The 121,896-nt window shown below is 27.3% G+C and overlaps 8 protein-coding genes and 1 long non-coding RNA gene across 23 annotated transcripts in view; 2 read left to right on the forward strand and 7 right to left on the reverse strand.

The window, feature by feature from the left end:
- LOC122498162 (uncharacterized protein DDB_G0288805-like) overlaps positions 1–4,605 on the reverse strand; it is a 10,161-nt gene extending 5,556 nt beyond the window's left edge. Inside the window, exons 1-2 of the mRNA XM_043605774.1 lie at positions 3,612–4,605; positions 1–53 (exon numbers count right to left, since the gene is read on the reverse strand). The exon at positions 1–53 is cut by the window's left edge and continues 986 nt beyond it. Of these exons, the coding sequence (XP_043461709.1) occupies positions 1–53; positions 3,612–4,313 (755 nt within the window). The 5' untranslated portion in view covers positions 4,314–4,605. The remainder of the gene's footprint in view (positions 54–3,611) is intronic.
- An 11,230-nt stretch (positions 4,606–15,835) lies between these two features.
- On the reverse strand, positions 15,836–25,871 carry LOC122498163 (ras-related protein M-Ras-like). Its single transcript, XM_043605775.1, has 4 exons — positions 25,477–25,871; positions 21,454–21,786; positions 20,854–21,170; positions 15,836–16,683 (listed from the first exon to the last, which is right to left on the reverse strand). Exons 2-4 carry the CDS (start codon positions 21,641–21,643, stop codon positions 16,594–16,596), a joined length of 597 nt encoding a protein of 198 aa, XP_043461710.1. The 5' UTR covers positions 21,644–21,786; positions 25,477–25,871; the 3' UTR covers positions 15,836–16,593.
- A 1,486-nt stretch (positions 25,872–27,357) lies between these two features.
- On the reverse strand, positions 27,358–31,391 carry LOC122498164. 3 transcript variants are annotated; one of them, XR_006301204.1, is made up of 3 exons: positions 28,171–31,371; positions 27,874–28,078; positions 27,358–27,403 (listed from the first exon to the last, which is right to left on the reverse strand). XR_006301204.1 is itself a non-coding variant. In XM_043605778.1 (3 exons), exon 2 carries the CDS (start codon positions 30,470–30,472, stop codon positions 28,205–28,207), a length of 2,268 nt encoding a protein of 755 aa, XP_043461713.1. In that variant the 5' UTR covers positions 30,473–31,178; positions 31,269–31,391; the 3' UTR covers positions 27,694–28,078; positions 28,171–28,204. The 3 variants fall into 3 exon arrangements, 2 of the variants coding, with proteins under 2 accessions (XP_043461713.1, XP_043461711.1); XM_043605778.1 differs by lacking the exon at positions 27,358–27,403 and having other exon boundaries at positions 27,694–28,078; positions 28,171–31,178; positions 31,269–31,391; XM_043605776.1 differs by lacking the exon at positions 27,358–27,403 and having other exon boundaries at positions 27,694–28,078; positions 28,171–30,645; positions 30,736–30,886.
- Positions 31,392–31,492: 101 nt separating this feature from the next.
- On the reverse strand, positions 31,493–32,297 carry LOC122498118. Its single transcript, XM_043605701.1, has 4 exons — positions 32,225–32,297; positions 32,018–32,134; positions 31,747–31,926; positions 31,493–31,656 (listed from the first exon to the last, which is right to left on the reverse strand). Exons 1-4 carry the CDS (start codon positions 32,295–32,297, stop codon positions 31,535–31,537), a joined length of 492 nt encoding a protein of 163 aa, XP_043461636.1. The 3' UTR covers positions 31,493–31,534.
- Positions 32,112–35,023, reverse strand: LOC122498166. 2 transcript variants are annotated; one of them, XM_043605782.1, is made up of 4 exons: positions 34,905–35,023; positions 32,703–32,882; positions 32,225–32,612; positions 32,112–32,134 (listed from the first exon to the last, which is right to left on the reverse strand). In XM_043605782.1, exons 1-3 carry the CDS (start codon positions 34,921–34,923, stop codon positions 32,491–32,493), a joined length of 321 nt encoding a protein of 106 aa, XP_043461717.1. In that variant the 5' UTR covers positions 34,924–35,023; the 3' UTR covers positions 32,112–32,134; positions 32,225–32,490. The 2 variants fall into 2 exon arrangements, with proteins under 2 accessions (XP_043461717.1, XP_043461716.1); XM_043605781.1 differs by lacking the exon at positions 34,905–35,023 and adding an exon at positions 32,973–33,006.
- Positions 35,024–35,148: 125 nt separating this feature from the next.
- LOC122498167 lies at positions 35,149–36,413 on the forward strand. Of its 2 annotated transcripts, none has more exons than XR_006301205.1 (4): positions 35,149–35,349; positions 35,542–35,660; positions 35,924–36,053; positions 36,138–36,413. It is a non-coding gene; the product is annotated as an uncharacterized LOC122498167 (long non-coding RNA). The 2 variants fall into 2 exon arrangements; XR_006301206.1 differs by having other exon boundaries at positions 35,150–35,349; positions 35,924–36,038.
- A 190-nt stretch (positions 36,414–36,603) lies between these two features.
- LOC122498165 (putative leucine-rich repeat-containing protein DDB_G0290503) lies at positions 36,604–41,899 on the reverse strand. Of its 2 annotated transcripts, none has more exons than XM_043605780.1 (10): positions 41,803–41,899; positions 40,567–40,779; positions 40,410–40,448; positions 40,083–40,259; positions 39,762–39,944; positions 39,478–39,688; positions 39,101–39,387; positions 38,902–39,027; positions 36,858–37,055; positions 36,604–36,798 (listed from the first exon to the last, which is right to left on the reverse strand). In XM_043605780.1, exons 2-10 carry the CDS (start codon positions 40,636–40,638, stop codon positions 36,784–36,786), a joined length of 1,308 nt encoding a protein of 435 aa, XP_043461715.1. In that variant the 5' UTR covers positions 40,639–40,779; positions 41,803–41,899; the 3' UTR covers positions 36,604–36,783. The 2 variants fall into 2 exon arrangements, with proteins under 2 accessions (XP_043461715.1, XP_043461714.1); XM_043605779.1 differs by having other exon boundaries at positions 36,655–36,783; positions 41,803–41,888.
- Positions 41,900–46,882: 4,983 nt separating this feature from the next.
- On the forward strand, positions 46,883–117,920 carry LOC122498168 (host cell factor 2-like). 8 transcript variants are annotated; one of them, XM_043605786.1, is made up of 11 exons: positions 46,883–47,397; positions 47,512–47,605; positions 50,940–51,039; positions 55,724–55,959; positions 92,706–92,866; positions 105,427–105,584; positions 114,192–114,348; positions 115,054–115,350; positions 115,458–115,768; positions 116,059–116,381; positions 116,468–117,920. In XM_043605786.1, exons 5-11 carry the CDS (start codon positions 92,713–92,715, stop codon positions 117,123–117,125), a joined length of 2,058 nt encoding a protein of 685 aa, XP_043461721.1. In that variant the 5' UTR covers positions 46,883–47,397; positions 47,512–47,605; positions 50,940–51,039; positions 55,724–55,959; positions 92,706–92,712; the 3' UTR covers positions 117,126–117,920. The 8 variants fall into 8 exon arrangements, with proteins under 8 accessions (XP_043461721.1, XP_043461718.1, XP_043461726.1 ...); XM_043605787.1 differs by lacking the exon at positions 47,512–47,605 and having other exon boundaries at positions 46,893–46,918; positions 47,014–47,397; XM_043605783.1 differs by lacking the exon at positions 47,512–47,605.
- On the reverse strand, positions 92,873–101,916 carry LOC122498170. 3 transcript variants are annotated; one of them, XM_043605794.1, is made up of 3 exons: positions 101,863–101,916; positions 95,371–95,539; positions 92,873–93,519 (listed from the first exon to the last, which is right to left on the reverse strand). In XM_043605794.1, the coding sequence occupies exons 2-3, from the start codon at positions 95,512–95,514 to the stop codon at positions 93,253–93,255; spliced, it is 411 nt and encodes a 136-aa protein (XP_043461729.1). In that variant the 5' UTR covers positions 95,515–95,539; positions 101,863–101,916; the 3' UTR covers positions 92,873–93,252. The 3 variants fall into 3 exon arrangements, with proteins under 3 accessions (XP_043461729.1, XP_043461728.1, XP_043461727.1); XM_043605793.1 differs by lacking the exon at positions 101,863–101,916 and adding an exon at positions 95,741–95,880; XM_043605792.1 differs by lacking the exon at positions 101,863–101,916 and adding an exon at positions 95,635–95,880.
- Positions 117,921–121,896: the final 3,976 nt, after the last annotated feature.

Raw genomic sequence — 121,896 nt, forward strand, 5'->3', positions numbered from 1 at the left:
AATCTTCTTCTAGAGTCCTGTTGGTCGCAGGTGTAATACTCGGAACTGCCGCTCTGTAATTAAAAAAGTGATCTTTAATTTATAATTTATTTAAATTCATTCAAATACAGATATTATAGAAAATTTTTGTTATTAGTTTAATTTTTAATTTGAGATATAGATCAATCAACTATGATGTAATGAAAATAATTCTCTAACAATTTTTGTTACTAATTGCACAATAAAAATTTAAAGCAATTTAAGTTTAAAGCAATCTTGCGCTGCAGCTGTCAGATTTTAGAAATTCAAAATGGCGGACCCAATATGGCGGGCGAGTTTTATAAAAATTCATCGGATTCACTTGAAACTCGTTACTCGGGGGTTTTCGGGGTCACTAATTACGAATTTGATGTCAGATTTCAGAAATTCAAAATGGGGTCCCAATATGGCAGACGATTTTTGTAAAAATTATTATTTACATCTTACTTTTATCGGACATTTTGAATTTCTGAAATCTAACATCAAATTCGTAATTAATGACCCCAAAAACCTCTCAGTAACGAGTTTTAAGTGAATCCAATGAATTTTTATAAATCTTGTCCGACATATTGAATCCGACATTTTGAATTTCTGAAATTTGACATCAAATTCATAATTAGCGACCCCAAAAACCCAGGTGGTCAATAAAGTGGCCACTATTGCCCCAGGATAATAATAAGTACTTTACTGCCCTAGGGCAATAATGAGCACTTTATTAACCGCAGGGTTATAAGAAGGAACTTAATATGCAACTATACAGGTAGATAAAGTGATCATAATACGCCTGAGTTGCATAAAATGTTCTTTTTCAAAATTATAACTCAAAATTTTCGAAAAATGAAAATTTTGTCTTCTTTTGAAATTTTGATTATTTTTTAAAAATTATTTATAAAAATTTCAGGGTTGCCACAAAAAATTAATTTTATTTTTCCCTGACTTTTCCCTGATTTCTAGACAAAATTTTAACTAAAAAAAAAATAAAAAAAAAGAATTTATTTTTTTATTTTTTGTATTTTAACTTTTTCTCTGACCCTAAAGAATATTCTGATTCACTCTAAAAATTATTAGATACTCAAAAAATATTTTCCATAGGAATTAAAATTCTTCAAAGCATTCAAAATCTAACATTTTTAAAATTCAATAACTTTATAAGAATATTTTTTTATTATAAAACATGAAGATATCAATCACTCCGAGTCTTCGACTCGGAGTAATTGATATTTTCATGTTTTATAAAAACTTAAGTTTCTAAAAAAATTTTTCAAAAAAAAATTAAATTATTTACAAAAATTATAATAAAATTCTTCGCAGGGTTTCAATTATTTTTAATAAAATTTTAAATAAATTTCTAAAATTATCTTTAACAATTTTTTGCAAGAATTAAATTACATTTCACATAATAATGAAATACTTCGCTGAAATTAAAAAATTTTCAAAATTTACTATTTTAATAAAAATTCGCAAAAGAATTTAATTATTGAAATAAAATGTAATAAAATTCGATCCAGGAATTCAATTATTTTCGCATAAATAATAAAATTTTTCACATAAATTCCATTATTTAAAAAAAAATTGATAAAATTCCTTTGTAAGAATTCCATTATTTTCATAAATTATAAAATTCTTCACAGTATTTTAATTATTTTTAATACAATTTTAAGTAAATTCTTCGAAAGAATTCAATTATCAATTATTTTTAAAAATTCATGCTATAATAATTTTAATATTTAATTATTATATATAAAATTTTAAATGATATTTATTTTTAAATCAATTTTTATTGGAAAATTCTACGAGAATTTAATTATTTAAATACAAAAATTAATAATTTATTGAATAAAATGAATGTTTCTCGAAATTGAATTATCATATAAAAAATTTTATCAACATAATTGAATTTTTTCGAGGAATTTTAATAAAATTTTTATGAATAATTAAATTTTTCGAGAAATTCGATTGAAATTGTTTTAAAAATAATTGCGAAATTTTAAGTTTTATTATTCATAAAAATAATTGAATTTTTGTAAGAAATATTATTAATTATGAAAATAACTGAATTATTGCGAAGAAATTTATAAAAAATTTGTAAATATGTTGAATTCCTGTGAAATTAATTTTTATTATTTATGAAAATAATTTAATGTTTGCTTAGAATTTTATCATCAATTTTTTTTAAATAATTGAATTCTTTTGAAAAATTTGATTAAAATAGAAGATATTGAAAATCATTGAATTGAGAAAAATTTTTTTGAAAATAAATTAAAATTTTGCAAAGAATTTTATTAAAATTTTTGAAAATAATTAAAATTCAGAGAAGAATTTAATTATTTTTAAAGATAATTGAATTTTGATGAGAATTTTTAAAAATTTTTGAACAAAATTGAATTTCAGAGAAGAATTTTATTACTTTTGAAAATAATAATTGAATTTTTGCAATCAGTTGTAACTTCTCAAAAATTCAATTTTTTCCAGTACTTTAATAAATATCCCTGACTTTACCCTGATTTCCCTGATCAATTTTACTTTCCTTGACTTTTTCCTGAATTCCCTGATTTCCCTGACCTGTGGCAACCCTGAATTTCTATATATTCTTGAAGTTAGCCTTTTACTCAAAATATATATACAAATTTTTAATTTTTTTTTAATTTAAATTTTTTTTCAATTTTTTACTGGTTTTTCCGCTCAATAGAAAATAATATCTATCAGAAGTTTGGTTCAATAAATATTAAAAAAAAGTTTAAGACATTAAAAAAATAATAGAAAAAATTTTTAAAATGAATATTTTGTAACAACTTAAATTTGTTTTGAAAAAAATAACAGAAAGTATTTAAAAATATTAAAATTAGAAAAGTTATGTCTGAATTAAAAAAATTTCTATAAAGAGAGTAAATAATATCTTTTTAAAAATTAAGGATAAAAATAAATTGATAAAGTTAAGTTAATCGATAAGTTTGATACCTTGATAAAGTTATTTTAATCGATAAGTTTGTAAAATATATTTAGTAGTAATTTGGCTTTAACAATAATTTTTTTTTTATTTTTGTCCAACAAAAGAGAAATCAATAAGAATAATAATAAATGTTTTGTTGTCAAAACAAAATATTTTTCTATTCACATTTAATTATGTATTTTTGAAAAGATCAATTTCTTATGGATATTTGATTATTTACTTATTTAGAATGATAATCAAAGTTAAAAATAGTACATACAGTAATATATTTTTGTGATTTTTTTTTTTTTAAATTCAGTAATATAATTTTTAACAGTTTAACAATTCTAAGCACACAATAGAAAAAGCAAAAATAAGTTTTGAGTTGTACTTTTTGTACATTATGAATAAAATTTTGTTTCTAATAAATTTAATTATTTTAAAAATTTTTATTTATTGTTACTAAGAAAAATTCACTTTTCAAATAAAACGTTATTTTCTAAATGTATAAAGTATTGAATGTTGTATTAAAAAATTTCAAACATTACAATTGTAGAAACAATACAATGTAGAAAAATCAGAACAATTTTTTTTTAAAACTTATTTATTTTTCCAAACTTAATTTGTGTAATTCTAAAATAAGTAGAAATAAACTGATAAATACCTGTATAAACGATTTCGATTGGGAATTGTATCGCCCACTGTTGAATACAGAATCAGAATTGCACTTTTGAAATTCGTTGTTATCCAAATATTGTTGAGTCTCCGTATCTTCTAATGATGGGGAAAAATTCCTCGGCGTTTTTAGATGTAAACTTATTGAATTTGATTTTCTCAATTCAAAATTCGTTTTCAAACAACTGCTGATCATCGGCGTGCTCGTATTTCTAATCAACACCGGAGGTGAATTCAATGTCACGAAACGATGACTGCCGCTTCTTTCCTTACTCCGAGAAACACTTTTTCTATTATTATTGCACGAATCAATAAAATTATTAACGTCTAATTCCGACGTTGTTGTCGGCGATAAAGTATCTTCTAAAATTTTCAGCACACGACGAGAATTCTCCTCTTTCCACCAACCGCACTTTTGAACAATTTTCAAATCTTCACACGTTTGAAACGACTGACCGCACAGACGACAAAGAAGCGGTAAATGATGAAAAACTAAATGACAAATGAACTCGTGACTTTCATCTCCATTTATTTGGAGTTTTTTCGAACAGCAAATTGGACACTTTATTTCCTGGGGCGAATGATTTTTTTGCTCGTGCGCCAATCGACAATTTGAACAGCAAAACAATTTTTTACACTGTCGACAACGATTCTCAGTATTTCCCAAAGATTTACCCCTTGAAATCGTCATTCTCAGAATAAATTTTTAATATTCGAGTGTCAGATGGAATTGTATTTAGACATTTTGTGAAAATTATCTTTGTTAAATTTCTTATTGAGGAAAATAATATCGTTTTATATTTTCATTTGTATTTTTTAATTTCTTGGAACTTTTTTTGGAATAATTAATTAAATTTACTAATTTAGTTTACAAAAAAGAAAATTGATATTTAACCTCGTCAAATTCCATTCTCAATTTGATTTATCACATTTCACAACTCAGTTTGAATGCTTCACTCATCCTACTGTTTACAATTTGACGAAATACATCATAATTTCTTTCCTTGTGGAATTCATATCTTATTTTCTCAGTCAGGAGCGTAGACAATGCCAAACTATGAATTTTGCGGTTTCCTTTATTTATTTCTGTCAATTTGGCATAAAAAATTCATTTCGCTTTAATTTTTTGAAATTTCAAAGACTTACCAAGTCCCAAGTTTTATTTTATTAAAATTAAAAAAAATATTTTATATTCGTAATATTAAATACAGGAAAATATCATTTTAAAATAATTGTTGTTTAATTTTTAGAAAGATAATTTTGAGGAAGGAAATTTGTTACTGAAAACATTAAAAAATAGTTCATTAATAAAAATTATTATTATGATATTTATTAAATGTTAAAAATTATTAGAATTTAGAAATTAGGATGATTAGAATATGAAAATTAAAGAATTTATTTTAATAATGTTCATAAATTTTATGAATTTTATAAATGTTTTATATTTAAATATATTAATATTATAATATATTTACTAAATCTTTAAAATTCTAAAAGGGACTTCTTCTGAAAAGAGCCGGTTTTTATTTAAAATTATAAAAAATAAAATTATTAATTTTTAAAAATATTCTTATCATAAATAAGATATATAATTATCAAAGATGAGTCAGTTCATGTCTAAAAAATCAAAGTTGTCCCCTACTTCTTCGATTTTGTTAAAACTTTTTGAAATTTTACAGTGGAATACATGCCAGTTAAAATTCCAAAATCGATTTCGAAAAATTTTGAAAAAGTTTAGATTTAAAAAGGTTTTTAAAATTTTTTTAAACAATTTTTTTTTAAATTTTGAAAATGATATACATATATCTCTAAGAAAAATAAACGAATTGTAATGAATTTTTGAGTAAATGCTTATTATTTACTAACAATTTAAAAAAATGTTTCGTCAAAAAAATTACTTTTTTAAATAAATAAATTAAAAAAAATTTTTTTAAATAAACATTTTTTTGAAAAGTGCAATTTTTTTTTTGTTTTTAATAACAATGTTTCGATTTTTACTTATTTCACGAGTATTTTTACAAAAAAAAATTGATGAAGACTAAACCTCTGCAAGATGTTGAATTTTTTATTTTTGAGCTGATTAAAAATAAAATTATAATTTAAACAATTCTGTAAAAAGTTAGTAAATAAGAATAATAATTTAAACAAAAGATAAATTCGTCATAACAGCTTTTAAACAAATATTATTATTCTTCTTTACTATCTTTTTCCGCAATTTGCACTACGAAGATAAATTTTTTTCTAATTTTTCAATTACTAAACTTATATATAGACACAGATTAAAAATAAAAAGTACAATTATTATTTAAACAATTTTTTAACAAATTATCATTTTTATTTATTAACCTTTTCCAGAATTGTTTAAATTATAATTTTATTTTTAATGTAAATCGTCATTTCAAAATTTTTGTTGTAAAATATTCTTGAAATAAGTGAGAATCGAAACATTTTTATTAAAAGCAAAAAGAATTGCACTTTTCAAAAAATTGTTTATTTAAAAATTATTTTTTAATTACCTAATTTGTTTAAAAAAATGTATTTTCTTGAAGAAATATTTTCTTAAATTGTTAGTAAATAATAAGCATTTCCTGAAAAATCCTTTAAATTTCGTTAATTTTTTTTGAGAGATATATCATTTTCAAAATTTCAAAAAAAAATTTCAAAAAAACCTCTTAAATCTAAACTTTTTCAAAATTTTTCGAAAATCGATTTTGGGCTTTTTACTGGCATGCATTCAACTGCAAAATTTCGAAGTTTCAACAAAATCGAAGAAATAGGGGACAACTTTGATTTTTTAGGCATGGACAGACCCATATGGGTCATTCAATTTCAAAATGACCCTCCTTAGAAACAATTGACATTGTAAGTCAATTTTTAAATAATTATTTCTCCTACTTTTCCTAAGCCAAACTTTATTTACTTTAAGTGGTTTAAAAAGAAAAATTTCTCCATTATATGATGGTAAATTTTTTTTTTTTTAAAATCATATGTAATTTATGAAAAAAATTAAGAAAACATGTCACCTCTAATTTTTTAAAATTTATGTTAAGCTTATAAATTTAAAACTTTTATAAAATAAAGAACAATAAAAATAAATAATAAAAAAAAATAAAAAAATATATGAGTTTTGTAATAAAAGAGAGAAAATTGTAAACACGCGTTATAATTTATTATTATTTTTATACGTATATGGCATATACAGTGACCTGCACAGTTCGAGACACTTCAACAAAAAATATACATTTATATATAGTATATGTTTATATATAATACAATAGTACTCCTTAGATTATAGTAATTAATTTTAACTATCGTCGAAGAGGAATTTTCGTTTTGAAAATAGAATCTCTTTTTTTTCCACGTAGTTAACAAATTTATTGTAGTGGCGTTTAACATATATATGTATACTCCTATCTGTCTTTGTATATTTCTCCCTTTTGTGTACATACCTTAATTCATTGTTTCGTGTGCGTAATTATTCGTTTACCTTGTACATTATAATATCCTCATAGTAACCAATTAAATATACCATACACAATCTTTACAATTATTTTATTGTTGCCAAAAAAAAAAAATCAAGAGAAGAAGCATGCCACTACGAAATCAAAATTTTAAACTTATATCTATACATGTATACGTTTTTTTTAAACTACACTTTTTTCACCAGAAATTTTCACATTATTTTATTTTTTTAATATAACAATATATTTATCATATTTTTCACGTGGCTCATTAATATGTTTCTGTGAAAGTAATATTATTTTAACCGCACCTATTACTTACAACAAGCAAACAGGAGACATATATATACGTTTCCAATCTGAGAGTGTCTTGTGTGTATTTGGCACAAAAAAACTTACTTCAATTAAAAAAAAAAAAAAATTTTAATTTTGAATTAAAAATTTTATTTAACTTAATTTTTGAAACAAGAAAAAAAATTTTTAAAATAGTAAACTAAATAAATCTATAAAAAATATATTAGGGAATGAATTCTTGTGAGGAGAATGAAATGTTGAAAGATTTATTTGCTTTTCCTTTATTGAATTAAAAATCTGAAAAAGGTAAATAAATCATGAGAAAATTGTAAAAGAGACGTTTCACGTCAATCGTCAAAGTACTCGGAAAGTAAAAAATTGACCACCATATTGGAGCCGCCATTTTGAATTTTTTCTTTTTGCGGATTCTGTATCTTCTACATGGCACTACGTGTTTAGTTCAGTTACTTCGAATTTTGGACAAAGCTTAGAGCTGTTTGACGTGAAACGTCTCATAATTAAAAAGTATTATTAAAAAAAAAAAAAAAAAAAAAAAAAAAAAAATTATTAGATAAAATTTTGATATTAATGAAAAATTCACTTAATAAAGAATAAAATTAGCCATTAATATTAATGGTTAACTAAGAAACTTATTGACTTCTTCATTAACTCATGAACATTTTTTCAACGTGTTAAAAAATGTTACTTATTAAAAAATAGTAAAATTGATTGTTATAAAAAATATTTTCTTTTTCATCAAATCAATTATTTTCAAAAGTAATAAAATTCTTCGCATAAATTCAATTATTTTCAAAAACTTTTTTAAATTCTTGTCAACATTCTAATTATATTTAAATAATAAAATTCTTCTCCGTAATTCAATTATATTCAAAAATTTTAAAACAATTGTTAGCAAAATTTCAATTATTTACAAAAATTTCCCTCAATTTAATATTTACTATTTTAGTAAAAATTTTCTAAAGAATTCAATTATTCAAAAAAAATATTAATAAAATTCTACGTAAGCACTTAACTATTTTCATGAACAATAAAAATTTCACAGGAATTCAATTATTTATAAATTTTTTTTTAAATTTCTTTGTAATTACTACATTACTTTCATAAATAATAAATAACTACAGCAAAAATCTTGATAAATAACAAAATTCAAATTTTTTTATTATCATAAAGAATAAAGTTCTACGCAGGAATTTAATTATTTTTTATAAAATTCTTCGCAAAAATTCAATTATTTTCAAAAATAACAAAATTTGTAGCAGAAATTCAATTATTTTCAAAAATAACAAAATTTTTAACAGGAATTCAATTATTTTAAAAAATAACAAAATTTTTAGCAGGAATTCAATTATTTTCAAAAATTATTATCAAATTCTTCCCAAAAATCTTATTATTTTCAAAATTTTTAATAAAGCTCTTGACAAAAATTCAATTACCATTAAAAATAACAAAATTTTTGGCAGGAATTCAATTATTTTTAAAAATAACAATTTTTTTATCAGGAATTCAATTATTTTCAAAAATAACAAAATTTTTAGAAAGAATTCAATTATTTTCAAAAATAACAAAATTCTTAGCAGAAATTCAATTATTTTTAAAAATAACAATTTTTTTTATCAGGAATTCAATTATTTTCAAAAATAACAAAATTTTTAGAAAGAATTCAATTATTTTCAAAAATAACAAAATTTTTAGCAGGAATTCAATTATTTTCAAAAATAACAAAATTTTTAGAAAGAATTCAATTATTTTCAAAAATAACAAAATTTTTGTCAGAAATTCAATTATTTTCAAAAATTTTATAAAATTTTTTGCATAAATTCAATTATTTTTAAAAATAACAATTTTTTTATCAGGAATTCAATTATTTTCAAAAATAACAAAATTTTTAGCAGGAATTCAATTATTTTCAAAAATAACAAAATTTTTAGAAAAAATTCAATTATTTTCAAAAATAACAAAATTTTTGGCAGGAATTCAATTATTTTCAAAAATAACAAAATTTTTAGCAGGAATTCAATTATTTTCAAAAATTGTCATAAGCTTCTTCGCAAAAATTCAATTATTTTTAAAACTTTTAATAAAGTTCTTGACAAAAATTCAATTACTTTCATAAAAAACATAATTCTTAGTAAGAATTAAATTATTTAAAAATTGTTTTACAAAATTCTTCGAAGATATTCAATTATCATTATAAATTTCAAAATTGTTCGCAGAAATTCAATAATTTTCAAAAATAACAATTTTTTAAATATGATTCAATTATTTTCAAAAATAACAAAATATTTAGAAGAAATTCAATAATTTTCAACAATTTTCATAAAATTCTTCGCAATATTAAAAGCATCATAGTATGAATTTTTTATAAATAATTGAATTTTGAAAAAGGTTGCAAATTAAAATTTTTGGAAAATTTTAATTTTTTATAGCTTTGAACTATAACAATGCTGTAGATGTAATTTTTTTTTTTTTGCAAAAGTTTAATTGAATTTTTTTTTAAATTTCAATTTTTTATTTTGTACAATATTTTTAATTAAAGAATTTCCGAATAATCGACTTGCAAATTGACTCGAATCGTTTTGAAAATTCTCAAAAAGGTAACTTTTTCGAAAATTATTAAAAATAATTGATTTAGAAAAGAATAAATTTTAGTTAAAAATTGCAGAAAATAATAAATTAAATTGAAATGATGAAAATAATTTTGAAGAAGTTGCAGTAACAATATTTTTATAATATTAAAATGAATATTAAATAATGATTTTATCACTCGTTCATCTTTAATTATTATAAAACATGAAGACATCGATTATTCCGAGTCGAAGACTCGGAGATATAAGTAAGTGTTTTATAATATATATATAAGTGTTTTATAGTTATGAAAAAATATTATTTATTGTTTTAAATAAAAATTTTCTCTTATTTGACTCAGACTGGTTATAAATTTTTTTTTTTTTCATTTTTTTTTGTCCGTAAAAAGAGGAAAAACACAAGATGATTCATTCGGCTTTTCTTAAAGACTTTATGAAGAAATTTTCTGATATTCCAAATGAAAAGTATTTTCTTTTTAGTATTAAAAAAATTGATGGAATATTTCATTACGTGCCATTATTTTCAAAAACTGAAATTATACTAATTTACGAAAAAAAATTGTAAAATATAAACGGAATTTTTTTTCAAATGAGATTATAAATTACAACATAAAAAAATCACAACTAGAACACTCACGATTCTGTTATCCATTAACTATCCGTATCACAATTTCATAAAACATATTGACTGTATCATATATATATTTATATAATTTTAAAAGCCTCCTTCTATACTAACTTATTTTTTTTTTGTATTCGTTTATAATTCTTCGTTCGAGTTAATTAATAATTGTCGATTTCGAAATGAAACATTTTCTATAAAAAATAAAATTCGATTTTTTATTGTTTACAATTACGTCGTTCAATTTTTTTTTTCAATTTCATCCAGAATTCACTCGATTATTATTAGCATTTTTGTAATATTTCATGGACGGCGATATAAAAACTTGACATTATAACAAATACCATGGTATTTTTGTATCGCTGGACAATAGATATTTTTGGTTTAAAACAAGTCCTGAGTTTTCTAGGGGAAGATGGTTATTTATAATGTCACAATATTTCTGGACATGAAACGTAAATTTTAAATTGCCGGTAACAAATATTTCCTTTGTATATATAATAAAGGATATTTTACGAATATTTAAAAAAAATGTTAAAATAATATTTCAGTGAGCTTCAATGATAGCACTTATCTTTTTAGTGCAGGCACCATTTTTGAATTTTTCATTTGTGCTAATATTTTGATGTCGAATGGAAATTAAAAATTTGAGAAATCCAGATTCTATTCTTGTTAATATAAAACACGGCAATTATTGTTAATCGTAAAATTAATTAATTACATGATTTTATATCTTTATTAGCGTATTATTTAATCTATGAAATAGTTCTTACAGAGTTTCTACAAATTTCTTCTTGCAAAATTTTGTGATTTCTATATAGGCGATAAATGAACTTTTTTTGAAGAATTTTCATACCCTTCAAAATCTATATAATCTGATTAGAATTTTTATAAGATTTCCATGATTCCATGAACCAAAATAAAATTCCATAACAATTCCAGGATTTCCATTTTTTTTCATGAATTGTAGAAACCCTGCCTTTAGAAACTTTGAAGAAAAACTTTTACTTTTTTTTACTCTGTAAAAAAAAATTACAGGATTAGTCATGTAAAAATTAGTCACGTGCGTTTTAAGAATTAGTATTCAAATAATATTGTGTCTATAACGGAATATTATTGTCTTTGTGGTATAAGTAATTAGTATGACTTCTTGTTACATCTTGAGTTTAAAATATTCCCAATAAATATTTTTTTCTTACTTGTTACGTCCTTTATTATTTCCTTTTTAATTACCAAATATATGTTCTGTTTAAATTCTATATTCAGAATTTTTTATTCAAATCTTCAGAAAATTAGTTTTATTTCTTTTTATTTTAAAAATATTAATAATATCAAAATTTTCTCAAAACTTTTCAGTTATATTTAAACATAAACAAAAAGGGGAAAAAATGAATATTTAGAAATTAAAGAGGTAAGGCTTTTTATTTTTTGATATCTAGAAAAAAAGGGTAAAAAAATTGAAAACAAAAACAGACTTCGCACTAGATAATTAATTTTAAAAAAGTAGCAAAAAGTATCTTTCATACTAAAAAAAAGTATTAAAAAAGTAGATATCGAAAAATTAAACTTGAGGACCAAAAAAACTCGTTTTAGACTCTTCACAAAACTGACAAAAATTCCATTCTTTATTTTATTTTCCTGACTTTTTCCTAAAAAAAGGAAATTTTTTTTCATAAAAAATATTTACTTCTTTCTTATCCTGCTACTAAATTTAATTCCTGCAAAAAATTTTATTATTTATCAAAGAATTTAAATATTTATAAAAATAATTTAATTCTTGCGAAGAATTTTATAAAATTTTTTAAATAATTCATTTCTTTCGAATAATTTAATGCAAATTATAATTTAAATAATTGAATTCCTAAAAAACTTTTATTATTCATGAAAAGAATTGATTTCATACGAAGATTTTTAGAACAAATTTTTTAAATAATAATTGAATTCTGTTTGGAAATTTTATGAAAATAGTAGATATTGAAAATCATTGAATTGGAAAAAGTTTTTAAAAATAATTAAATTTTACAAAGACATCTATAAAAAATTTTGACAATAATATTGAATGTCTAATGTCTATGTGGTATTTTATTAAATTGTTTTTTGAAAATAATTGAATTCCTAAAAAGCATTTTATTATTTATGAAAATAATTGAATTCTTTGGAACGATTTTATTAGAATTTTAAAAAAAGAAATTAATTTCTAAGAAGAAATTCATTATTTTTAAAAATAATTAAATTCTTGTGATGAATATTGTTATTTATGAAAATAATTGAATTTTGCAGAGAATTTTTTGTTAAAATCTAAAAGAATAATTGAAGTATTTCAAAAAAATTTAATTAAAATTGTATTTAAATTAATTGATTTCTTTCGAACAATGTTATTAAAATATTTAAAAATAATTGAATTCCTGTAAAAAATTCTAATATTTTTGTAAATAATTGAATTCTTCCCAAGAATTTTAAAAAAACATTTTTTAAATGATTGATTTTTTTGAGGATTTAAAATCAAATTTTTAAGAATAATTAATTACATTTTTGAGCAATTTGCTGTAAAATTGTGTTAAAAATAATTGAAATCCTGCGATGAATTTTATTATTTATGAAAATAATTGAATTCTTCCAAAGAATTTTAAAAAACCATTTTTTTAAATGATTGGTTTTTTTGAGGAATTGAAATCAAATTTTTAAGAATAATTAATTACATTTTTGAGCAATTTGCTGTAAAATTGTGTTAAAAATAATTGCAATCCTGCGATGAATTTTATTATTTATGAAAATAATTGAATTCTTCCAAAGAATTTTAAAAAACCATTTTTTTAAATGATTGATTTTTTTGAGGAATTGAAATCAAATTTTTAAGAATAATTACATATTTTGAGCAATTCTTGAAAAATTTTATTGAAAATAATTGAATTTCTAAAAAGTATTTTATTATTTATGAAAATAATTGAATTCTTTCAAACGATTTTATTAGAATAGTTTTAAATAATTGAATTTCTAAGAAGAAATTTATTACTTTTAAATATAATTGAATTCTTGTGACGAATATTATTAAATATATAAAAATAATTGAATTTTGCAAAGAATTTTATTAAAATCTAAAAGAAAAATTGAATTAATTCAAAAAAATTAAATTAAAATTGTATTAAAAATAATTGAAATTCTGCTATTAATTTTATTATTTATGAAAATAATTGAATTATTACGAAAAATTTTTATTAAAACGTTTAAAAAAAATTGAATTTCAGTGAAAAATTTTGTTATTTTTGAAAATATAATTGAATTCTTCATAAAAATTTTACAAACATTGTTTTAAATAATTAATGTTTTCGAAATATAATAAATATTATGAAAATTTATTTTAAATAATTGAATTTTTCTGGAAAACTTTATTTATGAAAATAATTGAATTTTTCGATTAATTAATTTAAAATATTAAAAATAATTGAAATTCTTCGATGAGTTTTATTAATTATGAAAATAATTGAATTCTTGAAATTTTGAATGAATTTTATCAATTTGATTAAATAATTGAATTCTGTTGCAAAATTTTATATGAAAATACTAGATATTGAAAATAATTGAATTTTGAATATTCTTTGAAAATAATTGAATCGTTTTAAAGAATTTGAGCCTATAATTTTTTACAAGATTTTTGATTTTTAGTATTAGCCAATTTAAAGTAGTGAAAATTCGCAAAAAAAAGAACAAAAATAGTAGCTTTTAGTGGCTGAAAAGAAAAAAAAAGTACCAAAATAGTAACATAACGTAAAAAAAGTATGTAGTAAATAGTAGATTTTAGTAAATGAGTGCGAAGCCTGCAAAAATAATCAACAAATTCTAAAAGAAAAAACATAGTTTGAAAACTGGGATAAAAAATCCATGGTATGTAGCCCAGTTAGAGAGTCTAGGGTTTTATATGATAAAAGGGATCATCATCATTTCAATATTCAATCCAATGGTTTCTCCCGAATTATAATCTCGCATATATACTATTGACTCGAAATGTATATTATGATGAGGAGATAATTTTTTCCATTCACATAAAATTTCTTTTCTTTTCTCTCTCTCTCTCTCTCTCTCTCTCTCTCTCTCTCTCGAAAAAATCACAGAAATTACACTTTAAAATATGAGACCACTGACACACATTAAAATTCGTTTACGTTTGCACAATTATTATACAATACTTTGTTATATATTTTATACGAATATATATGTTTTTTCTTATCTAATATAGGCCATGGTATCGATTCCTTATATCGTTAGACGGATACTTATTATAAATTAAACTATTTTATTAGTGTCAAAAATATAATAAATAATGCAATTAATTAGCTTCAAATTAAAAATTAAACAAATATATTACAATGAATTCAAAAATAAAAAAAAAATAAAAAAAAAAATTTTCCTAAAAAATCTCATTATTTAAAAGTGCAAATTATAAATTACCACTAAAAAGAAGTTTTTTGTTTCATTTGCAAAAAAAAAAAATTAATTTTATTTTAAAATTTCGTTAAAAGGAAACTAAACATACCGAATAAATTTCTTGAAAACTAATATTTTTAAAGTATTTATTTAATTCTAAGGAAAAAAAATACCGAGGTAGATTTTTAAACAAAAATATGTTTCATTTTTTAATACCATTATTTTAAAAAAATGAGTAATAATGATAGTAACGTAATTAAACAATATTAAGAACAGTGACTTATAAAAATAGGAAACATTAAAAGTACATTTGTATATATTATATATATTATAACTTCTTAACAAGAACAACAAGAAAATATTGTGCCTTTGATGCCATTATTTCAAAAAGCATTTACATAAAAATATTTTTTAAAAATGTATTACGTCTTAAAAATTTTTTTTTTAAAAAAATATTTCTTGTCACAAAAATATGGATATTTTTTTTTTACTGAAAATATATTCGGTTTGAACATTTTTTGAAAAATGTTTGTGTTAACAAAATTTCATTTCTTGAAGAAAATTAAAGTTATTTTTGGTTATATTGTACGATTCCTTCACAATTAGATAGTAAACTAAATAGTGTATGTTATGTAAACTAAATAGAATGTAGAAGTGAATTAAATAGTGAATACTATAAAAAAAAGGAATGAAATGAAGAATATGTCACTAATAATGAATGTACTAAGTGATTAGTGATTAATGCTTAAGAAAGAATAAATTAATAATAAAGAAGGAATAATGAGTAAAAAGAAATACGACACTAGAATTAAATATTAAAAATTTAAAAATAATAACAATAAGGACTAAAAGAAGCGTGCAAAGTAAAATTAGAAAACACGATACAGTAAAACTTATTGGCAGCTAAAATGAGCTAAACTTGTTTTACAAAATTATTATAGTCATTTCATGACAAAGTTCAAAAGTCGAAGAGTGAGAGAACCCTTCTAGTGTTATACGATTTATTATTATAAATCAATTTAAAAATGATCAATTCCGTTTACGTCGATGGTAGAAAATTGATGTCTCTTCACATATTTATGAGTAGACGCCGTCTCGTATTTTTTTAGCATCAAAAAGATTTATGAATACAGTCGGCTTTTTTTGTTAAAAATGGATCTCCTCCCAATTCTATACAAGGAATATAAATCTACAGCGGCGTCAGTGAAAAATCTAACTCAATTCTACAATGTGACTCATCGATTCATTAAATTATTATTGTTATCTTTTTCTTTGTCTTTTTTTTCGTTCATGTCGTTTTTAAATTTCGTTTATTCCTTCTTCTTTTTTTTCGTTTAGCACAAGAATAAATGGCAGGAGTGCACTTTTTCGGACATTTTTTAATGCGGATAGTGTCGCGAGAAAAGATGCTGCTTGGTCATTTCATAAGATTGGTTTTATAGTGAAAGTCATTGGAATGAGGAAAATACTAATTAATTAATTTAGCTCGCATCGGGAATTGAATGTGTAAAAGAATTTTTGTAATTCGCTTCTTTTTCTTGCGACTCTATGTTGGATGTACGTGACTTATAAAATATTACACTTCCCTGAACGCCTTCGTTTTCGACGGTTTTTCTCAAGCTCCGCTGGTGGTTGGTTCCTAATGATGCGTACCACCTGTAAACATATTTTAAATTATTACACAATTACAAACATTTATTAGCTGGTAAAATGAATATTTATTTAATGCAGGCTACACAGTGCCCCTAAATGGTATTTAAGGGGAAATAGGGGACTGAAAATTAAAAAATAGGGGACTTTTAGGGGACCATAAAAATTGGTTAAATAAAGATAAAAATATAATTTATTTATGGAGGGTTGCCACAAAAATTTAACTTTATTTTTCCCTCACTTTTCCCTGATTTCCAAACAAAACTTTGACTTATATTTTTCCCTGACCCTAAAGAATATTCTAATTCACTTTAAAAATTATTAGATGCTCAAAAAAAAGTTCTATTAAATTTATTTACAAATTTCTTCATAAGCAAAATTATTCGAAAACATCAATAGTTTTATTTAAAATAAATATTTAATCATTTTTTTTTCATTGGGATTAACATGTTCAAAAATTTCAAATTCAAACCTTTTCAAATTGAACAACTCATAAGAATATTTTTATTATATAAAACATAAAGATGACCGACTGACAAAATCATTATTTTATTATTACAAGAATATTGTTACTATGTAATTTCTTCAAAATTATTGGTATCATTTCAATTCAAATAACATTTTCTAAAATTTTTAACTAAAATTCTACTTTAAATCAATAACATCAATTATTATTCAATTAAACTTTTTCAAAAAAAGTAATTCTACAGAATTGTTAGTTAAAAGTACGAAAAATAATAATTTATTTCTACGAGAAATCAATTATTTAACTACAAAAATAAATAATATTGAATGATTCTTAAAATTTAATTTTACGAAGAATTGTATTAACAACTTTTGAAAATATTTAATTTCTTTTAAGGAATTTAATTAAAATTTTAATGAAATTTATTATATTAAAGAATTTTATAACAATTTTTGAAAATAATTGAAAACTTTTTGAAGAATTTTATTAAATTTTTTAAAAATAATTGAATTCCGGAGAAGAATTTAAATAATAATTTTTGAAAACAATTGAATTCATGAGAACAATTTTATTAAAATTTTTGAAAAAAATTGACTTCTTGAGAAGAATTTTTAAAAAAATTTTGACAATAATTTAATTCTTGAGAAGAATTTTCCAATCTATTTATAAAGATAATTTAATTCTTGACGAGAATTTTTTTAAAATTTTGAAAATAATTTAATTGCTGCAAAGTATTTTATTACTTTTCAAAAGAATTGAATTCTTGTGATGAATTTTGATATTTATCAAAATAATTGAATTTTGGAAAAGAATTTATTAAAATTCCTTAGAATAATTGATTTTATGAGAAGAATTTATGCGATTTTGTTGATTATTAAGCTAATTGAATTCTTTTGCAAAATTACTTAAAATTTTTTGAAAATAATTGATTTTCTGCGATGAATCAAATGTTATTTATGAAAATATTTGAATTATTGCAAGAATTTTCTTGTTTTATTGAATAATTGAATGTTTCTTAAAATTGAATTCTTTATTTCTTTCCTCAAGTTTTAATAAAATTTTTAATAATAATTGCATTTTTCAAGGAATTTATTTAAAATTGTATTAAAAATATTTGAAATTCTGCGATGAAAATAATTGAATTTTCGTAAATGAAATTTTATTATTTATGAAAATAATTGAATCTTTTCGTAGAATTGTATCAACAAGTTTTTTCTATAATTAAATATGTTGATAAATTTTATGAAAATAGTAAATATTTAAAAACATTGAATTGCGAAAAACCTTAAAAAATAATTGAAATGATGCAAAGAATTTTATTTAAATTTTTGAAAATAATTGAATTTTAGGCGAAAAATTTTGCTATTTATAAAAATAATTGAATTCTTGACGAGATATTCATTAAAATTTATAAAAATAATTAAATTCGTGCAAAGTATTTTATTAATTTTTGTTTAAATAATTGAAATTTTGCCAAGAGTTTAATTAAAATTTTTGACAATAATTGAATTCTTGAGAAGAATTTTGATATTTATCAAAATAATTGAATTTTGAAAAATAATTTTATTAAAATTCCTCAGAATAATTGATTTTATGGGATGAATTTGTGCGATTTTGTTGTTTAACAAAATAATTGAATTCTTTTGCAAAACTATTAAAAATTTTTTGAAAATAATTGATTTTCTGCGACGAATTAAATGTTATTTATAAAACTATTTGAATTATTGCAACGAATTTTCTTGTTTTATTGAATAATTGAATGTTTCTTAAAATTGAATTCTTTCCTCAAGTTTTAATAAAATTTTTAATAATAATTGCATTTTTCAAAGAATTTATTTAAAATTGTATTAAAAATATTTAAAATTCTGCGATGATTCAATTAAAAATAATTGAATTCGTAAATGAAATTTTATTATTTATGAAAATAATTGAATCTTTTCGTAGAATTGTAATCAACAAGTTTTTTCTATAATTAAAGCTGTTGATAAATTTTATGAAAATAGTAAATATTTAAAAACATTGAATTGCGAAAAACTTTTAAAAATAATTGAAACATTGCAAAGAATTTTATTTAAATTTTTGAAAATAATTGAATTTTTGGCGAAAAATTTGGCTATTTATAAAGATAATTGAATTCTTGACGAGATATTCATTAAAATTTATAAAAATAATTGAATTTGTGCAAAGTATTTTATTAAATTTTGTTTAAATAATTAAAATTTTGCCAAGAGTTTAATTAAAATTTTTGATAATAATTGAATTCTTGAGAAGAATTTTGATATTTATCAAAATAATTGCATTTTGGAAAAGAATTTTATTAAAATTCCTTAGAATAATTGATTTTATGATAAGAATTTATGCGATTTTGTTGTTCATCAAGATAATTGAATTCTTTTGCAAAATTATTTAAAAATTTTTGAAAATAATTGAATTTTTGGCGAAAAATTTTGCTATTTATAAAAATAATTGAATTTCTTCGAAGAATTTTATTACTTTTGAAAATAATTAAATTCTTATGATGAATATTGTAACTTATGAAAATAATTGAATTTTGCAAAGAATTTTATTAAAATTCCTAAAAATTATTGAATTTCTGTGAAGATTTTTGTTATTTATCAAGATAATTGCATTAAAACTTTTGTAATAATTAAATAGTATTAAAAAATTCATTCTTGTCTGAAATATAAAAATTTTTTAAAGGTTTTCTTTAAGACTTGACTTCTCACTTCACCAAAATACTAATCTTACAAATTTTATATAAATTTCAAGATTTGAAACTTTCAAAACAAAAGTTTCCAATTGAAACTTTCAACGGCACTTTGCTAAATTTGGTGTGAATTCATCATTAAAAGATAAAAGAAAAAAATAGGGGGAATTTTCAAAATAGGATACGTTTAGGGCCCAAAATTAAAAAAAGGGGACTTTTAGGGAAATAGGGGACAGACTGTGAAGCCTGTTTAATGTCAGTATTTTTTATGGTTTTAACATTTTTTACTCTATATGATAAAGAAAAAATACAAGTTGAACTTGTATAGTCTTTCAGTCTATTATAGTCTTTCAAAAATTCCTAGAAACAAGTTTTTTGAAAGGTGTCATAACTGAAAAATATTCTGCCAAAGTTTCAAATTGATCGGAGCAAATTTGTATAAGTTTTACGTTGACACTTTTTATTGAAAGTTGTTATTTTTTTAAGTCCGTCTATAACATAATATTTTATTTAAAAATACTTTTTTAATAATTATTAATTTTCAGAATAATAAATTAGTCGATTATTTTGGCTCTCAAGTAGTACGAAAATTTTTTAAAAATCCTCCTGTTGTTATCTTCAGAAATTGCTAAATTAACATTTAGCAGCTTCTGAAGATAACAACAGGAGGATTTTAAAAAATTTTCATTTTTTTTTATTCATATGACGATTGAGAATTAAAAGATTAATGTTTGCAGAAATAATATTGACATTATGTATGTCTATAAATATATGCAATCACAAACTGTAATGTACATATTGGAACAAGAAAACTAATTCCATCAAGATATTAAAGAAATGTGGCGACGTTATCAAGGCAGATAAGACGTAAATAGCATAGCCGACTACTGTTGAACAACTCCTACTTCTTTTCGCGGTTACCTTTATTGAAATTTAATGAAAAAAAAAATTTAATGAACTTTAAGAATTTATTAGTAATTAATAATAATTAATGATTTCTTACCTCGTGAAAAGCAACATCTACATTTAAGGGCGGATCTTTAGCAGAAGTTTCAATGTAAGGAATGCCCAGTCGATGAGCCAATTCCCTGCCTTGTTCCTCCGATACTTTTCTCAGATGGACTAAGTCTACCTTGTTAGCTACCAGCAGCATTGGATACACATCTCTGTCTTTGACTCTTAATATTTGTGTGTAAAAGTTGACAATATTCTCATAAGACTGTTTATCGGTGACTGAATAAACTAGTAAAAATCCGTCTCCTTTTCGCATGTACTGCTCCCGCATGGCACTAAACTCCTCCTGTCCTGCTGTATCCAGCACTGAAAGAAAATTTTTTTTAACAACATGAAATCTACTCCAGCACTCACATTACAATAATGTAATAATGGTAATGTCAAACAATAACTGGAACTTTGCATTTTCTTCAAGTTGTATACAATTTGAGGAGCTAAACCATCTGAGATGAACATTTTGAAAAAAGTGAAAGACAAAGAAGAAAACTTGGATGCATTCCAGTTTTGGATTACAAACTCTACATAAGCCTGGATTCGCTTTATGGAATAACATAAAAGAGTTTTATATAAAGTTACATAAGAAACTTACCATCGAGAATGCACCATTGTTTGTCAATCTCGGTGTGCTGAATATAACTGTCCTCGATGGTGGGATCATAGTCGGTAACAAATAATTTCTGGAAAAATTGTATTGTAAGAGCACTTTTTCCAACTCCTCCATCTCCGACTACGACGAGTTTAAAAGTCATAAGATTCTCATTGTTTGGAGGTCGTGTCATTCCGCCCCTTGATCTCCCACCCCCTCGCCCTCTGTTCTGCTTGTGTTTGCCTATTCTGCCAAATCTTCTTGAATCTTTTTACACTGTCCTGATTGTTGGCCAGTCTCTTTGATTGATACTCCTTCAATAATTGTTGAACTTACCTAAAAACAAATGCTTACTTTAGAATATTTTAATTTTTACAAATAATCAAAATTATATAATTTCTATATGTAACAGTTGTACAATTTCAAAGTTAAAAAAACTGTCATTCAAATTTACATGAAAAATTTTGCTGAAAACCCTAATTTTAAAATAAACATCATACACAAGATGAAAGTACATTTACTATAAGTTTATGGATTATTAGAATTCAAATAGAGTAAGAATTCCTGATTCGTTGGTCGGCCATATTGGATCCGCCATTTTGAATATTAAAATTCTGAACTCAGATTTGTTTTCAGCGACGTTTAAAGCCCTTAGAATGAACGCTTTTCTCATGATATTTTTGTTGCATTTGAAGTGGTTAAACTTTTCGATATCTTCATTCTACAAGATTCTATGACCCGAAATCGTTTTATTTTTCAAACTTTTCTGATTTTGTAGAGAAATTCCAGTTTAAAATGTGAAACTCTTAACATCTCACAACACTTCAACTCCCCTTAAATTTTCACGGAAATTGTCTCAAAAGAAAGGTTAACTTATTGTATTATCTTAACCTGAGACCTAGTAGTAAGTTTTGATGTTAAAATTCTTTTATAAAAAAAAATTCCTTCTAAGATACATTAATTTTGTAAAAATGTCATATAATTAGTAAAATAAGCTCAAGTTGAACTAAGAAAATAATATTTAAAATTTATGAAAACTTTTCTATTTTTAAAGTTTGAAGAAAAAAAGGCGTCTTAAAAAAGACATCTTATAGAAATCTAATGCGTTAAGAAAAAGACTTTCAGAACGTCTTTTGTCTGCAAAAAGTCCTTTAAACAAGTGTGTCCTCTGGGTTGTGTTTAAACACTAAAGTTACTATTTGGGAGTAATACTCTACAGGCTTTGCACTCATTATATTAATCGATAAAAAAAAAAAGAAGCAAAAAGTATTCAATTAAAAAAGTCTACAGAGTGTCTGCAAACTTTTCGCAGACCTCCAGGGGACTTTTTGTCTCACCAGAAAGTCTATAGTGGTCTGATAGAAAAACTCGTTTTAGTCGATTCAATGAGCAAAAAAGTAACTTATTTTATTTAGAATTAATTCAATTGCTTGAATTTTTAAAAATTATTTTCGGATAATTGAACCCCTTGATGCAAGAACCAGACATAGGCCATTGAAATTAAATGGGCTGCGTCTGGTTCTTGCATCAAGGGGTTCAATTCAACAATCATCAAAAAAGCTGTCATCAAAAAGGTTTAATTACAATTCTTTAAAAAGAAGATTTTTTCTGAATTTTTAAATAACATTATTTAAAACTTCAATAATGTTTGTTAACTAAATATTTAAATATACTTAAAATCCTTAAAATTATTATTTCTGTTGCCACAAAAATAATTAAACTTTCAAATACCAAATTTCAAATTTCAAACCTTTTTGAGATTTGATTATTTCTAAAAATTACTGCTGCAATACTTCCAAAATTCATTTACTTTTTAGAATTATTAAATAAAATTATTCAAAACTTTTATAGTTTTTTAGAAAAACACAATAAATTAATAATTTTTTAAAATAAATATTTAAATATTATTTTAAACTTACAGCAATTGAAGTTTTTAAAGATTTCAAGTTAAAAACCTTTCGAAATTATTAATTTCTAATTATAGAAATTAGAAATTCTTTAAAAATGCAATTATTTTTTAGTATTTTTAAATATTATTCAAAACCTTCAGAATTTTTTAGAAAAACAATAAATTAATCATTTTTTTTCAAAAAGAATATTTAAATATTTTTATGACGCCATACCTAAGAGTCTCATTTTTGTTGCAACTTTTTTTAAGATTAGATTTTTTCAATGTTTTAGATCAATTTTTATCAGAATTAAAAGCAGTCAACTACGCAAATTCAAATATTTAAATACAAAAATTAATTATTTGATAAAATCTTGATTATATAATAATTTTTATAAAAATTAAAACTGAACCTCAATAAAAAAAAATTTTTTTTAAATAAAAGAAAATTAAAAAAAATTTTTTTTATGATGCTAAGACAATTCAAAGGCAATTTTTAACCCTATTATTCTCAAAATTCATAAAAAAATGTTAACCCAGGTAAAAATGATTCGTACGAAATTCGTTCCGAAATCCTGCCAGATTCGTACAGAATTCCTATCGAATTCGTATGAAATTACTAGCGAAATTCGTGTGGCGTTTTGAAACGTTTTTTCGCACGAATATTCGTGCGAATAATACCCGGATTTTTTAAAATGGATTTTCAAGAAATATTTTCGTTCGGAAATCCGTATGGCAATTCGCTCGAATTTCGTACGAATTTCTTCAAAAATTTCGACGAAATTCCCATACGAAATTCGTACGAAATTCGAGCGAATTACGAACGAATGTAATTTGAAAACTTTTTATAAAATTCTGCTCGGAAATTCGTATGGAATTCCGCACGAAATGTAAGCCAAAAATTTCGACGAAATTTCCATACGAAATTCGTACGAAATTCAAGCGAAGAACGAACGAATGTATTTTGAAAATTTTTTTATAAAATTCTGCTCGGAAATTCGTACGGAATTCCGAACGAAATGTCAGTCAAAAATTCTTTCAAAAATTTTCAGCGAATTTTCCAAAATAAATTCGTACAAAATTCGAGCGAATTTTGAACGAATTTATTTTGGAAATGTGGCCGAAAATTTTTAAAGAAATTTTTGGCTATGACATTTCGTGTGGAATTCTATACGAATTTTTCAAACAGAATTTTATAAAAATTTTCTAAAATAAATTCGTTCGTAATTCGCTCGAATTTCGTACAAATTTCGTATGAAAATTTGGCCAAAAATTTTTGAAGAAATTTTTGGCTGACATTTCTTGCGGAATTCCATACGAATTACCGAGCAGAATTTTATAAAAAATTTTCAAAATAAATTCGTTTGTAATTCGATCGAATTTTGTACGAATTTCGCATGGAAATTTGACCGAAAATTTTTTAAGAAAGTGTCAAAAATTATTCCGTGCGAATTTCCATACGGATTTCCGAACGAAAATATTTCTTGAAAATCCATTTAAAAAAATCCGGGTATTATTCGGGTAAAAAAAATGATAATTTTTACAAGTTTTTCTTAAAAAAAAAAGAAAAAGAGAGAATATTTATGATTTTAGATGTTTTGGGGGATTTTATTAATTTAATGGAATAAAAAAGTGGAAAAGAGGGAAAAAAGGGGATTAGGTATAAAAGGGGATTATGATCCTTGACATTCTTTCAGTGTAAAAAATTATTTTAGTAAATAAATAGAAAAAAAATCTATTCTATTAATGTAAAGTAATCGATTTTATAAAAAAAGAAATTTTAATTAAATCCAAATTTTTTAAAATTACACAAATTCCATCTATTAAAAATTAAATAACAGTTTAGTAACAGTTCAATAACAGTACATCTACTGTCATCTAATATTAAAAATTATTTGCATAACATTAGATTGAAAACTAGAAAAAAAATCAAATAGCACTTAAATATGTAACATATGTATAAATAAAAACTAAGTAAAATGTTATAAACTAAATAAACTTGTTGAGATCACTGATTTTGGGAAACTCAGTAAAAACTCTGAAAACAAGGATAATCCCACAACAACTGTCAACTGTCACTTGCACCACCGACAACATCAACAATAACAAAAAATAATTTTAATATGTGTATATATTACCTCAGCGCAATAAATATCCACAGTTGAAAAATTGTTTATTTTTTCTATATTAAAAAGTTGAGGAGTTTCTTGTTGAGAATACACACGAAATAACACCCGAGTAATTATTAATAAAACGGAAAGAGAGAGTGTAATCTGATTATTTAAAGACCATCCGCAGCCGTATCATAATCAACCTTGATCACTGATGGGGCGTGCTTAGAGATGCAGTGTATAAATACTTTTTTTTTAGATTGAACGGGAGGGATGCTGCGTGAAATGGACGTTTCTCTCTTGAAGATCGAGGGTCGACAGGCAAATTTTCAAAAAGAAAAAGAGAATCAATTGCTTGACAGCTTCTCTGATTTACTTGCCTTACATGGTGTGCCACTCCTGTCTTGTGTGTTGCCAGTCGGCTGTTGCCGTTGCTCAGGGTTTTAATCATGATCCAAGTAACAAGGTCTCGCCAAAGTCGGGCTCAATTTTAACTCGGTTCGCGCACCATAAAAAAGCCGACCAATCATAGCGATTACCTGAAGCGACGACCATATTGAAGCGCTAAATTTTGAATCAAATACAGAAACAAATTTAAAGAACATAAAGAATAATAAATTAAAAGTAAAATAATTCTTTATTAAATATTAATATTTTTTATTAAATACTTATTATTAACTTGATACATAACATTCACATATATTTATTTATATATTTAAAAACATTACATTTATCTCTAATGCTGCAAGAACTGAAGGGACAATTTCTTTTCAATTTTCAGTGGATAAATGATGAGATAAATTTTGAGCCAGATTAACTAAGACAACCTTTTTTTATTTTGAATTTTTTTAGGAATTGTTAATAACAACATTCAATTTTAATATTAATTATTAACTATTATTGGGATTGCGAACATTACAGGGAATTGACCTTTTGCAAAATAAGGCATTAGTGGTAAATTAGTAGATAAATTAGATACTAAATAAACATTTTCCAAAAAGCGAATTATTAGTTATAATAATAATAATAATAATAATAATAATAATAATAAACATAAAAATAATAATTATTATTATTATTAATAATTCATTATTGACAATTATAATTTAATAATAATGTCATAATATTTATTATTATTATTTTTTCTATTCTTATTAGTAGAAAGCTTCAATTATTCGGTTTAAAGTTTCCACATTCATTTATCATTATGTATTAAATGCCCTATAAATAAATTGCATGTTTCTTTTTTATTTTTTCTGTATAATTTCACTACATCAGTTTCAAAAAAAATTCACGCTATTTAGTATTAGCGAATTTTTTTACACGTTTTTTAGCTTTCCTTTTAGAATTTTTCTCATATACTTTCCTATTCAAAATTCGCAATCTTATGTGCGTTCGTGTACGTACCAGACACAATAATACCTTTATATCTAATTTATCCAGTGAATGTTGCTTGGAATCTTGAAAATCAAATTACTATTTATTGCAATATTTATTATTATTATTAATAACTTTATATTTATTAATATTAATACTAATTAAAAATAATAATTATTATTAAAAATAAAATAACATTCATAATAATTTATTAATATTAATTACCATTTATTGTAATATTTATTATTATTATTATCAATAATTTTATACGTATTAATATTAATAATAACAATTAATAATATTTATTATTAAAAATAAAAATATATTAATAACAATAACAATCTTATTTTCTGGATTTGAAACACATTTAAAAATACGCGGCTAGACTTTCAATATGGTCGTCACTTCGTCCGCATTCTGATTGGTGCTTGGTTCCACGTTTTTTTTGCCTGCGCGTGGCGAGACCTTGTTACTTGGATCATGGTTTTAATTGTGTAGTTTTATATCTTGTGTAGGTGTACCAGAGCTGCCAGGTACCCTCACCAAACGCAACTGCGCTTGCGCGACAAAAATGCTTCTATTTGTAGAATAAAACTTGTCCATCTAAAGTACTTTATATGTATAATATAAAACGTTTTAAAAATGCGCGGTTCATTTCGCCAATAAGATCATTTTTGTAGTGCAAGCTAAGTTGCATTTGGTAAGGGTACTTCTGATTATAAGGTAATTTTGTAAAAGAAGAAATTGAAATTGTTAAAAAAAAAGTTTAAAATTAAAGTGAAATGTTGAATAAAGTTAAAATGTTTTGAAAAAATTAAAATTTAAAAATTACACCGTTAAACTGAAACTAAATTATAAGTAAAAAAGAGAAAAATGATTTAAATTTAAAGAAATAAATGTGTTTTACAAAATTACCTCCCCTCCTATTATTGATTATTTTAATTTATAAAAAAAAACACAAATGTGCTTTTGTTTTTATAAAAAATTTGAAAAATTCAAACAATAATCAATAAAAGAAGTAGCATGTTTTTTAATTTCTTAAAAAACCTGGTATGCCTTTTTACAGGCTGGTTCGGATCTCATAAGAGATCTCCCGGTATGTACAATGGCAAAAAGCCATCACCACCAGGACCGAATAATGTTTTGTTAAATTATTTCCGCAATTAAGCAGTATATTGTCCATCGTAGAAATTTGTATTTCCGGTTGTCGAGGTTCCTCCTTTTCATTGTCCTTTAAGAGATTTACTTAGTGCTGAAAAAGAGAAAATAATTACAAATTAATTAAATTTTTTAATATTTTTCATAAAAAAAACTATTTTTTAACTATAAATTTTAAAAACTTACATTTAAAAATGAATGTTGAAAGTGATGGGAAAAATTATTTCTGCAATTCTGCAGCCTCATGTTCAATGTCATGATTCTTGATCCGAAATAGATGGTGATTTTTTATGGAATCCTTTGGTATGATCTTCTCTTGAACAAGTGCAAGATTAAGAATATTACGCCCTGCATTTACGTCTCTTTCCCACGTTGTTTTGCATTTCGCACAATAAGTGTATCGATGGGGACTCTTGGATATTTTAAGTGGTCTCACACAGCGACTACACATTTTTGTTGTATTAAACTCATTTACTTTCACGACTTGCAATTTATCCTTTCCTAATTCTTCTGATCTTTGAAAAAGAGTTTGTTGAATACGTTTCAAAGGAGCTTTAGTGTATCCCTTGATAAAATTAGGTATTTCAGCTCCACCAATAGCAACGAAACAGGGTTTCTTCTTTGTATCACCTACTATCCAATTCACAAGTTGATCAACTTGTCGCTTTTGTGCTGAATATCGATCAATTCGTAAACGCGTTACGGATCTTTTTTGATGAAGTGATTGGAAATTTTGTAAAAGATGTATTCTATATTTTGTTATGCGATGGCGATCTCGAGGATTAGTCATGCAAAAATTTTCCATCCATGGATCCTCAGCAAGTTGCTTGTAATATTTTTGCATGTCTATACCTTTTTTCTTCATTAATTCTCTTCTTCTGTAGTCGCCCATCTGCCATCTCATCATCCAACTACCAATGTAAATAGCTGAATCCTTTTTTACATTAGTGGTTGGATTAGGATCGTTTTCTCTACTGACGCCAGCCAGAGTCGCCCTCGCACCAGGATCAAAACCACAAAATTTTTTGTAACTTCCAACTTTCTTCTTTGATTGTACAACATCATGTTTTGTGGGTAAATCAAAAATTACTGACACGTCCACACCATTTGTCGTTACTGTACCAGAAAATTTACCACCATTCTTTAATCTTTTTCGACCTCTTTGGATTGATTTAAAGTTGAACATTGAATTCCACCTTTCTTCATTGTTCATTTCACTTAAGCGCTTCATTTCATCGTCCATTTTATCAACTGCTCTTTGAAGATGATCCTTATTCTTTCTTGAATTTTTTTTCTTTTTTTGTAAAATTGCCTTTTTTTCTTTAATTTCTTTAATAACAGTTGCCACTTGCAAATCTTTTAAAGCAGTATTTGTATAAACGACATGCTTCACGCCTAATGAAATTTGTGGAATTAATGTGAAATTCTTCTTCTTTTTATCATGAAATTCTTGTTGAATCATAATGAAAAATGGCAAAAATTTATGCCATTCTTCATCTTTTGTCAATTTTGTAAAGTCCAATTTTCTTCCATCATCATCATCATCCTTTTTCAGTAAATCAATAGGGAATCCTTTCACTTTACATTTATTTTCTTGCAGCAGGAGATTTAAAGCAGCAACAGATTGTTTATAAAATGAAGGCCTTCTTTTTCGAAATTTCTTTTTTTCCTTATTCTTCTCTTTTTCTTTTTCCTCATTCTTCTCTTTTTCTTCTTCTTTTTCCTTTTTCGATTTTTTTCTTCGCCTTCTTGGCCTTTTTTTATAATAGACTTTATCGCAATGTTTGCGATATTTTTCCTGTCGAACATATCTTTCATCGCAATAGTCTGATGTATTTTTTTCTCGCATTTCATCTGGAATTTTTTTTTGAGATTTTTGAAATTCTTTTCTTTGTTCATTTTTAATGCTATTTTTAAAACTCCTAATTTTTATTTTTTCATCATTATCATTTTTGATACGGTAAACTGAACAAATTTCTTGAATTTCATCTACTTCCATATGATTTTTTTCTTCGTCTTCAATTTCCATTAATAGCTGCAAATATCTTCTTAATCGTGATGCTGCATGCGTCGTGAAATTTGTTTTAAAGTTTCGATTCAACACTAAAGCTGCCTCCTGAATTATTGCCGTTCTATGTTCTCCGTCATAAAGTGGAATGTCATTCCTTAATTCTTTATATTCGTTGACCATTGTATTTATTTTCGCATCCTGTTCAGTTACTTTACGTTGAGCATTTACTTTCTGCTTTAATGATATTAAAAATGACAGAAAGTCGGGACCATTGTTGGTCCATTTCTCCAACAATGATGGGCAATTTTCAACATTTTCAACATTCGTTTCTTCATATAGGCCGAATAATGCCATTGTTGTTGCCTCATACATCATTGATGAAACAACCTTTGCATCTTCTTCAATTCGATTTTTAATGTTTGCTGATTTACATAATTTTCCCAAACAAACTTTTACCGTATGCTTTTCTGTTCCCATTAATTCCAATCTTCTTCTCACTTTATGATGCAACGGTTTATCAATATTTTCATTATCCAAAGTAATTGACGTTCTTTTTCTGTTTGAAGAAACACCAATTGTAGATTTCTCGACACTGTATTTCTTTCGTTTTGAAGAGGGGCCAGCACCACTTTCAATTGATGAGTCAACACCTATAATTGGAAGAAATGAAAATTTTATTAATTTTATATTGAGAGAGATTAAGAAAATATAAAAGAAGAAAAAAGAATACAAAATTTTACCATCTCTTTTTGAAGTTGATGTTGAATGGGAAAATTTAGCTTCTTGCTTTTTCGATTTCTCTACTTTTGAAGAAGTGATTTTTAAATCAGGTCCAGTTGATGACGATAATGATAATGATGTTTCTGTTGGTACACGGTGAACTGAACACGGTGACAGCTTTTCAGGAGAATCACTTGGTGCTGAAAAAGAAAAAAAGGAATTAAATAAATTAAAATTTTTAAATTGTTATTTTAATAAAATATTTTTAAAATGTACCCAGGTGAAAATGATTCATCGTACGAATCATTTTTTCCTTGGTTAATTATTAAAAACTTACATTTCAAACTTAATCTTTGACTATGAAATGAAATTTTTCTTTCCGGTCCTTTACTCGAAGACAAAATTTGCTTTTCAGTCTTTTCAATTAAACTGGTAGACATTTCTTCGCGAGATCTAGTTGGTGCTGAAAATTAAAAAGAAACAAAAGAATTAAAATTAAAAAATTCCTCAATTTAAATCAAATACTTGAAGAAAATAATTTTAAAAAACTTACATTTTAATCTGAATATTCCACTCGAGCGAAAAGTTTTCTTCTCTGCTTTTCGAGGTTCAGCCTGCACAGTCTTTGGAGTTGATGACGATGAAGAAAATGTCAAATTTTCGTCAGATTTTTGTGACTGTGAGTTACCGTAGAAGAATCTGGTAGAATGTCCTTCACGAGATTCATTTGATGCTGAAAAAATAGAGAATAAACAAATAAATTACAATTGTTAACTTTACATGTAAATAAAAATATTTTTAAAATACATCTGTTAAACACTAACATTTTAGACTCAATCTTTCACTAGAAGAGAAAAATTGTTTCTCCGGAATTCCAGATTTTAGATCTTCAGTCTTTCCAATCGAACTGGTAGACATTTCTTCGCGAGATCTAGTTGGTGCTGAAAATTAAAAAGAAACAAAAGAATTAAAATTAAAAAATTCCTCAATTTAAATCAAATACTTGAAGAAAATAATTTTAAAAAACTTACATTTTAATCTGAATATTCCACTCGAGCGAAAAGTTTTCTTCTCTGCTTTTCGAGGTTCAGCCTGCTCAGTCATTGAAGTTGTTGGTGATTGAGAAACTGTCAAATTTTCGTCAGATTTTTTTGTCTGTGAGTTTCCGTAGAAGAATCTGGTTGAATGTCCTTCACGAGATTCATTTGTTGCTGAAAAAATAGAGAATAAACAAATAAATTACAATTGTTAACTTTACATATAAATAAAAATATTTTTAAAATACATCTGTTAAACACTAACATTTTAAACTCAATCTTTCACTGGAAGTAAAAGATTGTTTCTCCGGAATTCCAGCTTTCACATTTTCAGTCTTTCCAATTGAACAGGTAGACATTTCTTCGCGAGATCTAGTTGGTGCTGAAAATTAAAAAGAAACAAAAGAATTAAAATTTAAAAATTCCTCAATTTAAATCAAATACTTGAAGAAAATAATTTTAAAAAACTTACATTTTAATCTGAATATTCCACTCGAGCGAAAAGTTTTCTTTTCTGCTTTTCGAGGTTCAGCCTGCTCAGTCATTGAAGTTGTTGGTGATTGAGAAACTGTCAAATTTTCGTCAGATTTTTTTGTCTGTGAGTTTCCGTAGAAGAATCTGGTTGAATGTCCTTCACGAGATTCATTTGTTGCTGAAAAAATAGAGAATAAACAAATAAATTACAATTGTTAACTTTACATGTAAATAAAAATATTTTTAAAATACATCTGTTAAACACTAACATTTTAGACTCAATCTTTCACTAGAAGAGAAAAATTGTTTCTCCGGAATTCCAGATTTTAGATCTTCAGTCTTTCCAATCGAACTGGTAGACATTTCTTCGCGAGATCTAGTTGGTGCTGAAAATTAAAAAGAAACAAAAGAATTAAAATTAAAAAATTCCTCAATTTAAATCAAATACTTGAAGAAAATAATTTTAAAAAACTTACATTTTAATCTGAATATTCCACTCGAGCGAAAAGTTTTCTTCTCTGCTTTTCGATGTTCTGCCTCTTCTGTCTTTGGAGTTGATGACGATGAAGAAAATGTCAAATTTTCGTCAGATTTTTGTGTCTGTAAGTTACCGTAGAAAAATCTGGTAGAATGTCCTTCACGAGATTCATTTGTTGCTGAAAAAATAAAGAATAAACAAATAAATTACAATTATTAATTTTAAATGTAAATAAAATTTTTTCAAAAAACAACTTTTAAACACAAACATTTTAAACTCAATTGTTGTTTTCTCTTCATTATGTCAATACAGTAGATACTGGTACATGAATTTCTGTAAAAAAAAAATTTGTTAAAAAGACAAAATAATAAGGGTGCAATCTAATAGCATCGTTTTGCGTTGGGTTTTGTAATTAGGCTATTTGGGTATTTTTTTAAAATTTTAGCAACTACAAGCTACTACTTGTGTTAATATATATATATATATATATTTTAGAATTTCCATTACATTAAATTCACAAATTATTAGAGATCAAGCAACTATTTACAAAAATTATAATAAAATTCTTTAAAACGAAATTCAATTAGTAGTTTAAAAAAAATCTTTGAAATTCAATTATATTGTCTTGAAATTAGAAAATAATCAATTATTTGAGAAAATCATTTTCAAAAAGATGAATTATTTAACAAAATTTTCATTAAAATAATTATAGTTTTGATAGAAATTTGAAAAAAGTCTGCATAATATAATGTAGAGAATAAATAATTTATAAAGTTTCTAAAATTAATTCTTTTAATAGTCAAGTTACAAAAAGCAAAGCAAATAACGATGCCATGGGACTGCACTCGGGGACTTATTTTATCAACGATTATTTAATAAACTGTCGAATAAAAAAAACGTCCGTTTTGCCTTAATAAGGCTTTGCCGTAATACAGCTTTACGTCCGTCTGCCTTAAAAAGGCTTTGCTGTAATACAGCTTTACGTCCGTCTGCCTTAATAAGGCTTTGCTGTAATACAGCTTTACGTCCGTCTGCCTTAAAAAGGCTTTGCTGTAATACAGCTTTACGTCCGTTTTGCCTTAATAAGGCTTTGCTGTAATACAGCTTTACGTCCGTCTGCCTTAAAAAGGCTTTGCTGTAATACAGCTTTACGTCCGTCTGCCTTAAAAAGGCTTTGCTGTAATACAGCTTTACGTCCGTCTGCCTTAAAAAGGCTTTGCTGTAATACAGCTTTACGTCCGTTTTGCCTTAATAAGGCTTTGCTGTAATACAGCTTTACGTCCGTCTGCCTTAAAAAGGCTTTGCTGTAATACAGCTTTACGTCCGTCTGCCTTAAAAAGGCTTTGCTGTAATACAGCTTTACGTCCGTCTGCCTTAAAAAGGCTTTGCTGTAATACAGCTTTACGTCCGTCTGCCTTAATAAGGCTTTGCTGTAATACAGCTTTACGTCCGTCTGCCTTAAAAAGGCTTTGCTGTAATACAGCTTTACGTCCGTTTTGCCTTAATAAGGCTTTGCTGTAATACAGCTTTACGTCCGTCTGCCTTAAAAAGGCTTTGCTGTAATACAGCTTTACGTCCGTTTTGCCTTAATAAGGCTTTGCTGTAATACAGCTTTACGTCCGTCTGCCTTAAAAAGGCTTTGCTGTAATACAGCTTTACGTCCGTCTGCCTTAAAAAGGCTTTGCTGTAATACAGCTTTACGTCCGTTTGCCTTAATAAGGCTTTGCCGTAATACAGCTTTACGTCCGTTTGCCTTAATAAGGCTTTGCTGTAATACAGCTTTACACCCGTCTGCCTTAATAAGGCTTTGCTGTAATACAGCTTTACGCCCGTCTGCCTTAAAAAGGCTTTGCTGTAATACAGCTTTACGTCCGTCTGCCTTAAAAAGGCTTTGCTGTAATACAGCTTTACACCCGTCTGCCTTAATAAGGCTTTGCTGTAATACAGCTTTACGCCCGTCTGCCTTAAAAAGGCTTTGCTGTAATACAGCTTTACGTCCGTTTGCCTTAATAAGGCTTTGCTGTAATACAGCTTTACGTCCGTTTGCCTTAATAAGGCTTTGCTGTAATACAGCTTTACGTCCGTTTGCCTTAATAAGGCTTTGCTGTAATACAGCTTAAGTTCGTCTGCCTTAACAAGGCTTTGCTGTAATACAGCTTAAGTTCGTCTGCCTTAACAAGGCTTTGGTACTATTGCTTACCTGTAACACAGTTGAGCATGAAGTGCCAGTCTCGTCTCGGGCGCCTGCTTATATACCCGTGTCCCCACCACTTCGAGCGTCCCCACCAGTGCGCGCTTGTACTACTAGCGCCGTGGTGATGTACAAACTATTTCAAGCATATTTTCGGTAACTCGTACCACGAGTCGATAATGCAGAAAGTGAAATTACCTATAGTTGTGTCAAATTTCAAAATAAAGAATTTGTTGGTAAAGCAGTTTTGTTTTGTTTACGATAATCTGTGCAGAATGGAATATACAAACGTGTTGTATAATTAATTAAGATAAGTATTGTTTTTTAATGAATAAATAAATAAGTAAATAAATAGTTTAATTATTTTAATGCGAATTAATTTTTTTTTCAGGTTTAAATTATAGGTGCAAAATATGACAGTAAGAAGAAGAAGAAAATTAAATTGTGCATTGAGGTTAGTTTTAGTTTTACTTTTAATATTATAAATATATATAATAACATATAGTAAATAACAAATAATTAATTTATTAATTATAAATAACAATATTAAAAAAAAAATTTATTGAAATTTATGTTTATCAATATAAATCTTGATAATCACACAAATTAATATTAAAGGTATATTGAAATTGTTTTTATTTTTTAGGTTAAAAATTCCAACCATACGTCAAGTCATAATAAATTTGACACATACCATAAGGGAACGAGCGACACCAGTTCGGAAAATTAATTAGGATAAATATTGTCTTGGAATTTTATTTTGAGGTTAGTTTTAATGTTTAATTATTGTTTATAGTAATAAATAGGTATATTTTTTTCTCTTATTTTTAACTCTATATGTAGGCTTCTCATGGAAACATTGTTTTATTGAAAATTTTTTTTTAAATTTAAAATTAACCTTAGAAGAATAGAAAATGTTGACAAAGAAATTACGAGTAAGAAAAAATTTTTTTTTACTCTAAGAAAACATACTTAATATAATTTTTAGTTTCTCTATTTTGATTAATTGTTATTTATTTTGTTTATAGGTTCAAGTATTTAACGATGGGAATTTGTAACTGACAAGAGTGCGCAATTAATCAATGTCGGAATATTGAGAAATAAAGATGTCTTCAAATTTACGTTCTCACATTAATTTACATAGTGAATGAAAAATTAGTACTCCAATTACAGATTTATTGATAATTTTTATTTATTCTAATTTATTATTACATTTAATAAATTATATTAATTGTTTTCTAGGAAAAGAATTGGATAATAATTTTTGTCTCATTGAATCGTGGGGGAAAAGAAATGAGAAGTTGGATTCTTCTTTTGTTTCTTTTATTCGTAGAAAAATATGATTAAAAGTCAATTTTTTCAAACCGTGTGATAAGGATGTGGTGGAGAAAAGGATTTCTTTTATATACTTTGAAGAGTAAAACGGCTTGCTGAAAGAGAAACGTGCGCAGTTAATATTAATTCTTCGTAATGGAAAACAAGCAATAAACATGCAATAAAATTAAAAATTCATTTTCATTTTGAATATTTTTTTATTTTTTTTTCTTTATCTCTCTGGTGTTTTTAGTTCAAGTTACCTTCTCTTTTTTTTTTTGTCTTTCGAATGCATTTCGAATTTTTCATATTAAGTTAATTTTATTTTTCAATTACTTAAAGAACATTTTGTGCGTGATTATTTTTTGAGAATAAAAATTGTTTATGTTTCGTGTTTAGAAGAATATAAACATTTTGTTTATTATTCAATTATACAAATCACATATAAAGCTTCTTTTATTAATTTTTTTCTCGATTTTCTCATATATCAACGTTAAAAATCGCTCAAATCGGCTTCATTACTAGAATCCAGTGGTGGAATTGGCGGTGGTACATTTTCAAATTCCGGAGCAATCTACAATATAGAAATCTGATAGAAATGTATTAGAATACAATGAAAATGAAAAAAATTATTTAACAAATAATTACCTGAATAAAATTATTCAAATTCGTCTCGGAATTTAATTTGAAATCGTTTTTCGTGTCTTCGTTGTCTTCTTTTAAAGATGATGATGATGATGATAATCTCTCTGTTTCCTGTAATTGACTATTTTTCTCATGCATTTTCTTTTTATCACTCGATTCTTCCTCACATTCATCGCTATTCAGTACTTTTAAAGTTATGTCCTGTTTTTAAAAAATTATAAATTTTATTAAAATTATTATTAATTAAATAATAATTAATAATAATATTAATAAATTAATTCTTTACTTTTTTCTTTCTAAACTTTTTTATAATTTTTCTTTTCAAATATTTTCAATTTTAAAATTAATGCATTGAAAATCATCGAATTGTTGCAAAGAATTTTATCAAAAAATTTGATAATTAAAAATTATTTCAAAGAATTTTATTATTCAGAAAAATAACTGAATTCTCGCAGTGAATTTTATTATTTAGAAAAATAACTAAATTTTCGCAGAGAATTTTATTAAAATTTAAAAAAAACTAATTGAATTCTTTTGAAGAATTTCTTTGAATTTTTTTTAAACTAATGAAGCTTTTTTAATAATTTTAATTGAAAATTAAAAATTAATTTAATTAATTAAAATAGCAATTGGATTTTATGAAGAAGAATTTTATTAAAATTGTATTGAAAATAATTGGATTTCTGCAAAGAATTATACTATTTATAAAAATAATTGAAATGTTTCGAAGAATTTATTAAAATTTTAGAAAATAAATTAATTTTTTGTTAATATTTGAAAATTTAAATTTTTTCGAGGAATTCTATTAAAATTGTTTTGAAAAGAATTGAATTTCTGCAAAGAATTGTACTATTTATAAAAATATAATTGAAATGTTTCAAAGAATTTATTAAAATTTAAAGAAATGAATAAATTGTTATGAAGAATTTTATAGAAATATTTGAAAATAATGAAATTTTTTCGAGAAATTCAATTAAAGTTGTTTCAAAAATTATTAAATTTCTTTTAAGAATTTTACTTAAAATTAAGTATATTCAAAATAATTGAATATTCATCACAAGAATTTTATTATTTTTTGATAATAATTGAATTCTTTCAATTTTTTTTTTGACGAATATATTTAAAAATTGCCTTGAAAATAATTTAATTTCTATATCGAATTTTTTAAAAATATTTTGAGAATAATTGAATTATTTTTAGAGAATTTTAAATTCTTGTTGAAATTGAATTTTATGGAAATTTTATATTTTCTGAAATTGTAATATTTAATCGTTTTTAATACAATATTAATAAAATTAATTTTATAAATGTATTCAATTTTTAAAAAGAATTTTATTAATATTTTAAAGAAAAATTCAATTATTTTCTAAAATTTTAATAAATCCTTTGAAACAAATTAATTATTTTTATAAATTGTAAAATCTTTGCAAAAATAATGAAATTTTTTCGAGAAATTCAATTAAAGTTGTTTCGAAAATAATTGAATATTCATCACAAGAATTTTATTATTTTTTCAAAATAATTGAATTCCTTCAATTTTTTTGACGAATATATATTTATAAATTGCCTTGAAAGTGATTTAATTGTTATATAGAATTTTAATATTTATAAAATTAATTGAATTCTTGCCAAGAATTTTACTATTTATAAAAATAATTGAATTTTTTCTAAGGATTTATTAAAATTTTAGAAAAAAATTGAATTTTTTCGAAATGTGTTGAAATTTGTTTTAAAAATTGAATTCTTTCAAGGAATTCAATTAAAAATGTTTTGAAAATAATTGAATTTTTGTAAAGATTTTAATATTTAAAAAAATAATTGAATTGTTTAGAAAATGAAAATAATGGTAATTGAAAATTAATGGCAAATAAAAATAATGGTAATTGAAAATAATGTCAATTAAAAAGTCAAATTAAAAAAGTTAAATAAATATAATGTCAATTGAAAATAATGTCAATTAAAAATAGTGGCAAATGAAAATAATGTCAATTGAAAATAATGGCAATGAAAATATTAATTTTCTATACGTATTTTGAATATTTCTTACCCTCAACGTGTTAGCAATCGTTTCTTTTATAAAACTAGTTGAATAATTGTCTTCTATGAATTTTGACAGTAATGTGTGGTACGTATTATTCATGATCAATTTCACTTCTTTATTTTTATCACTTTTCTGAAAAGAAAAACGTAATTGTAAATTAATAGTGTTTATTTTTATTTTCTTAAAATAAAATGAGAAAACTTACAGAAGTGGATTTCATTTGATTTGTACTTGCAGCAATTTCTAAAGATTTGCAATTAGATTGAAGTTGTAAAATTTCCCTCTCTAGATTGGAATTTCTCTTTTGAGAATCATTCAAATTTTCCCTGGCAGCTTCATGAAGTGTATTTAAATTATCGAACTCTTGTTTCTTCGTTGATAGATTCGTTTCTAAACTTAATATTTTCTCCTTTAGTTCCAGATTCACTTGATCTAAACTATTTTTTTCTTCTTTCAGTTTCGTTATTTCCTGGTTGGCATTATTTGATATTTCTGAAAATAATTTTACAATATTATTATTAATTCCTAGGTATTATTATTATTATTATTATTACTAGCACTATTCAATATTTTCGTAAATACCTCTTATCATTTTCAGTTCCTCTTCTTTGGTTAAAATATTCTCTTGCAATTGATTCAATTGACTTTTATTACTTTCCTCAAGTTTACCAGAAGTAATAATTGAATTATTTTTCGTTTCTGGTGAATTCAATGAGAGAATCATTTTCAACGTGTTCTCCATTGTTTTATCATTGCTCGGTGACGAAGCGTTTTGAAGTTCCAAGACGTGAAACTAAAATCAACGAAGTTGAGAATTGGTATTGATTTACTAATTAATAAAATGGTATTTTTGAAAGTAAAATTACTTTATCCAATAATCGTTGAATATTGTCGGATATTTTTGACATTCCCATTCGAATCTCGGCATTTTGTGTTCTTGACTCAGTTAAAAATATATTTAAACTTGGATCTAATGTTCCAGGCATTGTTTGAGTGACGAATTGTTGTGCCATGGGAAAAGTTTGACCGTCAAACGTCATATATTGTGACTAGAAATTATTGAAATTAATTCATTTTTGATAAAAAAAAATTCAAATTTTAATTTAATTTTCTATTTAATTTAATTTAATTTAATTTAATATTTTAATTTAATTTAATTTAATATTTTAATTTTTTTTCAATTTTACCTGCACTTGAGTTGGTGACCATTGTGGAGTGTAAACGACTGGATACAATGACGATTGTACATTAGGAACCGATGAAGTCACTTTTGATTTAATAACTTTGTGAAGATTACCAGTTTCTGTAATTTCGTGACTAGATTGAAATTGCTTTTTCGATGGACTTGTCTCTGGCAATTCTCCCTAATAATAAATTTTTAATAAATTTTTTAGTTTAAAAATCACAATTAATATTTATTAATCATAATTACTGATATTTTTAATTTTAATTCACGTCTTTTGAAATTTAGTGTTTCTATTTTTTCTGTTTTGAGAAAATTCTTCTCATCTCACCTTTCTGTGTCGTATTGTTCGTTCTTTTTTTATCTCATCCTAAAAATTGACAAAAATGATTTATTTTTAAATTTAATTTACATTTAGAAATTTTGAAAAAAGTAATTTGAAAAAAAGCTGTGATTTTAATAATTAAATTTAATGAAAATATATAAACCTCAGTGTCATCTGAATCGGTAGTCGTCGATATGGAAGTTTTTGGAAGAATAGATTGTCCCATTTTTGCCATTCTCGATATTATCGAAGCCTTACTTGACGAAATTTAACTTTCTGCTTCGGGAATTTTCATTTCCTTTGCCCTCTGAATATTTATTATTTCTATTTCGAGAACGATGTCTCTTTCCTTGGGAAATCCAGGACCGAGACTAATCTAAAAATTATAATGGAAAAAATGTAATTATGGGAAGACGGGGTTGCCATAAAAATTTAATTTTCATTTTCCCTGACCCTAAAGAATATTCTGATTCACTCTAAAAATTATTAGAATTGAATTACTGCGAAGAATTTTCAAAAAATTCATGCAAATTCTATTTTTTATAATTGAATTCTTGTGAAAGTTTCATTATTTTAGAAAATTTCATTAAAATAATTGATATACAAATTATTGAATTAAGAAAAATTTTTGAAAAGAATTGAAATTTTGCGAAGTATTTTATTAAAATTTTTGAAAATAATTGAAATTTTGCAATTCCTGAAAATAATTGTATTTTTCTTTTTATTTATAAAGATAATTGGGAATGTTGACGAAAATCTTTATTTAGTTTTTTTTCTAAAATAATTGAATTTCTGCGAAGAATTTTTTTAATTTTGAAAATAATTGAATTCTTGAGTTGAATATTTTTATTTATGAAAATAATTGAAATTTACAATGAATTTTATAAAAATTCCTGAATATAATTGAATTTTGGTGAAGAATTTTTGCTATTTATAAAAATAATTAAAATGTTGACGAGAATTTTTTTTTGAAAATAATTTAATTTCTGTAAAGAATTTTAATATTCATTGAGATAGTTGAATTCTTTCGAAGAATTGTATTAAAATTTTTAAAATTGAAACTAATTTCAAACAGAATTGAAATTAAAATTTGTCAAAAAAATATTTCATTAAAATGATTTATAAGTAATAATTTTATGGCAGTTTTTTTAAATAGAATTAAGTTATTTTTATTAAGTTATTTTCTTGAATATATTTTATTAATTTCTTTGATTTAATTAGTTAATTTCCTCAGTTTATTTTCTTAATTTCAGTGATTTAATTAGTTAATTTCTTTAATTTACTTCATTAATTTCTTTTACTTAATTTTAATTCATTTCCACAATTTAATTTATTAATTTCCTCGATCTAATTTACTTATATTTAATAATAAACAATTAAAAATTAGAAGCAAACGAACCTCAACTGGAATGGGCTTGGGAATAATTTCGTCCTCAATTAAGTCCGTGAGGCCAGTGACTGAACTCATGCACAATGTTAAATTAACATTCGAAACTTTGATATTGACATGATCTTTAAATAGAGCCATGACACTTTGCTTATCGCAAATGTTAAATGCAGAATTTTCCGATTCAATATCGCCGGAAAATCTCCCTCGATCCTGGGACGATCTACTGCTGTAAGTACTTTGACTCGCTTGTGATAATCTCCTCGAATCCTCCTTGTCCTTGAGGCAGTGCTCCAATCTCAATTTAATTTTTGCTCTGCACTCCGAATCCGAGGGCAATTCAACCCATCCTCTTGTTCTCGAACTGAATTTTGTCTAGAAAAGAGAATTCATATTTGCAATTTTAATATTTTATGGAAAATGGAAATCAGTTTCAAAAGCAGCGCTAATTTTTATTTCGTTTGGTAAATTATTCTATTTCTAGTTCGAACATTTTGTTTTTCTTTGCTTTGCTTTTACTATTTATTTCTCTTTTTATTATTTCTTTCTTTATTTTTTATTCCTTTCTTTAATTTTTACTTCTTTTTTATTTCTTTCTTTATTTTTTACTCCTTTTTTTATTTTTAACCTCGTTTTTATTTATTTATTTCTTTATTTTCGACTTCTTTTTATTATTTCTTTCTTTCCTTATTCTTTTCATTATTTTTTACTAATTTTTTTATTTCTTTCGCTCTTTACTTTTTACTTCTTTTTTATTTCTCTCTTTCTTTACCTTTTACTTCTTTTTTTATTTCTTTCCTACTTTCTTTTTAATTTCATTTTTTATAAGGGAACGAGCGACACCAGTTCGGAAAATTAATTAGGATAAATATTGTCTTGGAATTTTATTTTAAGGTTAATTTTGAGGTTAATTTTAATGTTTAATTATTGTTTATAGTAATAAATAGGTATATTTTTTTTCTCTTGTTTTTAACTCTATATGTAGGCTTCTCATGGAAACATTGTTTTATTGAAATTTTTTTTTTTAATTTAAAATTAACCTTAGAAGAATAGAAAATGTTGACAAAGAAATTACAATTCCTCTACGGGTGACTTGTCTAAACAGATAATCTTTGATTCGCTGCTTTTTTGACAAGATGGTTACTAAAATATTATTTTGAATAATTTAGCCCATTTGCTGAAAAACAATTTCTTGGATAAACTCATTTTATTAAGTAAACGTTTGTGTAAAGCCACATTATATCGAATGAAATTTATATGGATTTAACGTTTGACATAATTTGTAATTTTGATCAAATTACATTTTGGACTTTTTAAAAACGGGGATATACAGGCGCCCCAATCAAATCGCTCTCGACTGTGTATTAAACGTTTTAAAAATGCGCGGTTCATTTCGCTAATAAGATCATTTTTGTAGCGCAAGCGCAGTTGCGTTTGGTGAGGGTACCTGGCAGCACTGGGGTGTACGTGAAATGCGGTACATAGGATCGACATTGATTCATCTGAGCCCAGTTCCCTTCAATCATACTATGAACATTACTTTCTAAATTCTTTTTCATATTCTTTTAAATTTCAAATCAAAAATAACTATTTGGAAAAATTTTTTTCTTTTGCATTTTTGCAATTTATTTTTTTGCATGCTGAAAATAAGAGACATTTTTTTTTCATTGTAGGGTTGATTTGACAAATGCAGGGCGTTGTATTTTCTGATTCTGCGTCCCTGAAAGTGTTGTCAAGTTTATGCGCGCGTGCGACACTATACAGTCACCATGTTTGCCTAACGATGGCAACAGCAGGCAACAGCAACAGAGTTGTTGTGTTAGAGAAAGGTCGCACAGAGGGCAGCAATTTACGGTTTCCCTGTCTTAGGAAAAACTTTTTAGTTTACAGATTTCTTTCTTACCCTCTTTTGAAGAAATAAACTAAATTTAAATATTTATAAAATAACGTAAAAATATGTTGCTGGGTAACATAATGACAGTACGGGGTGTACCATCTTTGATGCTAAAAATACGGACAGCTGATTGTATCAGTTACAATCGGATTGTAATCTGGTGTTAGTTTTCTAAAATTCAAAATGTCGGATCCAATATGGCGGACGACTTTTTTAAAATATGACTTAATTGACTTGAAAATCATTACTCGGGGGTTTCTGGGGTCGCTGATTACGAATGTGGTGTTAATTATGAATAACTAACATCAAATTCGTAATCAATGTCCCCAAAAACCCCCGAGTGACGATTTTCATGAAAATTAATTCATTTTTCAAAAAAGTCGTCCGCCATTTTGAATTTTGGAAAACTAACACCAGATTCGTAATCAGACCCCAAAAACCTCCGAGTAATGATTTTCAAGCCAATTAAATCATATTTTAAAAAAGTCGTCCGCCATTTTGAATTTTGGAAAACTAACACCAGATTCGTAATCAGACCCCAAAAACCCCCGAGTAACGAGTTTCAAGCCAATTAATTCATGATTTATTATTTATTATTTTTTATTCAAAACCCTTATATTATTTAGGGGTTAATATTCTCCAAACACCCTCATTTAATCTTCAATCATCATAATTATCATTTTTCTTCGGCGGAAAATTTATTTCAAGCATTTAAAGAAAAATTTGAAGGGGGCCGAAAACAGGCCTTATTGTACGTGCTTTAAATGATAACTTTTTTTTAGAAAGAAAAAGTTACTGGATTTCAATGTTGGAATACAAAAAAATGTTACATCATTAGTTTTATGTCACATTTTTAAAACATTTCTCTTTTATCTAAAAAGGGTGAAATCAAATAAATATCTTCTAAATTTTCAAATTCATTTCGGTTTTAGAATTAATAAATCTCAATATAATCTTCTAAAAAAATTATTTTTTGAGAAGATTATATTGAGATTTATTAATTCTAAAAGACGAAAACCGAAATCGTATGTTACAGAAAGGCGATCAACTATATTTTTGAGATGAAAAAAAAACACGTGTTGTGTTTGTCGCATTAATCCCGTGATTTGAGTCAGGTAAATATCGTACATGAAGAAGATGACAGTCAGCTACACTTGCCTCCGTTCGTGGTCCAGGTTTAATGGACGCATGCGTGGGCGTCGGTTACCCTAGTAACGGGATGCAAACAGCGTACATGAATTCGTATTGATTACTCTCCCTCTCATGTTCCTCTCGCAATTTTTCTTTCTCTTTTTCCGTATACATACCTCTCATTTTACCGGCACATTTTATCTCCCTCGAAAATCTCGTTTTCGTTACACATGTGGACCAACCAAGGTGCCCAATTGTAATTAGCTTCCTACTCGTTCACCCCTTTCTCAAATCTATATACTGAAAGCCAAACCATAGTTTTATATTTGAAGTAAGCGAATAATTCGGTCCTTTTGCAGGAGCATATTAACATGATGGTTTTATGTTGAAAAATGTTTATTGTTGTCAAATAATGAAAACAAAAAGTAGTGACTTTTTGATGAATTGATTTGTTATCATTATCATCAGTTTAAGCCTAAATGTATATCCAAATTTCTACCTTAAAAAAAACTGTAGGATTTCTATTGTTAACATTCAATTTTTGATGATTGCGAATTTAATGTCAGATTTTCAAAATTCAAAATGGCGGCCATTTTGTCAAAATTGTTCAAATTTGCATTAAACCTTCTACTTGTAGATTGTCGGGGTCACTATGATAACGAATCTAGGGGGTCGATTACGATTTGACATTCATCTCATTTGACTAGACTCCCAGATTTTAAAACTTCAAAATGGCGAATCCAATATGGCGGACATTTTTTTGAAAGTTGCTGAAATCGGCTTGGAATTTTTTATTTCGGAGGTTTTTGGAGTCGCTGATCATGAATCTAAAGTCAGATTTTCAAAATTCAAAAAGGTAACCCGGAAAATACCCGAGTAACAAGTTTCAATCGAATTTGATTAAGTCTAAAAAAATATGGTCCATATTGGATCCGCCATTTTTAATTTTGAAAATCTTATTTCACATTCGTTTTCAGAACCCGAAAACCCCTGAATATATAAGGAATTGTATAGGACAATAAATTACGTAATTTTCAAATTTTTGAAATTGAATTTTCTGATTTTCCGCTTTTGAATTCAATAATAATTTTTAATTGTCAGTTAACAAAAACGCTTAAAACATTCAATTATTGTTTATGAAATTATTTTAAACTTGTTTATTTGTGCATCACTAGAAAAGTTGTCGATAAAATTAAATCCTTTACGTCGAAATCAAAACACAACTTTCTCAATTCAGTTATGCTTCAACATAAAGTGATAATAAACTCACGTTAATGAATAACTAAAATTAAAACTAGCTTTACTAATAATTTTCACATTTTCGTAATTAATAATTGCAAGCCATAAACTTGTATAGCAAATTAGAAAATATTCATAACAACAAAGCCTTAGTAAGTTACGAGAAAAATGTTGAATTATTTTTATTTTATAAAAGAACGAACAAATGAATCCTTTTGAAATTTTCAATATTAATAAAATTGGTAAATAGTATAAAATTTTTAAAACTGTTTTTTTTAATATAAATTTATTTCATTTCATCAAAATAAATTTAAGTTATTAGCACATAACAACATTGAGAAAATTAGACAAGTCCAAGTATTTGTTCTTTAATTAATGCTCACAAGATATAATAATATCCGTAGGATGTCCCAGTTACGTCCATTGATGATAACGGATCAGAGCGAGATCTTAGGGATTTTTGTATTATTAAGGGGTTACATCCAGTTAGACAGCCGAAAAAATTCGTAACTTTTTCTAAGAAAACTATTGAGTATTTCAATTTAAAAATTAATGCACATATAAAGGGTACTTTCAACTATATTTTGACATATTCTATTTATAAAATAAAATAATAAAGTACTGTCTTCTGGTTGCAACATTTAATAAATCAGCTTTTAATCTATAATTCGTAATATGTTCATATTTAAGAAGATTATAAATATAACGTATATACAATCATTCAGAGATCTCTCCAATTTATAATTCAACTCATCAGTAATGTCGTCATAGACTGGACAACAATAATCAAATGAAGGGGAATAAGTGACTTAACGAGTAGTAGACGAGTCTCAGTCGGGAGAGAATCCTCGCTTCTATTTAATTGTTGTAATACCATATAAATGTATTACGAGTAATTTTAAAAACATGTTCTTTCCCTGACAAGATACTATTTAATATTAACCCTACATCTTTTACAGCTTTTTTAAAAAACAATTGGAATGCCCCTTACCAAAAGGGGGAAATATTACGATAGAAGGTTTATTTGTTGAAAGTGAAGCACCTTGCGGAACGCCACATTAAACATTATCCCACTCTGAGTGATTACCATCCCCATCAACTATCCTTTGAAATCTCGAACCAAGATAAGACCCAAACCAATTGCACATACATATTTCGAATCCATAGCAAGTTTAATGTCGGATATAAATTTTAAAAAAGCAGTAGGTACAAGTGCTATGTTTTGCGCGAAAACCTGATTGCAATAATTGTGACTATTAATTATTTTGTGAACAGTAGTAGCTTGTAAGTGACTTAATGTGTTTTAGTGAAGTTTCAAACGTGGAAAACATTTGATTGCAGAGGTAAGTTATTCCTGTTTTAACATATCAAAGTCATTGCTTTTTATTAAAGGGATTTCTTATGGGAAACTTTATTGAGTTTACTAAGTAATAAATATGTTTATTTTGTATTGACAGTAAGATTTATGAGACAAACACCAAATTCACAAACGGCGGGGCTATAAGAAACACAATTTTTCCTTTATGAATTGTTAAAGTATGTTGTCAAAACGTAAGTTTCTCGTAAGTTATTTTGTTTTTTATCACCTAATTTGGTTTTTAGTGAACAAAGATGGTTCGAAATTGTTAAAGAGTGTTGGGACCAACAAGTCGCAAAAAACGACCAGTGACTCCATTATCGACCTAAACTCATGATACCAGCAACGTTTAAAACACACATTCGCTCTTTCAGTTTTCTTTTTACATTTGCAGACTTTACAGTCTGTCCCCTATTTCCCTAAAAGTCCCCTTTTTTAATTTTGGCCCCTAAACGTACCCTATTTTTAAAATTTCCCTTATTTTTTCTTTTATCTTTTAATGATGAATTCACACCAAATTTAGCAAAGTGCAGTTGACACTTTCAATTGGAAACTTTTGTTTTGAAAATTATTTTCATAAATATTTTTTAATTCGTCGCAGGAAATCAATTATTTTCAATAATTTTTAAATAATTCTTCAAAAGAATTCAATTGTCTTGATGAACAACAAAATCGCATAAATTCTCCCCATAAAATCAATTATTTTAAGGATTTTTAATGAAATTCTTTTCCAAAATTCAATTATTTTGATAAATATCAAAATTCTTCTGAAGAATTTAATAATTGTCAAAAATTTTAATTAAATTCTTGTCAAAATTTCAATTATTTAAACAAAATTTAATAAAATACTTTGCACGAATTCAATTATTTTTATAAATTTTAATGAATATCTCGTCAAGAATTCAATTATTTTTATAAATAGCAAAATTTTTCGCCTAAAATTCAATTATTTTCAAAATTTTTTCGCAATTTGATGTTTTTAAATATTTACTATTTTCATAAAATTCATCAACAGATTTAATTATAGAAAAAGCTTGTTGATACAATTCAACGAAAAGATTCAATTATTTTCATAAATAATAAAATTTCATTTACGAATTCAATTATTTTTAATTGAATCATCGCAGAATTTCAAATATTTTTAATACAATTTTAAATAAATTCCTTAAAAAATGCAATTATTATTAAAAATTTTATTAAAACTTGAGGAAAGAATTCAATTTTAAGAAACATTCAATTAGTCAATAAAACAAGAAAATTCGTTGCAATAATTCAAATATTTTCATAAATAACATTTAATTCGTCGCAGAAAATCAATTATTTTTAAAAAATTTTTAAGTGATTTTGCAAAAGAATTCAAATAGTTTAATAAACAATAAAATCGCATAAATTCTTTCCATAAAATCAATTATTCTAAGGAATTTTAATAAAATTCTTTTCCAAAATTTAATTATTTTGATAAATATCAAAATTCATCGCAAAAATTCAATTCTTTTAAAAAGGAATAAAATATTTTGCAGAAATTAAATTATTTTCAAAATTTTAAAAAAAAATTTTGTCAAGAATTAAATTATCTTTATAAATAGATAGGGAAATTCTTCTCAAGAATTAAATTATCTTTATAAATAGATTGGAAAATTCTTCTCAAGAATTAAATTATTGTCAAAATTTTTTTAAAAATTCTTCTCAAGAAGTCAATTTTTTTCAAAAATTTTAATAAAATTGTTCTCATGAATTCAATTGTTTTCAAAAATTATTATTTAAATTCTTCCAGGAATTCAATTATTTTTAAAAAATTTAATAAAATTCTTCAAAAAGTTTTCAATTATTTTCAAAAATTGTTATAAAATTCTTTAATATAATAAATTTCATTAAAATTTTAATTTAATTTCTTAAAAGAAATTTAATATTTTCAAAGTTGTTAATACAATTCTTCGTAAAAATTAAATTTTAAGAAACATTCAATATTATTTAGTTTTGTATTTGAATAATTGATTTCTCGTAGAATTAAATGATTATTTTTCGTACTTTTAATTAACAATTCTGTAGAATTAATTTTTTTGAAAAAGTTTAATTGAATAATAATTGATGTTATTGATTTAAAGTAGAATTTTAGTTAAAAATTCTAGAAAATAATTGAATTGAAATGATACAAATAATTTTTAAGAAATTACAGTCACAATATTCTTATAATAATAAAATAATGATTTTGTCAGTCGGTCATCTTCAATTATTATAAAACATAAAGATACCGATTGCTCCGAGTCGAAGACTCGGAGTGATCGATTTCTTCATGTTTTATAATAATATTCTTATAAGTTGTTAAATTTTAAAAAGGTTTGAATTTAAATGTTTTGAAAAATTTTAATTTCTGCGGAAAAATATTCTGCGGAAAAATAATAATGATGAAATATTTATTTGAAATAAAACTATTGATGTTTTCGAATAATTTGACTTTTGAAGAAATTTGTAAATAAATTTAATAAAACAATTTTTTGAGTATCTAATCATTTTTAGAGTAAATCAGAATATTCTTTAGGGTCAGGGAAAAATATAAGTCAAAGTTGTGTTTGGAAATCAGGGAAAAATAAAGTTAAATTTTTGTGGCAACCCTGTATAAATAAATTATATTTTTATCTTTATTTAACCAATTTTTATGGTCCCCTAAAAGTCCCCTATTTTTTAATTTTCAGTCCCCTATTTCCCCTAAAATATCTTTTAAGGGCACTGTGAAGCCTGCATTTGTTATAAATTCTGCCTTAGAAATATTTGTTATAGACTACGTGGAAAATACGAATGATTACTAAAGGTGAGGCTGGGTTTTACTAAACTGAAATTCAAATTTAATATTTATCAAATCATGACTCGAAAAAAATGGTACCGTATGTTGATCATGTGATATCACCCTATCCAGATTACTATGATAAACATTGCATTAATTCTGGTACTGCTGTTATCTAAGTGATGAGTAGATCCGTGAGGTACCATAAACATTCCCATTGAATATACTATAGAATAAAAATATTTCGAATTAGAAGTAGTATAGTGTTTAAATTACAATTAAAATCACCCATAATTACAGCATTGTTAAAATATTGAATTAAGGGACAAATTTGATTTTCCAACTCATTTCTAAATGAAGCATTTGGTGGTTTATAAAACAACGCCTATTAATGCATTATCAAATTCAGATTGTATTTTAAAAAATAAAAATTTTGTGATGGATGGATATGATTAAATAGATTAAATAGAGACGCATATTTCTCTCAATACGCACATATAGAGAAAGTTGGTTGACATGACCTTATAAGATTCAGATGAAAGTAAAAGTAAACAAAAGCGTATTGTCTTTGCGGTTGATGACGAGAAAACTGAGGGTTGGTGGGTAGGTATATAATTATTTTGAAAGATGCGTGTGTCACTATAAGGGTTTAAGAAAAGTATGCAACTGTCCCCTTTTTGCCGGGTCATCCTCAACAAGCCATATACTGGTGGGGTAGATGCAAGGGGATAATTTCTGTGTTTCAGGGGTGAATCCGAGGCGCCTGCGTCGAGTCCCCGATGTCTACGACGACGACGACGACGAGGTAGGTGCTCGACCCGGACGCAGTATTCCATCGACGGACACGTAAGTCTCGTCTTGACGTAGGTTCACTCTCAATTCAAATCTTTTGCCGTGTTCTCATAAATTCTCTAATTAAACCACTTCTTGTGTTTTCATTATCTTCTTAAAGCAAAATGCATACTGGAATTGTGTTTCTGTTTCTGTTTCTATTTCCAATTCCAACATTGTCACCATTCTTCTAATATTCTAAAAAAACAACTATTTCTTTCATAACAAACAATCAATCCTTCACTATTCATCTCCTATTTCATTCTCTACTTCCATCAGAAAGATGCTGTACTCTAAATATGTAAATCAGTGCTAAAAGTGTCGTTGGTGACTTTAAATTTTTTCAGAAATCATTATTTTAAATTGGACTAATTTTAAAATATAATCTTATTCAGTGATGATTAGCAAACTATAACCATTTTTCTAGTAATAAAACAATTTACTTAATACAAAATAAATTTTTTAAATTGAACTAGTTTTAAAATAATCTTGTTCAGTGATGACTACTAAGCTATTACCATTTTTCTAGTAATAAAACAATTTAAAAAAAAAAATTTTAATTTTTTTAAAATGGAAAATTAAGTAGTGATGAATATGTAAATGGTAATTTAAAAAAGTGTGTAACATTATCGATCCGTACAACAAAAAATATCCAAAAATCTCTTTCGATTGTCTTCAAAAATAGTTTATTAAATCAATAATTTAAGACAAAAAAATTAAAAATCTAATTTTAATAGTTATATATCGAAAGAAAATGTTCTGTACGTTCAATAGCAAATGTTCTATATGATCAAAATAGAATGCAAAACATAAAAGAAATAAGAATTATGATATATAAAACTTACGTACAGTTGTTTATTATTAAAATAGAAAACTGTGCCGGAAAGAGTGAAATATTCTATTTAAATGAAAAAGATGATTTTATTTACTGTATGTAGAGCAGAAGAAGTATAACAGCTTCATATATAGAATTCCTCCGGCCACATCCCAAGTTTCCTTAAGACTCGAGATTCAGCTTTTCATTGACAAGCACCGACTGTAAACACTGACGTATATTCATTTCATAGGTACGTCATTTACCTTTTCTCAAAAAACTTTAACTCATCTTTCCTGTTTTCATCTCTTTTTCTCTTTTTTTTTAAAAAGTGTGTTTTTCGATCGGCATTACATGGATTTTAATGGTGGTGGTGAATAGTGTGTTTTTCTTTACTTCCAGTGCGCGGTTTTTAGCAGATCTCTTATTTTTTTATAACTTTTGCATCTCAATTTAAACATACTTTTTTAAATAAATTTTTTTAAATTGAAATTGAAAATATATTTTAGAAAATTCAAAATAGTGAAGAAATAGAGTTTTCTTAATTCATTCAATGCTTTGTCATCTTGACTTTAAATTAAAATTATTAATTATATGCAACTATAGTTAACGAATCATGATTTTTAGAATATGAATTTCGGTACCAAATTTTCCGTTAAATTCTAAATGAATTCAGATGAAATTTTCTAAAGAAAACTAATAACATGGTGAGGAAAGTGCGAAAGTGTCGATATTTTATTGAAATAATTGAGGAGATAATATTGGGGTCTATAATAGGGGAAGTTTTACAGTAATTTTCAAATAAGCTAATGGTGTTTAAATATTGAAAAAAATTTCAGGTTTGCCACAAAAATTTAAATAAAAAAAAATTTTTATTTATTTATTTTTTTTTTTTAATTTTAAAAATTTAAATTTTGTTTTTCGCCTAATTTTCAGACTTAAAAAAAAAATTTTGAACTTAAAAATTTTGACTTTATCCCTGACCCTAAAGATTCTGATTCACTCTAAAAATTGTTAGATAATCAAGAAAATGTTCTATTACAATTATTTACGAATTTTGTAAAATTGTTCGAAAAGATCAATAACTTCTTTTTCAAATAAATATTTAATCATTATTATTTTTCCATAAGAATTAAGATTTTCGAATATTTCAAATTCAAACCTTCTTGAAATTCAACAATTTAAAGATTAAATTTAAAGATTAAATTTAAAATTAAATTTAAAGATTAACAACTAAAGATAACTGAGTGATAAAATCATTATTTTATAAAATATAAGAATATTGTTACTGCAATTACCACAAAATTAGTTTCATCATTTGAATTCAATTATTATTTTCTAAAAATTTTAAAAACTACAATTTCATCTTCAAATCAATTATTTTTAATAATTTTGGAAAAAGTTCTTTGAAAATTTTAAAATCAATTTGTTTAAAAATCAAATTTTTCTAAAATTTTGATTATTCGAAAATTCTTCAATTACAATATTAGAAAATAAAAACTGCAAATAATTTTTTAAAAACTTTTATATTAAACTTTTTCAGAAAAATTAATTCCACAGAATTGTTAGTTAAAAGTATGAAAAATTCAAATTTTTGTGGATTTTAATTTGAAACCTTTTCAAAATTCAATTATTTTTAAAAATTTATCCTCACGGTAAATCGTTAGGTATTAAAATGACACCAAAAAGGATTAAAATAATCCAATTTAGTGTTATTTTAATCCATTTTGGTGTTATTTTAACACCTAACGATTTACTGTGCTATAATGCTTTTAATATTCGATTATTATCTAAAATTTTAACTGAAATTCATTTTTATGAAATGAAAATAAATTTTTATTAGAAAATTCTACGAGAATTCAATTATTTAAATACAAAAATAAATAATTTATTCAATAATTTAATGTTTCTTAAAATTGAATTCTCATAAAGAATTTTATCAACAAATTTTCAAATAATTACTTTTTGAATTTTTTCGACGAATTTTAATAAAATTTTTAAGAATAATTATATTTTTCGAGGAATTCGATTAAAATTATTGTATATTAAAAATAATTGAAATTCTGTGATAAATTTTATTGTTTATAAAATTAATTGAATTCCTAAAAAGAATTTTTTTATTCATGAAAATAATTGAATCCCTGCAAAAAATTTTATTATTTATGAAAATAATTAAATGTTTGCGTAGAATTTTTTTAACATATTTTTTTTAAATAATATTGAATTCTTTTGGAAAATTTTATTAACATTTTTAAAAATAATTGAATTCCTGTGAATTTTTTATTATTTATAAAAATAATTAAATGTTTGCGTAGAATTTTATTAATATACTTTTTTTAAATAATTGAATTCCGAAGAAGAATTTTATTATTTACAAAGATAATTGAAATTTTGACGAGAATTTTTAAAAATTTTTGAACGTAATTGAATTTTTGCGAAGAATTTTATTACTTTTGAAAATAATTGAATTTCGACAATCATTTGTTACTCCTCTAAAATTCAATTTTTTTACTATTCTTAACTAAAATTCTTCTGTAAATTCATTGTTTTTAATAATTAATTAAACAATATGTTAAAAAATTTAACTTATTTCAGAAGAATTTAAATTATTAAGATTTCTTAAAAAATCTAAGTTCTTTAAAAATTTCTAATTAAATTCATTGAAAATTGAAATTTTCTAAAATTTTAAATTGAAACCTTTTGAAATCCATCTATTTATATGAAAATTGTAAACGCAACTCTTTTTTAAATTCAATTAATTTTGAAATATTTAAGTAAAATTATTCATTAAATAATTTTAAGTAATAATTTTATGATAGTTCTTGAAGAATTAAGTTTTTCAAAAAGATATTATTGTTGTAGAAATAGAAGAAATTGAAGGTTTTGTATTAGAATTCTAGATAATTTAATAGTTTATGAAGCAAACAAAAAAGACACAAGAATTCAGAATTTTCTTATGAATTCAAAAAATTTGCTTTTTTCCAGAATTCCCTGACCTGTAACAACCCTGAATTTAATTTTTTGTCAAAAGTTGTTCTCCAAAATTCACCCTCAATTATTATGGAAATTGTAAATTGTAAAAAAATTTAGTTTGTAAAGAAAATATATTATTCTAATTTTTCAAGAATTTCATATTTTTTATAATAAAAATCCCATCAAAGTATTAACACTTTTCTACATCGCATTACCACCTCATCACTGTTGATAATTTTCGATTAAATTTCAATTTTTTATTAACCATTTTACTTGTATACATTAAATATTTTAAACAATAGTTTCGAACTAGAAACAATCATATAGCAGGGATCATGTGACCGAAAATAAGTCTGGAGAATTTTATCAATCTCATGGTTACTGCATTTATCAACAGTATCAAATTTTTGAAAAAAAAGAAAAATTTCCTATATATTACAGAAAATTCTTATATAATTATTGTTTTTGACATTCTCTTAAAATTTTTATAAAGTAATAAACTTTAAATTAAACTTATTTTTTGTAGTCATCATTATCATTCATGATGTACAATATATACAATTATATAGAATAAATAATAAACTTGAAATATAATTTACTATATATGTATATTATATAATAATAATATAATTAATTTAAAAAAAATTTTCAAAATTTTGCAATTTATTTTAATTAGGGGCCGTCCATAAATTACGTAAGATATTTAGGGGGGAGGGGGGGGGGTCAGCAAGATCTTACGAACAATAGGAAAAATGGCGCTAATGTATGTAAAAAATCTTACGAAGGGGGGGGGGTCAAATTTACCCAAAAAATGTCTTACGTAATTTATGGACAGCCCGTTATTTGATTTTTAATATTTAAACTTTTGAGGACAAAACATATGATGTGTAATTTATTTAATTTTTAATCTAGAAAGTTTGAGAATAATTAAAAAAAAAAAAAAAGAATTGTATTTAAAGGTTGTGAAACAAGTGTGTATATAATCTTAACTTTGTGAGTTGTGAAAAGAGAATTGAAAGTTTTCTTAGAGACAAGAGTTTTGAATGGATTATATTGCACAACAAGTGAATTCGGTGCTATTAATTGTCGTTTGCATGTGGGTCATGAGCTGAAGCTAACTAACAGGATTGAGGATTTATCGAGCTAAGGTAAGAAAATTAAGCATCAGTATCAACAACAACATATTAACATGATTTTTCCTTTGCTGTATCTTATCTTTATTCGAAGAGACCTTAGACGAGGCCAACAACGAGGCCAACACCTCATTTTAATATCAATATATACATTAGAACATTTTTTTATTTTTTTTATCATCAAAGCAGTACAGGAAAGAATTATTCATTTCTCTTTACGAATTTCAAATAACAATTTCGAATTTAAATAATTTATTGTTATGCAATTTCGTTATTAAATACATAAAATATATATGGCTTAGAAAAAAATAGAAGTAACTTACTTAACCCCTTCGTGGTCCAGTTAAAAATCGCTTATGGACGAGCTTGAGGGTCTAAAACGGTCCTAAAAAAAGATCCCAAAAAAATGTGAATGTCAGTTTTTCAAAATTCAAAATGGCGGATCCAATATGGCTGATAATTTTAAAATTAATGCGTTTCGACCAAAATTTATTTCTCGGGGGTTTTCGGGGTCGATGATTATGAATCTGATGTCAGATTTTCAAAATTCAAAATGGTGGATCCAATATGGCGACTAAATTTTTTAAAAGTTGACGGATTTGTCTAAAAATATTTTACTCGAAAGTTTTTAAAGTTACGAAATTCGAATTTAATGTGAAATTGTAAATTGTATAATTTGTTTTTTTTTATTCTTTTAATTACTGAACCGTACGCTACACTTCTAATTAGTTATATATTTTACAAACCATTTTGCATTTTTGAAATCTGATATCAGATTTTAATTTTTTAGTTTTGACATCAAATTAAATTTATTTCCCCAAAAAAACCCCAGAGTTATCATTTTAGGTATATCCGGCAACATTATAAAAATTTGGTCTACATATTGGATCCGCCATTTTGAATTTTGAAAAAAGAACATCAAATTCGAATTCAGCAACCCCAAAAAGCCTCGAGAAATGAATTTCGATTGAATTTTTCTAAATCTGCTTCAAATTTGTCATCAGCTATCCCAAAAAACACCTAATGACAAATTTCAAGCCAATCAAATTGATTTTCTAGTTTTTCGTCCGCCATATTGGATCCGCCATTTTGAAATTTAACGTATTAGAGAAAATCTTACGGTAGATTCGAATTCAGCGTAAAATATATGTTAGAAAACGTTCTTTACATTATCGTGATGTCCAAAAGTTGACCCAAATTTGTTTTCCTGTGTCATTTAATAGTAATTATTCACTTAGAAAAAAAATTACAACATAGGTATTAAATTATAATACATAATTGTTATTTGATATTCTTTAGATGAAATTAATCAAGATTAATAACATACTTTCAGGAAAATAAGACTAAAATTACGCACCTAAATTTATTCATAGGATCTGGAGTTTATAAATAAAAGAAAAAAGTTATATGCAACCATATAAATCTATAGAATGAAACACTTCGTGCAGAATATTAAAGAGATTTGCTTATTCAAAGTTACTATTATTTTAATTTTTATACATTAGAAATTCGATAATTTTTGTGGAACCGAGTTTTACATATTACTGAAATATATATGCTGTAAAATAATAATACTATAATTATAATAATTTTTGAAATTTTAAAACTTAAAATCATATCTTTATGTAAGTTCAATGTAAATATAATTTGTTAACTTGTGAACATAAATAGTGAGTATAATCGCACTAATAAATCGGTCAAGTGCGAGTTACACTCGCTCGGTTAGGGTTTCGTTTCACGATGAGCTTGAACTAACATTAAATGAAAATTCTTGAGAAATGAGATTTTTTGTGGATTCCAGCAATAGAGGCCTCACCTGGGTATTTTTCCAAGCAAAATTAAATAATTCACCTAGGGGCCGTCCATAAACCACGTAGCCCCATTTTTTGGGAATTTTGACCCCCCCCCCCTCCCCCCATGTAGTACGCTATTACATGTATTAGCGACATTTTTTCCTCTTGTCGTAGTCAATTGCTTGACCCCCCCCCCTCCCCCTCAAGAGGCTACGTGGTTTATGGATGGCCCCCTATTATTCATCTTTTATATTAACCCATTAACGCCCATGATTAAACAAATGAAAATATCATCAAAATTATTATTGGAAACAGGACTGCGGATCAAATAATGACTTTTGACGTCAAAAATTGTTTAAAAAATAATTTGTTTATAAAAATTGTTATAAACAAATGAACAACAGTGACAGTAATTCTAAAGGTTAAATATTTCATACGAACAAATGCAGGCAGAATTTGTTGATTCATAATTTTTTAAATTTAAAAAATATTCTAGTAGTCTTTTCCCTTAGAATCGAATGGCACTATAAGTTTTAAAAATGTTATTAATTTTCTCTATTTGTTTATAACAATTTTTATAAACAAATTATTTTTCAAACAATTTTTGACGTCAAAAGTCATCATTTGATCCGCAGTCTTGTTTCCAGTAATAATTTTGCTGAAATTTTTAGTTGTCTAATGATGGGCTCAAATAGGTACATGAGAGTTCACTATTTGTTTATAAATTATTTACAACAAACTGAGTGAAAATTTTTAAAATGTCATACATGTTCCTTTAGTAATTTTTCACGTAGAATCGAATGGCGCTATTAGTTTTTAAAATTTTATCAATTTTCTTCATTTGTTTATAACAATTTTTATAAACAAATTATTTTTTAAACAATTTTTGACGTCAAAAGTCATCATTTAATCTGCAGTCCTGTTTCCAATAATAATTTTGATGAAATATTTAGTTTGTAATGATGGGCTCAAATAGGTACATGAGAGTGCACTATTTGTTTATAAATTATTTACAACAAATCGAGTGAAAATTTTTAAAATGTCATACATGTTCCTTTAGTGATTTTTCACGTAGAATCGAATGGCGCTATTAGTTTTTAAAATTTTATCAATTTTCTTCATTTGTTTATAACAATTTTTATAAACAAATTATTTTTTAAACAATTTTTGACGTCAAAAGTCATTATTTGATCCGCAGTCCTGTTTCCAATTATAATTTTGATGATATTTTCATTTGTCTAATCATGGGCTTTAATGGGTTAAAAAAATGTCAGATCCAATACAGCATCAAAAAATTTTGAAATTGACTAGATTCGCTTGAAACTTGATACTTAATAGTTTCTGGAAAATGGAAATGTAATTTTTATTGTTTATAAGTAGAATTATGATGGTTTTTTGGAAATAAGGGTATTTTAGGTGCATTTGTATTTCCATTATGAAAAATAATTACTGGATGAATCATTGTTTGAATCTCTGTTCACCCACAGCATCAAAACTATCTTGAAGATTTATCAAATATTTATTAGCAATGTTTGGAATATTTAAATGCGAAGTTTAATGAAAATTGTGTAAAGATTTAAATGTCCCAATTAAATAAAATTCTAGTTGAAATTAACTTGACTGCAACCTTCTGACTAAACATTCAGATGGTTCCGCAGTCAAGCTAATTTTAACTTTCAGCAAATTTTTAGGTGCTGCGTGGTAACCCATGGTACGTTGTTTGATTCTGCAAAAAGTGCTAACTGAGACAAAAAAGATAATTATCTTCAAATCCGTATGCACAAGTAAAGAAGTAAAAATTTTAAGCAAGAATAAATCCCTTGTTGATAGGGGTTTTTTTTTAAATAATTTTATTGTACGTGCAGCTACTTTTTGTAGATGGCATACACTTTTGACGTATACAGTAACATTCCATTGAGTATCTTTATTGACGTAATACCCAGGGGAATGAACCAACTTAATGAGGAATACCACCATATTTACTTAGGAATTGGTCTGTACGCGCATATATATATAAATGTGTATGCAATCATCGGAAAATAGGGTTCATGGAGTTGAAGTGCACACCACTCTTTTGCTTGAGTATTAGCTAAGCTAAGAACTTTATTTACAAGAGTGAGTGCTTTAACTTCAAGGGAAGGATCATGGTGAAGAAATTTCTTTTTATAATTCCACACAATACTCTTTTATAAAAACCTTGAGCAAATCTAAACAAAAGAAAACATTATTTCCAGGACAATACTATCTGCAAATTATACAATTGTTTTATAAAAACTATATGTTAGTATAGAATTCATATGGTTTTCCATAAATGTACCCATCAATGGAAATAATCAAAGAAACCCAGATTATCCAATGTATTCTTTATTCTGAACAGCGGTTTAAAATTAAACCATAAAAATCAATGTATGAGTATAAAATCATATCAATGTATGAGTATAAAATAGGAACAAAAAGGAAAAAAATGAATAATGTTGCAAAGCTTAATGCATATGCATGAGAATGAGAAATAATTTGTGAAAAGCTGAGAGACTTTCTGGAGTGCGTAATTTGTAGCTCTTAAGTGGAAAGTTTTAGATGGTGAGAAGTAGTACGCATGTCGTGGAAGGGGTGAAATAAAAGTGGAGAAATATTTAAAAGTAAAAAAGAGTTACGAGTGTATGACAAGCGAAGAAAAGTGGTTACTTGCGTGTGCAGCGAGTGTTACAAGAGCCAACCTTAATGCCTTCATCATGTGTGATACATCCGTTAATAATCCCTTTTCTATATGCCAGCATTACATAAAGAACAAATCTATTGAGGTACATTTTATGCCAATGCTGCATGCAAACTGATATTATTTATACGCTTGCAAAAAAAGACATTGACAGGCTCAGGGGTAGTCTTTCTGGCATCATCTTTATTTCCTTCTTTTTTACCAATTTGTTTTCTTTCTTCAATTGTTAAATTATATATGAGATGTTTCAGCGCTGTATTTGCGATTTTTTTTAAATTACAAACATAATTGGTTATCTATATAAGATGTTTTTGTTTTTTGGATTGTAATAATTTAGTTAGATGTTGGTTTGTTTATTATTTTTTAATCCATATTAAAATAGGTCCATCGTTGATGGACGAAAAGCTTCGTGCTTGAAAATGATTTTAATATGGATTAAAAAATAATAAACAAACCAACATCTAACTAAATAATTGGTTATCTTTAATTAACATTATTACAAAGATTTTGTGTAAAACATAATTCGATATACTTTCTACTGTGAAAATAAAAAAATTATCCGAAACTACAGTTATAATTAGACACATCAGAGGGTCGATTATGTAATTTCACTCCATTTTCACTTCACTTTCATTTCACTTTCACTTTTACTCATTTTATTTTCAATCCACTTTCACTTTTACTCAAATTATATTTTCACACCACTTTCAATCAAATTTTATTTTCACTCCACTTTCACTTCAATTTTACTTTATTTTCAATCCACTTTAACTTTACTTTCACTAAAAATTTATTTTCGCTCCACTTTCACTTCACTTTTACTTTATTTTAACTACACTTTCACTTTACTTTCACTCAAATTTTATTTCCACTCCACTATCACATCACTTTTACTTTATTTTCAAACCATTTTCAACCCACTTTCACTTTTACTCAAATTTTATTTTCAATACACTTTCACTTCACTTTCACTTTTACTCAAATTTTATTTTTACACTAATTTCACTCCACTTTAACTTAACTTTCACTAAAAAATTTATTTTCGCTCCACTTTCACTTCACTTTTACTTTCACTTTATTTTAACTACACTTTCATTTCATTTTCGCTCAAATTTTTTTTTTCACTACACTTTTACTTTATTTTCAATCCATTTTTACGCGACTTTCACTTTCACTCAAAATCTTAATTTCAATCCACTTTCACTTTACTATTACTTTTACTCAAATTTTATATTCACTCCACTTTCTCTTCACTTTTACTTTTATTTTAACCACACTTTTACTTCACTTTCACTCAAATTTTATTTCCACTGCACTATCACTTCACTTTTACTTTATTTTCAATCCATTTTCACCCCACTTTCACTTTTACTCAAATTTTATTTTCAAACCTTACTTTATTTTAACCACACTTTTACTTCACTTTCACTCAAATTTTATTTCCACTGCACTATCACTTCACTTTTACTTTATTTTCAATCCATTTTCACCCCACTTTCACTTTTACTCAAATTTTATTTTCAATCCACTTTCACTTCACTTTTAGTTTTACTCAAATTTTATTTTTACTCCACTTTCACTCCACTTTAACTTTACTTTCACTCAACATTTATTTTCGCTCCACTTCCACTTTATTTTAACTACACTTTCACATCACTTTCACTCTAAATTTATTTTCACTCCACTTTCATTTGTACTTAAATTTTATTTTACTTTAACTGAAAATTTATTTTTACTCCACATTCACTTCGCATTTAGTTAAATTTTATTTTTACTACATTTTCACATTTATTTTCACTCCACTTCGCTCGTGCTACGAATCGTTCTACAATATTGTGCTCGGCTCATAAACTAAAAAAAAAAGTTTATATTAGGGTTGAAAATGAAGTGAAAGTGGATTGAAAATGAATGTGAAAGTGTAGTAAAAAAAATTTTGAATGAAAGTGAATGTGGAGTGAGAATAAATTTTGAGTAAAATGGAAAGTGGTGTGAAAATAAATTTTGAATGACAGTGGAAGGAAAATAAAATTTAACTGAAAATGAAAGTGGAGTGAATATAAAGTTTGAGTAAAAGTGAAATTGGAGTGAAAGTGAAGTGAAAATAAAAATTGAGTTAAAGTGAAAGTGAAGTGAAAGTGTAGTGAAAATAAAATTGGAGTAAAAGAGAAAGTGGTATGAAAATAAATTTTGAATGACAGTGGAAGGAAAATAAAATTTAACTGAAAATGAAAGTGGAGTGAAAATAAAGTTTGAGTAAAAGTGAAAGTGAAGTGAAAGTGTAGTGAAAATAAAATTGGAGTAAAAGAGAAAGTGGTGTGAAAGTGAAGTGAAATGTGAGTAAAATTGGAGTGAAAATAAAAATTAAGTACAGGTGAAAGTGGATTGAAGATAAAATTTGATTAGAAGTGAAAATGGAATGAAAGTAAAGTGTAATTGGAGTGAAAACAAAAATTAAGTAAAAGTGAAAGTGGAGTGAAAATAAAATTTGATTAAAAGTGAAATTGGAGTGAAAATAGAATGAAAGTGGAGTTAAATTGCATAACCGACCCTTAGAATTGTTATATAACGACTGCAATAATGTACAATACGAAAACTTGTTATAACGCTAAAAATAGACGCGTGAAAAGAGAGAAAAGCCTTTGAAAAACGAAGCTGAATGAATTTTTTATAAAGGAAAGAAGTATTTATAAATAAATTCATAGATGAAAATTACGATTCAACTAACAAAAAATTCTGCCGTCCTGATGTGAACAAGGATTAAATTTCAAGATAGGAAAATAACAAAAGCCCAGTCGCCCTGTGTTTATTCTTACCAAATTGATGCCTGAGTTTTGACTTTGGATTCATATAGAGTGGGGAGGTGTACAATGATTATGTTTGTTTCTTACTCGAAATATTTTGGACTACGCTTTATAAATAATGGCAAAAAACACTATTTAGATGATTCTTTACTTTCCTTGTCGGGAACAACGAATAGAATACTAATTGTTTAAAAACTCTGAAAATAATCAATAAAAACAAAGAATAAAAAATTATTATAGTTAGTTAGAATTCAAGATAAAGTAGAAATAACATTAACACAGAAAGAAGACAATAGATCAATATCATGTAAAATTACATGACAAAAGTTTTATTTTTTTATTATTCTGCGTAGAGAAAAATATAAATGAAATGGGTTTATTTCATACAGCTAGCTTTTTTATGAAACTATAAATTATTGATAAACAAATCCATTTTGCGAGACCTAGATAAAGAAAAAAATCAATTTTGTCGTAAATTTGAAAATCTGTTCAATTACTTAAAAAAAATTGCATTTGAATAAAAAATTGTCGTCCAGGACAAGTTAACGATTTCTCTCAAGAGATTTCTTTCATTGCAAATGTATACTTACCAACACTCTTGAAATACAAATCGATCTGCTGAGGAAAAAATAACTTCACCTTATATAGAAGTTTCTCATCTGTTTTAAGTTAATAATAATAGTTTATTTACTCTAGTAGATAGACAGGGAGCGTTCTGGACCAAGATTCCTGCACCGACATGTTACCGACATTTTTAGCCCAGACTCAAACCACTTAGCCAAGACTCAATCCATTGGGGGGGGGGATATTCTGACTGTTATGCTGAGCCGGATATGACGTCATACTTCCTAGAATTTTTGGAGTGGGGGGATATTGAGATCATGATGCAAATGTGATTCTTGGAATTTATCTAATTTCTTGGAATTATAAAACAATCCTAGAATTTTCCATAGGGGTTGATGACTCAGAATTTTGCAATTTTTTATTGGAATTTACCGTTTTTGTTTTTTACAGGGTGCATTCTTTAACGATGACACATAATTTCTTTGTTTCTCGCAAAATGGGGTTGATGACTCATTATCATTGGTATTTCCTGTTTTTGTTTTTTACAGGGTGCATTCTTTAACGATGACACATAATTTCTTTGTTTCTCGCAAAATGGGGTTGATGACTCATTATCATTGGTATTTCCTGTTTTTGTTTTTTGCAGGGTGCATTCTTTAACGATGACACATAATTTCTTTGTTTCTCACAAAATGGGGTTGATGACTCATTATCATTGGAATTTCCTGTTTTTGTTTTTTACATGGTGCATTCTTTATCGATGACATAATTTCTTTGTTTCTCGCAAAATAGGGGTTGATGACTCATTATCATTGGAATTTCCTGTTTTTGTTTTTTACATGGTGCATTCTTTATCGATGACATAATTTCTTTGTTTCTCGCAAAATAGGGGTTGATGACTCAGAGTTTTGGAATTTTTTATTGATGACTCATTATCATTGGTATTTCCTGTTTTTGTTTTTTACCACAATTCTAAGAAAACCATAATTAACTTGAAATAAAATTAGTCATAATTTGTGTATATAAAGAAGGCAATTTTTCTTAACAAAATCATTCCTGCAGTTTAAGTTGTTCAATCAACATATCAGAAAAACATCGTGAAATTCAAGTGCGCTTAAAAAATCTCGTTTTAAAAAAATCGCTATAGTTAAAAGTTCAATTTTAGTCTGATCGGAGTTAATCATTGTAGTGAAAAAAATTGACAGTTTCAATACAAGTGATAAAAATGAATTTGGATAAATTAAATGCAGCAATTAAAGTTATGGAAACTGATAAAACCTCTAACTATTGTAAAGATTTTGTGAAAATTATGAACAATGCTTTTAAAACATTAAGTAAAAAAACTACAACAGAGGAATTAAATTTTTGGATAAATAATAGTGTAAAAAACATTAGATTACTGAATAAATTGTTAAGAAATGGATCTGTGTCATGTGGAGAGAAAAAAAAGATTTTGTCAACTATTGGACTATTGAAAGCAAATAGCAGAAAGTTTAAGAAACTAAGAAGAACAGGAACTGGTTTATTTAAAAAGGATGAGAGATGGATCAGGTGGGAAGAATTAGAGAATGCTTTCGAGAATAGAATTAGAACAGGTGTTGTTATTAATTTAAAACATAAAAATATGGACAGTTTTCTCAGTGATGCAAAGAAAATGATTATTTCTCGATTAAAAAATGCATTTAAAAAGGTGGGAAACATGAAAGTTAATGTTGTTCTTGCGGCAAATTATACTGTTTTAGAAGAAGGTGAGGAAATTGATGATATTAAATATTTCAATACTAGAAATTCAAAAATTTTAGAATCAACGAACTTTGATGAATGGTTTGATCATAAAATTCGTGAAAAACTTTTTGTTAAGATTGATGATTTTCAACAAAAAAAGTCAGGTTGGTCTTTAAATGAAATTATAAATTTAAGTGTTAATATAAATAAATATGTGCCTCTTGCGGCTGGATACTCAACTTTTATAAGAATGCCAAAATTTATAATTGATAAAAAAGCTGTTATTAATGTTATAAATAATGACAAATTCTGTTTTTTATGGTCAATAATTGCACAACGTTATCCAGCTAATAGTCACGTTGATCGTACAAGTTCATATCCCCACTTTAAAGATACTGATTTAAAGTTTGATGATTTTGAATTCCCCATTTCTCTCAGCGATATTCCAAAATTTGAAAAATTAAACAATTTAAATATTAATGTGTACGGAATTGATAAAAGCAGTAATAAAAAGAATGAAATTATTCCACTTTATTTAAGTAAAAACAAATCAAATGAACGTACTTATCACTTATTAATGATTGAAAATACAGAACTTGATTTAGACGATGATGATGATAATAATAATTTTCAAAATAACAAAGTTTATCATTTTGCATTAATCAATAATTTATCTCGTTTAGTAAAATCTCAAATAACAAAAGATCATAATCGAACCATACTTTGTGATAGATGTTTATGCCATTTTAAATATGAAAAATCATTTAATAATCATAAAATTGATTGTGATGAAATAAACATGTGTCGAGTAATTTTGCCTAATGAAGAGGATAAAATTTTAAAATTTAAAAATTACAGAAATAAAGAAAGTGTTCCCTTTGTCGTGTATGCTGACACTGAAAGTCTCTTAGAACCTATAGCAAGTACACACACAAACACATCAACATACCAAAAACATATCCCGACAAGTTTTGCTTTCTATGTACATTGCAATTTTAATGAATCTCTTTCAGAATTTAAATCATATCGAGGTCCAGATTGTGTTGATTGGTTCATGGCTGAATTAGAACAATTGGCTGAAAAAGCAAATACTTATTTTACAAATATTATTCCAATGGAAAATTTAACTATTTTACAACAAATTCAATTTGACACAGCAACAATTTGTCATATTTGTGAAAAACCTTTTGAAAATGATGACATTAAACACCGCGATCATTGTCATTTCACGGGAAAATATCGTGGTCCAGCACATCAAGGTTGCAATGTAAATTATAAAGATTCGCATGTTGTTCCCATAATTTTTCACAACTTGTCAGGATATGATGCACATTTCATTATTAAAGCTTTAGCAACGTCTTTTGAGGGTGAAATGAAACTGTTACCAATAAACAAAGAAAAGTACATTTCATTTTCAAAATATGTGAAGGGTACCAAAGTAGTATTAAGATTTCTTGATTCATTTAGATTTATGCCCAGCAGTTTAGACAAATTATCCTCCTATCTTGAAAATGATGAGAAAAAAATTACTAAAAAGTATTGTAAAAATATGAACGAGTTTAATTTATTGACAAGAAAAGGAATATTTCCTTACGAATATGTTAGTAGCTGGGAAAAATTAGAAGAAGGTCAATTGCCAGTAAAAGACTCTTTCTACTCTAAATTAAATGACGCTCATATTTCAGACGAAGACTATGAACATGCTTGTAACGTATGGAAAACGTTTAATTTAAAAACAATAGGAGAATACTCTGACTTGTATTTACAGACTGACGTTCTACTACTTGCCGACATTTTTGAAAATTTTAGAAAAACATGCTTTACAACTTATAACTTGGACGCGTTACATTACTATACTGCCCCAGGACTGGCATTTGACGCTATGCTCAAGTACACAGACGTAAAGCTTGATTTGTTGACAGATGTAGAAATGTTGCTTTTTATTGAAAAGGGAATAAGAGGTGGAGTTTCACAATGCTCAAACAGATACGCGAAAGCTAATAATAGATTTATGGAAAAAGATTTTAATCCCCTAATACCAGAATCTTACATTATGTATTTCGATATAAATAATCAGTATGGTGCTTCTATGAGCGAAAGCTTGCCTTATACAGATTTTGAATGGTTTGAAAATTATAGCAATGACTTTTTCTTGAATATTCCAGATGATTCAGAAGAAGGATACATTCTTGAAGTAGATTTAGATTATCCAACTCAACTTCATGATTCACATAAAGACTTGCCGTTATGCCCTGAACATTTCATACCTCCTCTCCCAAAATGTACAATTCCCAAATTAATTCCAAATTTATTACCAAAGAAGAACTATACAATTCACTATAGAAATTTAAAGCTATATTTATCTTTGGGAATGAAATTAACTAAAATACATAGAGTTTTAAAATTTAAGCAAAAGCAGTGGTTAAAACCCTACATTGATTTAAATACCGAGCTTAGAAAAAAATCGAGTAATGAATTTGAGAAGAATTTTTACAAGCTAATGAACAATTCCGTATTTGGCAAGACAATGGAAAATGTTAGAAAACACAAAGATGTTAGATTAATAACAAAATGGGAGGGAAGGTATTGCGCGAAAAATTTAATTGCTCAACCAAACTTTCATAGTTGCACCATATTCGATAAAGATATGGTCATTATTGAGATGAATAAAACAAAGGTATACTTTAACAAACCAATTTACATAGGATTCACTATTTTGGACATATCAAAGATAATAACATATGACTTTCATTACAATTACATTAAAGAGACTTTCAGTGATTCTGCAAAATTACTCTACACAGATACTGACAGTCTTGTTTATCATATTACAGTACCAAATTTTTATGATTATATTAAAAGAGATTTACATAAATTCGATACATCCGATTATCCTGAAAACAACATTTATAATATACCACTTGCAAATAAAAAAATCCTGGGTCTTATGAAAGACGAAAATAACGGTAAAATTGTAGACGAATTTATAGGTTTAAGATCAAAACTCTATGCATTCAAGTTATGGGGTGATGAGGAAGCTAAAAAGAAAGCAAAAGGGGTAAAATATTCAACTTTAAAAAAAATAGGTTTCGATGATTTTAAGCATACTCTCAATGAAAATGAAAACCTGATCCGATCTCAGCACTTTATACGCAGCAAAAAACATGAAGTATTTACTGTCAAACAAAATAAAATTGCTCTAAGTTGGCAGGATGATAAAAGAATTTTGATACCAGGGAAAACTGACACCTTTCCTTGGGGTTACCAACAGCATGAGCCAATGGAAATAGATGAAATTGATGTATAAAATGTAAATATTTATTTAAAATGTAGTTTGTATTAGTTCTCTACTATTCGCTTTATACAATTTTTACAATAAATTATACTTAAAAAATATTGTAATTTATTATAATAAATAAATGTATTTAAAATAAATGTCGTTTCTTATTCCTGAAAACAATAAGGTTAGGTTAGAAATAATAATTACAGTGCAATTGATATTTTATAATTTTATTGAGGAAAAAAATAGAATACATTTTCAACTAAAATACTCAAATATTACAGTTTTTGCAGAACCAAGTTTTTAAGTTTATAACATTCTGAAGAGTACAAGTAAAAGTTTTATTGTTGATTAAATGTTTTGAACAAGTTCCAGTACATGTTTCAATGTTTAACTTTTTTAATGAAGGACAATTTAAATCATTCATGTCGATAATTTCAATACAATATTTTTCATCGATTAAGCTTTTTAACCATTTTTTCTTCTCTAAACCTTTAACATAAATTGTCTTTGCTTTTTTAAACACATTTTCTAAAATTTCTTTTAAATAAACGTACGGTACATTACCAGCATTCCAACGAATACCATGGAAATTATTTTCTAACCAACGATTGATACATTTATATTTGTTTGTGACGCAATTCCATGGACAAGGAGGTTGGAAAACCATATTTATTGGTATTGAATCATTATTTACAGAAACTATAGCTAATTCTTTTAAAACAAATTCATTAATTGGCAATTTGAATCCTTGCACATCTATCAAGTACTGCATTTTTAAATCAACTAATCTCATTACGCGTAAAGAGTTAAATATATATAAGCTTAAAGTTAAACAATTTTTTTGACAATTCCACTGATTGGTTTATATTCAACGATGCGGTCATGCAAAACTAAGCAATAAGCTGAAGTATTGGCGGGAAAATTTTCTTTTGATTCAAATTCTAAGCGGATATCAACTGGTCCACTTTTTAAAGACTCATTTTGTTTTGAACAATCTACTACAACTAAAGGAGCATATTGTAAAAATTCTTTTTTTGATAAAATTGGTTGAGACTCTTTACTATAATAAGATGCTTGAAAATTTGTAAACATTTCATATAAAGTAGAGTACTGATTTCTACCAATATTCAGATTCATGTTACCATAAGGATAACATTGTGAATTTAAAAATAATTTTACATCAGATAAATCACAATGATCGAAACAACTAGAGTTTTGAACTGTATTATTTTTTCTGTTTCTCTGAAACCCTAATACAATAAATCTAGGTTTCTCTAATTGACTTGCAGTTTTTACACTCCAAATATGCTTAGGAGTAATTGGTAATAAAGGATATTCATACAATTCCCAAGTTCTAAAACTTATTGGAATAGATGGATCTTTTTCAATATATTTTAATAATTTAAATTTTCGAGCATCTGATAATTTTATGTATGGTAATAACCATTCAATTTTTTCAATAACAATTTTAAACTCTTCTAAAGGTGATACTTGCAACACTGCGTTAGCATCAGTTCTTGATCTGATTAAAATAAGCTCATGTTTTGCGTTAATAATAACTTTTTGGTAATCTTCAGCAAAACCAAAAATCATACTTAAAGGAATACAAACATCAAAATAACCTTGTGCATTTGTTAAGGTTGGTTCATTCGTAAATTCTAACCAGCCAACATTTTCAAGAAATTTATTTTGACTAGAATCGAGAGAAATATAATTTTTCATTAAACTTGTAAGACCAACATTTTTATTTTTATCAATTTCTACACCATTAAGTTCATACTTTGCTTCTTCAAATAAATGACATATGCCATTAGAAATTAAATTTGTACGCTCTAGAGCTGTTCCATCAGGTTTCACAAGTTTTCCAGTGATGTGAATCGAGCTTTTGCTTGGAAATAAGCAATGATCCTGATTCTGTACCGTGATGCGGATTTCGTCACTATTGTTGTATGTTGATGAGGTGTATGGTTGTTGCGCATGAACTTCATAATGAGCAATAGATTCATCAAAAATTACTGGTGAATCAATATTTAAAATTTCCCCTTCCATAGCAAAAAATAATACGTTGAAATACAAAGGCACAAATACAAGTAAAAATAACCTTAAATCTCTTTTTTACTCTCTTCCTTTTTTTACAATCCTTAGACCGAGATTTTTCAGTAGTTGCAGGTTCTGAGGTGTTAATCTCTTCAAGATTCGCCGACGACTGATTTGCTTCTGGCATGGTGTCTTAATTTTATAACCAAAACCAATCCTTTTTCTATTATTAAAAACAATACCCATTATTTTAAGGATTTAATATGAAGCCTTATTGTTAAAGTTTCCCCTCGAAAATTAACTAAATTTCCGTCTTGGTCTACAATTCGCAATTGAATATAGTCTATTGTCTTGACAGCGACTGGCAAGTAAATGACGTGATTTGGTACTTCCACTATTTTATATCCTGGTGGAACAATAGGAAAAAATTCATGAATTGTATGCACTTTTTCACCATTAATGTATGCTCCCGTTGTTATATTACATTCTACTCTTAATGAATTTATTTTAATGATTGATACTGGTTGATCAGACTCATGGTATTCTTGAGCTTTTAATTTGCGAGGAGAAAATCCTAACAAACTACCTATAGAATCATTGGGTTTAAAATTAATTTCTTCATCACAATAAACTGTACATTTCAATGTATTATTGTTTGGTTTGATTCTAAAATTAATTCCTTTATTTTTTAAAATTAAATGCAAAACTTGATCAATATCACTAACTTCATAACTTCCTGTGGGTATAATAATTTCTTCATTTCCTACGTAAAATTTATTCTTTCCAACATCTATATTAGGAATAGAATTAAAAGTTAAAAATTCAACAAGACCAAGAGCATAATTTTTAAAATTAGACAACTCTATTGGTGGAAAAAATTGAGATTCTAAGATGGAAGAATTTCCAGACAACGTTAAAATAAGTGAATCGTCCATGATGAGGTCAAAGTAATAACTAACGTTTAAACTAAGAATATCATTTATTTATATGCAGAGTATACAAATCAGGAATATTCAATTGTTTACATAAAAATTTAAGACATAAATGTCCGCATACATATGTATTATAGTTTTGATATCGTTTATGATTATATTTTATGCTACCAACACCAAAATATTTAACAAGATCCGAAGGTGGTTGAAGATTACCGAAACTATCAAAATATACGATTTTATCTTTATTCTTTTTATATGCACACCAATGTGTACCGGGACCATTTTTATCATCTAGATTAATAATTGCAAATTCAGTTTCTTTAGGACCACGCATAGGTAGTTCATTTCGCATAAAAACTCCTCGAAAATATGGAATTTTTAAAAGCTTTGCAAATTTAAGTAAATCTAAGTCGGTTAGGGCTCGGTGAGGTAGCTTTACTTCAAGTTTTTTGACTTGCATCCTTGTCCTGCTTTATAAGGTTTAAGGTGTAACCCTAGACCTGTCCTATATGGTTTTAAATAGAGCCCTTTTCCTAAGGCAATAGACTCCATTGTTTGATTGTGTCGCTTGCTTTCCTCTAGTTGACGTTTTGCAGAATTTGCATCATTTACAGCTTTAGCTATGCCAGCTGCTCCCCCTGCTAGAGCCCCTGTTGCACTTAAACCCGCAAACAAAGGAATAAGAAAAGGTAAAATTCCTCCCACTTTAGAAGGTATCGGTAAAACTCGAGGTTTATTAATTTTTCGCCTGCCACCAGCAATTTTAACTGCCAAACGTGCACCTTCAAGTGCTGATTTAATAGTAGACTGGGCATTTGTATCCAATTTCATAGATTTTTTAGCTGCGGTTACAATCTTCCTCAACGTTGATTTTTTATTTTCCCTCTTTTTCTTCATATTTTCTTTTGACTTGATTCCCATACCCAATTTTGATTTGACCTTCATTGCATTTGTTATTGCGTAAGCTGCAGCTCTTTCACTATAATTTGCGTCAGGAGCAAACACACGATGCCAAGCTTTATCAGCAAGTACTCTATCAGCTGCGTTTCTCGCTTCTACACTTTCCCTATTTTTTGAATAAGAAATATCGTGCTGTTTACAAGCAGCGTCGAGAGGGTTGATTCCTGGATCACCTCGTGCTAATCTCTTTGCTAATTTTGTTCCTGGACCACAGTATTGATAGCCAGGTATATGAAGTTCGAAAGGTAATTTATTGATAATTTTATTCAAAATACCTCTACCTCGTCTTACTCTTTTCGAAGTTTTCTTTAAACTAATTTGTTTTTTATTTACACCCATATTTATATTCTTTACGGTTAGAAAACTTTTTCAAGACTAAAGGGGAAATCTATATAACCAATGTATTTATAGTTTTTTGCCATTTGACTACAAACAGTCGACCTTTAATGATCTAACAAAAAAATTATGACAGCAATAGTCAATTATCACAGTAATAGTCAATTATCCCAATTGCCTCCGACAGTAGGAAACGTGGACCTTGCCCAAAGCATGAAAGAGTTGACGATCGACACCAAATCGCAAACCTCTCCTAAAAAACTAGACCTAGCAATCAGATGCTGTAAAGTAGCATGGACCTTATTATTGGACTTGCATGCAAACGTTACAAGCGACTACAGTAAACTGACATTGAAACTATTAAAAACCTTGTATTTATAGTTTTAACCTCAGTTATCGTAAGAATGGAGTTCGAAGCACAATCGATTAAATTACCAGTTTACAATTTTGACACTCTTGTTCAAGATTGTAATAAAAAAACAGATAATCGTCATGGAAATTTATTGCCAAATAGTGTGCGAGCAATATTTTGTGGACCGTCAAATTGTGGAAAGACAAATGCTTTACTTGCTCTTTTAATACATCCCAATGGATTACGATTTGAGAATGTTTATGTGTACTCAAAATCGTTATATCAACCAAAATACAAATTTTTAGAAAACATTTTGCAACCAGTAGAGGGTGTTGGCTACTTTCCATTTAATGAACATGTGGATGTTGTAGAACCAAACAATGCGTTACCAAACTCAATATTTATATTTGATGACGTAGCATGTGAAAAACAAGATAATATTAAAGCTTTTTTTGCTATGGGAAGACACAAAGCGGTGGATTGCTTTTATTTATGTCAAACATATGCGCGCATTCCAAAACATTTAATACGTGACAATGTTAATTTACTAGTTTTATTCAAACAAGATGAAATGAATCTTAGACATATTTATGATGATCATGTAAATACTGATATGACATTTATGGAATTTAAAAAACTTTGCAACTCTTGTTGGAAAAATAAGCATGATTTTATAGTGATTGATAAAGATCGTGATATCAATGAAGGCAGATATAGAAAGTGTTTTGATTGTTTTATAAAATTAGAGAAATGATATTCTTTATAAACAGTTTCATTCAAGACATTGGTCAATCAACATGTCTTCTACACACTTGAAACATTTGCGAAAACAAAAAGATATTCTTGGTCAAATTGCAAAAGCCAGTGATGCTATTCGACGAAAGCATAGACTGATGAAATTGGGCAAGGAAGAAATTGAACAGACTTTAAATAATACCTTTAAACCTATAGTGACACCAATTCAGAAATTAGTTGACGACATTGAAATTGTCAAACAAATTCGACCAGTAAAAATTGAAAGAGAGGGAGTCCTTCCTTTAGAGTTTGAAGAAGATCAAGAAGTTAAGAGAGAGAATGATTCATTTTTAAGAGATGACTTATCATTTGCAACAGCTGCTGATGATGACGATAACGGTGATGATGATGGAGATGATAATGGAGATGGAGATAAATCAGAGAAAGATGGTGCTATTTTATATCTTCAAATGTTGGATGAAAAGGGAAAAGATTTAGATCCTTCATATGGAGTTCGTAAATTATCTAAAGGGCAATTAATGATTGGTAATTCAGGAATAAATTTTGAACAAAATAATATTAGTGTAGGTAATAAAACATATCCTGCAACGAAAGGTTTACTTGAGCTTTTATTCAAAAAAGTTCCAGAAGAAGCTGTTTTAAGTGTAGTTGATCGGGAAAATTATAAAAATATTGTAATATCAACTAATGCTCATAGAAAATATTACAAAGCAGATGGCGCTGTTAGAGATAAAAAGAGTTTAAAATATCTAAACTATATAGCAGTACATTCTGGTGAAGGTTTAATTCCAGAATATATGACTCAACAAGAAGATGCAAAAATTGATTATGTTTATTGGGATGATCCTAATGAATTGGTTGATCGTTTAAGATTGCTCTTGGCATCTCAAGCAGCTGGAAATCCCAGTCATAATAATGAGATTATATCAATTATTGAAGAGTTGAGAGAAGCTGGAATTGTTTATTAATTAACAGTTGTAGAAATTTTTATCATTTTCATGATGAGTATCGACATATTCGGACGTCAGTTTAAAAGCACAGAAACTTCAAATCGAGGTCCACCAGGACTTGGTTTTAAGTTGACTGCTGAAGGAGATTTTACTATTGAAAATAAGAAACTTTGTAACGTAGCTGATGCCGAGAGCAACAATGATGCAGTAAACTTGAATACTGTAAACAAAGTTATTGAATCTAAAACGAACGCCATCTATGATGTAATCGGTTCCGTGAGAAATGATGTAAATGACAATGTAGTAAAGATTTTAGATTTAGAAGATTTGATAAAAAAATATTTTGAAAATCTAAAAATCAGTATTGAAAGAAATATAGAGATGATGTCTACCAACAAAGACATTATTTTACAATTAGACAGCAGACTGCGCACACTTGAAGGTAATTAGCAATGGAGGATCAAAAACTACAGTTGGTGAAAGAGTTACATAAACCAGCGAGAAAAAATTATAAGCGAAGAAGTGTTGACATTCGAGGTTTTGACGAGACTTGGCAAGCTGATCTTGTTGAAATGCAACCTTATGCGAGAGAAAATAAAGGTTACAAGTACCTGTTAACCGTCATTGATACATTTTCAAAGTTTGCCTGGGCTGTTCCAGTAAAGTCTAAAAAAGGTGAAGATGTGACTGCGGCAATGAAATCTATTTTAATTAAAAAACGCATACCGAAAAATTTGCAAGTAGATAAAGGAAAAGAATTTTATAATTCACATTTTGAAAATCTTATTAAAAATTATAACATTAATTTGTATTCTACTCATAGTAATTTGAAAGCGTCAATTTGTGAACGATTTAATCGTACTTTGAAGAATAAAATGTGGATGCAATTTAGTTTACGCGGTAATTACAAATGGATAGATATATTAAGTGATTTAGTAAATGCGTATAATAATAGTAAACATCGAACAATAAAAATGAAACCAATAGATGTAAATGCTGAAAATGAAAATAATTTGTTGTTTAATGTATTTAAAAAAGTTGCAGTAAACAGGCAATATAATAAGAAATTTAAAGTTGGAGATAGAGTACGTATAAGTAAAGTTAAACATGTTTTTGAGAAAGGTTATACACCAAATTGGACTACAGAAATATTTACTATAAGCGATGTAAAAAATACTAATCCAATAACATATGTCTTAAAGGATTATCAGGAAAATCTAATAAGTGGATGCTTTTACGAGCAAGAACTTTCTAAAGTTAAATATCCAGATGTATATTTAGTTGAAAAAGTATTAAAAAAACGAGGATCTAATGTATTTGTAAAATGGTTGGGTTTTGATAATTCTCATAACAGTTGGATAAACGAATCTGAATTATAATGTATTTAAGAAAGGTAAAAATAAAAATAAATTGAATTGTATGCATTTTTGTATTTATTTATCCTCTCTTTACAATAATTTACCATTGATATATTGAATATTTGACATTTGTTGAATAGCTTCATTTGATATTTGTTTACAGTGAAATGTGACAAGTTCCAGCAATAATGTCTCTAAATTTAAAACATTAGTTCTTCCCATCACTTTTTGAAGTATTCTACTGTAATGTTTTTTAATAAAATCCGTGGCATGTTTTGTAGACTTTACATTATTTTTAAAGATTAATTCTGCAATAGACTTTACAATTATATCTTTACTATACTGCAAATTGAATTTTGATAGTTCTACATGTTTTTGTTCAACACAAGGAATAAGTTCATTAAATATTGCAAATGAAGTTTCACTAAATGTAAATGATTGATCTAAACGCTCAATTGATATTAAACGATATGTAACACTAAAACGTATTGTAAACGTTTCACAATCCAGCACTGATGCATCACAATCTCCGTTGAAAAATCGCATTATATGTTTTACTGCATCACACAATAGGCGCCATTCTTGAAGCTCCAAAGACAATGATACTCGTGGATGGCTGCTTCTTAGTTGAATTTTAGGTATTATTTTCCCATTTATGTCTAGTTCTGCTCCAACGACAACTTGCTTTGTAAATGATGGATTCAAGTTGTAAATTTTTGATAATAACATTTCTCTGCATGGTAAATATGACATTTTATGTCTTCTACTGGTCAACTCCCTCAGGAACAAACTCTATCTGATTGTAAGGTCCTCCACGATTTCTTAAATATACACCACCTCTGACAGCTTCAGCTTTTAGACTGTTGAAAAGATTTGCATCCTCTTCAAATATTTTTAGCATTCTTGGTGGTAGGAAAATGTTAAATTCATTATTTATTTCAGCAACAATTTTCGGACCAAATTTCGTATCAATTTTTCGAATGTCTGTTACTTTATAGAATGCATCGATGGTTAACTCCTTTGTTGTTTTGGTGACCAAGACTTTGCTTGCTTTGTTTAATTTATCGAAATTCATTTTCATCACTTAAATTTAAATTTTCAAATTTTTTTATTAAAATATTTAACTGCGACCTTGCTTCAATTAAACTTTTAACTTTATGTATTTCTTGAATTAATTTGTTCAAGCGCACTTGAATTTCACGACGTTGTTCTGCTAATATGTTCATTAACCAACTTAAACTGCAGGAATGATTTCGTTTATAAAAATTGCCCTCTTTATATACATGAGATATGACCTATTTGACCTTCAAGTTAATTATAGATTTCTTGGAATTTCGGTAAGATCAAAAGCATTCTTATGAAAAGAACCAAAAATGTTTGTAAAAATTCCTTAGATAAGAATCTAATAAACAGTGATTTGCAATATTTAGACGAAAATAATAATTCCAAGAATAAAATAAGTAAAAACAAAAACAGGAAATACCAATGATAATGAGTCATCAATAAAAAATTCCAAAACTCTACCCCTATTTTGCGAAAAACAAAGAAATTATGTGTCATCGTTAAAGAATGCACCATGTAAAAAACAAAAACAGGAAATTCCAATGATAATGAGTCATCAACCCCATTTTGCGAAAAACAAAGAAATTATGTGTCATCGTTAAAGAATGCACCCTGTAAAAAAACAAAAACGGTAAATTCCAATAAAAAATTGCAAAATTCTGAGTCATCAACCCCTATGGAAAATTCTAGGATTGTTTTATAATTCCAAGAAATTAGATAAATTCCAAGAATCACATTTGCATCATGATCTCAATATCCCCCCACTCCAAAAATTCTAGGAAGTATGACGTCATATCCGGCTCAGCATAACAGTCAGAATATCCCCCCCAATGGATTGAGTCTTGGCTAAGTGGTTTGAGTCTGGGCTAAAAATGTCGGTAACATGTCGGTGCAGGAATCTTGGTCCAGAACGCTCCCTGTCTATCTACTTACTCTTCCTGCAAACGTAGGGTTCGAGACTCTTAAGTACATATATACACAAGTCAACTTATTCTATACATAAGTACAATAATTCTTTTTATAACTGAAATTCTACTGTTATAACAACTTAACCCTTTAACGACCCAGTGGTACATACGCTGTACCACAAATGCATTAAAGTCATCATAACTTTGAAACTAATACATATTACTAAAAATTGTAAATTCTTAGCTGTAGTAAAACTTTTCCAGCAGATAATTAAAAAAAACAAAAGTAAAAAAATAATAATAAATAAATAAAATAATAAATAAAAAATAAATAAAAAAAGTGTCAAGATACATTTTCTCCTATGACGGACGAAAAAATTTTAAAAAATTAATCAGATTCGTTAAAAACTTGTTACTCGGGGGTTTTTGGGGTCGCTGATTACGAATATGAAGTCAAAATTGCAAAATTCAAAATGGCGGATCCAATATGGCGGAAGAAAAAATAAAAAATAATGGGATTTATATGAAACTTGTCACTCGGGGGTTTTTGGGGTCGCTGATTACGAATATGAAGTCAAAATTGCAAAATTCAAAATGGCGGATACAATATGAAAGACAAAAAAATAACAAAATAATGGGATTGACATTAAATTTGATGCTTTGGGTTTTTGGGGTTTCTGAGGTTAAAATGTTAAGAATCATAATGGTGGATCTAATAGGGCGAATTATTTTTAATAAAAGTAAGAAATTTAATCCATTTGTGAAAGGTAACCTGGAACGCTTGACTCGAACGAAAAAGAACAAATGAAAATCAGCTGGCCAATCAATAAAAACAATTGACAACCCTGGAGCGCATGACTTGAATGAAAAAGAACAAATGATAGTCAGCTGGTAACAATGTTCAAGTAAATCCTATTTAATTTTTAATTCTCGTCCGCCATATTGGATCCGGCATTTTGAATTTTGCAATTTTGACTTTAGATTCGCAATCAGCGACCCCAAAAACCCCCGAGTGACAAGTTTCATATAAATCCCATTATTTTTATTTTTTGGTCCGTCATATTGGATCCGCCATTTTGAATTTTGCAATTTTGACTTCAGATTCGTAATCAGAACCCCAAAAACCATTATATACCAAGTGTGGTTGAAATCGAATCGATGGAAATAATTCGGGCTTTAAAGGGTTAACCTATTCGCAAGTTTTTAATTATATTGCGTATATACGGATTTCAAAAATGGGTCCATAAAGACATCAAGATAATCTAGAGCATATTTTTGCATTTGTCTACGTAAAACACTTCCTTCTTCACTGTCGTGCATCTCTTGCTATCGAACAAGAATAGAACCCCGGACTGGAGCAATGGACCCTCAGATACTCATAACTTATTCATTTTTGCTTCAATAGACTTGAAATTTTGGCAGAATATACTTGATATACTTGAAATATATTATGCATTTATTCCAAAGAAATAAAAAAAATTTCAAAAAAGAATAAATATTTTACCCTTCTTTAAAAAGATATAAGCTTATTAGTTTCCTCCTCTGTCTCCCTAGTAGTGAAATTCAATCACCACTTGATCGAAATCCTTGAGTCTTAAGCTATGACTAAATACAGAACAACATAAGAAATTACTTTTGTTGATCCTCATTTTAACACCTCTAACACAGTAAATCGTTAGGTGTTAAAACTTAAAATAACACCAGAATAGATTAAAATAATCTACTTTAATCCCTCTAGGATTAAAGTAACACTAGAAAGGATTAAAATAATCCATTTTGCTGTTATTTATGACTATGAATGAAATTTTCCTATAACCCTTTAACGCCCAAATGTACAAAATATTGGCATGAAGTTTGAGGACATATTACGGTACTTAAAAATCAATAGAAAAATTCATCAATCATCATTTCTTATGTTTTCATTTTCGTATTAAAAAAAAAAAATTAAAAGTATAAAAACAAAAAAGTTATTAATGTTTTTAATTTAAAAAAGTCCGATTTTTTTTTCAAATTTTTGTTTTATTTTCAATTTTTTCTACCACGAAATAGCAGAAAAATAATTCCAAATGTTACAAATAACGTGACAAAAATATATAAGCTACAAGATATGACTATAGAGAAAATTAAAAATTAAAATGTCGGCTAAAAAATGGAATCTGAAATCCAATTTTTTTTTGCAAAATTTCACCCGAAAGAACGAAATTGTTAAAAGTGTTTAGATTAGCTTAAAACTTGTTACTCAGGGGTTTAAGGGGTCTGGTCACCGACCACGAATCTAAATGCCAATTTTCATAATTCAAAATGGCGGACAATTTTTTTAAAAACTCATTAGATTCGCTTGAAACTTGTTACTAGGGGGTTTTTGGGGTCGCTGATTATGAATCTGAAATCCATTTTAAATTGGTTACTTGGGGGTTGTTAGGGTCAAGCCATTATAATTAATTTTTTATTTTGTCGTCTGCCATATTGGATGCGAATTTCATCAATTTTGAAAATATTTCCGCCGTATTGGATCCGCCATTTTGAATTTTGAAAATTGGATTTCAGATTCATAATCAGCAACCCCAAAAACCCCCCAGTAACAAGTTTCAAGCGAATCTAATGAGTTCTCAGAAAAATTGTCCGCCATATTGGATCCGCCATTTTGAATTTCTAAAAACTGTTATCATATTCTTAATCAGCGAACCCAAAAACACACGAGTAAAAAATATCAAGTGAATCTAATGAATTTTTAAATAATTGAATTCCGGAGAAAAATATTATTATTTATGAAAATAATTAATTTCTTGTGAGGGAGCGTTCACAAATGATGTCACGCTTTTGGGGGTAGGGGGGGGTCTCTTCTAAACGTGACACAATGTATTTTTCTCATGTGAAATTGCAAAAATTTCGTGACATGGGGGAGGGGGGGGGGACGAAAATCTCCAAAAATTGCGTGACATCATTTGTAAACGCTCTCTGAAGAATTTTATTCAAAAATGTTTTAAATAATTGAATTTCTCTAAATTTTTGAAAACTGAAAAATTTTATTAAATTTATTTAAAAATAATATTGAATTCCTGTGAAAAATGTTATTATTGAAAAGAATTTTATTAAAATTTCTTAAATAATTGAATTTCTCTGAAGAATTTTATTTTTTACGAAAATAATTGCGAATTGTTTCGAAGATTTTTACAAACATTTTTGACAATAATTGTATTCCTAGGAAGAATGTTATATTTCACAAAAATAATTGAATTCTATGATCAATTTCATTATAATTTTTCAAATTTATACAGCATTTTATAAAAATTTTTTAAAATAATAATTGAATTACTATATAAAAAATGTATTATTTGTGAAAATATTTGAATATTCTTAAGAAAAATATTGTATTGAAAATAATTGAATTGTATAGGAAAATTTTATTAACTAAATCTTTTAAAGAATATCGTCAACATTATTTAAATAATAATATAATTTTTAAAAGAATTTTATTATAATATTTCGAAATAATTGAATTTCTCAGAACTATGTTAAATTTTTTTCAATTCTCTGAATATATTTGAATTCTTTCGAGAAACTTCATTAAAATATCAAAAATAATTGAATTGATGCGAAGAAATTTATAAAAAATTGATAAGTAATTGAATTCCTGTGAAATTCTTATTAAAATTTTGTTTAAATAATTGAATTCTTTTGGAAAATTTTATTAAAACAGTAAATATATGGAAAATCATTGAATTGAGGAAATTTGAAATTTTTTGAAAATAATTAAAATTTTGCCAAGAATTTTATTAAATTTTTTTGAAAATAATTGAATTTCGGAGAAGAATTTTATTATTTATAGAGATAATTTAAATTTTGACGAGAATTTTTTTAAATTTTTGAATATAATTGAATTTATGCGAAGAAGTTTATCACTTTTAAAAATAATTGAATTTCTATAATCAGTTGTTCTTAACAACTAAAATTTTAAATTTTAAGAAATTTTAAAGAAGTTTATCACTTTTAAAAATAATTGCATTTCTATAATCAGTTGTTCTTAACAAACGGATTATAGAAATTCAATTATTTTTAAAAGTGATAAACTTCTTTAAAATTTCTTAAAATTATAAATTAAAAGCTTTCAAAGTTGATCTACTTATATGAAAATTGTAAACGCAACTCTTTTGAAATCCAATTAATTTTGAAATTTTGAAGTAAAATTATTCATTGAATAATTTCTAAGTAATAATTTTATGATAGTTCTTCGAGAATTAAGTTATTTAAAAAGAAATTATTGGCTGAAATAGAAAAAATTGAAGCCTTTGTATTAGAATTCTTCTTGGGAATTTCATAGTTTATAAGGCAAACAAAAAAGACACAAAAATTCAGAATTTTCTTATAAATTCTAAATATTTAATAATTTTTTTCAGTACTTTTAATAAAAATCCCTGACTTTTTCTGACTTCCCTGACCTGTGGCAAACCATCAGGAATTAGTATCAGATTTAAATTAAAAAATATTTTGTAAAAATTTACAACGTGTTAATCTCTATTATATAGATATACGAGTGTATGTTTAACAGAAGGAATGATATATTCTTTATGTTTTGAGATATATTTTTGACGGATGATAAGATGCTCGAATCTTGCGCGATGAAAGCACTTTTCTTTGCCCTTCTGGGAAAGTGGAGCGTTATCGACCGAGAGCTTTATATTCTAGGGGACAGGCGTGCCTTGGGATATCTTCACCATAAAGGATGCATGGGGCTAGTATTTCATCTCTTTAGTCATTTCGGGGGCACCCAGTTACGTAAGGGGATTTTCTCTCGAGTCACAAGGGATGCCAACTATCAAAGGGTGCCTGCCTCTCCAAGTCTTGTATCTTTATTTTCCAACTGCCATACTCCCCACCACAAAAGTCCTTGCTCTTCCTTTTCAAATACTTGTCCTCTTTTCTCATTTATTTTTTTTCTCATTCATTTCTCTCACATTTTGCCTTCCAGAAATGACACTGGATTATATGTAGCGTTGCTCCTTTTACAGTCTACAAGATCACACATTCAAGCTCAAGGATTATGCTATGCTGTATATTAGGAAAGCTTTTACCATGTACTTCCACTAGAAATACTAATTTTTAAATGAAAAATTGAATCTAATTTTAAATTGTAATATAAAATGATTTTTAGAATGTATTTAAAAATTGTACATTTAATAAAGTATTTGTATTTGTGCAAACACTTTTTGTAGATGGTTATTCCATTAATTCACAGTTATAAACAAGGGATACTACAAATAAAGGGCTATTTACAATTTTATAACCAGTTGATCAAACTCCATGATAGAGTAAATAACTATTACATAGTGCCTAAAAGCAAATATGCTATAAGTCTGCTATAACTTTTTCATTTAGAACCAATGATTTTAAGGTTCAATTTTGGGTTAATTATTTCAAGGAAAAAGTAACTTGTTTCCTATTCTCAACTGAAAAAGCTTTTTCATTGCTGAAAAAGTGACCTGAGAAAATAAATTTCTTGCTTTATTTAAAAATCATTAAGTATTAACTTTATAAAATTATAGACTTTGTAGAATACATTTATATAAAATAGAGAAGAACGACTGCTCTACAATGTATAAATAAAAATTTGTAGGTCGTATGTATGAAATGTAAAACATCAATTAAAAATAAAACTAATAATATTAATTAAAAGAATGATTCTCATCATACTAAAATTTTATAACGTAACATAGGGAGCTGAATTCATAAGTGATTAAAAAATTTATAACCATTATAAAATGATGTAATTTTATATATTATTGGAATGTTTGTCTAACACATTAGAAGGGCTTGAACAACAACTTCCAAATGGTTTCATTTTTTTAAATGCTTTCAGTCAAAAGTTCTTTAATTTTTTTACACATTTTACCAAAATAATATGAAACAAAATACAGGGAATATGAAGAATGACAATATGTAATTGAAATCATCGGAAGTTGATTGAAATTGATTGATGAACTAAAATCAATATCATATATAGATAGCTTATAAGAAATACAAAAATTTATTAGTGAATATAGGGTAAAGGAAAATATTCCTTTTGTAACAAGAATAATGCACTTACTGTATCGGGTAAATTTACTTCATCATAAGCGAACATACAAGCTTTGACACAAGGCACCCTTTGCTTTTAGCAAACATGAATGAACAAAAATACTCACCTACACAAGCAAAAGCCCTCTACAGGAATATGTGCAGTACATGTGCAATTGTCCTCTCGCACGCTATGACAATCCACTTCCTAACTCGTTTTATTTACAGGCTATGTTTCGTTGAAAGCCTCCTTGGCTACAGAGAGTACAAGTATAGGGTGCGAAAAAAAGTAAAATGCTTTGTAGATAAGCTTTCTATATACGCCGCGCAATTTCCCTTCACCCGAAATTCGCTTAAAAAGCAGCTTTCGCTTACTTTCACTTTTCATGTCAAATTTCATATTGATTATCAATCATAATTTTATTTCTAAGTGCACTTTAGTGTTCATTTTCGTATGGCGCCTCTAAGTTATTTCTTACATTACTACTAGTGTGTTGATATAAAATTTCATGTTGTAAGCTTTTCATAAAAGGTTCCTACTAACTTGGCGTGAAAAATTGCCACAGAATTGCAAGAAATGATTGCTGCAAGCTTACTATGACAACCGGCTTTTGGAAAAACCACTATAGAGGCTCCAATATGGGCATATTTCTAGAACTTGTTATTTGGGCGTTTTTAACAAACATTTTTTAAATTTTTATCCGCCATTTGGAATTTTTGAAATCTGACTTCAGAATCATAATCAGCGACCCCAAAAACCCCTGTATGTCCATTACCCTAGTAGAAATTTGTCGTGGCATGACTAGATTTATTCAAGTTACTGTACAGTTTTAGTCATGGAAGTTTAATCTAGCTTAACTGGCGAATTACTAGACAGCTACTGCATAACACTGTTAAAGAAAATATAAAGTTGAACTTGATTATTACTGCATAGAAGTCCTGTACAGTTATTTTCATGGCACTGTCGAGGCGTTCCGAGAAATGATGTTCCAAAGTTTGTCGTGGCGTTAGCGCTACCGCCAGTTTCAGTAACTAAACAGTTGTGTATTGACATTTTCGAAATATTTTCTATAAAATAAATCTTTTGGTTTTACAGTTTATAGTTTTTATAATTTTAATTTTGTTCTTTTATTTTACTGTTGACAACTAAATAACAAATTTTTTAAATTATTTAATATTAAAATTTTGATTTAATAATAAAAATTTCTTTTCAATCAAAATTTATTTTTAATGAAAATTCCTTTAGAAAAAAAAAATTTTTTTAAAATTCGCTTCAATTAATTGAGTTAATTAAAATAACTAATTTTTTAAATTCAGAAGACAATTTCTTTTCAAGATTATATACTCTTATTATATGTATAAATATTAATTTAACAAACCTGTTACATACAAAAAGTTAGAATTGGTCCAATAAAGTGAGGTTATGTTTTACATTGATGAATTGACGTTGACATATGTATAGCTCTCCGATCTGAATAACAGAACTGTCTATAATTAATGACAGTAGACAGTAACAATTTATTACTAATTCCTTACGGAAAAAATAGACATAATTCTAGTTACACCCGCGAATTATTTCTTTCAGTGTATACTCTGATGTATTTATGGAAAATGTCTACACAACACTGTTCAGTTGCTGGACTGACGGTAGCGCTAACGCCACGACAAACTTTGAAACATAATTTCACGGAACGCCTAGACAGTACCATGAGAATAACTGGACAGACAGAACTTCTATACAGTAATAATCAATAAGTTCAACTTTAGAGTGTTATGCAGTAGCTGTCCAGTAATTCGCCAGTTGAGCTAGAAAAGATGAAAAAGGGAACTGCTTTACCTGCCGGTAGAGTATGGTTCTTATTTTTCCGGAATCGTCCATCGACTAGAACGGCCGTGATGCGTAAAGCGTGCGTTTAGGTATTTCGTCCCAGTGTGACCCGAGTTCGCTCCCCGAAACCGCTAGATATTTTTCGTTTGAACTGAATTAATTCTTCATATTAGGGTTTACTTATAAGTTTGTAGTGTGATAAAATAATAATATTTATTTCAGTGTTGTGCTTAATTAAAGGAAAAAGTGAATGTTGTTTAATGTAAAAAAATGACATGTGTTCAAGAATCAGTAATTTTTATATTTTTTTTTAATTATGTAGTTATTTAAAAATAATTTTACAGATAATTTATTATAAATCATTTATTATACGGAACAATAGATACACCAACAGTAAAAATATAGTTTCGTAAAATTTTAATTTATTTAATTTGTTGACAAAAAAATTTAACGTTATATTTTCAAATTTGTACGTGTTTAATACGTAACGTCAATATAAAGAAAGTTTTGACATTTCCAAGTGAATTATTTTGTATAGTTTTTCTACAGGACTGATGATCAGAAACTGTAAAATTTGACTGGACAATAACTTGAAGAAATTAGCGTGACATCACTTTATAGTTTTTAGCCAGTTTAACTGTAAAGTGCCTCGAAATTTTCCAGTGGAACTGTCCAGTGCCCTTAAAGATACTATGACAAATTTCTACTAGGGTTCCTTGATTGGAAAACGTCGATTTAAAATGTTAAATTATGTAAAACTATATAATCTATCTACAGCTTTCAAAAAAAAGGCATTAGAAAAAATCGTTTTTTTTCGACTCCCGCAATGGGAATCTCCCATTTAGCTAATTTTAAGAAACCGTATTCTAAGTGTGTAAAGTTTGCAATAGAAATTAGAAAAAACATGTGAGAGCTTGTTTGAGAAAAAAATTTCTTATGCATAATTCATAAAGAAAATAAAAGGAAACATCGTATAGGATACTTTTTACCACTGAAGAAAGATCGTTAAATTGTTCATAACTTCCTTGAGACTATATACTAGGGCGCCTACTATCTTATCGATACAATTATAACAACTATTTGTCTCGACATGGGATTTGCAAGATTTCCATATATTAGAGTCAGTCTCTGTTTAGTCGTCACATCCACTTTTCGGATGAGGCGATCAATATAGAAAACCTACACCAGAAGCTTCTTTTATTAATGCCGGACGCGTTTCTATCGATTTCATGAAAATTGTTTCGTATATGTGAATTTCCCAATTTATTAAAGCTAGAAATCCTTCCATTTCATTCCATGTGTATCTGTTAGGTCAACGTTCGCAATCAAGCAGTGTCAACAATGGCCGATGAATATCGACAAACTCAATCGAAAATCATATATATATATACGATGGGGAGCTGACTAAACTGCTTCATTTTAAGCCTTGAGATAACAATGAGGAAACTGTTATAGATAATAGAAAAGTAACATCACAAATAAATAAATGTTCTTATAAAGACAATTTTTTAGATCAAATCGTTTACAATTTTTTAATTAAAAAAATAACATTTATGTCTAAGGTGATAAAACATCTTCAATTTTCGTGCAACCAGAAACGAAATAATTATTAGCTATACCTCAGATAGTTCCTGGTTGCACGAAAATTGAAGATTTTTTATCTCCTTGGACATAAATGTTATTTTTTTAAATAAAAAAGCGTAAACGATTTGATCTAAAAAACTGTCTTTAAGAATATTTGTGATGTTACTTTTCTATTATCTAACAGCTTCCTCATTGTTATCTCAAGGCTTAAATGAAGCAGTTTAGTCAGCTCCCCATCGTATATATATGATTTTCGATTGATTTTTGTTGATTATCAACACAAATTTTGAAATGTATATATATGCTCAACTTTTGCATCGCAATCTCATCGCGATATTATGTCAAATTATTTCTAAACAAACTTTCTCTAATTTGCTTCTCTTCGGGAGCGTTCATAAATGATGTCACGTCAAATTAGTGATCAGCAACCCCTGAGTAACAAATTTCATTAAAATCAGACGATTTTTTAAAAATCGACCGCCATATTGGATCGGCCATTTTGAATTTTGAAATTCTGACGTAAGATTCGCCTGATTTTTAATCAACGATTATTTTATTAAATTATATTAAAATTATTTATAGAAATTTAATTTTATTAGACTTTTTGTAAATAATTATACATTTTTTAAAAAGAATTTCATTAGATTTCGTAAAAATAAATGTAATTTTTTAAGGTAATTTTAATTGAAATTTTTGAAAATAATTGAAATTAAAAAAAAAAATTTATTAAAACCTTTTGAGAATATTTGAATTGTTTAGAAAAATTGTATTACAATTTTTAAAAATAATTGAACATCCTAGAGAAATTTAATTAAAATTATCTTGAATGTAATTGAATTTATTCTTAGAAATTTTCTGAAAATTGTATTGAAAATAATTGAATTTCTCAAAAGAATTTTATATATTATTTAATTAAAAAAATAATTGAATCCTTTCTAAGAATTATACAATTTATAAAAGTAATTTAATTGTTGGGTAGAATTTTTTATCAGAATTGTTGTAAATAATTTAATTTTTATTAAAACTCTTGAAAATAATTGAATTTAAATAATATTTTTAAAAAAAATTAATTTATTCCTAGAATTCATTCCTAGAAATTTTATTAAAATTGTATTGAAAATAATTGAATTTCTCAGAAGAATTTTATTATTTACAAAAATAATTGAATTCTTGACATGAATTATACAATTTATAAAAATAATTGAATTGTTAGGTAGAATTTTTTATCAGAATTGTTGTAAATAATTGAATTTTTATTAAACCTCTTGAAAATAATTGAATTTAAATAATAGTTTTTAAAAATAATTGTATGCTATCGAGAAATTTTTTAAATTGTAAATTGAAAATAATTGAATTTCTTAGAAGAATTTTGTTATTTACAAAAATAATTGAATACTTGACTGACATGAATTATACAATTTATAAAAATAATTGAATTTCTCAGAATAATTTTATTATTTACAAAAATAATTGAATTCTTGCCAAGAATTATACAATTTTCAAAAATAATTGAATTGTTTCGTAGAATTTTTTATCAGAATTGTTGTAAATAATTGAATTTTTATATTGAAAATCTTGAAAACAATTGAATTATATAGTTTATTTACTCTCCCTACAATAGGTAGGGTTCGAGACTCCCAAGTACATACATAACAATCTTAACCTATATTTACAAAAATCCTTACAACTAAACATTCTCTTCATACAACTTAACCTAAAAACGCAACTCTCTCCACGCTCTCTACCTTACGCTCTTAGCCTATCGCCAGTGCCGGGCTTCCGTTTCCAGTTCCTTCTATGCCCATGCTGGCTTCAACCCAATTCGCCCACCCTTTTTTCAAAAACCTGCTTTCTCACTTCCCTTACACGCTCCAGTCCTCCACTTTTATCCATCCATCCATCCAAGCAAAATCTTCTCACCTCATTCTCAGCCTATACCTGTCTATCACACTTTACACACTTCCATCACTCCACCCATATCCTCCCCCACAACATACTTTACCCCATCCACCCAAATCCAATCCTTTCCCATTCTTACCTGTTTTCCTTTCACTCTCTCCGTCCACGCTCTTTCTCTCAATAGCCATAGCATTCTTCTCTCTCTCCAACATCTATCCTCATCTATTCTTATTACACTTCCTTTCAGTCTTCCTTTCACCCTCATTACATCCATTTTCTCTTCCTCACTACCCAACTCCACCAACCATAACTTTGGAACCCCATATTCACCCCTTCCTATCGCTTGTACCATTTTCACTGTGACATTAACCCCCACCCACGCCAACACTTTTTCCACTGCTCTTTTACCCTCCAACACACCTACTTTCATACCTCTGATCACTACATTTTTTTTCCTTTTTTCATTTTCTACTACATCCACTCGTCTTGACAAATCTCCCATTTTCCACTTTAACCTCTCATATTCACTTCCCTCAACTTTCTCAGTCCCCTCATTCACTTCCTTTATAAATTTTTCTAATCCATTCATTCTTCTCCACATGCTTTCCTTATCCTTTTTCCACTTACTATCCCATTCATTCCACATTTCCTGCAATTTCTCCAACCTCTCTTCAATTTCCACTATCTCTTTGTCCCTTGATTCCCCATCCTCACATATATCCATCAAATTTTCCCTTACTCTCTTCGATCCTTCATCCATCGCGTCCTTCATCATCCATACTAATTCTAACAAATCCATGCAATCCTCACACGTCATCTTTTTTCCATTCTTTCCTATTCCCCTTTCAAATACCCGCGCCTTTTTCTCATTCTCGCTAACACTACTTGAGTCAAACTCAGCCATTCCAGAAATCTACCTTATCACTCAAATGCTCAAAATTTTTCCACTGTCTCTCCCTCCTCTCTCTCACTTCAAGCCACCTAACCTCACAAAACACACTTCTCTTTTTTACCTTTTTATCACTGACACATTCACTACTCTATACCAACATACCTTTCCTTTACACTACCGCAAATTACACTACACACTCAGCACTCTACACTACCCACCCTTTTTTAAAACCTTTATATTTCTCAAAAAAACTCTTAACTCTTTCCAAACGCGTGTACACCGAAACGGTACCGGAAACGGAAGCCGAAAACAATTGAATTTAAATAATATTTTTAAAAATAATTGTATTCTTTCGAGAAATTCCTCCAAAACATTTTATTTTTTATGAAAATAATTGAATTCCTTTGTAGAATTTTATTATTTATGAAAATAATTGAATTCTTTTATAGAATTTTAATATTTCTGAAAATAATTGAATTCTTGCGAAGAATCTTCTTATTTATGAAAATAATTAAATTCTTGTGGAGAATTTTACAATTCATAAAAATAATTAAATTGTATCGTAGAATTTTTTCTGAATTTTTGAAAATAATTGAATTTTTTGAAGGGATTTTATTAAAAATTGTTGAAAATAATGATTTTTAAAAAGAATTTTATCAAAATTGTTGAAAATAATCGAATTTAATTAATATTTTTAAAAGTAATTTATTCTTTCGAGAAATTTTTATGAAAATTTTATTGAAAATAATTGAATTACTTTGTAGAATTTTATTATTTTTATGAATAATAATAATTGGATTCCTTATTGTAGAATTGTATTATTTATGAAAATATTTTAATTCTTGCGAAGAATTTTCTTATATTTATAAAAATAATTAAATTTTTGTGGAGGATTTCACAATTCATAAATATAATTGAATTGTTTCGAAGATTTTTTTCTGAATTTTTGAAAATAATTCAATTTTTTGAAGGAATTTTATTAAAAATTGTTGAAAAGTAGTGATTTTTTAAAAAGAATTTTATCAAAATTGTTGAAAAGAATCGAATTTAATTAATATTTTTAAAAGTAATTTATTCTTTCGAGACATTTTTATGAAAATTCTATTGAAAATAATTGAATTTCTTCGAAACATTTTATTTTTTATGAAAATAATTGAATTCCTTTGTAGAATTTTATTATTTTTATGAATAATAATTGGATTCCTTATTGTAGAATTGTATTATTTATGAAAATATTTTAATTCTTGCGAAGAATTTTCTTATTTATAAAAATAATTAAATTTTTGTGGAGGATTTCACAATTCATAAATATAATTGAATTGTTTCGAAGATTTTTTTCTGAATTTTTAAAAATAATTCAGTTTTTTGAAGGAATTCTATTAAAAATTGTTGAAAAGTAGTGATTTTTTAAAAAGAATTTTATCAAAATTTTTTTGAAAATAATCGAATTTATAATTAATATTTTTAAAAGTAATTTATTCTTTTGAGAAAGATTATTAAAATAGTATTGAAAATAATTAAATTTCTCTCAAGAATTTTATTATTTTATGAGAATAAGGAAATTCTTGCGGAAAATTTAATTAAAATTCTTGAATAATATTAAACAAGAATATTTAATATTATGTACTTAATAAGTGAATTCTTCAAATTTTTAAATCTTTAATTATTCAAAAATTGATGTTTATTCTTGAAAATATAAAATTGTTTAATTTACCAAATAATTATAATAATTTATAAATCAAAACATCTTTTATTTATATAATTTTATGGCTTCCAAAAATATTGAATTAATAATTTATAAATTTATAATAGCGGACACACTATGTTGAACATTTACAGAAAATTATTGAACTAAACAAAAAAAATTCTATGACAGAGAGTCTGGGGTTAATGATTTCAACTTTTTTAAACGTATAGGGTCCAAATAAATTGGCATTAAAAACATAAAATTTACATTTTATGTTACAGATAAAAAATGTGGAGCTCGGTTACAGCAGCCGGTGTGGAAAATGGACCTGCACCACCATCTCGAAGTAAACATAGTGCAACCCTCCTTGGAGGTCACGTTTATCTTCTAGGTGGTCGAAATGGTAATCTTCCACTGAAAGATCTCTGGCGTTATAGTCTCGGTAAGTTTTTCAGCCGCCTAGCTTCCAATCGATTTTTCACTATACATAAATTCAAATGTCAACACTTCCCTATTCAAACTCTAATGCAAACAAGATGCAAAATTGAATCTCGAGGGTTTTCTGACGAACCTAAAGGAAATTTATTCACAAATATTTACGCACACAATTTATTCTTGAAACTTCTCCGAATTCCATTTATTATTTATAAAATTAATTGAATTTTTAGATTTATTCGTTTTAAATGTAAAACAGATTCACTAATTGACAAAATTTTGCAAAGAGTATTATTTTTTTTTTACATATTATGCGAGATATGCGTCAATGATGTGATTTACAATACACAGTAGGGAATTTTAATGATTAGACAGTTTCATTATTTTCCTCATTCAACAACTTCTTCTCGAACCCTTTGACTTCCGTGATTTTGTTTTGCATGATTGACGTTTCATTGTTTTTCGCCTTGATCCTTTACACATTTTTCTTTTATCTTTGCCACGAGACATTGCACCTTTATCCTTCTTGCTGCAATATCCACAATTTCCAACGCAATCTTTACAGTCACAACAAGCCGGTTTATCGATTACAGGTGTTTTATGTCCAAACGTCCTCTTCAAAATTCCAAATTCTTTACATCGTTTCAATATTGAGCCCAACTGTTAAAAAATAAATCATTTGTTTTTAGAATTTCAAATTTAAAAAAAAAATTTTTTTATTCAAATTTTTGTTGAAAGCACTATAAAATAATTCAATTTTGGAGAAATTGCAAATAATTTATTGCAGAAATTCAATTATTTTCAAATGTAATAAAATTCATCTCATAAAATTCAATTATGTTTAAAATTTAAAAAAAAAAATTCTCTTTTTAAATAACAAAATTTTTCCCCAAAGTTCAATATTATTTTCAAAAATGACAATAAAATTCTTGTCCTAATTTCAATTATTTTCAATATCTACTATTTTAATAAAATTTTTCGAGAAAAAATTCAATTATTTAAAAAAAAATTTAATAAAATTGTACACAAACATTTAATTATTGTCAAAAATAATTAAATTAAAGAAATTCGTAAAAATGTAACGGAACATTTTTTTAGTATTATTTCTTCCTTTATTTTCTAAAAATTCAAAAATTTTCATCAAAAATGAAAATTTCTAATTGACAAATAGAATTTATAAACATTTGTTTTATTTATTTTTTTTAAACTTTGAATTTTATTAAAACAATATTGTAATTAAAAAATTGAAATAATGTAAATTATTATTCCCTTATGAAAATTGAAAATTTTCTACAAAAAATATTAAGAAACAGGAATATGTAATGTTTTTCTTTTCCCAAAATAAAAGAATGAGTTTGTGAACAATATTGTTATTGAGAAATAAAAATTATGCATAAATTGGGTATTTATTTACTATTTCTTAATAATAATTTTTTATAAATAAAGAAGAGAAAAATTTGCATAATTTGGATCAGTCAAACGAAATTTGTTATAAAAAAAGCATATAATAAACAAAATGGGTAAATTTTTCATTTTTTAATTATCATTTTTTTTTAAATTTTCAAATTTCTAATACTATTATTTTATTATGAATCATGAAAAAATACCTGCATATTTTCGATTTGTCAAAACAAATTTTTTTTAAAGAAAAAAAAAACAAAAGAATACAAAAGTTTCTAATTAATTAAAGTATTTACTAATTTTAATTTAGAGAATAAGTTTTGTGGTAATATTATTGCAAAAAAAATTTTATAAATTAATTTATTTTTCACAATTTTGTATGTGAAATTCTTTCTGTTTTATAAATATAACATTTTATAATAATTTTTCTGCTTAGGATTTTATTAAAATTTTTGAAAATAATTAAATTCTTTCGAGAAATTTTATTTGAAATAAAATATTGAAAATAATTTAATTCCTGTGAAGAATTTTATTTTATGTATGAAAATAATTGAATTGTTTTGAAGAATGTTATTAAAGTTGAATTTTTAAAAAATTTTATAAATCTGAAACTATTTATTTATTTATTTATTAAATATAAATATAATTTCTTGACAGTTTTTCTAAATTTATTTTTTAATTTCGAGAAAAGGCTTTAAAGTAAAGTTTTGAAATAATTATCTTTACATGTACGTCGACTTTAAATACACAATTTAATTTTTATTGTCAAATAAAATTAATAAATAAATAAAAATAAAGTAATAAAGATTTAATATATTTTAACAAATTACTTTTTATTTCAATCAAATTATAATAATATTAGGTAATTGAATATTAAATATTAGCCTATATTCGAATTAGACAAATTGACATTAGAATAAATTTTAATATTATTAATAATTTCATACTAAAGCGCATTATTTAATCGTTTATCATAATGAATTATAACTTTTAGGTTAATCATCATTTCAATTTGAGAAAAAATTTTATTGTTTAATTAGTTTTTTATATCATTTCCATTTTATTTATTTTTCACTGTATAATAACTTTTAATAATAAAGTAAAAATTACCTGTCTTTTAATTCTTTCCTTCGGTATATTATAATTTTGAGCCATAAAATTTAAAATTTGCTTTGGAGTTGGTTTATGATTTTCTGCAAGTTTTCGAAGAGCACGAACAACCAATCCCAATGATTGTATTTTATCGTCAGCCATAATGATGGTTATCCTCAATTCTGTACTAATAACAGAGTTAAACAGAAATGTCAAACAATATGTTAAAAATGTTATTAATACAAAAATACGCATCAATTAAAAATTCAAAAGTTTAATTACTTTTTTAACTTATCTCAAAAATTAATATTTTTGTTGTTTTTAAAATCATAACTATGAAAGAGGAAATTTTTTCAAAAATAATCTTTAGCAATAACCATTGACTAACCTCTTTCAACAATTCTTCGCAAAATAGCCAATATTATACTCATAAAGTAAAACTACTTATAACCACCAATGTAACAATTTTCAATATACACTTTAAATTTGGAATTTAAACTAAAGATAAACTTTTCATATCATGTCACATTGTGTCATGACAGAAAATAAATAAAACGTTTTGTTGAAAATAAATGAAAAACTTTTTCAAAAGCAGCAACTTCAATATATACTATACCTATACTTATTTTGTTTTGGAGAAAAATGTTCTTAACGCGAAATTCCAATTGATGCTTTCTATTGGTTCGTACATACCTATTATTTAAAAGAGTTAAAATTGTAAAGATGAAATCAATAGATGTTTAAATAATGATAAAATCGAGGATAAAACGATGGTAAAAAACGAGCTTTATGCATAAACTCATCGACTCTTTTGTCAAAAGATAAGTGGAAAAGGGAAGTCTTATAATGGAGTTTTCACTTCTGATTCTGTAGCATACAATATTTTTGCGAAAAAAAAATCGACGATGCTTATAGGTTTGAAAACACGACAGAAAGACCCTTTAAATTCTGCTTGGCCCCCAGGAGACGATGTGAATGGTTCAACCCTTTTGATGGTGGTTTAATATTCAACCAAACCTTGCGGAACAAACCCTCCTGATTAATAGTCGGTAGTGTGTATAAGAATCCATCAATAACTTTTACTTGCAATCAAAATTATTTCGCTCTATTTCATTTTGAAAATTGCTTTCGAAATTTTCAAAAATTTAATTCTAAACAGAAAAGAAAAAGTTATTTTTAAAGTATTTTTATTTGTGAAACTCATTAAAGAATATATTTTCTTGTAACTATTCGTAGATAATTTTAAAAGATATGAAGTTCATTCGAATAACTCTTTAAAAGATTTAAATTGTTAAATATATCTTTATTTTATCTTAATTGATTTCATTTTGTTATTATTAAAACCTTAAAAAATTGATCCAAATGTGATTCTTAACTGATATTGTAATATTAGATTTAATAAGCAATTAGTGCCAAAAATTTGTGATGCCTTAAGTACTCCTTGAACAAGTTTACTTAAAAAATTCAGTAACTTTAATTTTAAACCGAATTTAAATCATTAAACTTTTGTCAAAAAATAAAAATAATGGTTCCATTTATCCCAGAAATAATAGTTGTTACCCACAATGTGATGAAATTTTAGTTGTAACCCAAATGCAAAATCCCATTTTCGGTATTCTTGAAAAGTTGCTTAGATGGAAGTTACGGTATTTGAGTTTTGCACGGCAGTAATATTACCTTGAGAAAGACATTTTAATATTACTTTACATAATATTACGTTCTACTTGAGTAGAATATATTAACCCTTTCATGCTTCGGGAAACCTAGCGGTTGGATTTTGTTAAAATTTGCCTGAACACCTGGAAATTACAGTTTTTCAAAAATTTATTTTTTTCGAAACTATTGAAGATGAAACTTTTTAATAATAATATTCTCAAAGTATATGTGTTTAATTTTACAAAGAATAAAATAAGTGTTATGTCTCAGAACGAAACTAAATATATCCCAAATTATATATATATTTAAATTGTGCGGCATCGGTGATTCACACCTGATTTATTCACAGGGCGCAAAATTCTGATATTAACTTTTATCTATTAAGATAATAATATTAATATTATGGGACAGGTTTCAATAAAGAGTAACTGTTATATTGAACTTAAATTATTAAAGCTTTTGTTTGAATTCTTTACAATTAGAATTAGAATAAGAGGGAAAGAGTAGATCCAGAAGTCTTCAGGGACACTGAAACAAAATTAGAACTTGTGGAATCAATCAAGAATTGAAATGAGAACATAAAGTATTAGTTACTTACCTTTTAAAATTATTCATAGTCATAGAATCGTAGACCCAACAAGCGATATCTCCCTCAGTGTGAGGTCGAATAAATGACTTTGTCTTGCGAAAACAGAGAATGCAGTAGATTTCCCTCAAATTGTTTTCGGGCCAGCCAAAGTGAAAGGTTCGGAGTCCAGTATCGATGTAATAGAGAAAAAACACCCTTCAGCCCAGGAGTGACCGAATTATTGATTCGACGTTGATGTCGAAATGATACAGTCCTTAGAAAAATAGAAACATACCTCGTAGTAGAAATTATCTCCTTGAATGAACTTGACTAAGAAGAGACTCTCAAAGAGTCTTGGTATTTGAAGAGATTTTCTGGACTGGAGTCGAAGAACGAATTCGATGACAGTACACAGCTAGTTAACTTGGTCAAGATTGTTTGACTGACGCGAAGAAGACGCGAAGTTGATTCGGTGGCAGCTTTTGGACTAAATAACTTGGGCGTTTTCTGGGCTGAAAACCCGAAGAAGACACTTGAGGGCAGTACGCAACTAGTTAACTTGGTAGCGATTCCTGGACTGACACGAAGAAGACGCGAAGTTGATTCTGTGGTGACTTGTTGAGTAACTAAGTTGAAGGCGTTTCCTAAACTCAAGGCGAAGAAGACACTTGGGGACAGTACACAACTAGTTAACTTAGTGACGATTACTTCTGGGTCGGTTTTTTTCTATTGACTAATTTAGGCGCATGTGCTTGGTCCCTGTATTAGGCAGGTGAGTGACCCTATAGGAGGGCTCTTTTTAAATAATCGTATCGAAAAAATCTGGGTAGTTTCTGAAGAAGGTTGTACAAAGCTCCCAAAAACATAGCTTCGATAGAAACTTGAACATTATTAAAAAGTGTTTTGAGTTGTTATAAGTTTCAAGTTTTTTACTTTACCAATTAAGTCGGGAATTCATCAATTATGAGAAGAGTTAATTACGGTAATCATTAGAATTCATAGTAGAAGAGCCCACAGGATTATTCAAAAGTCGAAGATCATTAGAGAGGCGCCAGACAGCTCAACATAGCTGCCAGATTTACTCTACAGCACCGGCTTCTAATGACCATAACCATAAACAATTAATGTAATGTTTAAAATTTATTAGAAGTAACAGGCACGAATATTGCTGTTACAGTCCTGGCAACCCCCCAAGACGATATAACGCACGCGTCGCCTCTCCAACAGGCGAAAGCCAGTTAGTCCCTGGACCCCCCGCCTAGCTCTAGTCGGTAGGCTATATAAACCGGCTCATCACAGATTGTAGAACCAGAGCAGTTTTTCCTCAAGAAAAGGTCTAACCTAAGATGATCTTACCATGAAAATTGGCTTTTACCAAGAATACCAAAATTAGCATATGCGGGATATGCTTAATATACACTACTAAAACTCCCGAACTGTACTTCCGAGCATTAGTATCAAGTATGGGCGAGGCAGGGAGAGGGGTTGAGGGAAAGTAATAGAGGATTTCAGGTAAGCAGCAGTAGTATAGCCCTGAGTGTTTATACTTTTCGGCGTCAAAGTGTCCACTCCGAACTTTAGACACCAGTACCGAGCAGTCTAAAGTTCGGGGGTTCCAGTGTTTCTCGAAACTTTCAAAAAATACCGAGATATAGCAGGAGTCTTGCCTTGGTCACCCATCTGAGTATTAACAGCACTTAACAAAGAACAACCTCAATTATCGCAATCTGCGGAGTCCTATCTAAAAATCCCTGTAAAGGTCTTTTGAAAAACCCTTTAAAGTTCTTATGCTGACCAAAACCTTCACAAGTACGTCGCATGTGCCTCTACAAAAAATCTTATCGTCTATTCAAGATGACAAGTTGATCTAATTGATCTTCAAACACAAGCAGACGGCAAATATACGTTTATTCTAAATTACCAGGATCAGTTGAGAAAATTTGTAATGTTACGTCCTCTAAAAACAAGAACAGCTTTGGAAAAAGCAAGCAACCTTATGGATATTTTTACAATCTTCGGTGTACCCTCTATACTTCACAGTGACAATGGATGGAAGTTTGTAAATAAGGTGATAGTCAAATTGACAAATTTGTCGGATGGTATAAAACTAGTGCACGGAAAATCAAGGCATTCACAAAGCCTAGATTCTGTAGAGCGGGCTAACCAGGATGTTCAACAAATTCTTGCTATTTTGATGAAAACGAAGAAAACAACCAAGTGGTCGGAAGAATTAAAATATGTGCAAAGGATGAAAAATTTATCTTAGCACGATGGTATTAAAAGTCCGTACGAAGCATTATTTGGTTCGCAAATGAAATTAGGAATAAAAACATCCAATCTTCCTGATGACTCAATCAACTATCTTCAATACGAAGAAGGATTAGAAGTTAAAGTGCCCCTTCCTAATGTGGACTGTGGTAGAACTGACTCTCGAAATTTACTCGCCACCGTTTTATCGGTTAATAATGACCAGTACTTGTTAGGTTAAGGACGTTTGAAACAACATTACAGCGGGAATCAGTTTATAGTGTGTAGACAACAATTTTTATCTTCTGCTGAAGTTCCAGACGTAGAACCATCCTTACGCGAAATTGTCACTTCGCAATCCTTGACTAGTGGGCAAGGGTATAAAATATGTTTATGCAAGGGGAAATGCGACAATAAACGATGTATAGTTGCAAAGCACAAGACCTATTGTGCAATTCAGAGTTAACACTAAACACATTAGTCAAACATACCATAGATCTAAAGTAACTGTGATGCTAGTCCACTTGCGCATAGGGCGTCAAAGTATCTTTCTCGGTCTAGGACGGTAACAAACTTTCCACCAATAAACACTTGGAAGTCAGTGAATCGCGTATCAGAAACCGTGGAAATTATACTCCTGTTATATAAAATATAATATATACATATGGGATTGGCGAATGAGTTGGTAACGTTTCGTTCCTACTATATGGTTTTTAATGATTCAAAAACAGAAATTAATCAACTATGTATTCTTCGGCATTGTTTTCGACCTGACACCTTTCTCATTCACGTCGCAAATCTTCCGGATGGTATCGACAGCTTTTTGACAGCGATGATATGTGAAAAATGCATATATGTCAAAAACGTTGATTTTGCCTCCTGGATATTACATTTTAAAACGTCACTAATAATAAAAATTTCAATTTTTCAAAAGAGTGAATAACATATTTTAGTGTAGCCAAGGCCACCATTTTACTCTATTCACCCACATATATTCCCTACTCATTTTTACCTTTCTTTCACTCCATATTTCAGGATAACCTACGGACGTTCTATAGGCGAATCCAGAAATTAGGATGTCCCTAAATCTTAGAAATATTTTTCCAGTCAACCTTTCGTAATTTTCCACTTTTAGACAAAATTACCATTAAAATTATGACCAGATTTTTAAAATAACAAATTTTATCCCTTCATCTCTGAAATTTTAAAGTTAAGGTAACAGTATAATTGGCTCCTTCATACTGCTCACTTGCAGTCTCTAAAACATACGCAAGAAGATTACACCGTATTTAACGATTCTTCACAAGATTTAAGTAGATTTAAACAGAGATTAAATAGTCTAATTCACAATAATCACAAACAAGATTGGATATTGAGTTTAATTTAAATATCTGATCTGGATAGAAATTAGTGTCATTGACTTTTATTTGCTCTCGGATTTAGCCAATATTAAACGTGCTTTAATACCGCCGAGTTATTGATCGGTCTAAACCTCGTTCAAATTCCGACGCGCACCCCAACATTATGTGCAAAACAAGTTTGATAAGCTTCGATTATTTTCTTCAACATTTTCATCATGTAAACAACTTTTGATTATATCCAGGTTTAAATACTATGTTGAAATATTTCTTTCTAATTTACAACAAATGCAGATGGTGTTTCCTCCATTTGACAATATTTCTTCTTTTTTTCAATGATTTTACCAGAAACATTTTTTTTAAATTAAAAAATCGATATTAACAATTATTAATAATTCATCTACTCTCCCTGCGCACCACAGGGTTCGAGAATCCACCTACAAAACTTATAAACAAACATAAATAATTCTTACAATCTATTTACAAATAACACACCTTTAAAGTTATTTTCATCTCTCTCAACCTCTCAAACATTCGCCAGTGCCAGAGCTTCCGTTTGCAGTTGCTTTTGTCCACAGTGACTTTATGTCCCCAAACGCCCACCCCATTATTTATTTAGAACCTTCTTGCAACTAATCGCCATCCATTACAATAACCTCATCTATATATTTTCATCCTTACCTTTCACTACCCTATTCACAAAAATTCTACTATCAGCCAAGCTTTTCCAAATTGACCCTTATTCTCACTCAAGCACCATTTTACGCCATCCACCGACCTTTATCCAAACGCGTGCACAACTCAACGGTACCGGAAATGAAAGCCAACATTATATATCTAATAAAAGAAAAAAATCATTTTCAATTAATAGACTTTGATTTTTGAAGTTTTTACCAGCTTTTTGGTATTTCTTGGCCACTGAAATTTTTCGATTTTAATTATTCTCTTATTTCATATATTTAGTCATATTCCCCCATTTGTCTGCTTTTTGATATCAGAAGACTTCCCCTGCAAAAAAAACTTGAAAGATTTCTCTTAAATCGATATACCTGCGAAAATTTGCCTTGTAAACTTATTATGTTTTATTAGAAAAAAGATATTGTCTCTAAGCCAGAGATAAGACACGTGTGCATAATCAATGTCGGCCATCTCTAGTGCAGTTCTCCAACGCTGCAACCTCTCAGCTTCACGTTATGGCCCTTAAGTAAATGTAGAAGTCTTTGTTCTAGTACACGTCCCAGTCGGAGATTGTGGAATATTTTTTCTATTTGATATTTCTATGTAATTTGCCTTTTTCCATTAATTAAAAAATTTAAAGATATATTAATGTTAAAGATAAAATTGCTATCTAGGATAAGTTTATTAAAATTCCCCTATAAATTTGGAAAGAATTCCTAGTTTGTCTTCTTAGTCCACACATTGCCCTTTATATAACGAAATTATTGAAGGTAGTCAATCCCCTTCTTTCTTGTCTATTATTCATTGTAGAGAAAGAGTTTTCCTACCATCTTGAAAAAATACTTCAGTGGGCAAAATAACCATTCGCATTCGAGGAACGTTCCGAAAACGTTTCATGTCTGCAAAATTAAAATTTTGAAAACGTTTCATGTTCTAAAAACGGTTTTAGAACATATAGTCGGGTTGACTTCTTGAGTCACGTTTTAGTATTCTACCCTTTGGATTTATGATGCTTTATCTTTTTTCTTATTCTCTCTTATGGTACTTTATTAATTCTACTCATATATAAATATTGTTTTTCTTTCCTTATTACTTTACTTTGAAACTTTTACTAAATATTTCACTCCTACGGCTAAACCGAAAGTCGGTTTAGCCGACTTTCGGATAACTTTTATTATTTAACTTTTATTATTTATTAACTTTTATTATTAGTAACTTTTATTATTTTTATTAATTTGTGAATAAGAGAGTTAATCGTTTAGAGTTTATTACCAGGGGCTCTTCTAAAACTTTGTAGTCTTGGGCAGTGTTATGAATCAGATTTATTAACTTAAACACACCAATCCTTATTTTATTGATTAATCGAAGCCTCAAAATTTTATTAGGGTTAGTTACCTTATGATGATGTCGATACCAGAGAAGTGATGAAATTCATTGATTAACCTTTAAAATGTAATAATTTATTGATTTGGCTAGGAATTAACCGTTTAACTAAAATTTAAAAACACTTGTATAGCCAAGTTCTTTATAAGGCATAAAAGAGGTGTATAAACAAATAAATAAATTATCATTATGTGCTACCTTGTAGACAAAATAATGTTCTAGGGATCACATCTTCCATTGTTTCTTCTTCGTTGTCGGTATTGTTTTCATCATCTTCTTTAGTTTTCTGTAAAAAAGTTTGATCACTGGGAGTTTTAAGTACAAATAATTGATCGTTAACATTACCATATTCGTCAATTTCCTTGACATTGACAACAATGTTTCTGCTCGTCAGCCAAGTTCAAAATATTGAATTGCTGTCAGCAGAGCAGTCACTCTCATTATAATTTAATTTTTCTTCTGGAAATTTGAATATAGATTATGTTAATATAATTTGATTAAATATTAAATTTAATAATGGTAAAAAAATCTCTTCTCAACTTCTTCGACGTTGGTTCGATATTAGTCTTTCTATTTCTTGCTGGACGGTACATAGAATATTGATGAATAATATCTAATCCGTCTCGCAGGATCTGACAAATCCTTTAGTGACAATAAAAAGATATTTAATAATTCCATTTAAGATAAGATCTTATAAAAAGTAACATATGTCAGAAGACTTCTGACAATTATTTCAAAATGTAATTTTATGGTCATAATATATATATTTGACTATGTTTTTGAGATTTAATCTTTTAACAAATTACACCTTAACAAAAGTTGAGTTATGTTCTTGACATATCGTAACACAACTCGAAATTAAATCTGAATTGAACAATTTTTTGAAATAATGAAAAGTGTATTGCTTCACCACCTACTCCCCTGCTGTTTATTGCACAATTTTGTTATAACATCATAAATTCTTTTTTCATTTTCTTTTTTAGTATATTGTTCAAATATATTCAAAAAAGAACAAAAGAAAGTACGTCTTTGAAATTCTGAATATTGAGGTTATATTTGAGTTCTTTGAGTTTATATTGTGCAACATGTGCTCATTGCTTTGACATGTTCCATGCGGTTAGGGGAGCGCCCTTTTTCTTATTACATACAAGATTTATTGAGGGTGCAAAACCTTGTGAGCGTTCTCCTGATAGAATTGTCCTTTCCTTCATGTATTTCCTCTATGTAAACCTCATTCTTCTACTTTTCGTCTAATTATATATATAATAATATATATGAAATTTTTTTCATTAAATCTATGAAAAATTTTTCTAATAAATAGTCAAATGTCTATTTGTAGTCCATTGTCCATTTACAATAAATGCTTATGTACATTTATTAAAATAATTTTAATCAGTTTGTTACTTATTTGGAAAAAAATCTTTTAATATCCATCTACGTCAACTAACAAAAATTAACCTCATTAATATTATCATTGTTGACCTATAAAAAATTCCGAACTTAATTAAATTTGATGACACTCGATAGGAATACTAAAATATTTTTGGAATATCTGAATTCAAATTAGAAATAAATTTTGAAAAAATTCAAATGGCGATTACAAAAATTGATCAGATTCTCTTAAAATTCACTACCCGGGGGTTTTTGGGGTCACTGATTACGAATTTGATGTCAGTTTTTAAATATTCAAAATGGCGGACCCAATATGGCAGATAATTTTAAAATTGAAGCGATTCGACTTAAAGGAGTTTGGAATCTAACTAGAATTTAAAAATTTAAAATGGCGGATCTAATATGGCGATTCAATATGGTGGAATTTTAAAATTGATTTTCGAGTTCGAATAGAGTCAAAGAGAATAATATTTTTTAAATTCTAAATCTCATTGGGGTTACAAATTCGCAGTAGTTTAAGGACATTTAATTTTAAATATTTTATATCCATTGTGTAGACATTTCAAAAATGCTTGAAATTAATTGCATTTTTGAATTAAACGTCTATATTGTTTTAATGAATAATTATAAAATTTTTTTACATGTACCTAAATTTCAGAATTTTTACTATTTAATCAGAAGTGTTTTGGACTCCATTGAATACATTTCTAAGTGTAGGTCTAAAGGAAATGTTTATAAATAAAAATGTGAAAAGAGGAAAAAGTTAATTAGAAAATTTTTTTTTTGTTTCAGCTGAGAGTAGATGGGAAGAATTACATCCGGAAGGTGAAAGACCGCCTGCACTTCAGGAACACAGTGCAGTTGCTTACAGAGATTGTCTTTATGTTTTTGGAGGAGAACTTGGATTTTCTGCTGGGACTGAAACTCCACTTTGGTGCTACACTGTTAAGGTAAATTAAATTTTTTTTAAATTATTTTTTTAAAGTATCCATCAAGCATATAATTTAAGAGAGACTATTGTTGACAAGTAAAAGTAAAATATAAATTTGGAAATATAAGACAAAAATAAAAAATCAGGACAAAAATAAATTTTATTTAAAAATATCATTATATTAAAGAATAGAATCGAAAATTTTATTCTAATAAGCAAAAAAAATGTAAAAGATTATTAGTACAAATGTTAAAGTATAAAAATTGTCGAAAAAATTTTTTAAATTCTTTGACGGAAGAGAAAAAAAATTCAATTGTAAAAGAAGGATAAAATATTCTTTTATTAAATGGAATAAAAATAATGGTGAGAAGCTTTTCTAGAGCAGAAAAAAACAATGCGCTTTAAAGGGACAAACTTTCTCCCTCGGGCTTTTGATATTTCTGAAGCTGTGTCTCTCAGCTTCATAAAACAAGGGAAAAAAAGTTGATGAAAAAATCAACAGAAAGGTTGAAGCGAGGTAAAAAGCGATTCATTAGGTGCTTGACCTAGATGGTGCGAGTGAACGATCACTGTCATTTTGAACCTATACCCGCACAGCATCCACTTGACGTTGTATAATAATAGTATATTTTCCTGTTAAAAAAGTATTGACAAATACATATATATACAAATTAATGACATCTTTGAAATAAAAAAGTTTCTTCAATTTTTTATACGTTATGGTATAAATGTAGGTAGTTATTGTTTGTGAGAGACAATTTAAATTTTTAGCGAAGCTTTTTTTCGAAAGATTGGAAATCGTTTTCCGGAGCGGAGGCAATTACCATTTATCACAGCTGCTGACAACGTATTGTGTATTTTCTTTTTCAAATCCGCTTATAAAAGAGGACTATGAGGTCAGCTAGTAGGTATAACTCGCGACGGTTAGAAGACTTACATTAAAAACTTTCCATCGGTGACTAAAGTTTTCCTTATTGTTTTGTGTAAACTTTTGAATTTATATACATACCAACAACAGGTATTGAATAAAGACAGATTGGCAAATTTGGGAACGGTTTTTTATAAGTATGAATGTAATTTTTAATAAATAGTTCTGATTTTAGAGAGGTATCACTAACTCCATTGCTACATTCCTACATACTACTAAAATTTTAATTGTGTTAAAATATTTCAAATCAATATTGCTTCCATATAAATGTTCAGGAAATGTATCAAGATTTAATTAATAATTAGTTGTTTTTAATTGATTTAAATTGAGCGAGCAATTACCCTTGATGATTGAAATGAATGTATTAAATAGTAATCATGATGGTGCTATTTTTATTTTCAGTTTTCAAAGAAAGGAATTTGAATTTATTTTGTCTGGTACAGGTGTTTCAATAGAAAATTAATCTTCTGTTTAACACTACGAGGGTATCACATTATTCACGCTGATAGATATTATTAATATCGTGATTTTCGTTTTTTCGCAGACACTCAAAGACTCAAACGATGTCAAGAAATCAATGTGCGACTGCACTTAAAAATTAATATCCTATAAAGTTAAAACAATATTTAGTTCGTAAAAAAATTATTAGTTCAATTAAGAAAACTTTTAAAATGTTTTTTTATGTTACATACAATTATTTCATGTTCTGGAACGTATCCTATATATATATATGCATGTGGTTAATTTTTATTTCAACGCTGTGGAAAGTATTATATTAAGGGTTGTTACTTCTCGCCACTTCTCTCTGGAGTAGCAATTCAGTGAAAATGAGATTGGAAAATTCATGACCCTATTCCGTAATCCGCCAAATGAAATATTTCACATAAATTTTCACAGAAAAAACATGTTTTAAGCTCGGAATTTTTATTTTTTTACACTCATCCTAACATTTTGTTCTATTGTTTAGAAACAAAATTATTTTGAGTACGATTAAGGGCACGTAATACTCTTACCTACGTCACATGATGAAGACATAAAAAATGCTCAACACTCTAATTTCAAAACTAACTAATGTAAGTATTGACACGATAACAAAAAAACTGAAACTTTTTTTGGAAAAACATACTATGGTCTAATAAAAATTTAATTCCATAACACTCTCTTCTGAACGTATAAAACATTTTTTTTTTGGGGAATTTTATTTAATAATTAAGAAACAAGAAGAATAACCATAAATATGTTTATAAAAAATTCAAATTTTCATTTACGAGAAAAAATATTTGGAAGAGAAAATTTTTTTATCAATAATAATTTTCACAAGATTATACTGTAATTGGTGTTTCTTCCCTTTCGACTTAGATTTTACCATCTCCGATATATAAATGGAACCTGATCTTTTTGAAAGACGTTCGTTGAGAGTAGAATATAAAAAATAAATGAAGGGGAGCCTAGGGAAAAGTTTCAGAAGCCCCTAAGAATTGATTCGAAAGCCTTACCAGTTTCCCTTCAATAGCTCTTGCTTATTTCTATAAGATTTTTATGTCAAAAAATTGCTCAAAGAAATGTAATAGTCGAAAATACGTATATAATTTTTTTTATGACAAAAAAAATAAATTTTGATATATAGATTAATTGATTTTTACGCATTATTTAAATATACATGATTCAGTGGGTACTTAACAAACATCTATATAATCACTGAAATGCATTAATTTAAATTAATTAAATATTCACTAGGTAGTAAACTAAAAAATAAAACGAACTTGAAATTCCTTTCTCAGGGTTTACGATATTTCTGAATCCGAATTTGATATTAGAATTAAAAAATCCAACATGGGGGATCCAATATGACAACAAATTTTTTTTAAAAATTGTCAGATTTGTCTAAAAATGTTTACTCAATAGTTTTTGGTCACAATTTTTAATTTCTTAGTTCTGTAACTTCACTTCACTTTCATTTTGCTTTCACTTTACTTCCACTGCACATTGACTGCACTCTCACTTCACTTTGACTTCACTCTCACTTCACTTTATTTTCACTGTCACTTCATTTTTATTAAATTTAACTTAACTTAAAATTTTTAACGGAATTTGGATAGTAAATAAAGTTAAATTTAACACAAATAAAGTGAAAGTGAAAATAGAGTGAAAACGAAGTGAAGTGAAAGTGAGAGTGAAGTTACAGATTCGACCCCTGGCACCAAATTTAAGTTCAGTGCTTGTTCTTGAGAATATAAAATTGGTGGTATGTAAAAATAAATATGACTAAAAGAAGCTACCAAGTACACAGCTTCTTCTGCGCAGAGTAATCCTTGTTAGAGCTTTTCATCCTCTTTCCTTACACTTCGTGCTTGTCCTCGACTTCTTGTATGAGCGATTTTAAGCTTTTAAGTCCATCATTGTTTGTCATGTTGACATTCCTTTGGATTTTATAAGATTTCAACATTTAGCTGACTTCATCTTCGTGTTTAGTGTTTTGTGGTCAAGGGCTGAAACACTTAAAAAGAGATTCGAGCGTCCTTCCGTAGTTCTTAACGGCCCCCACAGAAACCGTTAGATTACGCCAAAACAACCGTTGTTATGGTAATGGTTACCACAGTAATTGTTTCCATAGCAACCGTTGCAATGGTTTTGGTTACCATAGCAACTGTTTTCACACTAACGGTTGCAATGGCAATGGTTACCATAACAACAGTTGCTATTAAGATGATAATATTAATATTATATATTAAGGGACAGGTTTTAAGAAAGAGTAACTGTTAAATTGAAATCAAATTATTAAAGTTTTCATTTGAATCCTTTACAATTAGAATGAGAGAGGAAGAGTAGATCCAGATGTCTTCAGGAACACTGAAACACAATTAGAACTTTGTGAAATCAATCGACAATTAGTTACTTACCCTTTAAAATTATTCTTAGAGTCGTAGGCCCAACAAGCTTCAGTGTGAGGTCGAGGAAATGACTTTGTCTAACGGAAACAGAGAATGCAGTAGATTTTCCTCAAATTGTTTTCGGGCCAGCCGAAGTGAAAGGTCCGGAGTCCAGGTGTCGATGTAAATTAGATAAAACATCCCTTCAGCCTAGGAGTGACAGAATTATTTATTTGACGTTGATGTCGAAGAAATGCAGTCCTTAGAAAAATAGAAATGTGCCTCTCTGTAGAAATTATCTCCTTGAATAAACTTGACGAAGACGAGACTCGAAGAATGCACTTGGTACTTGAAGAGATTTTCTGGACTGGAGTCGAAAAACAAACCCGATGACAGTACACAACTAGTTAACTTGGTCATGGTTGCTGGACTGACCTGACACGAAGAAGACGTGAAATTAATTCGGTGGTGACTTCTGGACTTGAAGGTGTTTCATGGACTGGAGTCGAAGAAGACACTTGGGAGCAGTACACAACTTCGTGGTGATTCCTGGACTGACTAATTCGGCCAGGGTGGCACCTTTTATAGGATCCTTCTGCAAAGGAAACTCTGTCATACCACCCACTTTTATCACCTCTGGGTCAATATGATAAAAATTTTACTACATGTAAGTGGGAACCCAATAGAAGAATGACAAAATACAAATGACTATATTTGGTATCTGCTATCCAGACAAAGACTTCGGATCAATATAGCTTTGATTCCAAGAAACTAAGCATTCAGTTTTTAACTTTACAAAATATAAAATACGTCGCGATGACGTGACAGTGCAAACACTGTGAACAAACCAAATGAGAGCTTATTATGTGTATAAAAATAAAACGAAATAAGAATTTAATTAACAGAATCGCTTTTAAATTCATACTTTTATCTTTCAACAAAGAAAAATTTCGAATCAAGGATGTAAACATTTAGAATATGGATGAGTCTGCTTTGACGAGGGCGTAAAAATATCGATCTGATGGTGCAGTATGTGGCATAAAAAGTGTACGGTCAATTACTTTATCAGAACGCGATGTTTTAGTGACTTGCAATACCAGTTTCCGCCACGGGTAATCGAATCCCGTCTTTATTCGTATTTCCATTTGCCAAAATGAATGAACGTTTCCGTTTAAGTAGTGGTATTGGAACAGTTGTCGTTGGCAATCCATCAGAATGATAGAGTGCAAAAATTTTAGTTAAATTATTCAAACCTTTTAAATAACACGCCTGCTCATCGTCAACAAAAAATATGCTTCTGATCAGCAATAGCAATGAACCGAATTTGGTAATTAAAGGATTGTATTTCTGTAAACTGTGGACAACAATTATTTTAACATTCAAAAGTTTCTAGCAAATCTGATTAAGTTTTAATTTTTTAAGTTGTTTTTGAAAGTTGACATCAGGTTCCTGATCAGCACCCCTAAAAACCGAAGAGTAACAATAGTTTATAGCAAATCCATCCGAGTTTTCATTTTTTCGTCCGCTATTTTGGATTCGCCATCTTGGATTTTTAAAAACTGAAATCAGTTTCGTGATCGCCTAGCTAGGCCTAGTTATTGTATAATTTAGGCAGTAATTTAGTTACCCATTTAAGACCACCAAGGACCGTGGGAAATATATAAATAAATAGAATCTTAAATAATTTTTTTTTTTAAACTTTATTCCAAACTGTCACTAACATCAAAATGTTAAAAAATATTAATATTTTTAAATCAGTTTTAACAATGTATTCGTTCTATTTTACTTAATAATGAAAAATTAGATTTTAAGTGAATTTAAATTTCAATTTAACAGATTAGAAATTCTCAAATTATAAGTCAGTCTTTTTTCGCTAAAACATAGCATGCCTATAAGCAGTACTTCATCGTTCACTTGAGCGATAAACGATCTCCAACGCTTCTTTCGTGCACCTCTTTCATGCAAGTTGTAATTGCATGAAATGAAATAAGGATTATATTTTCAAGGGTATAAAGAAAAAATACACATTCAAGTGTAGAATAGGGGTTGTTGATTACGAATATGATGTAAAATTTAATTAATCAATAATTTAACATTAATGGCGTCAACTTTTGAGCCTTGAAAAACAAGAATTCCTTGTTTTGATATTATAAATCTCCTAATTACTGACTTAGAAAATCGTAGTCAAGTTTTGACGCCTTTTTCGCATTTTTGCCGCTTCCCAGTAAGAAACGAAAAATTGAAAAGGATTGAAATAATTCAAACTCTGTATGGTGTAGTAGAAATTATCCAATACTTTTGAATGCCATTTCTGTCCAATACTTTTCTATACCATCATAGGACCACGTTTCGTCTAAAAATGAATGCTATTCAATTCTTTTTGTAATTTTTAACAAAGACAAAATTTTTTTCTGAATGCTTTCCAATCTCATCCGAAATTATTACAGCCTGTCATTATATCACTTTTCAATTTTTCATTGGAACCGCGTTTCTGCATGCATTCAAGCAATCTTCTGGATTTTTGTAATTTATAAGATACATACGGTGGCAGATTTTGTAAAAAGTGTTTGTGTTCAAAGAAAAACTTGCTGAAAAATTGATTGTTTACCAATTTAACGTCATTTAAACGAGTCAGGGCCGTTTATTCTGTTAGACAATAAATCATAACCTAAAAATTTCAGAGACCTTTAAACACTTTTAACCCTCTTAACTGATAATTTAATAATTATTCCTTTTTAAAATAGCAAATAAATTCATGAGTGCAGTTATTTAAAAGTAATTGAACATTCTATATGTCAACAATATTAGCATTATATTATTATACTACTGTCGCGGAATTCAGAAGCATAGGGCAGAAATGGTATTCAAAAGGATAGAATTTTTTTAATGCTTCTTAATCTTTGCTTTCTTACTGGGTATTCAAGAGGATTGATATCGTTACTATTTATATTGCTCTCACTGGATAGAAAAGTATTGGACAGAAATGGCATTCAAAAGAATAGAATCTTTTTAATACTTTTCAATTTTTCGTTTCTTACTGGGTTCTGGCACTTCCACGCCCGACTCCAATTCTGACACCCTGCCGCTCAAGTGATTAACATAAATAACGAGAAACACTTGCTATATTTTGCTAAATAAAATTTTATCTTTGCGTGAAAGTGTATACCAATAAATTAGAGAAATTCATAGCATGTACCTTTGCCAACAGAAACTTTCTTGACAAATTTATTTGTCTTTGTTAAAAAAAACAATCATCACCACGATGCCAAGAATTTTTTAGAATTAAGTTATGTGTATCCCCAGTAAGATTGAATAGCCAAGATGTTTTTAATAAATTTTCTAACACAAGGAAGATTAATATGGAAAGTATAATATAGAGAACGTGTGAAATACAAGAATTATTACTTGAAATCTTACATTGAAAATAAATTATAATTATTTTAGCGTATCATGATTGTTCCCCGTTTTACTATATTATAGAAGTTTCCACCAAAGTAATAATTACATACGTGGCATAATTTATTAATTATAAGTACTAGTGATGAAAGATATGGAATACAGTTGATAATATATTTTGTACAGAAAAACTATTTTTACTTCCGTTCACGTCTGTAGTCAGGCAAAGAGTAACTGAACCCAGAACCTTTATTTATTACTTTTCATACCTAAGTTCTGTACCTGAAATATTTGTAAGTTCTTTACCAAATTCCGTTTTATTAGAACTAACAAATGCTTCAACAATATTTACGTTACAAAGGGAATCCAAGTGTTTCCAAACTCTATAATGATATTAAACTTAGTTAAACTGATTTTAATTCAAACCAATCTGTCAGAATTAATATTTGTACAAATTTTGTCAAAAATTGAAACGAATATAAATGTATACAGATGAGTTGTCTTTAAAAGAATTAAAACTTAAAGATTCAAAATAGGGTCTCAATCCTAAAAGTTTCAGTATTTACTATTAATTAATGATAAATCGTCCAAACGCCCGTCCTGCCGGAAGGACGTTCCGAAAAAAAGGCTTTTAAAAAAAGGGAATTCAACTTTTCTTTTCTGGCACTCCTTGGGATTAAAGTAGACGAAAAGACGAAAAAATCCATATTTTTGACTTTTTAAAATAATAATTTAAACCATTTTTCAAAGCCTTCAAACTTGCTATGTTTTTAAACAGTGAAAAAAACATTTTTTCGTAAATTTAATGCAATATCCCCGAAAATCAATATTTTTTGACCGGACAAGTCTCTTTCTCTTCAAAAACGTTCAAAGAATGAAACCTAATTGTTCAATTAAAAAAAAATTCATTTTTAATATTGTTCAGTATATCTGAGTATAGACTCAGGCGTGAGTCCCTTCGAAATTGCTCTATAAAATTAATATGGAAGCAGATAAATATAAAACTAAATATATCGCTGGAAAAGTAATGAAACAAGCTTTCAAATGATGTAAATATCGAGTCTTTAAATTTATAAACCTGGGCGAGGCAGTCTCTTAAATAAAGCGAAAAGCGTCCTGCCGGCAGGACCGGGCTTCGTCATTCTGTGACTAAAAATTATGTGAATTTTTGGAAAATTGAACTTCTTCAAACTACCCAGCCCTTAGTTTTGAACTTACAAGCTCGATATTTATATGCGCTGAAAGCTTGATTCGTTACCTTTCCAATGATATATTTCATTTTTTATTTATCTGAATCCATGTTAGTTTTCTTTAGTGATTTCGGAGGGACTCACCTGAGTCTTTTTCGTCCTGCCGGAAGGACGTTGGACGATCTATCATTAATTATCTTAATGTCAAATTTGCTTATACAGTATTACTTTTTTCATTACAGACAAATTCGTGGAGAAAGATTAGAGCACAAAAGGGATGTGCAGTTCCTAGAGGACGAAGAGGTCATTCAGCGTTAGTACATCGAGGTCAAATGTTAATTTATGGAGGTTATCAAGATTTAAGAGGAAGCTCCCCTGAATTATGGGCTTTTCATTTTGGTAAATTCTAAATTTAATACTTTGTTAAATAATAATTATATCCAAATTATACGTAGACAGTATTCTGACATTATGTATCTTTTTCTATGTGCTTTAATTCTTCATTATTCTATTGGAATAATGAACTCCTTCTATTTGGAATCTCCTCCGATTTTAATCAGGAGGTCCTCCCTTGTTTGTAACCCTTGCAGCTCCACTTTTTTTTCTTAGTAGTTAAGGCTTTGAGATGGGACTAGTAATTACTATAAATCAATTGCCTATTTCTTTATAGAAGCGAACTTCGCGTGCCATGCTACAAATAACATTAAAATTAAGTTACAGCTGGTTTCAGCTTGTAATCGGAGAGTCTTTAGACAACTTCATCTAAGTGTTTTTGGTTAACACGAATATTTAGAACAACCTGTTGCTTTTGATTTTGAAAGGCATATGCTAAAGTGAAACCCTAAGTCAATGTCAAAGTCAAACTTGAATTAGAAGCCAAAGTCAAATTAGAAAATCGCACCTCTAGATAATAGTCTGCTAATTTTGTCTTGATAACCAACAAGTTTTCTAAACTTTTCTAAAATGAGTTTTCTAACTGAGTGCAAGCTGCTATGCAAATTGTGAGGAAAGTTTGCGATACATGTTTGTTATCTGAGTACAATATTATAAGTTAAATTAAATTATAATAAGTACAACTTTCTACTTACGTTTCTTCATTTCTAGAAACGGAATCCTGGCATCTATTGTCATCCAGTGAATGTGGTCCAGCAGCTCGTCATAAACACTCTGCAGTTTTACACGACGACGCAATGTACATTTACGGAGGAATGACAGATCTCCAAGAAAGAAGTGACTGTTGGCGATGGGATGTTCATACAACATCTTGGTGCATATTAAAAAATAAACCAGGTCCAGGACCACTTCATGGACATGCCGCTTGTAGATTACCAAGCTGTATGTTAATTTTTGGTGGGGAAAGTGGAGGTCTTGCTACTAATGAACTTTGGAGGTTTCACTTTGGTACGTATTGCAAAAAGTAATTTGTTAATTTTATCCGAAAGAACAATAATTATAAAGATAAATATTTGTAAAAGAAATAAATAAACATTTGATTACACGAATTTTAGGAACTGAAACATGGGAAAAGCTTGCAGTTCCGGGACCAAAGCCTCAACCAAGAGCAGAAAGCGTTGCACTCGCAGTTTCTGAACTCGTAATTCGTGGCAATGGATTAGACAATTCTAGACCTAGACCAAGAAGTCAAAGGCCCAGACCTCCTTGCAGTCGAATATCTCCCAATGAAGCGCCAACGCGACCCAGTTTCCTCCGAGAAATATCAAAACTGTCTCAAATTAATTTATCTAGACTAAGTCACCCCAACAAGTGCAGCTACTCCGTACTAAGTGGTCACGATGATATCGAAGAAAGTCCTAATGATGTAAGTACTTTGAAAAAGTAGCAAAACTCGTTTTATTAATATTTTTTTATAATTTCATTTTCTAATTTTAATAATCTAGTTTCAATTGTATTTATTTTTCTGGCATGTACGTTTGATATATTTAAAGAGAATTATTAGCATTCTTTATGGTTTTTAAAATCAAATGCTGTTATAAGTGCTATTAGAAATCGATACTTTAAACTATAAGTTTGTCTCAGTTGTCATTTTAGTTTTGAATTAATATTATTTACCGCGAAAATAGAGCCTGAATGAAGCTAGCCTGCCTGCAGGCAATTTCTTATTTTCCATTTCAGCAAGTGGATGTGGAAATTGTGGAGCCGTCGACGGGAATGGTCAAGTCCCGAAGTGCCAACACTTTAGCCAAAAGACGTCAGAAGATTTCAGAAATGCCAAAAAATTCCGATCAATCCTATTCCGGAATGACAAGGGATCCAATCTCTGTTCCAAATTTTAGAGCTCTCACCTTGCCAACACCAGTTTTAACACCAGTCGAAGCTTCTAGACTAGTTTTTGTGGATCCAGACGAGGAGAGTGATGATGATCGAAAAGAACCCCCAACTTCTAGACTAATCGAAGTTCCCGAAGAAGAAAAGTGAGTTATTTTCAATTACATCGAGTGTTATAGAATTTTCGCAGATAGAAAGAAGAAATGATACAATTTTCAATATACTTTTCCAGGGACTTTGCAACAATTCACCAGGCCTGTCAACCAACTCGAGGCGAAAGTTACAGTTCCCATCTGTACGAGGCCGTCCAAACTCCAAAGACTCCAACGACAACAAAAATTCCGACTTCTGCTTCCGTCCGATTTGCCGATCTCGAAGAAGGCGAAGAATCAACGTCTGATTATGCGAGCATAGAAGCAAGAAGTCCTGGCGATCCTCTAGGCGATGATGACTGGCCGAAAAGGACGAAAAATAAAACATCGATATTGCGCGAAGGGCAATTTGGTTTTTGCAATCCAAATTACCTCGGACTTGAGGCAACCAATAATGATGGGAAATTTGCAAAAATGTTAAATAGTCCGCCCGACAGTGTCCTGGAAGATGAGCCTGGAAGATCAGCTTCTCAAACTTTTACAGAGTTGCTCGAGCTGCAGGAAATTAGGCCCAGGGCACCACCGAAAAGCCTGCCTCTTGGCTCGCCTTCTCGACGAGCTGTCAGTGCATCCAGAGCCGAGAGACAAAGGGCCAAATTGGCCGCCAATGAGACAAACCCTCCAGGTCCTGCTCCGCTTTATGTTTTCTTAGTGGGCGGTAAGGAAAAAGGTCAGGTCACTGTTTTCGCAAGGCCTGTTTCTCTTTGGAAACTGCAATTGGCACCTCATATTTTCTAGGGAGCTAAAAATTTGAATTTGTAGGTTTCCAAAGAATCTTTATCGACGCTGAATATTGTGATGTGAGCCAAAGTTAGATAGCAAAATCAGTTCATCTTTTTGATACGCTGGCAAAAATGCAATGTTAAAAATTGTTAATTTTAAAGGAGTTGGCAATTTTTTAATATTTTTGCCAGACAAATTTAATGCTTCCAATTTTTAGTCAGTTTAAAATACACTTCATTTCTTTTTTAATATGACGAATGTTGATTTTGTGAAAAACACTTATTCTAAAGTAATGTTCTTTCTACATTACTTGTAGTAATGGGGTTTCATCGAAGGGCGCACTGCTACATCAAAGATATAGAATCTGCCGTACAAACTTCCAAAAATTAAAGAAAATATCTCCAATTTTTTCTTTAGGTTTAATTGCTTTAGAAATTCTGTAAAATATAAACATAATCTTTGATGAACCAGTCCTTTTTTTAAGAATGCAGTAGTGAATAATTTAATTTGCTCTAATGCGTTTGTATAAGTATTTGTGAGTTTTTTAGTAAATGGCAGTGAATGTTGCGAGAAGTCAAATGAGAATATCAAAGAAATCAAAGTTGTATTACAATATGGAAAAGCAATAAGCGATAGTATACGTAATAAATAATAAAAATTAGTGATTTTGAAGTGAAATTTTTATTTAAATTTTGTTTTAACAACTTGACGTATAGAGAATACTGAAGGTAAAAAAATAACTATTTTTATCAAGAATAACGTGCATCAAGTTTATATCATACAGTGCCAGAATTTTTGGACAAATATGTCTTTTAGATTTTCTTTTAACTAAATTTTTTTTAGACTAGTAATTTGAGTTTTTACCTCAAAAATAAGAAAGTAATAAAGCTTTTAAATATTACTCAAGTTCTAGACAAAATTTTAATCTGAATTATATCTTAAATTATTCTTGAAATATTATTTTCTATGAAGAAATGAAAAATTTTCAAAATTTCTTGACCTTAAAAATTAACAGGACTTCTTATGGATTAGCGATGAGTTTCTCTAAAATACAAAACATTTTTATGAAATCAATTCCTGTATATAATATTAATTACATAAATTCTGAAAATCGTTTAAGATCATTTGCATTTAGAAATGTGGAGGCAGTTTGATAAGTTTGAAAATAAGTCTTTTAAGCAAATGTGCCACTAGGTAATGATTATTGGTCAAAAGATGAAAACTGACAAATTGTTATTAATTTTTTAATAAAATAATAACTGACGATAAAATTGATGCTGCACATCGAAAGAAAAATAAACCTTCGTATCAATATATCTTCCACACTGAACGTAGGTACTATTTCTTGTACAATTTTCCAATTTTGATGAATTCAATTATTATTTTAACCCTTTCATGCCCCCGAGAAACCCAGCGATTAAATTTTGTTGAAACTTGTTACTCAGGGGTTTTTGGGGTCGCTGATTACGAATATGAAGTCAGATTTTCAAAATTTTGAAAATTCAAAATGGCGGATCCAATATGGCGGACATTTTTTCAAAATTAATCAAATTTACATAAAACTTTTTACTCGGGGGTTTTCGGGGTCGCTGATTACGAATCTAAAGTCAGATTTTCAAAATTTTGAAAATTCAAAATGGCGGATCCAATATGGCGGACATTTTTTCAAAATTGATCAAATTTACATAAAACTTCTTACTCTGGGGTTTTTGGGGTCGCTGATTACGAATCTGAGGTCAGATTTTCAAAATTTTAAAAATTCAAAATGGTGGATCCAATATGGCGGACATTTTTTTTAAAATTGATCAAATTTACATAAAACTTTTTACTCTGGGGTTTTCGGGGTCGCTGATTACGAATATAAAGTCAGATTTTCAAAATTTTGAAAATTCAAAATGGCGGATTCAATATGGCGGACATTTTTTTTAAAATTGATCAAATTTACATAAAACTTTTTACTCGGGGGTTTTTGGAGTCGCTGATTACGAATCTGAAGTCAGATTTAAAAAATTCAAAATGGTGACCCAGAAAGGGTTATTCAACAGAGATATTTAAGGAGATAATAATAATGATTCAGGAAATTAGAAATTTTATACAGGATCCGATTTCATAAAAAATTATCAGTATTTAGAGCAGAATTAATTCTAATGAATATTTATTTACTAATGTTATGTTTGTTAATTAAAACAGTTTCTTTTATTAGAACTGTAAGCAAAGTTCTCTAATTTGAATACTATGAGAGAAAATTTGTTGTAGAAAAAAATTAGTCGACAAATTAAAAATATAACTGATTTCAAATAAATTAAAGAGAATATTTTTATTTTCTTTTTAATGCTAAACGTACAGTATTATGAATAGTGTTCATGGCTACTGAACTCTTCCCTAAATTCTCTAAATCTAAATTTGCAAAATTGCAATAATTTTCAACTACTATTTATTCCAATAATAAGCGTTATTACACAGATGAATCGATGAAATTTTACCGATGTAAATCAAATCAATTTTATCAAGAAGACACCCCAATATAAACATAATTTTAATTATAATTATAATTTAATTAATTTAATTAAATATTTAATTTTAATTATAATTTAATAATATAATTGAGAATTCTTGTGTTTGGTATTTAGAGAGGGTCGACTATGCAATTTTATTTCACTTTGATTTTGAATTCGAGTTGACTTTGAAAATCGAAATATGTTATATAGAAAAAAACAGTTGTAACTTTGAATTTGAAGTCAGATTTAAAAAATTCAAAATGGCGGATGCAATATGGCGGACGAAAATATTAAAAATCTAACGGATTTGCTTCAAATTTGTTACTCAAGTATTTTTTGGCTTCCTAATTTTCAGTAAATTATGACCTCATATTCGCCATCAGCGACCCCAAAAAGCGCCTAGTAACAAATTTCAAGCTAAATTGATTTTTCATTTTTTCGTCCGCCATATTGGATCCGCCATTTTAAATTTTTAAAATCTGACTTCATATTTGTAATTAACGTTAAAAAACGTTTTTACTTTTCCGGGTCCAAAAGTTGACTCAAATTTGATTCCCTGTGTTATCGTAGGTTAAACTCAAATTGAATTCGAGATCAACATGAATCTGACGTTAAAGTCAATTTAAATTCGAAATCAAAATGAATTTGATGTCAAAGTAAAAAATTTGTTCAATGAAAAGACTTACAAATTTTATTAAAATATCTGTATTGGGGTATTTTCTTCCCTTGACAAAAATGTGTTTGAGAACAAATATTATTAAAAATAATTATTTAAGTGTTAAAAAATCATGTTTTGTACTAACAACCAAAGCATCAGCAACACTTTCATCAATATTGATAACATATCCTCAGTGTCTCTGACAGTGAAAAAAAGTCAATATTGCTACAAGTTTTACTGCTGTATATGGGAATTTTCTTCACTACGAAAACTTCATTTGTTTATTTAAGGAAAAATCTATTCAACCCAAAGATTTTTTATAGAATCGTTCAAGAGAATATAGTTCCATCTTATATTAAAAAAACTGTTTTGTTTTTTTAAATATTTGATTGTTGTAAGTTTTTTTTATAATTAATTGATGTTTTTAATATAAAAATCTGTAGCTAGGATTTTAAATATATAATTGTATGTTAGTAAACTTAAGCGTGTAGAAAGACTATAATATGATTTTGTCGTTGAATGAGGATAATGTTTCTGAAAAAGTACAGATAAATATAATAAAATAAAGTGACACAAAGAAAAGTGAATTTTTAAATTTAATATCTAAACATTCGAAATATTCAGTTTATAAGAAGAAAAAATAAAAATTCAAAATTTGTTGAGTTTAAATATCTGCCGATGATTGGTTAAGAAAATAAATTCTAAATCAGAACGACTATAATAAAGATATTAACTGTAAATATCCACTTTTCTCCGCGTATTTATTGCGTCTTATTCTTGTATAGAATATGATAAAATTAATTATTTATTATAATATTCTGTAAGAATATAATATAGTATTGAGTCTAGAGATATTAATTTCTCTAAATAGAACATTATAATATAATTAATATATAGAAACAGATATATAAAACAATTCTAATAATTTTTATGAAATTAATTTTTTTATCTGCCCTTCTCAAAAAAAAACTGATTTAAATGTGAAACATTCTCTTTACTCATACTATATAAGTTACTAGCAAATTAACAATCGCAGAAAATAAAAGTTCATATTGAACATAATTTTAATTTTGTGCATAGTTGTTAATTATTTATTTTATAAAATTGTCATTATTGTAAAAAGGTGTAAACTGATAGCAATCAGATTCATTGGATCAGACGTGCCAAGATAAATATTAGGCTAAAATCACCAGTAAATAGTGTTCAATTCACAAAAAAATCTATTTTTTATTAAAAAAAACCCGCAGCAACTATAGTTACTAATTCTTAATCATAATATGTATTTTAAAGATAATTAACTCCAAGTTGTAACAATTTAACAATTTAATTATTGTCAATCAATATAATAAATAATGTAGATACATCAGTATTAAATAAAGAAAAACTTTCTTTATTTGCATAATGAACTTTTAATTATGAAAAATTTTATTTTTGAAAAATTGGCTCGTCTGCTCCTTATAATATAGGTAAAAGGTAATAATGTGAATGCATTCTTTCTGCCCTTTTATTAAATAACTATAAGTTTATTGTCAAGAGCTTATTAAAGAGATAAATAATAAGTTGCAAAAAAGATTTCATTGAACTTGAAATTTTTAATGATTCGAAAAAAGAACTGCTCAAAATCCGCTTC

This window comes from Leptopilina heterotoma, unplaced genomic scaffold, assembly GCF_015476425.1.
Source record: "Leptopilina heterotoma isolate Lh14 unplaced genomic scaffold, ASM1547642v1 Lhet_142, whole genome shotgun sequence".
Classification (NCBI taxonomy): Eukaryota; Metazoa; Arthropoda; class Insecta; order Hymenoptera; family Figitidae; genus Leptopilina; species Leptopilina heterotoma.

Excerpts from the sequence above, each read along its gene's own strand:
- LOC122498163 (XM_043605775.1), bottom strand. The coding sequence starts at position 21,643 with ATGACACGACCTCCAAACAATGAGAATCTTATGACTTTTAAACTCGTC. Across the intron at positions 21,171-21,453 it reads ACAATGGTGCATTCTCGATG|TGCTGGATACAGCAGGACAG; the intron begins GTAAGTTTCTTA and ends ATTTTCTTTCAG. Across the intron at positions 16,684-20,853 it reads TAGATGTTGCTTTTCACGAG|GTGGTACGCATCATTAGGAA; the intron begins GTAAGAAATCAT and ends ATATGTTTACAG.
- LOC122498164 (XM_043605778.1), bottom strand. The coding sequence starts at position 30,472 with ATGGGAACAGAAAAGCATACGGTAAAAGTTTGTTTGGGAAAATTATGT.
- LOC122498118 (XM_043605701.1), bottom strand. The coding sequence starts at position 32,297 with ATGACTGAGCAGGCTGAACCTCGAAAAGCAGAAAAGAAAACTTTTCGC. Across the intron at positions 31,927-32,017 it reads TGAAAGATTGAGTTTAAAAT|CAACAAATGAATCTCGTGAA; the intron begins GTTAGTGTTTAA and ends CTATTTTTTCAG. Across the intron at positions 31,657-31,746 it reads TGGAATATTCAGATTAAAAT|CACCAACTAGATCTCGCGAA; the intron begins GTAAGTTTTTTA and ends TTTAATTTTCAG.
- LOC122498166 (XM_043605781.1), bottom strand. The coding sequence starts at position 33,003 with ATGAAGAGAAAACAACAATTGAGTTTAAAAT. Across the intron at positions 32,883-32,972 it reads ACAACAATTGAGTTTAAAAT|CAACAAATGAATCTCGTGAA; the intron begins GTTTGTGTTTAA and ends TTATTTTTTCAG. Across the intron at positions 32,613-32,702 it reads TGGAATATTCAGATTAAAAT|CACCAACTAGATCTCGCGAA; the intron begins GTAAGTTTTTTA and ends TTTAATTTTCAG.
- LOC122498165 (XM_043605779.1), bottom strand. The coding sequence starts at position 40,638 with ATGGCAAAAATGGGACAATCTATTCTTCCAAAAACTTCCATATCGACG. Across the intron at positions 40,260-40,409 it reads GAACAATACGACACAGAAAG|GGAGAATTGCCAGAGACAAG; the intron begins GTGAGATGAGAA and ends ATTTATTATTAG. Across the intron at positions 37,056-38,901 it reads CGATTGCTAACACGTTGAGG|GACATAACTTTAAAAGTACT; the intron begins GTAAGAAATATT and ends TTTTAAAAACAG.
- LOC122498168 (XM_043605786.1), top strand. The coding sequence starts at position 92,713 with ATGTGGAGCTCGGTTACAGCAGCCGGTGTGGAAAATGGACCTGCACCA. Across the intron at positions 92,867-105,426 it reads TCTCTGGCGTTATAGTCTCG|CTGAGAGTAGATGGGAAGAA; the intron begins GTAAGTTTTTCA and ends TTTTTGTTTCAG. Across the intron at positions 116,382-116,467 it reads GAAGTTCCCGAAGAAGAAAA|GGACTTTGCAACAATTCACC; the intron begins GTGAGTTATTTT and ends ATACTTTTCCAG.
- LOC122498170 (XM_043605794.1), bottom strand. The coding sequence starts at position 95,514 with ATGGCTGACGATAAAATACAATCATTGGGATTGGTTGTTCGTGCTCTT. Across the intron at positions 93,520-95,370 it reads AGGAAAGAATTAAAAGACAG|TTGGGCTCAATATTGAAACG; the intron begins GTAATTTTTACT and ends ATTTTTTAACAG.